The 141,475-nt window shown below is 44.3% G+C and overlaps 4 protein-coding genes across 7 annotated transcripts; 2 read left to right on the top strand and 2 right to left on the bottom strand.

Annotated features, from left to right (window-relative positions):
- Nucleotides 1-2,447: 2,447 nt before the first annotated feature.
- Nucleotides 2,448-9,059, bottom strand: LOC142063505 (2-hydroxyacylsphingosine 1-beta-galactosyltransferase-like). Its single transcript, XM_075107312.1, has 5 exons — nucleotides 8,141-9,059; nucleotides 5,186-5,325; nucleotides 4,941-5,017; nucleotides 4,339-4,558; nucleotides 2,448-3,390 (listed from the first exon to the last, which is right to left on the bottom strand). Exons 1-5 carry the CDS (start codon nucleotides 8,984-8,986, stop codon nucleotides 3,075-3,077), a joined length of 1,599 nt encoding a protein of 532 aa, XP_074963413.1. The 5' UTR covers nucleotides 8,987-9,059; the 3' UTR covers nucleotides 2,448-3,074.
- Nucleotides 9,060-16,748: 7,689 nt separating this feature from the next.
- NOLC1 (nucleolar and coiled-body phosphoprotein 1) lies at nucleotides 16,749-29,664 on the bottom strand. Of its 2 annotated transcripts, XM_075107302.1 has the most exons (14): nucleotides 29,497-29,664; nucleotides 29,350-29,405; nucleotides 28,887-29,008; nucleotides 27,200-27,312; nucleotides 26,285-26,426; nucleotides 25,665-25,765; nucleotides 24,175-24,325; nucleotides 23,183-23,323; nucleotides 22,684-22,773; nucleotides 21,193-21,339; nucleotides 20,430-20,987; nucleotides 19,628-19,740; nucleotides 19,157-19,237; nucleotides 16,749-18,873 (listed from the first exon to the last, which is right to left on the bottom strand). In XM_075107302.1, the coding sequence occupies exons 1-14, from the start codon at nucleotides 29,605-29,607 to the stop codon at nucleotides 18,715-18,717; spliced, it is 2,085 nt and encodes a 694-aa protein (XP_074963403.1). In that variant the 5' UTR covers nucleotides 29,608-29,664; the 3' UTR covers nucleotides 16,749-18,714. The 2 variants fall into 2 exon arrangements, with proteins under 2 accessions (XP_074963403.1, XP_074963405.1); XM_075107304.1 differs by lacking the exon at nucleotides 19,628-19,740.
- A 4,771-nt stretch (nucleotides 29,665-34,435) lies between these two features.
- Nucleotides 34,436-86,110, top strand: PIK3AP1 (phosphoinositide-3-kinase adaptor protein 1). 3 transcript variants are annotated; one of them, XM_075108097.1, is made up of 17 exons: nucleotides 34,436-34,571; nucleotides 40,758-41,174; nucleotides 58,556-58,704; nucleotides 59,569-59,713; nucleotides 63,561-63,703; nucleotides 64,869-65,001; nucleotides 65,732-65,928; nucleotides 68,164-68,353; nucleotides 74,619-74,714; nucleotides 76,171-76,350; nucleotides 77,156-77,218; nucleotides 78,199-78,404; nucleotides 80,688-80,760; nucleotides 81,095-81,250; nucleotides 82,959-83,029; nucleotides 83,218-83,327; nucleotides 85,491-86,110. In XM_075108097.1, the coding sequence occupies exons 1-17, from the start codon at nucleotides 34,559-34,561 to the stop codon at nucleotides 85,543-85,545; spliced, it is 2,397 nt and encodes a 798-aa protein (XP_074964198.1). In that variant the 5' UTR covers nucleotides 34,436-34,558; the 3' UTR covers nucleotides 85,546-86,110. The 3 variants fall into 3 exon arrangements, with proteins under 3 accessions (XP_074964198.1, XP_074964200.1, XP_074964199.1); XM_075108099.1 differs by lacking the exon at nucleotides 40,758-41,174 and having other exon boundaries at nucleotides 34,457-34,571; XM_075108098.1 differs by lacking the exons at nucleotides 34,436-34,571; nucleotides 40,758-41,174 and adding an exon at nucleotides 54,893-55,336.
- Nucleotides 86,111-90,066: 3,956 nt separating this feature from the next.
- On the top strand, nucleotides 90,067-140,241 carry TM9SF3 (transmembrane 9 superfamily member 3). The gene is made up of 15 exons (XM_075108100.1): nucleotides 90,067-90,294; nucleotides 99,371-99,566; nucleotides 107,939-108,061; nucleotides 112,519-112,679; nucleotides 115,089-115,166; nucleotides 116,125-116,256; nucleotides 116,741-116,907; nucleotides 119,594-119,688; nucleotides 121,550-121,680; nucleotides 132,931-133,070; nucleotides 134,634-134,702; nucleotides 134,797-134,943; nucleotides 135,376-135,459; nucleotides 135,570-135,646; nucleotides 139,922-140,241. Exons 1-15 carry the CDS (start codon nucleotides 90,082-90,084, stop codon nucleotides 139,987-139,989), a joined length of 1,881 nt encoding a protein of 626 aa, XP_074964201.1. The 5' UTR covers nucleotides 90,067-90,081; the 3' UTR covers nucleotides 139,990-140,241.
- Nucleotides 140,242-141,475: the final 1,234 nt, after the last annotated feature.

Here is a 141,475-nt window from a genome sequence, read left to right as displayed (position 1 = left end):
AGGCTACTCATTATTCATAATTGAACTTAATAACTAGCTTAAGGCTTGGTTATACTTTCCTTCTGTATTCAATATTGAAAGAATAACAAAGAGAAAAGTAAAAAGAGAAAGCTATGAGTTTAATCAGAAGAGAGAAGATTTCCAGCTTTGTTCCCATCCCCTGTGAAAGCTAGAGGAGCCCTCATCTTTAATGAATATATCCAAATACTTCCAGAACCTACCTACCCGTAACTCAAAGAATGGTTCCTGATGGTTTCTAAGACTGTACACAGCTTTTCCTGGGGAAGACTCTGCATTTCAGGGATGCTTTTTGAATGTCCGCTTTTTACTCACAGGATCATTGGGCAGGTTTGTGCTTTATTCCATTAAAAGTAGTTCTCACCAAATCGTTGAATCATTTATTTAATACACTATATATATTTTGACTCCCTGGATAAATATGCCTCCTAACTGTGTTCCATCTGGAAATGAAAGTAGTCATGAAAAGCTCAAGGAGTTAAGGACATATCTGATAGGAGACACCACCATTGCTGCATGTGGTGCTGGCTTGAACTTCTTTCTGAAGCTGTGACCGGCAAGAAGGCAGCATCCTTGGGAAGCTGGAAGAGACTCATGTCTTTGTAAGCCCACACAGGCTCCTTGGGTCTCAAACATTTCTCTCTGCTCTTTTACTGGCAAGCACAACAACGTGCGGGTCTCTGGCCCCATCAGGCCGTAGTGCCCGTTTGCAATGCAGTGCCAGCACTGCTAACCCACGTCTGGCCTGGATGATTTTGCTGGGCAAGGCTGATGCTGGAACTCTCTCCTGCACCTCCGCTGAGGCCAGGGATGACTGCTGTGGGGCACAGACAAACCGAAGCATCCCTCACCTCCAGTGTGTTTTGCTGCATGGCCGGGCTGCGGGGGATGAAGACAAGCCACTCAGCTGAGGCATCAGTTTGCAAACATGGTGCATTTGTCCTCTCACTCTTTTCTTCTCTTTAAGTTCAAACCATTTCAACACTGTCACCAAGCCAGAAGCTTCCCAACTCACTAATCTAAATAGACAAACTCTCACATAGGCAGCAGCAATCTCCCTCTTTCACCCCAGAGATGACAAAGAACTGAGCAAAATGTCCCACCTCCACCCCCTTGTCCACACTTACCTGCTACGAGATGACAACAAAGCCACCACAGTACAATTGGCAACAGGAAGGCATGCTGCAAAACTTTTGCCAATATCTTTTCTTCCCCCAAAAACCCAGACCCTGTCAACCTTTATATTTCAACTCAGAGACAGAAAGGTGCCAGGTAGCCACTGTTTCTACCCCTTATCTACAACCCCTGATTGTCCCCTACTATCTGTTAACAGTTCACCTTGCCCTGATCTCCCCCCATCTCCCACTGGGGACAATTAGACTCCATATCCTCAGCTCAGGGGGCATGAAGCCACAGAGGGCTGCTACGGAGCAAGACCGATGGGTTGCCATGCCCACCACTAACCGTGGTCAGGCTTGGGCAGCCCAGGAGGCAGCAAGAAGCTCCAGAAGAGCAACTTCTGCCATGGGCCAGTTACTGCTCCCAGCCTAGGCCTACGGGCTCTTCTCATCTGTCCTCGATGGCAAATGAGATTCTGGTCCAGAGCCTTCTTCACTGCAGCCACTCTGCAAGCTGAAGGCTGGGGAGGGAAGGGAGCACTGCTGAGCCTCAGAGGAGCCACCGAGTCAGAGCTGGGCACTCTCCAAACTCACAGCGTCCCAGGAGCCCAGCCAAACTACTGTTTGCTAGGTTGCACACGGCAACGAGCCTTTCACCTGGAATGAGAAACACATGCCATAGCAAGAAAGAGCAGAGCCTGGGAACACCAGCAAGGGCAGCAGTGGCAATGAGGTTACTCTCCAGCTTGTGCCAGCATTGTGATGGTCCCAGCTGAGAGCACGGAGCAGAGCCCTCAACCTTTGGCATGGGGCATCACCAGTTGGATCATCAGTCAACGCTGTGGGTGGGTTGTGCAATCGCACCCAAGCATGGGTTTGCCTTAGAGCCCAGGGTGAGTAGAAACACGTGGATATCTCTCCATACCCTGTCCCCACGTGGGGCAACAGTATGCCTGCTCACGTTGAAATGAGTGGCTGTTTCTGTTTTCTTCAGAAAGAGCAGAGCTTGTGGCTTCTGTAAGTGAGCTGTATGGCCCATTGCCTACGGCCAGCTCTCTGAGCTACTGACTGCTCTTCCTGTGGTCTTGCACTTGCGTCTGTTCCGCATTCTTCTTTTATCGCAGGTTTGGAGACTCCATGGGCACGGGTGTGTGTCGCATGCTGGCACTGCCTGAAACCCTGGGGGAAGTCCAAAACAAGTTGCTGACAGAGATTTATAGGGATCCAGAGGTACGTGGAGACCGTAGTAGCAGTGACAAGAAGAAAAGCGATCTAATCTTGCCTGAACATCATCCTGAAAGAACTGCCACACAGGGGAAGGAATATAACTTTATTTAAAAAAAAAAATAATTTAGCTCAAACACAAACAGGATTGCAGAAGGTTGATGGAAGCAGGAAGAACAATATTTACCCACAGAACTTAAACCAGACCAATTTCATTCTCTTGTGGATGATACTGTCAGTGCCCTTCCCTGCCCACAGTTCTTCAAGGCCTCACCTGCACAGAAAGGAATCCTGACTCCTGGGGCTCTTAGTAACAAGGCAGAGGAGAAATGGTGTCTGCCACACATGAAATGCTATTCCTACCTCCAGAGCCTCCATGGAGATCCAAAAAGCCAGAAGAGCAACACCAGCATCTAAACCAACGTGCAATAAAAAGGGAACAACTTGCACGCCTCCCTGGAAGTCTACCTACCCATGCCCCACTCCCAGCGTCCTGGCCAAGTACTTCCACCCATGCCTGAATTCGCGCCCCCGCCCACAGGTGCTGTACACAGAGGTGTGCACGCAGGACTTTGCAATACTCCTCCCTCCCCGTTCCCTCCTCACCCGGACCTGCTGATCTTTCACACCTCTCTCTGTGCCTGCCTGCGTACATTTCTTGGCACAGCAGCAGTTTGTTTCACAGTGATGTGTGCCCCGGAACGCGCTCAGCCGCTACTGCAATTTCTTCTCTTCTGTGAAGTGGCCTTTCATGCAATTGCCATTCTGGTACACAGGGCTGGCCCCCTTCTTTCTGCACCACACCACAGATTTGTAGAAGACAAATCCAATACCAGCCAGACACAGCAAGAGAAGAGCCAAGATGTCCAGGCAGAAGTACTCATATAAGGAGAGGTCGTAGACAGCAGGGCGAAGATACGGTGCCCCGTCGTGACGAAGGATGTACTCCAGCCAGTACACTGTCCTGTTGAGAGCATGCATCGGTCTGTCCAGGTGCAGAGCTGAGATGAGCTTGGCTGCTTTTCTGTAGCTGCAAGGGAAGAAGACAAGAAGTTATCCTCCTGACAGGAGCTTCAGAGCTGGGAATTGGTCTGAGGTGTCAAGTCCCAGATGATACCTTTGGAGAGTGGCAAATTCCTTCCAGAATTCTCTTCCTATCTGCCTCTCAAAGCCACTCTGATGGCAACCGTTAGCCACGGCAGCACAAACCGGAGGACATTTGCTTCGTGTTTTATTAACAAGACTGGCAGTCCAGCTCCGAAGTCCCTGCTCAGTGGGTTCACATGGATTGTTGCTTTCTGAGGCGAGTTTGCACCCAGCATTGAGCAACAGTTGCACGCTTGAAGATCGGCCAAATCCTTCAAGGTACCGAGTGGCAACACCTTAACAGTTGATGCTGCAGTCAGTATTTGAGACCTCCTAACAGCTAACAAAACCAACCAAACAAGAATGAAGCTCTCGGACAGCATTTCAAACACTAGCAGTTGCATGTGTCCTGTTAGAAAGTGAGAGCCTTTCCTGTACTGCAGCAGATCTAGGAAAGGGCACAGTGTCTGGTTCTCAGAAGGAACAGACGGAGCAATACCTGCAGTCCACCCTCTGTGCTAACTCTTTCCACAGAAAGCTGTTTGGACAGGGAAATCCCAAGGTGAGGTTGCGATCTCACTTTCCCTGATGACAGGGCGGCATTAAAAGGAGAAGAGGTTTGTGCCTCAGCATCTCAGAAGGCTTTCTAAGAAAATTACAGTCAGAGCCAAACAGGACTAGATCGCACCCTCTAACAGCAGACGGTGGAGTACCTCCTCCTGGAGGCATCTCAGGATTTCAAGGCACTAACACGTCTCGCCAGTTGAGCAATGCTTGCACCTCTGCTCGGTCCAGAAGCCACCACAGGCTGTGTAGGGGACAACACAGGGACATGCTGGTCCCTACGTACAGCCTGCCCCAAGGAAGAGCTTGATGCTTTTGGATACCTCACCTGGGATCAGAGATAACTGTGACAACAGCCTGGTAAAGATCCTCTTCTTTGACTCTGCTCCAGTCCATTAGGATACCCATGCCCTTTGCCTCCACTCTGGTCATGATGTCAAACTGGTCCCCATAGAAAGGAAATCCCACCACTGGCACACCATGATAAATTGCCTCAAATACACCGTTCATCCCGCAGTGGCTGACAAAGGCTTTCACATTGGGATGGCCTGTGGGCAAAGAAACGGCAGCAGGTCAGTGCCTTCTACGCTGAAACAGGCTACTGGTGGCTTCCTCAGCAGACAGCGTCGATGCATGTTTAGGGAAAACCAGGCATGCTGAGCAGAGAGGATGTTACCCTTTGGGAACACACCTGGATTTTGGCAGCCCAAAACTTAGGACTAGTGCCTGGAGGAGGAGGGAGATAGGGGCTGAGATGCAGCATCAAGCAGGTGCTAGGTGAGGACCGTGTTTTATACAGATCAGACTCACAAGCAACTGACTTAGACCCACACAGGTGCTGTTGTCCTTGTATGCCTTTGCTGTGGTTTGGGCTAAACTCCAGGGATGTTGCTAGTGGCGCACACACACGCACCCCGAGCCCAGCCTTACCTAGCAGGTCATTCTGGGGCAGCCACCCCATCATCAGTGTATTCTCACCCAGGTTTCTTGGCTTCTGCCCAAAGTATCTGTGGGAGGAGATAAAGGAGGGGGAAAAAAGGGGAAAGGAAACACACAGAGAACAATTAAAAATTCTATCAGATCAAGAGATGGAAAGCAAATTCTGTGTTTTGAGATTAATCGCCCCTCAACATCGATTTTCATCTAACTTAAGAGGAATCCCATTCCCTCCTCACCTCCACACCACCCGCTGCGGGAGGCGAGCGAACGCGCCAGCCATCTTCTCCACCAAATCGCTTGGAAGAGCTCGGATCCCAATGCCAAAGGAGACAACGACGACACCTGCATCTGCTGCTTCCACCCAGAGACGCAGACCCTGCAGGCAAAACACGTAAAGCTACCTTGAAGTCTTGTTGGAGGAAGGCTCTTCCCACTGTTGCCTCTGCCAGTAGAAAGTTGTCTTTGGAGAGGATGAAGCCAAATCCACCTGGAGCACAAATCTACATGGTTTTCACCAGGCAACAAACTCTAAAAGCGCTGTGATTGCTGCGCCCAGCCAGGCAGATATTACTTGAGCACCTGATGGGCTTGGAAGCTCTGCAGGGAGGTGTCCAAAACTTGCATTTCACAGCATTACCTCCTGCTTTGGAGGCAACGCAATTACTTTTTGGCAAGGAGGGCTCTGAAAACATAGGGCCCACAAAGGAGCAGCCAAAGCAGAGAAAGAAATTGGAGTAAAAAGAGGAAGGCTATTTTCCATCACCTCTACAGCAGGAGGCCTGTCAGGGTCGCTAGCCGTAGGCTGATACAACAGATGAAATATCACGCAGGCAGAGTCGGGAATAACGTCTTGCTGGAGGTCCCCCACAAACTCTCCAATGCTGAAGGCTCCTGGTGGCGGCAGAAGGTTTTGCCATCTTGCCAGGAGACTCCTACCCATCCTTAATAGCTACTCGCAGGTAGCAGGTTTAGGTTTTGGTCACTAGGCAGGGACGTAGGTACAGCTTCATCAAAAAACAGTTTTTTGTTCTTCATTCGGAGGCTACCTGTAATGCTACACAAACAGCTGCGTGTCTAGAAGAGAGTCCACACTTTTTTCAACCAGGGCCAGAAGGCTGCAGGGAGAAGAAATCAGCCACCACAGCTGCTGTGGAGCAAACACCAACTATTCCCTTTTATGCCAGGCTGGGCTGAGCCTATCTCTCATTATGGATTCCGTCCTGCTTCAAGTTTCCCATCTATCACAGTCAGGAGCATTTTAGGGAAGTTTTGTAAAATCTGTCTTTGAGTATGAATACTTCCTTGAAATGAACATCGTAGAAGAACATGAAGGGGGAAAAAAAGCTTTTCCTGTTATTAAAGGAGAAAAATAGGATGATTAATTCAGAATATCTTAGTAGTAGTAGTTTACAGGAACAGAAGAGTTACAGAGCACATTTTAGTGTTACTCTCTGGGGATATTTGTCCTTTGTCATATGCTTCAGGGACTCAAACCTATCTTTGCAGAAATGCTTAAAAAGCCGGGAAACAACCCAACAACAAAGAATCAAAAAGTTTTCAACTAAGGGGTTTTGGTTTCTCCATTCTCTTGAGTTTCACATCCTTTGAGCAATACAATCACTAAAACTGCTAAAGAGGAGAAAGTGCTAGTTTTACTTTTCTAAATAAAAGTACAATGACTCATAAACCAGATGATTACATTATCCATTATAACTGGGCCTTAACATTTGACTTTCAGAAACAGCATTGAAGTTGCTAGGAAAGCACGGTTGACCACCAGAAGTTCTCACCACCTCTCAAATACGTATCTATATTTCACCGAGTCCTAATCAGAAGAACTGGCAATCATATTGTTCCAAATACTAGGAAATAAACACCTTAGTTACATAGCTCTGCTCCAGTTCAGATGGGAGATTCCTTAAGCTACATCTAGACCTACAGGAGCCCTCTTTTCTGCTGGCACCCTGTAACCTGGACGCAGACATGCCTACCTGCTAGCACAACAGCCACCACCTACTGCAGGGCTCTGAACTTATCTCCATCATTCTTCCCTTCGGCGCCCTGGGATCTGTTCTGGAAGCTGGGAAACACATGAGTAATGCCCCAGCAAACAACTCCCTTCTTTACAAGGCAGGCGTGTACACAGCCAGATTGGACCAAGCCACTGTTTTGCAAGACCTGTGAGGTAGCCACTCTCTGACACAGCTTTCCGAGCACCCTACGTGCGTTGCATTACCTGCATGCTGTGCCACATGGGAAAGGGTGACGTGCAGCCATACACATCTGGAGGACTTCTGTTCTGAAGCACCTGACCTCACTTCTTCCTTTTAGCTGGAAAAAAACTGGCACGCACGGTCTCAATTAAAGCTGCCACCAGAGATCCTGACAGGCCTCTAATAATTTGAAACTTGAATCTTACCTCCATTTCAGTCCCTTAGTCAGGACATCAGGACAATCTGACTGCCGGAGTGTCATTATCTGGGTCTATTCCCCGCGGTGTTTGTAGAAGCGGTAAGGCAATGGAAGGAATGGCAGGCAGTTGCCTTCAGCTGGAGGCTATAAGAGCTTGTCGCTCTGAATTAATTACTGGGGATAGTGAGGTACAGGCCAGAGAAAGCCACTGGGATCCCTGGGGAGTTTTCCCTCAGGGCAAGACCTTGAGAAAAAGGGGATGATACACTTCAGTTTTGTACACTTTGGGATTCCACACTGAATCTGATGAGGGAAGAAGCACCGCTCTCTCCTGTGGGTTCTTAAGACTACAAGCTTGAGGGCAGAAACACCCTACAAGAAATAGGATTAAGGAATAAATTCTGGATTGACATAAATCAGTGATGAAGCAATGAAGACTAATTGTTCTTCCCATTTCCACTTCAAGTATAGGAACAAACAAACTACTCGTGATCAAGTGCCAGTGACAACACCATCAATTTAAGACTTCCACACACCATTTTACATAGACAGTGAAGCCAAATCTTCCTTTAGGGCAGATAGCTTAATTCTACATCCTTCCTGTACCCCCCCAGTCCTCAGAGCTCCCTATCTCCCTGCTGCACCCAAGCACGAAAACACAGCAGGCTTCCAGACTCCGGGGGCTTCAGAACGTTTACAAAGTTCTTTAAAAGAATATTTGCACTGAATAACTCCCCAGGTTAATGTGCAATCACAGCTCCAAGCTTTCCTGCACTTACCACTGGAAGGGGCTTTGCAGGCTCCGCGAGGATCCCGCCTGTGAAAATGACATGAGGGAGCGTCGGACGGGGAAAGTCCAGCACCACATCGTTACAGAGGAAGAAGAGACTAGTTCCATGGACAAGGTCCAACATGGATGTCTTGGGCTCCACCCTATGCTTCTCCATGAGACGTTCAAACTTGGGCAGGATGACCAGCTTCGTAGCCACACGAGTGATCATGTAGACTAGGAGATTCCAAGTCCTACCAAAGAAGCCCATCCTGTCTGTCATCAGGGAGTTGAACTCGGGGACATAGGCAATGGGGGAAGTGGCACCAATCTCTGCTGGGAACCAGAAACCTGTGGAGATCACAGCATATTTGACACGGAGGATGTGGGCCAGGATAAAGCCACACATCTCATTGGGGTCCACCAACAGTAGGTCAAAGTGCTCACGCTGGAGTTTCTGCAAAAGGGTAGAGTTTCCCAGCACAAGGTCACAGTTTTCCAGGTACTTCTCCAAAAAGGAAAACATCTCCAGAGAGGTCATCTTCCCTTGGAAGACACGCTTTATCTTCTCCTGCACCCAGGCATCCGAGCTCTCTGTGCTGAAGATACCCCAGTACCTCTGCACACGGAAGCCAGGCAGGTAGGTTTCCACATCCCGACCCTCATGAAGAAGTAGGACGGGGTCATGGCCCCGGTCAGTCAGTGCCTCTGCCACTCGCATGAAGACTCGCAAGTGGCTGTCAAAGACTATGGTGGGCATGATCAGCACCTTGGCGCAGCGAGATGGCTCCAGAGTGAATGCAGCCATTAGGAAGGGAAGAGCAGCAGGGCACAGCAGCACCTTCATTACCTTCATAGCTGCAAGGAGAGAAACTTGCCATTAATATTGTATGAAATGCTTTGTCATGTACTTGGCCAACTAACAGCTGGGATTTTAGCTGCAAGCCAGAAGCTCATGAGCTGGGAGGGAAGAGTAGTCTAGAGTTCATCACTGGGGAAAAAAAAACCCAAATAAAAAACAAAACCAGCCACAAAAATTAAAATAACCCCCCAACAGTCAGATATCAGGGTACATCAGGGGAGTTTTCCAGAATTTTAGAATCTGTTCTCTGTGCTCCTAAGGCTCAAAAACTAGCAGACTGACTTGCAGAGAGTCAGGGAGGGAGAGCAGCCGGAGGAGCTCTGCTGGGTCGCAGCACCAGCAGAGACACTCGCTGGTCAACCCCCAGTTACCGCTACAGAACCAGCACAGCTGGATTTCATTTCTATTTCTGCTCAGCCAGAATGGCTGGTTCCCTCTGAGCCCTTGATGTCTGTGCAAGCTCACTGGGAGGCCTGCAGAGCCCAGTGGGAATGCCGAGAGGCATGCTCTGGCTTTGGCCCTCGCAAGGCTGGCAAGCCGCCTTGCTCAGTGCAGACAGGGCGGGAGCAAGCCCAGGTCACCGCAGGACCCTCGGAGAGGAACCACAATCCCAGAGAGCACAGCAGGGGTCTGGATGGAGAGCTGTTCTGCTACAGACCAGCTGTGGGAGGATGGGCAGGCTCCGGGGAAAGGGCTGGGAAGGGAAAGCAGGCACTGGGTACTGATGCACTGGAAGAAGGCAAACTCAGAAAGCAGCCCCAGAGACAGCGTACAACACCCGTGGCACACCGATGCCCCTTAGTCACACTCCTACGGCCGCCCTCCTGTTCCCCGTTTGGTGAAACACCCAGCATTTCTGTTGTGTAAGGGGTGTTGCTACATCCCTGGAAGCGAACGCGCCTCACCCACACCTTACATTATTTTGGGAAAAGAATTACGTGATAATTACTTGGGAACAGTCAGAAGCAGAGCCGTGTCCTGAAGACCCAGTTCAGACCTGCTAGGAAGGGGGTGGCGGGGAGAAGTTACAATGAGGACAATTATAAGTGGATATTGGATGGCCCCACATGCCAAGCCACAGAGGGGCTGCAGGGACGTGGTAGTGCAGAATTCGGTCGAAGATTTTCCTGCCAGCCTCTCCACTATTGCTTCAAAGCAATAGTTTCAAAGGCAATTCCTAGCAGGGCTTGGACCGCCACCCTTCCCACCCAGGGCCAGCTGGGTGGCTGTGCCTGCAGGAGGGATGAGAAACACGAGCAATGCTAGCAGCTGATAAGGGGGTGGTTGGACCCACAGAGCAAGAGCTCCAGGTGGATGGAGACAAAGGTGGTGGGCTTGAGAGAAGAGAGCAGAAGCCCTGCAAGGAAATAAGGATCTGCCCAGGATCTTGCCTCCCTGCCAGCGGGAACAGGCTGGCTTATGCCGGCAGAGCTGGCCACTGTGGAGCTACAGCCCATGAAGCTGGTCTGGTTCTCAGCTTACTTGAGAGGCCCAGAAGGGATTTACCCTGCTTAACACTAGAGGAGGCAAAGCATTTGGCTATGTCATTGCATAGGAGATCCAGAGCACATGCAGCTTCCAGGGAGAGGGGGAGGAATGGCAGCCCCGTACTGCTGGCCTTCGTCAGGACAGCGGGGAGCTCAGGACAGGCTCCACGACAGGAACGGGTATAGGCTTGTCCTGGGGCACCTGGTGGGTCACACACACGCATAAGCGTGCTCAGAAGAGCAGAAGAGGCAGTTTTATATGTGGGGTGTTTTCTCATTGGGCAACAAATGAAAGGTGAAGAAACAGTGCAGGTGAAAGAAATAGTTATTTAAAGAAAAAAATTGTCACTCATCTTCATCAAGGACTGTGTCCTGCCATTGACCTATATGCCAGGCATTGCTGAGACATTCAGCTCTGCTTGGGACCCTCTGGGGGCTACCAAAACCCAAATGACAAGCAAGGTGTCAGTCTCATCCCGCAGGCCAGGGGCAGATGCTGACACAGGAGACTTGCAGCCTGCTCTGGGCTGTTCCATCCCCTCCAACACCAGGAGCAATCCCTAAAGGCGCTGGCTCAGTAATCCCTTGTCCCTGCCCAGGCAACAAGGGAGGCTGTAAATCTTCCTAAGTGGTGGGAAGATGCCAGGCTGCAGGAAGAGACCTTTTTTCCTACCCCATCTCTTGCCACCAGAGCAAATCTCTGCTGTCTCCATGCCTGGAGAAATACCCTGGCCAAGGAAACCAGCTCCAGCCCTAGATCTGTGCTGGATACATCAGGCAAGATTTCAACCAGGCATACCCCTGCTTTTTAGTGCTCCTGGGATATAACAAAGGCATAACTATCAGCTCAAAGTGCAGCACTCTGCTGGCTCCATCCCTTGTTCAGCAACCAGTCACTGTTAGGATCTCAGGCTGACAGCAAAGGGGAGAGAAGGCCTACATCTTATGCACACAAAGGCTAGATGAGAAAAGGCTCAATACCCACCTGCTCCCCTCCCCACTTTACCTCCTGCCGAGGCTGGACGCAGCTACGGCCACCCCACGAGGTTTGCAGCGGGACCCTCCAGCAACGGCGGGTCCTGAGGCCAGTGCAGCTCTGCCCAAGGCACGGGGCGCTGCCTGCAGCCCAGCCCTCTGGCTACGGGTGCTCCGCTGCTGGCACCCACTGCTGGGCTGCAGACAGGTGGTCTTCAACAGAGAACCCCAAACTGCTGGGCATAGGAACACGGTTCTGTTGGGAGGTGAATTCACAGTCTGCGCCTCAGCAGAGATGTGAAATCCAAACGACAGATACCCATGCTAGATCCAAGAGCAGAGCAGACAGAACCACCTCCTCATTTGTGCCGTGAAGTCCTGGGCTAGGGGCTAAATCTGATAAATATTGCAAGAAATAGCACTGCCATTTGAAAGGAGAAGGCTTGTAAAGAGTGAATATACCCTTCCCTGTTTTCATGACAAGAGCTCAGTAAAGCCTTGCTGACCAATTGATTTACACAGAGGAATCCCCCTAACACCACAATTAATGCTCACAGCTAGAAGTCAGGGTTCAAGAAAACTATTAAAAAAGCCTGTGCCACAGAGGCTTTAAGTTTCAGCGCTGCAGCACACAGGGCAGGGCAGGCATCTCGGTAAGAGCCAGGACCAGAGCCTGCAGCCGGAGGGGTGAGCAGGGGGAAACCCTGGCATGACTGTCCCTGCCGGCAGCAGCATCCCCACCTGCCCCGCACACCTGGCCACCCTTTGGTCCTGGGACTTTGCTTTCAAAGCCACAGCAAAGCACTGAAGTTGAAATGGGAGGCAGCAGAAAGGGAGCAGGGAAAATGCGTCCCTCTGAAATCCCCCTGAGAATTTGCCCCTTGATTTTGCCCTATTTAATGCATTTGACAGGGTATGATTTTGATACCAATGGAAAATTACATCAATTTGACTTAAGTGAAGTAACTGAACAGCTACAACTCTAAAGATAGATGTTTCTTTAATTCAGGTGCCTTTTATTAGGTTGAAGTACTAAAACCTCCGACAGCAAGCGGTTTAGGCAGAGAAGCCCACAAAGAAACGGCAGTAAACACACTCCAGTGCAAGGACCCTGCCCTTTACACCTCTCCCTCTCTGCCAGGATTTTGCATGACCTAACTCCTGCCTAGGACTTGGAAGCCCATATCCAGTTATTTCCCCTCCTGCATCCTAGTCTCTATCCAGCTGTTGCCCGCAGTAAGGAGAAATGTTTTCACTGTAAACTTCTCAAGGATTAACGAAGCAGCACAACTCATTTGAAGGCAAAAGCATCTTCACTTGGATGCTCAGAACTCTTCCTGGAATACAAAACCAAAGTTTGCCTCATCTGTTGGGTATGATCCAGAAAAAACAGGACCATCTGCTACCATCAAGTTGATGACAGCCATCTCAGTCGTGGCTAATTTATGGAAGCCAAAACTCCGTGCAAGCAGGCAGGTATGCAGCTCAGAGAGCAACTCTGCCACTGCAGGAAGGTGTCACAGTACAAGCAGGAGCTGCCCTGGGGAATCTCTAGTAAAAACCTGGAAGATACAATACTGTATAAAGCAAACTTAATAAAGCATATGTTGAAGCAGGGAAGTGTAACCATCAGTCACATCCAACCCAGTGCTCAGTGGGCTTCTGTGCTCTGGGTTTGGATTATCACAGACTCCTGCTTCACCAGAGTCGCTTGGGTAAATAACACTAACACAAAAATACTAATAGTATTATGGTATACTAGTATTAGTATTACAGTATACTAGTATTGGTATTTTAGCATAGAAAACAATTAGCAAGGAAAAAAAATCTTCCCTTCAAACATAAGCCTCCCCAGGCAGCCTACAGCCCTGACTTTTTTTAAAATACTGTTCGCACACAGAGTGAATAGCGCACAGATGCTCTGCTCAAACCAGCGCGCCTTTCTAGCATTTTTCTTTCAACCTCTTCATGGCAGCCCACAAGAAACACAGAGAACGAAGACAGCCCAGATCCCCAGAAGACCAAAGGGAACAACCACGGCAGTGATCAGCTCAGCGTCAGAATAACTCCTATGTTGCACCTCACTCGGTGCTACTGCTTCCACACAGCGGCATCGGGAGTGCTCTGCTCATCCTCATTCGTTTTGGCCAAAGATTGACACGGACCCCAGTCAGTTCCAAACTTTTAGGACCTTGGGCCACCTTCAACACCCTTCCTGGATCATCGGAGTTTTATGAAGGAAGCTCTACAGGCAAGGTGGGAATCTGAGGGCCAGCAGGAGGTTGGCAGTCCGTAGGTCACAGCCAGGCAACCATGGTACCAGAGAAAATACTGGTTCATAACGACTGAGAAAAGAAATAAAGCTCTGTATCTCAGCTTGTCAAGGCATTTGAAACTACACACATCTTCAAGAACTTGAGCTGGGGGGTGGTGTCAAACACCACACATCTGCTTCCCCACCTGGCACACACCCGCTGCCCCATCACACATTAAATCTGTCTGGGTGGTAAGCAAGACTCCCCCACTCCATATCCACCGGCTTCCTGCTTGTCTTCTAGAAGGGACAGAGATGGTTTGTGACACCATGGTGCTCTGCGACAGCAAGTTCTTCCGGACAGCCTCTTCCCCTCGCTTGCAACATAGAGAAGCAGCTGATGTGAGTCTGTGCTCCTTGCAAGCGGTCTCGGGTCTGCAGTGTGGAAGCACTTAAAAACATTATTTGTAATCCCTGGATGCAAGAGACAGAAACGCTTGGGGCCATTTCCAAATATTCATGTGAGCAATAGACCTCGAGGTGAGAGCACACAACAGTTCAGTGCACATTTTGGTCTTAAGAAGGGATTATACCTGTACAACAGTCAAGTTAAACAAGTTTTTGAGACTGCAGAGAAAACTGGAGAGATACAAGTGCACCAAACTTTAGAGAAGCCATCAAGAAAGGTGAGGAAAAGTCTTCCATTTACCGCCCTGTCATTTCAGCTCCTTTCTGCAGAGAAGCGCCACGTTAAAAGAAGTCATTAAACACCCCAGAAGGTTGTGAAACCTTGTGTAGGAAGCGCTGGGGATTGATAAAGTCCTGACAGACAAGTCTGATCACATTTGACAGAATTACAGAAGCAGAGAAGCTAGAGATAGGTCTTATCTTATCTTCAATAAAACACAAAATGAAAAGAAAAGAAAACTCTGAGGCTCTGAGCACGCTGGAGGAATGAGACCTGGCTGAGCTGCCGTAAACAAGGGTTGAGGAGGGATGCATAGGATGAGGAGGCAGAACAGGAGAGGGAAGACACTCCTGAGATCTAATCTCCTAGAGGAGGACGAAGCGAGTTACACATAAGCGCTCTGAACATTTGTCCCGGCGCCAAGGCTCTGATCCTGCACGGTTAAGCAGATGCTTAACTGGCGCCCGTCAAGCCCTGCCGCAGCTCCCCGGGCTGTCGGCACACGCGTCCTGCGGCGCCGGGCCAAGCTGGCAGCTCGGACCCTTCCCCTCTCTCCTCTCCTGCAGCAGAGGGGCAGCCAGGCGCCTCCGCCGCCCGCTCTCAAAGTTCCGTCCAGCCCGGCCGTGCTCACCGGGCAGCCGTGCCTCACCGGGGGCTGCTGCCCTCGCCCGCACCCCCCGTCCAGCCCACCGACCCCGCTGCGGCCCGGGCACCCAGCGGCAGCAGGACCCCCGCCCCGGCCGGCACCCGGGCCGGCGCCGCAGCCCCCGGCCGTGCTCCCACCGGCGGGGCGGCCCGCAGGGCTCGCCGCGGGGCCGAGAGCCTCCCCGGCGGGACGGGGAGGGGGGAAGCAGCAGCCCCGGCCGCCCCGCACCCAGACCTGCACCCGGCACCCACCTGCAGCGAGTCCCGCCGGGAGCGCAGCCCGAGCCGCGGCGCTGGGGCGAGGCGAGGCGCGGCGCTGGGCGGGAACCCGCCGCCGCTTGCCCGCCTCCCCCGTTCCGGCGGCGGGCGCGGGCGGGGCCGGGCGGCCCAGCCCCAGCCCCGGGGGGTCGGGAGTCCCCCAGCCCCGCGCCCGGGCGAGAGCGTCCTCCGGCAGCCCCAGCAGGCGGGGAGGCAGCCACCGCTCGTGTCCCCTGCCAGGCCAGCCTGGCCGAAGAGCGTCAGAGCGTCTCTCCGGCGACGGGCGGACGCTCAGAGGGCCAGGACCCCCCTCTGCGGGCTCCACGAGTGGAGGGGAACAAGGGGCTGCACATGCCTTAGTCAGGACAGCAAAATGGAAAGGATGGCACGCAGGGGAATTAGGAGGCTGGGGGCAGCGTCCCAGCGTGCCCATCCAGGTCCAGCACCTGCCAGAGGGGGACGTCCTGTCCGGCCAGTTCCAGCATTAACCACAGCTGAAACTGCACCACTGGCGACGCACGGGGAAACTCGGCCTAAGTGTTTCCTAACAAGGTGTTTCCTTTACACCAGGACAGCAGCAGGCAGCAGAGATGTAGGTTAAGCCTGCCTCGCAGCTGCAAAAGCTTGTGAAAGGGGCCATTTTTCCCCAAGTGTCAAGCACATAGCTTCGAGTTTCACAAAGCATTTCCCTCCCACAGCACTCGTTGCGCTTGCTCAGTCAGGTGCTGATCTCCAGCGAGACTAATGACATTGTTTGCACCTGCTGCTGAAGCATCAGTGTTGTACCTTCTCCTACAACATCACGTCAGAGGCGGAGGGCTGTGGCAGACAGTGTTGGTTACAGAGCAACTGACAGCCCAGTCCCCCTGGCAATTCTGTTCACCCCAATGGTTCCACAGTGGCATAGCACAAGGGGTAAAAAATAAGCATTACAGCACACAAGACCTTCACCAGGCCCTAGCTATTAGTTTCTCTTCCCTGCACATACAGTAACATAGCAGGGAGAGATCGCAGGGATACAGAAACACTTATTTTAACCAGGTATATGCAGATTTTTTCAGTTATTGCCATAGGCTGCTGCTGCTGAATTTACCTTGCCAGCTGCCATACAGCTAATGCGGTAGCAATACTGGAAAAGACCCAATGAGAAATTCTGGTGTGAAGGGACTCGGGCAGCCTCAGTCTGTCTTGGTGAAAGTAAATACTCTTCCACTCGTTTTCTCCAAATCTCTTGCAGAGTCACTCGACAACCAGCTGCAGAGGCCACCTTCCACTTCTGAAGACATTTTATATACATGCGACCACATAACTAAGGAGACAAGAATTGGCTGCGGATAGGTGCAGGCTGACTTAGCCATTCCACTTCAAGAGACAGCGTGACGTTACCCTCAGCACTGACACCCTCCCTTTTCCCATCTGCTATTCCACACCATTAACTACCAGATCCACTCAGATTACAAAGGCAGCGATCTTTATTTTCTGAGACATTTGTGTGATCACACTTAAAATACCCCCAAAACATTAAGGTTTTTAAAAAGTTTAAGAATTCCAATTTTAAGTTCCTGACAAACAGAAAAAAAAGAGGTCAAATAGCAAGTCACAAGCAAGATGTAAGAAAGTACTCTGCTCCCACCTTCCTTCGGCCTCTAACCTTTAATTCCTTGTAATAACCGTGGTCTCCTGGGCCCCTCAGCACTGTAGGCTGGATCCAGGCAAGCCAGAGGGAAGTCCTGAAAAATGCTCTTTGGAACAAGTTGCAGCTCATGTATATGGGGGTGGCTCATCCAGTCTCATCCAACCCTCAATTAGGTGACACTGCTTTGCACACAAATGCAGCTTCCTGTAACAGGGCTCTTCTCATTGTCACCCTTCGGGGAGGGGATGGGAACACAGAAATCAAGCCCTGCACAACCTACCTCAGTGACTGGCAGCTTCATGAGACAGGCTGAGCAGTTGTCACAGCCCACTACCCTGGATCCCGAACACGCACTACCGCTGCTCAATTCACACCAGCTATGGGCTCAGCAGACTGCTCCACAAACTGAAATTAACTTAACCCACCTAACAAGGGAAAAAAGTAGTTGGGGGAACCATTTTCGACCACATGTGAGCTGCACCAGAAATAAAGAGGCAGCCACACAACCGGAGGGAAAGCAAGCCCTCCTCTCAACAGCAGTAAGCCATTACATTATCTCAGTCACTCATGGAAACTCAGTTTAGGCTGCAAGTTACTGCACTTGCTTGAGGCTCCCCATACCCAACGTGTACTTGGAGCTAACACTTCAAACCTGACAGCACTGGGCTTTATTTGCCTTGGTGCTATGGGGAAACTGGCGTTTTACTTCTTGAGACGGATTTAACAGATGGAAAACAGCTCCAAGAGCAAGTGATACAACCCAGAACGGAAATTTAAGGTATCATCTCAACACCTAACAAGCTGCATGGCACATTGCTGGGAGTAAGCACACACTGGTACATTTTATGTTCAGAGAGAACAAGGAGTAACGTGCAGTCAGAGCCTCTGAAACAAAAACACAGCAAAAAGCAGAGCTGGGTAGAAAAGGCGGCTTTATCACCTCTGCCTCCTTGTCCACTCCCACCGAGCCTAATGTCACAATCTCCACGCAGGCAAGAGCTTCTGCACATCTCCACTCCCCAGCTACATTCCCAATGAGAGTGTTATCAAGAGTTCCAAATAGCACTACAGACCTTGCCTTTCCGACAACAGGCCCCGACCTGCAACTCCAAACAATGCAGCTACTCAGCTACTAAGGCGTATTGAAATTCTGCTTCTCCAAGTACTCTGGTTAGTGGCCTCAACAGGAGTGGACGGAAGAGGAAGGTAGGAATTTATTGCAAGGTGAAACCATAAAAGAAGGAAACAGAAAATAGGAACCCTGTCACACTGCAGCTGTGAACTTGAAATGTCAGGTGGGGGTGGGGATTACAGCCAGAGGGTTCACATCAGTTGTTTCTTAGAGTAACTAGCCAAAGGCAAGTCACAATACTTGCCATTTCACAGGTATCCAAGTTAAACTGGCTGAAAAAGGAAGTGGGACGTTAAGATACAGGAGAAAGAGAAATCATTCTTCTACTAGGTGGGCAGGAACTCAAAGTGAAAAATCACTGCCAGCCTTTTAAAATAAGACTGTAGAAAATGTCAATCTTGAAGGTCACCCTAGTGGTGCCAGTTACACCAGCTCAAGGATGGTTCCAAATGAGGGGCCTAAACCAGAATTAGAAATAAAAGGGGGAGACATCCAACCATTCTCCCACTTCCCCACACTGGAGCTGCCTGCCCCACAATGGGCTAGGGGAGGTAGCATTCCAGGCAGGCTTGGCATCCATAATGCCTACATGCCCACCCAAGGCATTCGGGTGAGCAGATGGTTTATGAATTCCCAAGGAAACATTCTCAGTCACTTTCAAACTTGACGGAGTTGACTTGGGTCGATATAGTGCCTCCACGGTAACTGCCTCGTTTTTTCTTTGTCTTCTCATGGCGGAAAGATTTGCCTTTAGTGAATTTCAGGATATTGTTAGCCTTCTCACCCCAGTCACCAGCTGCTCCTTTCTGTGAGGGATCAAGGGGGAGAGGAAAAAAATTCAGGGCAGTATCCAGGAGAGTAAAGGCAATGCTTTGCACTTCATTCTACCCAGCGAACACCAGTATATTACAGCCGAGCTGATACCACTCTCCCACCCACCTCCTGCCAGTCCTCACACACTTCCTAACAGCACCTCCTGGTGGAGGAAGTTCCCACCAAAAAGACTGCCCACAAGCACACCAAGGCTGCTCTGCCGACGCGTATTTGCGGAGGCCTCCTGTTACCACTCCGGGCACTACCTAGCCCTACCTTTGCTTCAAATGAGTTATCAGCAACACGAGCATCCAGCTCAATCTCTTCTTCCCTTACACGGCGGAACGGAGAGCCTGGCTGTTAAAGAAAATGAGATACAGTAAGCATGTACACGTGCATGATATTCCATTAGTGACAGCCTCCTTCCCTCCTTGCCCTGCAAATATGGAGCCCTGTTCAGGTCACCTCAAGCTTTAAGTGTTTCTCAGACTCGTAATTCTTTCCCTCCTGATCAGGCAGCTCAGGGATGCTCCTGTGCAAACATATCCAATCAACTTTTGTAAGAATAGTAGTACGCACATACGTGCACTCCCAATGGTTCTTCAGACAAAGTACAAATGCTTGAGGAGGGAGCAAATATACAAATAATCCTCTGGGCCCAACCTCCCCAAAACCCACAAAGCAGCCTACTCGTTCAGGAGGCAGAGACGCCTCTCCCACCAGTCACCGCAGTCTGCCCTCACTCACCTGTTTCACCTTGGGAACTGTGTGTGGTGTTTTGGCTTTGATTTTTGCCTTTTTACTGTGTGGTGTCTCTGGCTCCTGAACATCGTCCCTCTTCTGCTTCTTCCTGAACGTGCCTGTTAGATGTACAGCAGTAAAACTTCAAAGGGAATAACTGCAGTGTTGGGAGAGGTAATGGCATCTCTCCCCCAGAACACAAACACAGGTGTGAGAATCAGTTACCTCACCCACAAAACAGACTGCTCTAACAGACACCCACAGACATTCTGGGTCAGCAAGGATTTTGCCATCCTACCCTAACGGATAAAGACAATTTTGTGGAATAGGGTACCTCTACATTAATGATTTAGTGCATTTGAGAAAGTTCTGTTGGTTAAAACTTGCCAGTTCTTGGAAGTCACGCAGTATGCACTTGTACACATCACTAGTGCATTCAAAGTTATTTTTCTCCTGGAGAGATAAAGATTGAGATTGTGCATTGGGGCATCATCTATGGCATCCCACTCAACACAGAAAAGGTCCTCCAGCAGTCTGCCTTGCTGTCACTGACAATCTTATGCATGCAGATTGCAACCGGCAACAAATGTACTGTGTTACCACAGATTCCATTGCCAACAGATATGCAATACAGACAAAAAGGATCGCACCAAATTAAAAACTAGCCCTTCCCTCTCAGTACTGCACCAGATGGCATAATCTAATAGCACATAGAAATTAGACTGGATATTGTTTAGGAAAGGCTCCCGTCCATGGCTAGCTCAGTAGCACTGCCTGACAGACCCACTTCCCAGACTGTAGGTAATACCTCCATTGACTTTTCCAGTCTCTTCTTCAGAGCTGCTTTCACTGCTGCTACTGCTGCCACCAGCTGGCTTAGACTTCAGGTTGTTTGCTGCTGGTCTGGATGCTTTTGCTTTCTCTGTGGAGGCAGCGGCCTTCAAATTGTTCTGTGCCCCTTTCCCTGCCTTTTTGGGCTTCTCATTCTCTTCGCTGGAACTATCAGATGAGCTGCTACTACTACTAGAAGCAGCTGCCTTCTTCCCCACAGTTGCTTTTGCTGCCCCTGTAGATTTGGTGGCTGGTTTTGCTGCTGGCTTCTTTTCTTCTTCTTCACTGCTTGAGCTATCAGAGTCAGAAGTGTCTGCTTTGGGAGCTGGGGCAGAAGGTTTGGACACTGGCTTACCTGCTTTGCTAACTAATTTAGCTGGAGTGCCCTTCTTCTCATCCTTAGAGCTACTGGAGCTGCTATCTGAATCAGAGCTACTTTGTGTTTTCTTTGTGGCAGCTTGAGACTTCTTTGTTGCAGGGGTTGCTGCTTTAGTTGCAGGCTTCACAGGGGCCTTCTTGTCAGAGCTATCAGAATCTAGAATGGGAAGAATAATCAAGGCTAAGCCTTATTCCTTCAACATGAAGCTAACATGCAGATTCAGTGCAACAGTGCACTTCATTAGCTGCTTGAAACAACACTACAATGGGTATTCCTGTCCAAATGCACCCTCATACCTTCCTAGAAACACAGAGGTCTGAGCAAGCAGAATGTGCATGTGGAAATTCTCCTTTTTTCCTACCTGAGCTGTCTGAGGAGGAACTGGAGTCTTTCTTTGCTTGTCCAGGCTTGGCAGGTACTTTTGCTGGTTTGGATGTATTCTTTATCACAGGTTGTTTAGCTGGGAGCTTACTCCCTACCTTCTTCTTGTCATCTTCAGAGCTAGAATCTAAACAAAACAAAAACAAAAAAGGATATTCTTTAGATTAATAAGCTTCTGGTGCAAGTTACTTTAGTAATAACATATATATAAAAAACTTGTGGGGAAGTAAAAAGCAAAATGGGTTGTGGCCCAAGGCTGAGCCACTAGGTAACTGGCAATAAGCAGCATTTGATGAAAACTTAAATGGTCAGGGGACAGCAGTCATCTTTCCATGTATCTTCTTTGTTGGAAGTGGAAACAAGCTGTTTAAGTTCTTCACTAATGCACGCACAAAGAAGCAGGTATTTGAAGAATAATGTAGGAGAAGAGGTACGGAATAAGGGACTGAAGAAAGTACAGGTATCACCAAGAACAAATTCGGGGAGAAGAAACATCGAGAAAAGAAGCTAACTGTTAAAGATCAAAGAACAGCCAAGAAATTAGGAGATAAAATTGACAAAACAGGGAAAGCGAGGCAACAACAGCACTGGGTCTCATTTTAGCTGTTTATTTCCTGTATCAGATACACTTAGCCAGAGTCTGAGGATGGACTGGAGACTCCTGCATACAAATATGCCTTTGTATTGTGTGTCTCAGCAATCTGGAATGCTAAGCCTGATCTATTCCAACTCTTTTGAACATTTTAATAACAGTCATCAAAACCTTGCCCGTTTGCGAGAAACTAGGCAAAAAAAACCAGAAAAAAAACAGAACTCCTGCCCCTTGTTGAAGGGTCATACAGTCTAGTGCTACCTGTCTGCAGATAGACAGACAGGCAGCTGTCACCCGTGGTCCCTGCTGTGGCTCCAGAGATGTTGAGATACACAACAGGAGCACCTTGAACTAGGATGGGAAACATAGCACATAAGGAACTTACCCGGAAATACAGCATTGCAAACCTTAAACCTGACCAGCAGAAGATGCAAAGCACACGGCCCGTTTCTAGGGTCACATTAGGAGAAGGCATCTTTGAGTCTGTTTTGAACTTGGTATGGTGATTACATTCATTTCAGAAACTCCTCCCAAACACAATGGGGTAACAGAAACCAAAAACCTGAAGACAGAGCCTCAGAAAGTGTAACCATTAACCTTCCTGGAGAAATCTGATACATGTGATGTCCTACCCTTTCCATCCAGGAACATGCAGACCTTTCTGCACTTGCCAATGGTCTCACTGGTGTCTGTCAGACTCCACTCTGCATAGCAAGCTGCTGTTTTTCAATTTCACATCTTGTTAGCTATGGAGACTGTGAAGCTTTCCAGCTCATACGCTAAGGATCTTAGCAGATACACCATTATACAGCAACCTGGCTGATAAAAACATTAACACACACACAAAAAAAAATATCTAAATTTTATTTCTTAAATTACCTGAGTCACTGTCAGAACTGGATTCAGCCTTCTTGGTAGTCACAGCTTTGTTTTGGGAACCAGGAGTTGTTTTAGCTACTACTGCTTTGCCTGCAAAAGCAAGTTTTAACATTAACAGGCCACATCCACACCAAACTTTTGTGCCAAGGTCCAAACCTTTCCAGATGTGAAAAAGCTCCCTTCTCAGTGCACCAGCCATTCAGCCAGCACATCAGAAGTCAAGCAAGAACCTGGCCAGCTGCAGTAATGGGCCTGGCTTATTCCTGCTAAACTAGATCCCAATGACTTCAAACCAACACATGCAAAGTAATCCAACCTGCACACAGTTTGGATCCGCAGGTTGTACACAGCGCTGTTTGTGATACCTTCAAATTATTCAGAAGCTTCCAGAGAAGTAAATAGCAACATAGATCAAAGTCAAATCAATTTTTCAAGGAAACCAAGACATTGCCAAAACATTGTAGTACTTCCTCTGCAGCCTCCTCTCATCACAACATACCTGCTGCTCCCTTTGGGGGCACCTGCTCTGTCTCATCACTACTGTCTGAGGAGTCACTGCTCTCAGCCTTTTTTGCAGGGGCCTTGGCAAGGCCCTTCTTTGTCTGCGTAGCCTGAGGAGGTGGTACAGCACTGTACTGACCTATGAAGAGAGACACAGCATTCAGATGCCTGCATGACAATGCAAGCAGCACACAAGATGTTTGTTGTAGTTAGAAGAAAGCACTTCTGCTATTTGTTTCCATTTATTCCCTTTCTGTAGCTACAATCAAAGATACTAGCTTATCATTTGAAAGGTTACACTCACCCACTGCTATCTCTTGTTTCTCCTGTGAGTTTAAGTCTCCTCTTGGAGTTTAGCTGACCCAACCACCTCTGCACTTCTAGAAGAATGGGAGCTTGTGCTGCCAAACTTCTCAGAAAAAACCCAGAGATGTCAACTGTTGATTGTTTTAATTTACTGCCTTCTCAAATCTTCTGGTTATAAAATCAGACTGAGTTTCAGTGCTCGATCCTCCACTCAGATCAGTTCTCTACTGGAATCCTAAAAGCACTATACTATATTGAACTGAGGCCCATCGGCTGGGTTGCAACTGAGCAGCCCTGGATACTTCACAAAAAACCTAAAAAAGCTTAAATTGCTGCAGTTACAGAATAACCAAACCACTGACAAATTACTTCCCAAATCCTGGCAGACAGGAAACCTGAAAGAATGTACTTAAAGGCTACCTGAATCTAAGACATGCAGCAAACCAAGCAGAGTCCATCACAACCTCTCTCACTCCCTATACCTTGCTAAGGAAGAAGCTGAATTGTAAGCTTAACCCCAAGCGCACAAATGAAAGGAGCTGCTTATTTCTAGTTTGCAATACCACCACCAGCACTACCTGGAACCTTGTGTGCAGCAAGACTTGTCTTGCACATGCTTCTCTGGGACAGCGGGACTGGCAGAAAGAACCCTCCCACGTAACAGCAATGGTATTTAGTACTTACCAGACTTGGCCTTTTGTTTTGCAGGTAGCTTTTCATCATCTGAGCTGTCAGATGAGTCCTCACTACTGGAACTTTCCTTGGCACGTTTGTTTTTCCCTGGACATGCTTGCATGGCTGCAGGTTTTGGCAGAGGTGACTTCTTGGGAACAGCCTTATCACAAAAAGGAAAGATACACATTAAAAAAAGAAGTTATAGAAATCATGTGGGGACAGCTGGATGTGGATATTGTTTAACTCTATGCCTCACTTAAGAATGCAAAAAAAAAAAAAAAGACAAAGGGAGAAAGATTAACGAAGATTCTCTAACGCAGATTTTAGGAGACACATGAGCATCGTGACCTTTCTGGCCACGCTGCTATTGTTTTCTACTGCATGAATCCCTAATGAGGAGCAACTCTGCCTAAGTGGCACACAACTGACAGAAACGGTAGCAACTGCCACTTGATTAAACACAACTATGATTATACTGAATATGAGTGAGCAGTATGCCCAGATGGCCAAGGTCAACAGTATCCTGGCTTGTATCAGCAATAGTGTGGCCAGCAGGGGTAGGGAAGTCACCATGCCCCTGTACTCGGCACTGGTGAGGCCACACCTCGAATGCTGGGCTCAGGTTTGGGGAACCACAGTACAAGAAGGACCTTGAGGGGCTGGAGCGTGTCCAGAGAAGGGCAGCGGAGCTGGGGCAGGGTCTGGAGCACAAGTGTGCTGGGGGGCGGCTGAGGGAGCTGGGGGGGTTTAGCCTGGAGAAGAGGAGGCTGAGGGGGGACATTATTGCTCTCTCCAACTACCTGAAAGGAGGTTGTAGTGAGGTGGGTGTTGGTCTCTTCTCCCAAGTCACTAGCAATAGGATGAGAAGAAATGACCACAAGGTGCATCAGGGGAGGCTTAGATTGGATATTAGGAAAAATGTCTTTAGTGAAAGAGTGGTCAGGCACTGGCACAGACTGTCCAGAGAGGTGGGGGAGTCACCATCCCTGTGGGTGTTCAAAAATGCATAGATGTGGCACTTTGGGACATGTTTTAGGAGGCCTGGTGGTGTTGGGTTGACAGTTGGACTTGGTGATCCTAGAGGTCTTTTCCAACCTTAATGATTCCATGATTTTTCTGTTGCGGAAAGCATTTTTAAACATTTTTTCCTGGTGGAAAACTCAGTTACAGATAGCTAAGCACAAGAGAGTAATGCAAAAATGAACACATAATGAAGACTACAATACAGGTATGACACAATGAGATTTTTCCTACAAAAGGAAGGAGCAGAGGAAGTGGTAAGCAGGTAACAGGGAAGAAAGCCAGTGCATGGAGAGGGGCTAGAACACATAATCCCGCTGTTTAGAGGAGAAGGAAGTACAAGAGCCACAAATTCTGTGCCCAGCATCTGTGTAGTCTGTGCCTTTGCCTACACATTTCACAGTCCCTGTGAGACAGAGATACACCCAGTCTTACCAGACTTCTACAGTGTTCATGAAGTTTTTCATGCCCTAATTTACCTTCTTTGGTGCACCCTCTTCCTCAGAATCTTCACTACTGCTGCTACTGCTTGCTGCTTTTCCATTGACCACCTTGGTGGCTACCTGGGCAGCTTTACTTCCTTTTGAGACAAGTAAAAAGGGACATTAGAAAACATGCTATGGTAGATGAGGGGTAATTACATTCAGCATGAAGTATCACAGAGAGAAAAGAACCACAGGAAGCCAACAGGGCAGATTAAGGCAGTACTGCAAAACTGTTTATCCTACTGCAAGCTTAGAGAAGATTTTCAGCAAACTGTCCATTCTAGGTCATTGGAAGTTCCAGAAGTAAAGGCTAAGTAAAGATCTTCCTTGCTCTTTGAGGGGAAGACACTGGCAAAAGCACAACTTAAGCAGTTAAGGTTGCTGATTACAGCTACTTATGCAACCAATGCAGCACTTGGGACCAGATGTTTTATTTGCAGTCAGTTCTACACCTCTCCCATGTCAGAAGCAGATCAGACTGCAAATGGCAAACAACAGATTTTCAGATGCCTAAGTTAATACATAGGCCTTTGCTTGTAGGTAAAATCCCCATCGCTCCTCCCCTTGCTTTTTTTGGTTTTGCACTTTGACTCATGATACACAATAAGAGGTACCCGATTTAAGTGTTGCTGGTTTTGGTGTCTGTTTCTTTGGTGCTTCTTCATCTGAGCTGCTTGAGTCAGAGCTGGAACCGTCTGCTTTCTTCTGAGGCTGGATTTTGGTTCCAGCTGGCTTCACCACAAGTTTTGCACCTTTCTAAACATCAGGAGGGAAAACTGATTAGCCCTTGTAGCCATGAAAAGAAAGAGAGGCTAATAAGCAGGACACATGTTCAGAGAGTATAAACAGCTGTCTTTCACAGAAGTCACTGTTTTGACTTGGAAACACCACCCTGCCTGATGGTTAGGGCCTGAAAATCCCTGGATAACAATTTTGCTCTGGAAAACCTCCCAGCAGCCCTCGGGAGACTTCTTTTGCACCTCAGTCTCCAGTTCCGCCTCCTCAAAATGGGGCAGCTCTGGGGCTGGCACTGTTCCTTTCCTTCTCCAGATCACACTAGTTTGAAGACTGAAAATACTGACTGGGCAACTCTGGTTGGTCTCCTCTAGCGTACACTGACATCATTCTTCCTCCCCCCACTTCTCAAGACTATGACTGTGGCAAGAAAAAGGAAAGAGAAGATTCTCTTTTTATATATACACATATATGTAGAAAAAGATAAAATTTACTTTAATGATTGTAAATAAATTCTTCTCTGCAAAAGTAAGCCCCAACAGCCTTACAATAAAAGTAAAGAGCAGACTTTTATATGAAACAAAGTGGATGCTGGACATGGAATTAACTTTTCACAGAAGCAGTCCAAACGACACGCTGTCCACTACAGAAACGTCTTCCTACACTGCACCCACAGCAGTTGAGGCACTGCCCAGTTCAAGAGAAGTGAGCCCATGCATAGAATTCTGCTGGTCAAACTTGCTGTTGTGCATCATGTCAAACATGCATTAAAGAGGCTGGAAAGAAAAGCTGACCTTTGCTGGCTTCTCCTCCTCTGAGTCTGAATCATCACTGGAGTCCTCGCTACTGCTCTCTGTCTTCTTGGCTAGAGGAACTGCTTTTGCCTTGGGCACAGCTGCTGCTTTAGCTGCAAACAAGGGACAGCACACACTGATAAGAAGTTCATTCACAACTTTCATGTACCTATATCTTGCACTACTGCGCATCAGGGCAAAAGGATATACTAAGGTCATTAAACCACGACTGAGGTTCACAACACTGGCTTTGTCTCTTGAGCAGGGTGCAGCAGAAGACTCCAAAATCGGTAGGCAAGAAGATAAAACCAATTCTAGAGTTTACCTTTGTCATGTACACATTTAAGTGCAGACTTCTATCACCAAGAAGGACGCCCCACAAGGAAAGTGTCCCCACAAACTGAGATAACATTAACTGGGTCGTCCAGCTTACAAAAACCTGCTGAACAAGTGCAGACTTCCAAACAGAGCCACTGCAATGCTGGCTGAAGGGTCCAGACACTTTTGCTTAACGTGTTTTAACCAAACCTACTCCTTCCTAGTTACTGACTGCTTTTTAATAACGCGGAGCAAAAGAAATAATTTTGCTTCAAATTATATTTGCAAACTGTCCTTAAAATCAGATCTAAATTCAAATTCAGCTTTAGGACGGCTCAAGTTGAAGGTCAGTTTTCTTTCTGTATATCTCTCTCTGTCTGCTCGTCTCCCGCAGATCTAGTGCTACATACACACAAACTTGCATACACCGTGATTAAGGCAAGGTGTAAGAACAATTCCCAATAAAGAGAAAATACAGCTCACCACATATCAAAGTGCGGTGGAGGGATGTGTTTTTTGATAGTGCTAAGACACAGGCTTGAGAGAAAGTAGGGTAGTAATCTCATGCAGGCAGCATGTGAGCAAGGATGCTTGCCATTTCTCTGGCACTCAAGGATATCACATACAACTCCTCTGCATCAAACAGGTCACGGTGCCCACCAATACAGAGGAACCTGAGAAATCCTCGCCATGCAGAAGCTTTGTCAAATGATGCATATTTCAACAAATGTGAAAGCACTTATAAAACCTGATCAGTTCTCCTACAATAGCAAGATGAGAAGTCATTCTTTAAAGCTCTCAGTGAAACTGAGAGTGCCTGGAAAACAGCACAGAAAAAAAGTCATTAGGTAGCTACCTCCCATGAAGAGAGTACCAGCCCAATCCACATGCACTGAAAAAAACAATTACACTTACTATTTAAATCAACACGTGGTTTGAATGTGCTGAAGAAAGGGGGAATAACCTTGCTGAGATATCCTACCAGTGGGCATTTGGAAAGCAGAATCTCAATATAGACAAGATAATAAAGGTGCTAATTCAATAGCACCTTCAAGACACAATACAGCCCAATGCTTTTACCACTCTCAGCCAGAAGAGACAAACCAAATGGCTAAAGCCTTCTAACAGACACAAACCCTGAGGTGTTTGAATTATAACTGGATAAAGAGATCACCTTTAGCTAGGATGAATGTACTTTTCATGCCACCAGCAAAAGACCTGCCAGAAACAAGATCAGTCAATAAAAACCCAGTCCTTGATAGCTGCTGAGGGACCTCAAAGGGGCCGCTAAACCTCAGCTCTATATCCCAGTGAGGAGCCAGTGTCAGACACAACCCCGGCCTGCTCTAGGGCAGCTCACCAACCCCACCTGGCTTCTTGGCCGGGGGCGTCTCGTCCTCCTCGCTGGAGCTGTCATCGCTGCTGGAAGACGGCTTCCTCTTTGCCTGGGGGCCGTTGGGAAGCAGCTTTCTCTTCTTGGCCGCTGGAGACCTACAGGGGGAAAGGCTGAGCAGGGGACTGCGAGGTGAGGGCCAGAGGGCGGCTGGTGCCAGAGGGAGCCCGGCAGAGCCCCCGCCACCTGCCCCGGGCCCGGCGAGCGCGGCCCCCCCCAGCCCCAGCAAGCGCGGCCCCTCCCCCCCGCCCCGGTAAGCGCGCCCCCCTCCCCCCCGCCCCGGTAAGCGCGCCCCCCTCCCCCCCGCCCCGGTAAGCGCGCCCCCCTCCCCCCCCAACCTTCCCCCCCCTCCCCCCCCAACCTTCCCCCCCCAACCCCAGTAAGTGCGGCCCCCCCACAGCCCCGGTGAGCGCGGCCCCCCCGCCAGAGGAGCACTTACTTCAGCCAGTAGCTGAAGATGTCGAGGAGGGAGGCTGCGTTGGGGTCCTGCTCCTTCTGAACCAAGAGAGAGGCCGCGTCAGTCAGTCCGCCAGTCAGTCAGTCAGTCAGTCAGTCAGTCAGTCCGCCCGCCCGCCCCCCCACTCACCGCCGCCGCCTCCCCGGCGAAAGCGCGCGCGGCGCGCTCGAAGCGGTTCTCGCGCAGGAAGGCGAGGACGAAGGGGAAGAGGTCGCTGGGCACCGCGCGCCGCTCCGCCATGCTGCCCCGCCGCCACGTGCCGCCTGCGCGCACGCGCCCGCCACGCACCGACGTGCGCACGCGCGCGCGCACGGGCTCCGCCCACCCTGGCTCCGCCATTTTGGGCGGGCCGTGAGGGGAAGGGAAGGGCGGGCAGAGCCCAGCTGCCCTCTCGGCCTGAGGGAACCGGGAGAGGTCCCGCCCGTGTCCGGCGGAGGGCCCCTTGCGGGGCCCGCAGCCGAGAGGAGGGGGCGGGAGGGAAACCTGGGAGTGTGCCTGTGGTATTGGGAGAGGGAAGACCAGTCCGCTTAAGCCCCTTCCTCCCCATCAGCCTACTCCTAGTTGTGATCCATGTTAAATACGATCAGTGAAAGGAGAATGGTAGGGAGCGGAAGGAGCAGGGCTGCTCCGTGGAGGGGAACAGCCGCAGCGGTGGATGGCCTTGGCGCTGGCAGCACTCTTACCAACAGGGTGCAGTCACACATAGCTTGAACGTGGCAGGGAGAGCCAGGCACTGACAGGATCCATCGGTAGTCCCAGGAAAGGTGAGCTGTGAACCAGGTCTAGGAGCCACACGAGGAATCTGTTCAGGAGCAGATGGAGATGGTTAAAGGTCTTTTCCAACCTAAATGATGCTAAAATGCATATATTAAGAACTAGTAAAATAGATGGATAACCATGCATATGACTTAATAATTGTTCCACCTTATTTCCCATGTAAAGCTGTTTATCTTCTAAGTGCTGGGATCTGTGGGTCTAAAGGGACAGTCAGTAATGTGGACCCAGAGAGGGAATTGAGGATAAGGTTACTTACAATGCATGTTTGAAAGGCATTAAGGAGGTAAGGTTGGAGATAGGACTTGAAACAGGTGTACCTACAATATAGGATGGGCAAGTACTGAAGACCTAGGTCTGAGCTTAAATGGATCTCCTGGGCCTATGGGCAAAGGGTGGGTGTGGAAGCCCCAGGTAAGGCTGATCACTGTTGTGATAGTGTACTCAGACCCTGATAAGGAAATGTCGTTCAGCTGTTGTATATTGCCATGGCTTTAAATTAGTCATTTCTCCACTGCAGTGTTTTCTTCTGTGAAACTGAAGGTTTGCTGTGTTGAATGTAGTGTTCTGTTCTCCTTGCCTTTGTGGTGGGGCTTTTTTTTGGTATCAGTAGGGTGTGCCATAAAGTGTGCTGAGGGCAAAAGAAGAAGGAAGTCCTATGCTTAAAGTCCTCAGCTAGGGCTGCCAGGGTCAAACAAGCAGCTGTAGGTAGGTAGTAGTATGCTCTTTGCGTTTCTCCTACCTAGCGCTCTGCTCTGACCCATCTCCACTAACTGCTGTGCCCTGCTGTGCCAGGGTTCTGTCCCTCTTGTGTGCAGTTAGGTGGTGCCTGCTGAACACAAGCTGGGGCACGCTCTGTGCCCAGCAGAGCATGCCTGGTGCTGGTGTCTCTGGAGGGTGCCATACTTGCAGTGCTGGGGCAATAAAAGCAGCTCATGTAGTGGTAGATTGTACATAAGATTCTGTCATTTGGTACAGGTGCTGTTGTCTGTAGTGTAGAAAAGGGACATCCAGCTGAGGGCTTGTTAAATATGTGTACTTTGTTTTCAGATGCCCTGATCTGACCTGGTCTGCCCTTTCTATGTATGGAATAACTCAGATTTGTGTTGCAGAAGGGAAACTGTTTCCAGGAACCAACATTTCTCTCAGTTCTTGCAGCTTCCATCCACAGTAAACTACAGCTGCAAGCTTCATCTGCAAAGCTCAGCGTGAGTTCTGTGCTTTTGTCTGCATCAGAAATGAAGAAATGTAGCCGTTCCTGGTAAACTGTCTTTATTTTAGGTCCTGCTGCCTGAAGTAACTGCTGTGAGGAACCAGGGAAATTACTGGCTGTGTTTGCTTCACTGGCTCACTTTGCTTCTCGCCTGGTTAGCAAGCATCTCCCTCTCTTGCCAGGCCTTTGCCAGCTAAGTCTGTTCCCAGATGCTGTGACTGCTCTTCAGAGGTGTGTGTGGCTGCCTAGGTGTGTTCCTGTGTTGTGCCTGCAGCTCTCCAGGTGACCTGGGAGGGCAGTAACCACACAGGGAAAGCTATTTTGTTCTTGTATTCCCCAAGGCAGTAGTGGGAGATCCTGGGATCTAAAGAGCAAGCAGATTCAACTGATTTATGCTACTGCTTGTCAGTTCCTTTGCTCCCCTTGCCTACTCCTCAAAAGTTTTTTCAGTCCTTCCCCTTGTCTGGCATATCTCTTTGTAAAGGCTGCAGGGAGAGCTACTCACCTTGGAAAAGAGCATTCCTGTGAGAGGTCTCTGCTCTTCCTGTTCTTTTCATGGCCAAGAAAAAGTAGAGATGGCATGGGTATTCAAACACTTGCTGAATCCTTTCCTTGTTACCCCTCAAAAGTACCTAGCAAAAAAGCAATGGCTCTGGAAAGTGCAATCTAGTCTTTTTTTTTTTTTTTTTTTGGACAGGGATAAGACAGACCCTTGAAAATAATGCTGCAAATGTAACTGCTCACATGCTGCAGTGAATTGAAGTGAGGAAGGTTAAGACTTGTACAGTCAATTTTGGGTAAGGGAGGAGGAAAAGTTCCCTCTATTTCCTCATTTTGTTCTTAATTCACTACAAGCTGTGTAACTCCTGTAGACCAGCCTAATGTTCTAGGGTGTCAAGGGGCTTTCGCCTCAATTTGTCATCAACGTTTTCAGATGGAGGTTGCTGTAAAGGTTGCTGAAACAATGCGCTAGAAGTTATTTTACTTAAGCTCCTTTGGGGAGGCATATTAATTTCACTTTAGCAGCTTAGGAAGTTTAAAGAGGTTTCCTGTGGGCTTTGCATTGATTAAATAAAATACATAGCATCCTACCTAAGTGACACTGATATGTGTGCAGAAGCCCCGGGCGTTCTCACTAGGCAGGAAGCTGACTCTGCTAGTCCTTTGTATGATACTGCAAGGCTTTAAAGAGAAAAAGAATGTAAAAGCTTGTACCAAGGAGCATGTTGAAATCCTCATCTAACATCAAAGATGGTATTTTGGTTTCAACTTTTTGTTCTGGAAGTTAGAAGATAAACAGCTTTACAAGGGAAGTAAGGTAGAACAATTATTAAGTCATACACATGGTTATCCATCTGTTTTGCTACTTCATAATATGTATGTATTCATAGAATCATAGAATTGGTTAGGTTGGAAAAGACCTTTGAGATCATCAAGTCCAACCTGATCCTCCTTCAGGTTGCCCAGTAAAGTCCTCACTTGGGGTCCCTTGGCTCAAGCCTACCCTGTGGCAGCGCCTGGCTGTCTGCCAGCGAGGGAGGGAGCTGAGGGCTGACAGAGGAGGCTGAAGGGCTCATGCTGATTTTTATCTCGTGTTTACTGACATATTCTTAGTCAGTTTTCTTATTTTACCTCCTGGAAGAAAGTACTTTGCTGGTGCTGTCAGGCAGCCTTGATGCACTTTGAGAGGCAAGGAGGAACACCCCAGCAGTCTCCCTCCATCCCACCATTCGCAGGCACCGTGAACATGTGATGCATTATCACCTCCAGCAGCCCAGCAACCTCACCTCCTCCCCTTGATCATGGGCAGAGTCCCCCTGTGTCCCCACCATGTGGGGCTGGCTCCATTGTACCTCTGACACCAAAAATAGGCAAAGAATTTGGCTAGAGCCTCTAGTTTCCAACTAGTACATCCTTGTCCCTCACATACAGTCTACCTGGGATTTATTTGTGCACTTCTCCCATGCCCAGACGTTCTTTACTGTGCGTTCTCAGGAGGATTCAGATGGGAAAGTGCTGGTTTCTTCTCTGTGTACCTGTGGTTTCCCATCAGGCTGTGTCATCAGGAAGTGTTTTTTATCCCAGTACTTTCTTATTGTGGGAGCAAACACTGTTTTTTGGAAGATGGGCTTTGACACATGGTTTGTAAGTTTAAAGTAGATTTAGGGTGAAGAAGGATTTGGAGGTAACAGGACAGTTTGACCAGCTTCTGAGATGGAGTTGATTAGTAGGGAACAGTTGGTTCCGTACTGCTGGTAACCAGCTCTGCTCTAACATCAGTGTTTGTGACACTCAGTAAGCTGCGCACAGGATGTCCTCTGACTGCTTGGGAGCGACGGCCTCGGCTGGGAAACCAGGTCGCAGGGAATCTAATTTTGCTTTACTAAAGCACAACTGGTGAAAGACTCGCTGGTTCTCAGCAAAGAAGCATTTCTGAATGCAAATCAGTGCAAGGGGGTTTTCTGAGTTTGCAAGGTAATAGCCTGAAATAATTATTTTGGCAGAATCTGTTGGTTTGTCTTCAGCAACAAAATTGAGTCCTCTCTGAACCCAGCGGTATCCTTCCACTGTTCATTTTCTCTGTACTCAAACGTGGGCGTAGTCATACGAAATCTGGTGAATCTGAGTTAAAAGATGGCATCTCCTAGAGAAAAACACTGAATATCAAGTTGCTTCGTTTTTTGTATGAACAAGTTCTTTTTCCCCTAGCAACAAAGATCCTTTCTCATAGGAGCCAGAAGTCAAAACCCGAGTTAAGGGCGTGCACAAAGCAGGTCTCGCCTGTTCTTTTCCACAGCCACTGCTCTAAGTTTCTCGCGACTAAGGAGGGGGAGTTTCTGGACCAGCGTAACGCAAACTTCTCCTCGTTGTAGCGCGCTTTCCGTGGCCGCCTGCGGAATAGGACTGGAGCCGCTCGGGAGAGGGAGTTTCCTGCCCACGGCGGGAGGAAGGGTCCCGCCGTGTGCCCGGACGGCGACGCGCGGCCGGGGCGGGCAGGAGCCGCCTGTGCCCGGCTCTGTAGGGGGCGTCGCGGGCCGCCGCCCTCCCGCCCCGGCCAGGGGCGGCGGCGGGCGGGGCCGAGCGGGGCGGCGGGACCCAGCGCCCGGCCGGGGCCGAGGAGGTGTCCGCGGGAGGGACGCGCCGAGCCGCGCCGCCGGCGATGTGAGGGAAGGGAGCGGCCCCTTCCCCCGCCAGTCCCGCACCATGGCGGGCCCCGGTAGGTGCTGCGGCCGCTCGCCCCCGGAGCCGGGGGGAGCGGCGGGGTCTCCCCGCCCGGTGCCGCGGGGCCAGGCGGGCGCTGCGCCCCGGCCAGCCGAGGCTCTCGGCGGCAGCGCGGCCCCGCCGGCGAAGGGGCAGCTAACCGAGCTCCCGCCGGCTGCCGGGGCGGTGCTGCTGTGCGGCTCTGCGCGCCCCCGCGCTCCTCCGCTGCCGGGGAAGAGGAGGAGGGCCCCCTCCCCGGGTTTAGGGGAGCCCCGGGGCTCTTCAGAGTAGCTGGGTTGCTGCGCTTTCTACCTTATCTTGCTTCACTTGGCTTGTGCTCTGGGCAGGTGCTGGCGGAGCTCTCTGTGTCATGAGTGCGCTCCGGGGTGGCAGCTCAGCTGGCTCTGAGGGAGGGTGTACTGTAGAGGTATCTGTGCCTGCTCAGCCTTAACCACCTATGTGGTTTTCTGTGATGTTTTGTAGATAAGTCAGTTCTTCCTAAATACTGTTTTATCCCCCTACATTTGCATACTTCCTTTCTGGGGTATGACTTGATGCACCTTGCCACAGTGGCACAGAATCGCAAATGAACTGAAAGGTTGCCATCAAAGAAAATGTTTTAGCTAACGTACATGCACGTAGAACTGGTTAGAATAGAGCTGTGAACTCCAGGGGGAGAGGAGGCTACCCTGTATTGTGTAAGTCTCTCTGGTGCCAGTTCCCCTCGCTGCAGGGAAGTGTACGTGTTTTATCTAAAAAAGGAAAAACGTGCCATTCTCAGGGTGTGAAGTAACGTTAGTGTTTCACTGACGCGTATCTCCCTATGATGTAAAAATAAGCTAAACGGGGGCCTCAGGAGACTTGTGGGCAAAACTACTTTTCTCCTTATAAACAGAAGGTGATTTCACAGAGACTCTTAAAAGTAGAACAACCTTAGGTTCGCATATCGTAATGCAAATCTCATGTTCCTATCACTGAAGTTTGGTTGGCAAAACTTTTATCTACTTTGATTCTGCTATTTCCTCTTGCTTGTTTGCAGCACTTTAAAGTGAAGGTTTTCTGCTCCAGTCAAAGATGTGAGAGCTTTTGTTAGGATGTTAATAATTATTGGATGTGATCACTATTACTTCACTATGCATTCCAGCTAGGCAAAGAATGCATTAGTTTCCTCATACATCACTTGCATACACACACTTCAGACACTGAAATATGAAAGGTGCTGAGGACTTCTGTTAATGGCCCACCAGCAGCCTCAAACATCTCTTGGAAGCACTCTTTTAAGAATTTGATTATTAAGATGCTTTGGGTTAGGTTTCATTTATATCATGGGCAATTGTCTTTCCTAGGAAGTGGATCCCCCTCTATCAGGGACTGGTATTTTGGGGTGCCATATTCGTGTATCCTCCATACACATGAATCCCAAAGCAAACTGATAACAGGCTAGGGAGTGCTTTTTCATTCAGTCTGAATTTGAGGTGGAAAATAGATTTGCTTGCCAATCCATATGATCATCTGAGTTGGAGTAAAGGATGTGTCTTGTCAGCTTTTTACCTGGTCTGTGGACAACAAGAAGTCGTGGTCTACTTAGGAGAGGGATGTGAAAGGTGACAGAGAAAAGCTGTGTACTATTACAGGACCTGAATCTGCTTTTTGGGGAACCACAGGTACAACGGAAAACTATTTATGATCTGTAAATTGAAAAAGGTCGAACCTTTCCCCCTGTACTCAGCACTGGTGAGGCCGTACGTTGAGTACTGTGTTCAGTTTTGGGCCCCTCAGTACAAGAAAGAACTTGAGGTGCTGGAGTGTGTCCAGAGAAGGGCAACGGAGCTGGGGCAGGGTCTGGAGCACAAGTGTGCTGGGGAGCGGCTGAGGGAGCTGGGGGGGTTTAGCCTGGAGAAGAGGAGGCTGAGGGGGGACATTATTGCTCTCTCCAACTACCTGAAAGGAGGTTGTAGTGAGGTGGGTGTTGGTCTCTTCTCCCAAGTCACTAGCAATAGGATGAGAAGAAATGACCACAAGGTGCATCAGGGGAGGCTTAGATTGGATATTAGGAAAAATGTCTTTAGTGAAAGAGTGGTCAGGCACTGGCACAGGCTGCTCAGAGAGGTGGGGGAGTCACCATCCCTGTGGGTGTTCAAAAATGCATAGATGTGGCACTTTGGGACATGTTTTAGGAGGCCTGGTGGTGTTGGGTTGACAGTTGGACTTGATGATCCTAGAGGTCTTTTCCAACCTTAATTATTCCTGATTCTATGATTTTGGCTTGTAGAATGAAATAATAGGTGATAGCAGTTGATGACATCTGATTCAAGTTTGGGAAGTGTTAAGTGGGCAAGATGTCTTACCCACTTAAGTCTTACCCAGAGCTGATATGCCAGCTTTCCGCAGTATTCTTTAGCTATTTCAGTGGTAATTAGAACCTTACGACAGAGCCTTAAACTCAAAGATTTTCACCTCACTACTCCCAAGCATGGTCCAAAGAGAAGCCTGATTTGTTTGCTTCTCAGAGAGGGACTATGAAGGCATGATGTAGTCTGTAGGATACATTTATTCTCTTGCCATGGGCCTCTGTGATTTTTTGACTGAATTGCTTCATGCCCTCCCATTCTGTGTGCAGTTTATATAAAACTGGGGAAAGCTTTGTATGATGTTATGTCTCTGCTATTTAGTCTGTGGGCCTTCTACCTCAGTTAGAGGCCTTAGGCATTTCTACAGTACTGTTTTGTAATCTCACCGATCTTTTACCATTGCTGTGTCATGGAGTGTGCAGCTAACCACTGAAGAGGCAGTTGCAGCTGGAGAGGAGTCCAAAGGCTATGTTTTATCATTGCAAACTGGAACAGAATCACACCTGGATGTTTTTCTATAAAATAAATAGTTAAACGTGCCCTGCAATGTCATTAATAGTGCTGACATTTTATTAACAGAAGCAAAAGTCACTTTTATACCCTAACTTTAGGAATGCAGAAAATAGGTGGTGTTAAAATTTAACTAGATTACATTTCACAGCATGAAAGATATTTGAAACGGTTGGGTGGCACAAATCTTTCTTCATCTTGCTATTGCATCTACTCTTCACATCTTTCTTACTTTAATTGAAGGCTTCCTTATGTTTGTTTTTCCAAAACCAGCCTGTTGAACACATTGTCAAAGTATCCATCTAAGGTCAGGGTCTAAAGAAATAAAATGCTTGGTGTTCACCTAGGGATTTCTTTACATATGTACAATAGGCAGGGCATACGTTGTGCTTTGAAGCGTGCTCTGTGAGCTTTTCTTTAACCTCTGCGTAGAGTTGTGGGAAAAACTCCCCAAAACATTCTGTATTCTCCATTCATTACACTTTTCCCTGAGGACTGGACAGTAATTGGTGCTCCAGAGGGAGGTGTTTGGTTAGACAAAGAACAGCATGATCTAGGAAAGCAAGTTCTGTGTCATGCTTCTTTTAAAAGAGGATGTTGCAATTGAAACTATTTCTAGATTTTTGTTTTCTTAGTCCTGTTGCTGACTTAGGCTTATTCAGCTCTTCAGGACCCACTTCCAGTATTTTTGCTTATGAACATAGAGATTTTCCTTGACTCTAAAAGTGGAGTCAGTAATTTTATTTCTCAGTTCTCCTTTTAAAAGCATTGTTCCTCGGTTCAACCTAGAAATGTAAGAGGCTATAGGAGTTGAGGGAAGAGGGCCTAAGGAGAGCTCTGTGAAGGGGAATGGCGTGCCGATAGAGCAGTGCTATCTGGAGAATAGATAAATTTCCTAAATTAGGAAATTTCCTTTAGGAAAGGGATACCTTTCCCAAACACTAGGTGAAGTTCTTCCTTTTGGGTGCAGAGGCTACGCTGCTCTGGGCGATGTCGCTGGGGATACAAATGCTGGCAGGGGCTTGCAGAGAGACTGTCAAGTTTGCATTGTTTGCCTGCTTACCAGAGAAGGGAGGCTTCTTGGATATTTAGTGCCCCTACAGTGCAATGCGTATTTAAAATCAATGACTCCTCAACCCTGTGTCCTTTCCAAGCACAGCTGCTTCCTTTCAGTGAAAGGCTGGAGAAGGGCCTGTTGGAAAACAGGTTTAGTTGCAGAAACTGTGTTCTTTTTTAAAAAATGCATGGTAGGATTAGGTGTGCCATTTTACAGAATGTTAAAATGTCCTGGAGGCTACTGCCGCTTTCCCCAGTGTCCAGAGGTGGGACCTCTCCCAGAGCGCGCCAGAGTAGGACTTTAGGAGCCCGGGGCGCACCTCAGAGAGTCGCTCTCTTGTCTCCCCATCTGGCAAGGTCGGGCTCAGCTGGCAGTGCAGCAGCACGTGGGCTCCGTTCTGGGCAGGTAGCTGTGCTGCCCTTTCCCGCTGTACTGCATGTAAATCAACAGATGGCACTGGAAGAAGTCGTCTCTGGTACTCCTCCCTTTCCAGAATAAAACAACTGATCTCCTGAATTCTGCTCTGTTTTCCTGTTTCTGCTGATGTGATTCTGTCATCTTGGTCAGGTCATGTTCAGCCAGAAGTGGTGTTTTGGTGATAATGGTGTTCTCACCGGTGTGAAAGCTGTTTTTTTTTTTTCACAGCAGTTCTACACTCTTGGCTTAAAGGTCCCAAAGCTTAGGGTCCATTAGTCTGCTTTATGAGTTTGCTGGATCCCCTTCATTGAGAATGCTGTCTCCTACAAGCCTCCATCTGCGCTTCAGGAGCTGTATTCGCACAGAAACATGCAGCTGTCTTAGTGCATACTGCTGAACCGCAGTGTCCGTGTTCTCTAGAGCTGTGGCGTCATCTTTTCACTGCTAGAGGCTTTCCATTTATGCATGTAACCATATCTCCTAATGAAGATTCTGGGGGAAGTGGCAGAATGGAGTCTTTGGAGGCTGTTCAGTTTTGGCTGAATTTTAATAAGGTGACAGCAAAACTGTCATCTTCAATTCTGGTAAATCCGCTCTCTGCAGATGCTCTTTTTGGCATGCCACATTTTAGGCATTGCCTTCCACTTTAATTAGAAAAATCTGCCTTTGCTTGCTTCTTGATGGAGTTGGGTTGGTAATGTTGATACTTTTAAAGAGTCAAACTGGAATTAGAAGACAACAGTTTGGTAATAAGATTTGAAAAGCTCATCACTGAAAATTAGCGCGGGACCAGAGCTGTGATCCTAAAAATTGGGTAAATTTCTTCCCAGGTGAATGGGAAAACTAAATTTAGACTTAAAAGTTTTCTTGAGATTGATGGGAGAGCACTTACATCATGTCATATTGGTTCAATCTGCATGCGATCATCTTAAAGCTCTTTCCAACTTGCTAAAAGTGCTTTCATTCCAGAGCACAGAAATGCAGGAGTGAGAGTAGGTAGGAGTGGCTCTAGAGAATTATGGCATAAGTCAACTTTGGCAAGTGTATTTTGGGCTGTGTTACGGCCACCACTATTGTATTAGTTCTTTTCCTCTGAAGTGAGGGTCTGTGATGGCAAAATGGTTGGGAAATCTTTGTATGACAGTTCTGAGGAAAGGACTCTCACACAGCCTTGCAAAGTGTCCGAAGCCTGAATGATAGGATTGCTGTGCTGCGAGCACTGGGGCTGAGTACCCTTCAGTTGTACGCATACTTTGCAGGCAGTTTGCTCTCTGCTGCAATGAGAGCAAATGTCTTAACACCATGGAAGCCATAGTGACTTCCTGTAAGCGTTGTGGGACCTCATTTAAATAAAGGCCTTTCTTATTTTAGGTGTGCTATGCTCAGTGTATACTCTGCTTGAGCATGTAATGGTCCGCAGTTGTGTTGCAGAGACCCTATAGTTGCCTAAAATGATTTCACTTCACATACAATGGCAAACTCCCGACCTCCAAAACAAACTAGCTTGAGAAGGGGTTTTTGTGGTTTTTTTTTTTATCAACATGCTTTAAATCTGTAAATCTCCACATGTGGTTTGTTTCACTTGAAAGTACATAGGAAATCCCCTTCTTCATAGGAAGGTTTTTGAGAATGAAAAAACTACTTAAATTTTAGTGGGGTAAATGCAAGTAGGAGTTCAGCCACCCCTAGAATTGCACTGCAGCTGTGAACACCTTGCTTTGGATATATCTACTGTTCTTCTGAAGTTCTTTCAAGCTTCTGACGTTAATTACAGGAACAGCCTGGTGGGCTTTTTGCTGCAAAGCTGTGGGTCAGTTTGTGCTCTGAATTTAATCCTCCTCCCTATGATCATCTTGCACCTGTACAGGAACCCCTGGAGGATATGATGTACTGATTGTGTATGCAAGTGACGCCACTGAATGGTGTCAATACCTCCAGAACCTCTTCCTCTTTACTCGGCACGTTCGAAAACATCGGATTCTGAGCTACCATCTGGAAGGCAAGTCTGCCATCTCCCACCAGGAGCTGGACCTGTTCAACAAAAGTCGGAGCATCATCCTTTTGCTGTCTGCTGAGCTGGTGGAGAATTTTTATCTCCCTCCCGTCCTGCAGAGCCTCCAGGAAGCTTTATGGCCCCCGTACAAAGTAGTCAAGCTGTTCTGCGGTGTTACGGACTGTGATGACTACTTGATGTTTTTCAAGGACTGGTCTCAGTGGCAAGAACTCACAAATGATGATGATCCTGATGCTTACCTTGCGGCTGTCAAGAAGGCTATTTCTGAAGGTAAGGTAGCAGCTGTGGAGTTGGGCTTCCTGGTCAGAGGCTGGAGGAGGGAGATATGTGACATTGTTTTTCCTTTTTTTAACACTGGAAATGTGTTTTACTGAAATAGAAGCTAAAGCAAATTGCACAATCCTTGTAAACGAGGAGGTTTTGCAAGCCAATTTTTCTATGCCTGGTCAATTGGTCCCTAATTCAGGAGAGATTACGAGTGACTCACAGAGATCTTCTGAATTTGGAGGTTATCTTAGGTGCCTGGTTTTAAATGCGAATCGAAAACAAAAACTGAGTATCTTTAAAGTTCTACCTGTAAATATTGTGCCCTGCAGTTTATTGATCCCAATTGATAGAAAATTATCTTTTCCTTCAGACTTTAATTTCTGTCATACCAGAACCAAAATGAGGTTGGCTAATACGTATTCTGTAGCACTGGGCAAAAAGTCAGAGATATAATCATACAGGTGACAGATTAGCTTGTTCCCTGTGATGGAATGGCAGAGATTCATTGGAGAATTGGACTGATGGCTCTAAAAATAACCAAACCTGAGAGTGATAGAGGACTAACTAGCGCAGAAGTATTAACAGCTGGAGACTACGGAAGCCCAATTTACTGAGTTTTAATTGAGCCTAAACTTTCCTAAACTCAGAGGAGTGTGTGGTACTCCTTTCTCGTAGTTTCTGTTGAAATAAAGGTGGAGAGTGCTGGGGAGTCGTGCTGGTCAGGATGTTTCTATGACACCGCCATACTTAGGGTTATAGTGTTCTTTGTCAGCCTTAGCAGGATTGGAGTCCTGTGGCTGCATCTTGGATAAAGATTTATCTGTATTGAGTGGCATAAATGAGGCAGTGCAGTCTTCTGATGTGTCTGGTGTTGTGCACATAAAGGTGCTTTAGGCCATGATAACAACAGCAGTAATCATGATGACAAATTTATGACAGTAAAAATAAATTTTGAAAGTCATGAGCTTGGCTGGAAGAGTCCCCTGAAAAAAGATGACTTGGGGATTGTGCGGAAGATGGCATTCTCAGGTAACCCGCTCACGACAGATGTTTCATAGTACTGTTCAAGCACCTACATAAACGAAAGTCTGCATCTCCCTTTCAAACACACCTAAAACATTTTGCTTTCCCAGTGGATAACCTAGGGCTAAGTAGTCTAGCTCCTTTGCTTTCAGCCTGGAAGAAGACAGAAAACAGGGGCTGGGCTTTTGTACTCTGAAAAATAAAACTGACCAGGGATTAAATTAGCTTTTCTGACACTTTCTGGCAAAAGTAAAAGTTTAGTTACTGTTTTCCTCCAAACTTGGGTCTAGAGCACGGCACCAATGTTCTACTGATTTTTTTTTTTTTTTTGTTAATACGCTATTCAAAGTTAGGGAGGTTTAAACAACATCTCCCGGCATTGCTAGCGTTAATGTTTTTATTTAATGTGTCTGAGGACTGTCAGAGTTATTTTAGGCCAGAGTAGGAGTAACTTCTAGTGTAGCTGAGGAGTGTGTGAGAGTACAAAGGGATGTTGATCCTGAAATCTCTTCCCAGAGCCTGCTCTTGCCAGTGACTCTGGCCTGCTGCATTCTGAGGGCACAAAGCACGATGCAGGCCGAAGAAAGCCTCCTGCTTCTGTGCTGCGGGGGAGTGGGAAGCATGTGTCTCTGTCCTTCATTAGATGGACTGGCTCTGGTGGGAGGTTTTAGGTAGCCAAGTGGATCCTTACTAGTGAGAGGCTTTCATCCATCTGGCTTGTTTTGGGTGTGTTAAAAATCAAAGAGAATTTGAGGTGAAGGGAAGGGGGCAGGCATGGGAATAGATCGGCTAGAAACCACTCTGGATCAACTGCTTCTCTATAGAGATATAAGCTGTGTTTGTCAAAGGGAAGCACACAAAATCTGATTTTTATACTGAGAAAGCTCATCTGTTGGCAGTGGTACGCTGAATGCATAGCCTGTCAACCTAATTAAACTATAGAACAGCCTCTCTCTTTGTCTTATGCAGTCAATTAATTGTATTAAGCTGACCTGGCTTTCTTCCTCCACTTCAAGTGGCTTCCCACAGGTGAGCTGGGGCTCTCTGTGCAGCTGGCTGCCCCATTGCATGCGAGGGCTGTGCCCGGGGGACATGGGTGCTGGATCTTCCCAGCACTTCTCAAAGCCCACCCGGGGAGGGGGCAGAGGTGGGTCTTACTAGCGGCGCTATGATGTCTGTCCGAGCAACAGTGCTGTGCTGGCTGTCTGAGCAGGCGGGAAAGTGTGTCTTGTGCGCCTGGCTGTTTAGTGGGTTGCTGCCATGTATCTATGGCAAAACTTCTTTGGGGTACAGCACTACAGTCTGACTCTTCGTGGTTGGACGTAGAGTCCACCTCCAGCGGTGTCATCTCTGCTGAAGGTTAGCATGTGCTGAAAGCACTTGTGCTTTAGCTTTATGTAAATGGTGTTTTGAAAGGAATATTGCACTTTGGATTTTTGTTGTCTCTACATAAAAAAACCACCCAGCTTATTTTCTGTTTTCTCACTTGAATGTCGTACATTATTCTGAAACTGACTTAAGTATATCTAGAAAATACTTGGCTCAGAGAAAAAGTGAGGTAAAACCAAACTCATTTGCTGTGGGGCCTGCTGTAGCATTTTCCGGATTCAGAATTTCTGTACTTCTCTTACTGTTATGGGAGCCCTACCTGGTGTGAGCTGTGAGCTGCACGCAAGAGTTGGGTAATGTCAGGCTGTTTCTTCATGCAGATCAGAGCAGTTGCCAAGGCAAGCCATCTGGTGTTACCCTGACTCTTAGGAAGGAAGAACCTACTTAAGATAGGCTGGTTTCATGGCAAAAGTATTTGGATGAATGTATCAGCTCCTACCTCTGTGTGAGGAAAAAAATAACTAGGTGACCTCTTCCAATCATGTGATTCTACAGACCAGGTTTTGTGAATGGCCTCAAATGCAAATGTTCTGATGCTTCCTCTGAAGAGAAGACAATCCCAGGTGTACATAGTTCCCTTTTTGGGTGAAACTGAAAACTTTCTTCTTGGTTGGTAATAAAAAATTTAGCATCTGCCTTACAGTTTAGTTGCAGCCAACTCCAGTGTGAGTGACTTGAAGTAGGAGTGTTTGTGACAGCAGACCTCTCCCATAGAGCAACATAGCCTGTGCTCTGCTCCCAGGACTTCATTGTTAGGATTTTAGATGAAGGCTTTGAAGTCAGGAGCTCTTAGAGGGTCTCAGTTAAGTCCATTCTCTACAGCAGACTGTGGACTTTTCCCGAGTAAGGCATCCCTCGGTTCCTACACCACTTAGCAGAGAAAGTTTATGACCATATTTTAAATTATTTGTCTGGGTGTCTTCTTCTGGGAAGTACTTCTCTCCACGTGTGTTCACCAGTACTTCTAACAGCAGTGTCAGCGCACACTGAAAAACTAAGCCTGATGTAAAAATAACTGAGCTTCGGCTTCCTAATAGTTGAATCCTGAGCTAGTAGAGCTCAGGATACGACACAGGACATGGTGAAGGCAAATACCTCTCCAGAGCCTGCACACTGGTCCTGCTCAGGCTGTGCTCTTGCCTCTAGTGCAGCTGTTCGGCTGTGGTTTTTTAGTGCATCATGGGAACATGACACCCCCAGACATCACATGCTGAAAGCTATTTTATTAGTTTGGTATGAATTCAGAAATGAGGAAGCACTCATCTAGCCTTGTTGAGAACTAACTGTATGTGAACGCTGACGCTTGCCCACTTGTAGATAGGCCATTTTTACTTCTGCAGTTTCTTGGTCCTGGCAAACTACAGAGGGCATGAAGGTTTCCATTTGCAGGCACTCCTGTTATCTGTGGGGAAGTGTTTCAGCCTATGCTATAACTGTGATAAGGACGTGGAAATGCTCAGGATGGCACTGTACAAGCCAGCTCAGGTCGGGCAGGGTGTAGCGATCAGCCAGGGTGTAGTGACCAGCCTGCTGCTTAAGCCCTCTTGTCTGGCTTGTGATACCACACCATGCTGTGCTGTGTGCGTTGGGCAGCTGGGAGTCTGTGCTGCACAGTTGGAGTCAGTGACCTTTCTCTTCCTCCTGTGTTCTCAAAGCTCAGTTGACATCTGTTTTGTTACGCACATTACAGTTTCTTCAGTATTTTTCAGCCCCTACCTATGTTGTCTTGAAAAGTTTCAGATTTCCTGCTTTAAAAGTTGATGTTGCCAAAACATTTACCAATTAATCTGTGGCTTTGAACTTTCTGTGCTCAAGCAAACTCTTGCAGGGAAAAACCCAGGGAAGTCGACATCTGCCTGAGATTGCTAAGGTGATAACTGAATGTAACAGCAGCTGTTGAAGGATGCGTGCAGCCTTGGCTCAGCTGAGCTCTTCTGCAATGAAATGGACAAGAAAGAAAGATCAGTATCAGCAAACTTCTTGCAAAATAGGAGGGCCAGGAGTGGGGTAAGGAAGCATGCGGTGAATATGGAGGGCAGTGGGCAGTTAGAAGGAAGATCAGAGTTTTGCTGGAGCCCTGTAGATGAGGAAGAGCTGGAATGTTACTCCACCTAGTGAGGGGCTCATCAAGAGATGTCAGAGACCAAGGCAGTGAGCTTTTGTTGGGAGGAAAACGGCATAACAGAAATGGCATAAGCTGTTATCATTCTCACTCCTGTATGTGTCAAGGAATTGAATTAACTTCCTGGCTTTCTTCTGTTGCACTGGTGAAACCACAAATGAAACATGAGAGCATATCACAGAAGCGTTCAGGTTGTAAGGGACCTCTTGAGATCACCTAGTCCAACCTCCCTGCTCAGGCATGGTCAGACAAAGTAGGTTGCCCAAGACCAGGTCCAGTCAGGTTTTGAATGTCTCTGTGGGTGGAGACTTTACAACCTCTCTGAACAAGGTGTTCCACTGTTTGACCACCCTCAGAGTAACAAAGTGTGTTCTTGTGTTCAGGTAGAATTCCATGTGTTTCTGTTTTTGCCCCTTGCCTCTTCTCCTGTCTGTGGGCACTATGGAGAAGAGCCTGGCTTCCTCTTTCTCATTTCCTCCCATCAGATAAACACTGATAAGATCCCCCCCAAGTCATCTTTTCTCCAGGCTGAAGAGTTCCTGCTCTTACAGCCTCTCCTCATATGAAAGGTGCTGTGGTCCTTTAATTATCTTTGTGGTCCTGTGCTGGACTCAAGCTGTAAATGTAAAGTAACCTTGGAATAGGCTACTTGGGGTTTGGGGTCAGGTTGGGCAGATGCATAATATAATCATCAAGTGTATCTCAACGCAGGGGGATGAAGTGGTAGTACACGGGAGATTCCCTTCAGCCTGAAACTTCTGTAATTATTTGATTGCTAACTTTTACTCATTGCTGCCATTTAGGGCTAGAGATGTAAATTCACCGTGAATTTTTAAGTTTGGCAGAAGCTGCTCTTCTGTTACTTTGGGGGTTAATGACAAATGACCTGTTTAGTGATGATACATAACACACTCTATCTCAAGATTTCTGCCAAAAGGCAGGTTTCATAGAATCACAGACAGGTGGGGTTGGAAGGGACCTCTGGAGATCATCCCATCCCACCCCCTGCTTGAGCAGGCACACCCAGAGCAGGGGCCACAGGCGGGGTGTGATTGTCTCCAGGTAAGGGACTCCACAGCCTCTCTGGGAAGCCTGTGCCACTGCTCTGGCACCCACACAGGGAAGAAGTTTTTCCTCATATTCAGGTGGAACTTCCCATGTTCCAACTTGTGCCCGTTGCCCCTTGGCCTGTCATTGGGCACCACTGAAAAGAGTCTGGCCCCATCCTCTTGACACCCACCCTTCAGACATTTATAAGCATTGATGAAATCCCCCCTCAGCCTTCTCTTCTCCAGGCTGAACAGACCCAGGTCTCTCAGCCTTTCCTCATAAGGGATGTGCTCCAGTCCCCTGATCACCTTCATAGCTCTCTACTGGACTCTCTCCAGTCGTTCCCTGTCTTTCTTGAACTGGGGAGTCCAGAACTGGATGCAGCACTCCAGATGTGGCCTCACTAGGGCAGAGTAGAGGGGGAGGAGAACCTCCCTCGCCCTGCTGGCCACACTCCTTTTAATGCATCCCAGGATACTGTTGGCCGCCTTGGCTACAAGGGCATGTTGCTAGCTCATGGTCAGCTTGCTGTCAACCAGCACTCCCAGGTCCTTCTCAGCAGAGACGCTTTCCAGCAGGTCAACCCCCAACCTGTACCAATGCATGAGGTTGTTCCTTCCCAGGTGCAGGACCTTGCACCCACACTTGTTTAATTTCATGAGGTTCTCCTGGGCCCGGCTCTCCAGCCTGTCTGGGTCTCATTGGATGGCAGCACAGCCTTCTGGTGTATCAGCCACCTTTCCCAGGTGTTTTGTATCATCAGCAAACTTGCTGAGGGCACACTCTGTCCCTTTGCCCAGGTCATTGATGAATATGTTGAACCCAGTACAACACCCAGTACAGACCGCTGGGGAGCACCACTAGTTACAGGCCTCCAACCAGACTCTGCCCTGTTGATCATGACCCCCTGAGCTCTGCCATTCAACCAGTTCTCAATCCACCTCACCATCCACTCATCCAACCCACACTTCCTAAGCTTACCTACGAGGGTGTTATGGGAGACAGTGTCAAAAGCCTTGCTGAAGTCGAGGTAAACAACATCCACTGCTCTCCCTCCATTTGCCCAGCCAGTCGTGCCATCATAGAAGACTATCAGGGTGGTCAAGCGTGATCTCCCCTTGGTGAATCCGTGCTGACTGCTTCTGATAATCTTCTTTTCCTCTACATGCCTGGAGATGACCTCCAGAATGAACTGTTCCATCACCCTTCCAGGGATGGAGGTGAGGCTGACTGGCCTATAGTTTCCTGGGTCTTCCTTTTTGCCCTATTTGAAGATTGGAGTGACATTTGCTGTCCTCCAGTCCTCGGCCACCTCTCCTGTCCTCCATGACCTTTCAAAGATGATGGAGATTTTTTCTGGAGTAGCTCATTGACCAATGGTCTTTCTGTGGAAGGGTGTCAGAGTTTGTTCATTTTATTGCTTGGACAAACTCTGTGTTAGGCCTTGATGCAGTTATGACCTTCTGCTTTACCATGTAAGTGTTTCAGGACACAAGCACAGTGAAATCCAGTGTTACCTGGTATGTTGTCCTTTTACTTCTGATGTCCTGAGGAATGACAAAGCAAATACCATAACCTAGGAGAATAGCCTGTGGCTTTCACGGATAAATTTGAATGCTCTTTCCTTTCTTTCCCCTGCTTAAAATATGGTAACTCACACTGAATACTTTTAAGGGCAACTTTTCACTAGAAACCACAAAAACCACCAGACAGTAACAGAGCTGCACGCTTTAGCATAGGACAGTGGTGATTTAGTCTCAGGTGCCTACTACAACAACTCATTGAGGTGCGGGTGCTTAGTACTGTACAGTGGCATTGGTAACTATTCCTCTGGCAGCTGCTACTGTGTCTATTGTGCTGTGCCTGTTTCTGGCAGGTAGCACTTCAGCCAGGACTACTTTGTCAGCCTAACACTGAGACTTGCAGGTGAGGCAGTAGTGAAGGGGATGCTGTAAACTGGGAACCGCAACCTCCCTCGCCACAGGTCCATTCTGTCCTGTAGGGGAACATGTTCCTCCCAGAGAAGGAGTGCTGTAGTGTGATTTCCAGTGCCTATGGAGTTTCCTCTTGCAGATGGAGGCAGAACAAGACCTGAATGCTGTAGCAGCTTGTTAAAATTCATAAAGCATGGCCATTGAGTAACAATATATGCAAAAGGTAATGCTGCTAGGAAGAGGCATGACATGGCCAAGTACTTTATGGGAAAGTTGTGCCACCCCTTGAATGATACATCCTGGAAATGAAGCAGCCAAAAAGAGTTCTGTGAGTTAATTTGACATCCCTGGTCATCATCTTAGAGAAGGATCATGAAGCTATGCCAGATTAATGCCTCTATGAAACTACCTCCTTAATCTCTGGCCTTACAGAAAGTGGTGCTCTGGGACCTGTTACATTGCTAGAGAGCTAATACTGTATCTCTGAGGCTCCTTCTCATAAGCAGACTCCAGTTCAGGCAGCTCTAACTTACTGCGGTGTTCCTCTAGCCCTGTTGGAGTCTCTTTACTTGTCTGTATGAGATTCTAGATGAGCTCCTAGCATTGTAGTTTCCTCACCATCTGATCTCTTCGAGCCCTCATACTGTGGTCCCATGTCCTCACAATGTTCCTGAAGAGCCTCCCGTCCCATGGATGCAACTGCCGTTCTCTGCAGGATCTATTTTGGCCCTTGAGAGGTTTTAGAAACTGCAGATTGGATGTGGATGCCTATGCCAAGTTTGTTATCTCTGCTTGCATCTTTGGAGTCTGGATATCAGAAGTACAGTAAAGGAAGCAAGCTGGAGGTAGGAAGGGACAGGAATCGATGTACACACCTAAAGAGAGAGAGGAATATGAAGCTGGGGACCATTTGGTGTGTAGTCCTATTGTAGAGAATTATATCCAGCATTTATTTCTGCCAGCTTATTGGAGTGGCCTCGAAGATGTGAAGCAGCATGATTATCTGCTGTGCTGCAGGCTTCCCTCCTGGCCTTGCTCTTCCCCCCACCCCTCTTTGAAGGGGCAAAATTAAGTGAATTCTTAAAGCTGTGTTTTTTCTGTTATATTGTGTTGAAATAGAAGATATGCTTCTTTGACCCTGCTCTTTGAAGAGGAACGGGTGAGGTATTAGTCAGCCCTCTGGGTGCAACGAGAGTCTGCTTCATTATGTGGGAGCTCTGCAGCCTGGCTGGTTCTCACTGCCTGTCAAGGAGAGGAAACTGTGACGCTCTTGCACAGGAGTTAAGGTTGAGAGAACATACTGGTAGCATGCCCTTTCTTGCACATGGTTATAAATGACTGACACTGGAAAGGCAGAAACTTCAAAAAGCTGGTTAAGCAATCAGAGAAACCTCAACTAAGACCCCAAGTGATATAGAGAGAAATGCATGAATGTCCTTATCTGTCTGTAGCAAACGGGATTGAGGAGTTGAAATAGTCTTCCCAGCTGCAGGATGGATGCACTGATAGTCATCAAGGTGCTTCATAAAGTCCCAGTTTATGCACATTAAAAGCAATACTTCACGGCTTGTCTTTCATGACAGTGTGAATTTCAAGCAGTGCTAGCATAGGTGCATACTAGCTTTCTAGACAGAGACAATGAAATGATAGCCTGGAACTAGTAAATTACAGAAGCTGGTGTGCTTAGGAAGTGTCTGGCTATAATACACTTCATGCACATTGCAAATTCTAATCATATTTTGCTGTAGCTTATAGTATGATATAGCTTATGATGATGAGTTTAGAGTATGCTAATCTCCCTACAGGTTGCTTTAAGGTAGTAACTAAGCCTAATTCTAAGTATGTGTCAATGTGAACTGCAAGGATTTAAAACACCTGCTTAAAATAAGAGCCTGGTGACCATCACTGGTGGCTTCTTCCAAGTTTGGAACAGCTGAAGTAATTTCTGCAAAATCTTTGCAGAAGTGTGTGCTCAAAGCAAAGATGCTTTACAGAGCAGGTCTGAAGAGGTGTGTGAGGCAGGTTTCAGGTTGTTTCAAAGACCTTTATTGTGTGCTTGGACAGTTGTTTTGCTTCTAGGGTTGCATTCTGTAGGTTTTTCTTGGCTGTTCATTATTACCACAGAAAACTTTTGATACATTTTTCAAAAGTGACTTGAGAAGAACAGTGGATCTTGAGTTTCCCAGGGGGAGGTTTTGTCTGTGGCACAGGCTGGCCTTAGCATGGACTGCCACAGAAGTGAGCAGTCTGCGCCATTTTCCACCTTTCCCCTGGCTGGATGATCTGGTGTGGCACTGGACCGCAAGGGTGGTATTCCAAGAGGGACCATTTGAAGGAGAGGGAGGGCAGGACTGCCCTTTCAGTAGTGATGTGGCCTTAGGTCTACTGAAGCCACTTGTGGAACCGCACCTTTGGTCAAGCAGTGATCTCCTGGTGCAACGTTTCTACCCAGCTCTCTTAGGTGGAGTTCCAGCTTTGTGGGCTTTTATGTGGACAGTCTTTTCTGTCATGTGAGTGTTATGCATTGTGTTTAAACTGAAGCAAGGAGATAGTGCAAGAGGAGAGATAACATCAACATCCATGGTGATTAGTTGGACGTTCATGTTTCTTTCCTGTGGTTGCTCAGGAAGACTTGCATCAGTGATGATGTAGTGTGATTCTTGGCACCCTCAAAAATCATCAGCCATGCATACGCTTTTTCAGTATGTGTTGTCTCCAACTGGCACAGGTGGTTGAAGTGAACAATTCCAGGCTTTCCTTCTTGAAATTTTGGTCACGTACACAGTGTCTGTTTTCTGGGTGCCCAGGACCCTGCATCTTCATCAGAAGCTCTTTTCCATCTCTGTCCTGTTCCTGTGCACCCCAGCTAGTTCTTCAGCTTTATACACTTAACTCTGTTGCAGATTAGAGTGAGTTGGCTTGCAGTTTCTGAACCATAATAGCCAGGCATGCTTTTAGCTTGGGGCAGACGTAGTGAGGTACGTGTTTGCTTGAACCTTAGCGAAAGAAGTAGAAGCTAAATGCACTTTGCATTTGTAGCGTGCTCTACATATGGTCAGCTAAACTATGTTATCCCTGTGTTATGGGGGGGACCCCGCATTTCACCGCTGAGCTGGCAGCTACTGTCTTTGCAGTAGGTATGACTGAAATGTACAGATGTTCCTCCTCACCCTGAAGTTCAGGGCCTGGCAGCTTAGCTTACACCCCCGTTGTCAGCTGCTGAAGCAGAGATCCTGGTCCCGCGTCTCGCTGATGTGGCCAAACACGTACTCCTTTCCATTGGTTCTGCTGTGTGGGCCGTAGCCTCCAATGAAGTAAAGACAAGAAGGGGAAACAGGAAGGGGAAAGAGGGCTGTGATGGGTGCAGTTGTATTTTAAACTGCTATAGCTCTTGTGAACATCTGCCCCCAGATGAATGCAGAGTCTTGGGGTTTGGGGGGTTTTTTTTTTTTGCAGCTCAGCAGACCCACTAAGCCAGGATGACTCTCTGGAGTGAGAGGTGTGCGTTTGAGCTGAAACAGAGTCTTTTCTGGACAAGTAACAGGGCTGTAGGGTTACTCATGTGCTTTATTAGGTTATAGTGGAAGAAGACATTTCTTCCTGTGCAAGGTTGTCTGATGAGGTTTCTAAGAGCAGGATTTGGCACAATATTTTGAGGGGTCTGTATTTGGGGAATGTCTGCCTGTTACTGAGGTTGGAGGAAAACCCGTGCTGGATTCAGACCATGTGCTTTCCCTGAGGTCTTGCATGTTGCAGCTGTAAGAGTCACTGTTACCTCGGGTGTATCCAGTTCTTGACATTAAAGGTCCTGCTCTCAGCGCAGGGCTGCTAGTGAATGAACAAGAGCTTTAAGTTTGAAAGAGTTTTGTGGGAGATCACAAATTGAAATTGCCTCTTTAATCTGTGATAGGATTACTGAGTATTTTCTTGTCATCCTGGGGAAATTACTGAGCTTCTGTGAAACTTCCCTGTGCTTAAGATCTTTGTGGATGGTGCCTTCATGCAACCTACAGCATTACAGACCAAGAGCGTACCTTCCTGAGCTCCTGAGGAAAAGGAAGCTGCAGACCAGAGATCCCAAACTGAACTATAAGAGCACATCCAGTAGTCATCTGGAGTCAGGGCAGAGGAGGCTGAGGAGCGTTGCTGGGGCAGATGATGTGTGGTGGGGTGTTACCGGGCTGTTACCTGTGTGGCACTGTATCCATGACAAGAATTCCAGTAGAGTGTTAATCCAGTTTGAATTTCCATTCATTGCTAATGCAGGAAGGACTACCCGTCTGGGATTCCCACCCCTGCTTCTGCACATCAGGAGATGTCAGGTGAGGTGCGATGGTTATAGGCAATGGTCTGATCACAGTTGCTTCGCAGCTGACTTTGCCTCCTCAGTCCCATTTTTCATCTGACAATAATGAGTGCCAGGAATACTTAAAAACTGAGCCCAGCCCAATCAGCCGACTGGAAGTTACTGGTGACATTTGTCCCTAAAGCGGAATATTCCCACAGAAGGTACCTTTGATCCTGCAGGTTACCTTCCTGTTCTCTGCCAATTCCCCATCTGCTTGAGGTTTTTGTTTTACCGCTCTCTTCTAGTGTCTGGCATTTTTTCCATATTTTTTTTTTGTTCTTGCTTTCTCTTCTGGTTCACTTCCACTCCTGTGGCTTTTCAGACTTTCCTTTCTTAACCTCACTGTTCTCAGAATTGTGTGCTGTTTCCTGTTCCTGCAACCCAGCTATGGTATTTATTAGTGGCTTTCTCATCCCTACCCTCCAGTATTTACAGGAGTGACACGGAGTTACCTTTGGCATTGTAAACACCTTTTGGTGACTCAGTTTTCTCCAAATCCTTTTTGTTTCAAAGATGAAATTAAAAAATAACTTGGAAGCAGCATTTGGGAATACTGAACCAAGAAAAATGAACAGGTTCATTCACTTGGGTTTAGTTTTCATTTAGATCACGAAAGCCTCTTGCACTCCACTGCAAAGACATTTTTCCCCTTTCAGTTACATGTTTGTAATTCTAAAATATAATGAAGGAAACCTGTTCCTTGATGGAATTATGTCAATCATGAGACCTGGATGAGATGTACTTTATAGAGGAACTGTGGAGTAATATATGTTTTTGAGTATTAAGGATATATGTTGTCTTAGCAGGTTAGAAAGGTAAAAACTGTACCTTCTGGCTTCTACAATTTGCTGAAACGCTAGGCTTTTAATAACTCAGTTGTATTCTTCGTAAGGATACAGCTTCCCTAAGAGATGCATGAGTGTGTGTGCACACGCTGGCTCGAGCAAAACTTGGTGTAGTAAAATACAGCTTGTTTCCTTGACAGAGAATGAGAACTAGTTTATTGTAACTTCAAACTTCACAGGACAAATGAAATGTGACCACTTTCTTTGTAGAACTGAAAAATCTGTTTTTAGGTGCCATGCTTGTAGATGTGCTGCTTGGGGTGAGGGGTTTGGAGAGAAGGGGGAGATGTCCCATACGTCCATACCTTACTTGTTCTGTATAGACAATTTTATGCAGCTTTAAATTTCCCTGTGTTTTTTTCCTTCTCACTTGCTGCTTTTCTGCATGCTTCACTCTGTTGAAAGGGGAAATGTCACTAGAGTGTAACCTAGTTTTGAGGGGTTATCACAAGATGTTTCACTGCTGAGTGTGTATCTCCTTGATAAAGCAGGGGCTGTGAGGCTAGTATGATGAAAGATAGCCTTCCCTGCTTTCCCTGACTCCTTCGTCGGAACTCTGCCTGCTTCTTGGAAATGCAGCTGGAGTTCCTCTGGGAGACTTAATGTCCTTGTTTGCACTTGGAAAAGGAGGCTGGCCAGGTGCAATCTTCAGATGATAGCAGAAGCAATCTTTGAGGGCCTCCCCTCTTGCTCTGGGTGTAGTGAGGTGAAAACCTGAGGCCTCATGAAGGCTAGTTTCCGTGGCTGGTGAGTTAGCTGGTCGATGGACGAGTGGAAAGTGTTCATGGGTGCCAGCGACGGGGTAGTCCGCACGTGCAGAACCTATAGGGACGAGCTGTTGCCCACTTGTGCCATTTGCATTGATATCTGGATGACAGAGCGGTCTGGAGAGCCTGCTGACTCCTTCCGAGCATTCACGTGTCCTGTGGTGAAGGACTGACTTCTGAGAAACCACAGCTGTCGGCTCCATGCCGATAGCCTGCCAGCTTAGCCAGGAGGAAATGGATGACAGAGCGAATTGTGTGTGCTCTACAGCAACAGGTCAAAAAACTGGCTTCTTCATATTAGTTTCTAAAGTGGCTGAGTGGCTTGTGAAGTACGTGGCCATGCCTTTGTTTCCTCTGGGCTTTTCCTGGGGGTGAGTTTCTGCAGGGTAGCTGTTTGGGGAGCCCAGCAGGGCAGGTAAGCAGGTTGGCACGGGGCTGCTCTTCCCAGCTCATCTACTGATGCTTCCTGGAGCAGGGGCATGTTCTTTGGGGGAAATGTGGTTGGGTTTCTTGGACCACATCTCCTCCCCTTGCTGCTGTTTTCACAAGTACTTCACAGACTGTCAAGTGGGGCCTGAGGTAGCCTTTGTTTAAAGGTGAACAGAAAGGCCCTCCAGTCAAGGCAGAGCTGTTTATAACGACGAGCTGTTGACCTACAGGAGCTGCTCATGGAGAAGATCAATTCAGGTATTCACATAACTTTCTAATGAGTCTGATCTTCTCAGTTAAGGCCTCTCTAGCCTGGGTATCATTACAACGATGTAATTGCTGAATCTATATATTGTCATTACTCAAGTATCTTAGTGAGTGGGAAGCCTGATCTAATGACACGTCCCTTTAGAGCATGGATATTATAAAATGTAACGGGATGGTTTCCTCTTCCAGTGCTTGCATGTACACAAGTCAGTAGCCATGACTGGAACTTGCAAGATGACCATAACATCACTTTGTTACTTATGTGGGAAGTTGGTAATTTGCAATTTCAGAATTTTCTGAACAAAAAAACAGATGAATAATTCATACCCTAAACTCCGAGTGCCTGTTCTGTCAGCTCAGCTGTTAATCCAGTTACTGATTAACATTGCTTGTTTCTTCCCATATTACCTAATAGCTCTGTTCTTACATATGACATCCGGGCAGTCAACCCTGTTGCAAGAATGCAGAAGTGCACGACAGGATCAGGCAATGCCAGAATTTCTTAAAAGCTCAAGTTATTCTTTATCTGTTAATTTGTTTCTAGTATCAAATAACATCAGTGAAGCAGAGAGACCAGGGGGGCTTGTTTTCTCCTTACTCCCCTCTTACCCTTGTGTACTGTAGATGTTGTAGCTGAGACCCACAGCTTTAGGTTTTGTTTTCCTCTGAAGTGGAACATATGTTGGGTAAATGAGGTACAAATTACCACACTAATGGTTCCATATTGGGGTGGGGATGATGCGCTTAGCGTCAGGACGCTGGCAAGTGTCAGCTTGCATATATTTTCCAGGAATGTTAGTGCTTTGCTGTAATTTGGTCATCATTGGCTATCTTTTATCTGGGGTGAGTTTAGTCTTTCTGATTTAGTCATATTGGAAGTAACCAACAGAGATTACAGAGACCGTAACAGTCTAATTACTAGTAACTAGTACTAGTAACAGTTCTAGTAACAGTGGCCTCTTCTCCTCCTCCCCAAAAGACATGGTGTCTTGCTCTTCGTATGCTGAATGCCTGACATGATAGCTATCATGTAAGGGAAGGACGTGGTACCAGTGCTTATTTTTCCTCCTGTGCAGCTGGGCAGCCTGGCACTCCCAGGTGGGAGTAGTCCACCTTTCTCTAAGAGAAGGGTTTCCAAAACTGGGGTCTGGCTCTTGCAGCTGATGACTTTGGACAGTAATGATTAAAATACTGAGTTAAGGAATTTAAAATCTCAGTTCATTTTCTGTAATACTTAGCACCACTGTCTGAAAATCCAGAAGATCACCTTCAGTACATAGCCTTGTGTCAAAGTAGTTTCGTAGTCAAATCTGCAAATTTGTGTTGGTGCAATATTAAAATATATTTGCTAAATTACATGTACTGTTTTAGGTTTGTTTAAGAAATACTGATGTTGGTGGTGATGCCTTACTTGAACTTTACAGAGCTGCAGATTTTTGTCTCTACTCTTTCTACAGCAAACATTAAATCAGCAATCTACTTGTACTCACATGAGTAGGCTTACTTGCCATGTGGAGTGATTCACAAAGTTAAGCATATGTGCACCACTATTTTTGACAAAAATTTCAGCTGAATGACTTGCTAAAATTTTGTGGCTTTAAACCCATCTCCTGAAAGCAAAGTTGCGTTTTATATAATTCATAAAATCCCACTTAAATGTATAGAAAATGTATTTTAAAAATGCATGAGAAAGAATTTAAAATATCCTCAGTTTAAGACTTTGGAATAAATAATGATAATGAAGTAGTCTGGTTTTAAATTCCTGGCTGACTGCTAGCTTCACTGTTTGAAACTAGCAGGACATGAACTCCTAATAGAAGCCTGCTGTAATAACTTTGGCTCACCTGATTTGTGGAAACCTGATGTACTCAGAGATCGGGGGATTCTGAGCAAAACCTGGATTGTTGGCGGCTTCACTGTATGGATCCCACAGGTTAGACAGTGCAGTTGGTCACTTAGGTCTTTGTCATCGGGACTGAGCATTTTGAATATAATGTTTCTTGCTAATATAAGAACTCTGCCACTCCACATCTGAGATCTAATCTAGTAAATAGTACTGCTCTTTATAGGTGTGTTTTACAGTAAGTAGTAAATAACAAATAACTTCCAAAATGTCCTAAATCCTTGACTGCTCCGCAGTTTTCCAAGGTTTGGAAAATTTTGGCCTTGGGAATAGAGTTTTAAGAGTTCATGCCAGTCTTCTGAGAAGGGGAAGTCAGTGACTTTCACCCCATGTTTTGGGAGACGGGGGGGGAAAAAAGGTGTGAATCAAAAGGTAGAAACTAGATAAGAAAGCGCTCTCTCCTAAGCAGATACAAAATAATCTGTTGTTTCCTTTCTCTAGTTGGGAAAAGTAGTTCCTGGCAGGGGTATGAGACCTGTGATCTATTTTAATGCTTGCTAGGTTTTTTTGCAGCCAGTGGTATCCATTCAGTTTCTTTGCTCTTCCATCAATATCTGTGCTGTTACTGGGAAACAGGAATGAGAACATAGTTTTGTATACACAGATTTTAGGGTTACATGTGTTTACTTCTACTCTTGGATCTGTTTAGGTAGAGTACTGTTACTCTTCAATGCAAGAGCTCTGACACATTTCCATTTCACTCTTGTATAGATAGAGGAGCTTATAGCTCTTGCTCGAGGAACAGGATCCCTTTAGACTACTGCCTCATGTCGTATTTTGTTGACACAATAATGAATGTGGGAGTTGGGGTGAAAAACTTAAGCAGGATCCAGAAAACTAAAGATACTACTGAAATGAAAGAAAAGTTGTTTTTCATTTACTTTAGGAGAGGAAGACTGAAGGCTGCTGCCCACCCTCTAGTGTACTCAGAGCACAGCTGAGTCAGATGAATCCAGTTGCCGATCATTCTTATATTAGACATTGACACACTAATTTTCCTGTCTAACATGAGAGGGGACTATCTTAGCAAAGAGTGGCATTGTTGTTTGTTTTGTAAGCATGTTCTGTGCTATTCCAGCACTTTTGTGTCTTTGTGAATGTTCCCCAGCAATCCCCTTCAGCGAAAAGAAGAGGAAGTTCTGTAGTTTCCCTTTCTTCAATTAGATCCCCTTTTCTGAGCATTACTTTGAGAAGAATAGTAAGTTCCACCCCACCACCTCCCTGGCTGTTTCTCAGGATAGATGTGTATGATATGCATTTTCAGCAAAGGGGAGTGACGTGACAGGACTCTCTATGCTTTATTTTAGACTCGGGCTGTGACTCTGTGACTGATACAGAAACAGAAGACGAGAAGAACCCAGTTTACTCACACAGAGTTGCCATGAGTGAAGAACATGGATCATCCAAGAGCAGTGGGGACCATCCGGTGGTGCAGCCTGACCGCATACGGTGTGGGGTACTGTATGTCCACTCCTTGGGCCACAGTCTTACTGTCGGCTGGTGCAACCCATGATGCTGCTCTGTAATGGACAGCCTTACAGGCCTGGGGATTAGTCCCTAATTCCTTTTCTGACACCTTCCCTCTCAGCCCTCTGTCATCAATGTCTCTGTTTCATGAGCTTGATTCCCTGGGCCCAAAAATAGCTTGGTAACATACAGTGCCCGGTGTTGTCTAGGCTGCAATGTCACTTATTGACAGATGGTGTCATTTATGTAGCTGCTTGTCTTGTGCACTGTGAGACAGGTTCATGCTCTTGAATTCCCATCTCCCGTTCTGGTGAGATTTAGGGGTGGCAAGTGGAGTAAGGTGACTGTAATGAACCAATTAACTCCACAGCCTGGATGCAGTCTAATACAGTAATTCTGGTGCGTGTCCTGCAGGTGACTCTGAAGAGCTTGGATCATGGCTTCCTGTCTGAAAAACAGCATTTCTTAGTATAGCATCCCCTCTGATGGAAAAGGTCTAAGTTTATTCTTTTGTTTCTGTTTAGAACGAGGCTGTGCTGCTTGAGGGAAGAGACTGATTGAGTTGAAACTAAAACATTATACAAATCTAGCTTTAATCAGTTTATAAGTCTAGCTGACAAAATCTGGAGTTTTATCACCTTAATGCATGTATCTATGCTGCTGCAAGCTGTAACGGCAGTCACCTGCCCAGTTACTCCATGACTGGAAGATGCTCCTGAAAACCATTCAGGGCTGAAAATGACAGATGATAATTTGTGTTAGTTGCAATGACACCGAATCCCTAGAAAAGGAACTTAACAAAGTAAATGTTCTTCTGTTGTCAACCTGCATGTTGTAATACCTTTTCTCTTAGGTGCAGACAACGGTTTATATTATCATGAAATGTAAACTAGATGGCGAAGTGAGAACTGAAGTTGAATTCTCTCCAGAGAATGCATCATCTGTTCGTGTGCCAGCTGAGATGGAGAATGAGTACACAATCTCTGTGGAGGCTCCAAGTAAGCTGGACCGAGATTTTCCTGCCCTCCTCCTCCCATTGCTTCCTTTCTGTCTCAACCTGCCTGTCCTGAAAAGTGTCAGAGGAACAAGGGTTAAAGCTGTAATGCAGAAAAGCTTGAAGCCAGGAAATCTTGAACTTGCATTCTCATCTGTGATACTTTTGTGATGAGGAACTGAGATAGGCTGCTGCTTGGGGGCTCTGTTTTCCCCTCAGCAATGGCAGGGTTGCAGTGTGGAAACACCTTACTGGGAGTTCTGAGGGCAGACTGCAGTTTCTAAACCCCTTGTAACTTAACTGTGTGTTATAACCACCAGCACATTAGCATTGGCAGGGGCACTAAGTGAAAGTAAGTGCCAGTAAATAATTGCATGACTATAACAGCACGTGCTTAATGCGTGATGATCTCTGCGATCAGAGCTGAAACTATTTATCCTGGCTTGCCTTTCAATTTAGATACCTTCTGTCACTCCAGATATTTACATTTACAAAACTGTAGGTTGTCTAAACATTAGGTTCACTAAATTTAGGGGCAAGATTTCAGAGCTTTGCAGATTGATAGTAGTTTCCCAGCATGATTTTATTTAATCTCCTTTGGTCTGTCCTCTTGAAGAGTCATTGTGCCGTCTCTGAGAATAGAGGCTAATAGTCATTATAGCAACTCCAGTAAAGCCAGCGAGGTGAATTGATTTAAAGGGGGTGACCTCACCCACATAAAAATGGTCAACTTAATATGTCTTAAATCAAGAGTTATACTTTAAACATGGACCTGGAAACTAACTTGCACTTTGAATTATAAATGTGTCCTTCACATTGATGGAGTATACAACTGTGTAAGCTCTGTTAGAAACTGCAGTAAGAGAAATATATTTTTAATTCATTCCACACGTGACTGTAACTATTTCATAATTTCCTGAGTTGTTAACAGCCAAGCGTATATACAGGGAAAGATTAATTTCAGTGGGATTCAAAACATTTGTGTTTGAAAGAGAAAGTTCAGACCTATGAACCCACACAAGACAGAACACCAAGAAGCTCCCAAGGTGCAGGTAGGAGATAAATCCTGTGTGTGAGTACAGTTGCAAAGCTGGAGTTCTTTAAGTTGATTTCATTCAGAGACTAGTGAGGCTGACAGGGGTTGCAAAATCCCTAGTGACTTTTCTGGTTTCGCTCCCCTTCTTCCCTGCTCTCATATTTTATGACATGGTTTAGAGACTGCTCCAGAGAAAGCCAGGGGTGGAGAGATGTGAGGCTTTCTAGTTTGAGGTGGTGTACTGTTACCGTTAGTGGTCCAGACTACTGTTAGCAGAGGACCTAGCAGGTCACAGGGGATGTGCATTGACACAGCTATGAAGAAGGTAGTCCAAAGTCCTTTTCTACCTAGTGTACAGACCAACTTTCCTACCTAGTGTTCAGACCTCATACAAATGTTAGATGTGCCAACCAGGAAGGAGGCGCTGCTGGACTTGCTATTCACAAACCGAGAAAGCCTGTTTTGTAATATCTCAGTTAGTGATAGCCTTGGCTGCAGTGACCACAATATTGTGGAGCTGGGGATCCTGCTGAGCGTGCTGAAGGTCAGCTCTAAGACAAGGGTTCTGGATTTTAGAAGAACTAACTTCAGCTCATTCAGGGCTCAGCTGGGAGGGATTCCATGGGATGCTTCCATGGAAGACAAAGGCGCTAGTGAGTGCTGGGAGTTCTTCAAAAACTCTCTCTTAGAAGCACAGAACCAGTTTATCCCCTACAAAGGAGAGGGAAGTAAGAGGAGCAAGAAGCCCCCTTGGCTCAACCATGACCTCCTGGGTCTACTCAAATCCAAAAGCGAAGCATACCAGAGATGGAGATGTGGAGGATTATCCGCTGAGAGTTCCAAGGGCATTGCCAGAGCGTGCAGAGATGCAGTTAGAAAAGCAAAAGCCCAGCTCGAATTGAAACTGGCTGTAGATGTCAAAAATAACAAGAAAGGTTTCTTCAGGTATGTCAACCACAAGCAGAAACAGAAAGAAAACACAGGCCCACTGTTAAACAGAATAGGAGAGTCAGTCACCAACGATGCTGAAAAGGCAGAGGTCCCCAACACTTTCCTCACCTCTGTCTTTCCCAGCACTGTCGGGTCCCAGGCTTTGGGAATGAAATTCCTGGTTGATCCAAACACCGACCCACCATCAGTGAAGGAAGAGTTAGTACGTGAATTACTACGGGAGCTTGACCCCCACAAATCAACGGGCCCTGACGCCATCCTCCCGAGGGTGTTGAGAGCTGGCTGACGTCATTGCGAGGCCACTCTCCATAATCTTTAAGAAGTCATGGAGAACGGGGGATGTCCCAGAGGACTGGAGGAAGGCAAATGTTACCCCTGTCTGCAAGAAGGGCTCGAGGGAGGATCTGGGTAACTATAGGCCCATCAGCCTTACTTCAACCCTTGGGAAAGCTATGGAACGAATCCTCCTGAGGGCCATCACAAGTCAATTGAAGCACGTGATTGGGAAAAGCCAACATGGCTTCGCTAAAGGCAGATCGTGCTTGATAAACCTGGTGGCCTTCTATGACAAAGTGACTTGCCTGGTTGACATGGGGCGGGCGGTGGACATTGTGTACCTAAACTTCTCCAAGGCCTTTGATACGGTTCCCCACGGCCACCTCCTGGAGAAATTAATGTGTTATGGCCCAGACAAGTGGCCTGTGCAGTGGGTGGGGAACTGGCTGACAGGCCGCACCCAAAGGATGGTGGTAAATAGCTCTTTCTCAAACTGGCAACCTGTCACGAGTGGGGTCCCCCAGGGATCGATATTGGGCCCAATGTCATTCAATATCTTCATAAGTGATCTGGAGAACGGGATCAAGTGTAGCCTGATGAAGTTTGCAGATGACACCAAACTGAGTGGGGAAGTAGACACTCCAGAAGGGAGAGCTGCTCTGCAGGAGGATCTGGATAGGCTGGAAGAGTGGGCCAACCAGAACCTTATGAAGTTCAACAAGGAGAAGTGTAAGGTCATGCACCTGGGAAAACATAATCCGGGAGTGCAGCACAGACTGGGATCCACCTGGCTGGAGAGCAGCTCTGTGGAAAGGGACGTGGGGGGAAGCTCAACATGAGCGAACAGTGTGCTGCTGTGGCCAAGAAGGCCAACAGGATGCTGGGTTGCATCAAAAAGGGCATCACCAGCAGAGATAAAGTCGTCATCATTGCGCTCTACTCAGCGCTTGTCAGGCCACACCTGGAGTACTGTGTACAGTTCTGGTCCCCGCTGTACAAAAAGGATGTGGCCAGGCTGGAAGGGGTCCAGAGAAGGGCCACCAAGATGATCAGAGGACTGGGAAGCTGCCATACAAGGATAGGCTGGGAGAGCTGGGTTTGTTCAGCCTTGAGAAAAGGAGGCTCAGAGGGGATCTCACTCCCATGTACCAGTACTTAAGGGGGAGCTACAAAGAAGATGGAGACTCCCTTTTTACATGGAATCACATGGAGAGGACAAGGGGGATGGGCACAAGTTGCTCTTGGGGAGATTCCGATTGGACACCAGAGGGAAATTTTTCACAGTGAGGACAGTCACCACTGGAATAATCTCCCCAGGGAAGGGGTTGCCTTGGCCACGTTGGGCACCTTCAAGAGCTGTCTGGACAGGGTGCTGGGCCATCTTGTCTAGACTGTGCCCTTTCTAGAAAGGTTGGACTAGATGATCCCTGAGGTCCCTTCCATCCTGGGATTCTGAGATAATCTCCTTTTTTTCATGACTTTTCATGGCTGGCAGTATGTCTGAGCTCCACCTGTCCTCAAGGTATTTGATGCAGACTTATCCCCATTGTTTGTTCTTAATGGCTTTTTCTTCTCTTTCTTTTCAAAGATTTAACCTCTGGGACAGTGGCTCTGCAGATATATTCGGGCGACTTGATGGTGGGAGAAACAAGTATCACCTATCACACTGACATGGAGGAAATCAGCAGTCTGTTGGCTAATGCAGCCAACCCGGTACAGTTCATGTGCCAGGTAATGCCTCTAGCGAACAGCTGCTTTGGAAACCAGTTCTTTCAGAGGCTAGACAAGTGGGCATAAGCAAAAGTGCTTGCCATGAAGTAGCTCTTCTGAAATGGAGAGAGGCAAGGTTATTTAGGGGTTTTCACATAACCTTAACATCCCCTTTTAGTGAAAGCATGAGTTCTTTTTCTGTCTCTGGAGCAAATAGCTGGCTAAGGTGACTCAGGCTATCCAACTAACAAAAAAAAAAAGGGCAATCAATCAACACTCACATTTAGACCTTGATGACTTGAAAAGATTGGGATGATGGAACTTGATATAACAGAAAGTACAGTAAAGAAATAAATTGTTTGGAAATTTGTACCTAAGGGTTCTTGGAAAATATGTGAAAAGGTAGCAAAGATTCATACTAGCTGAATGAAGTAGAGTAACATAAAATTATTTATTATTAACACTTCTTTAAAGCCACTGCTCAGTTCTCCTCTCATATTTTGCAGAGTTGGAGTACCTGAGGAGTAAAGCTTGCATAAGCAAGTTCTCCAGATGTGTTGTCTTTGCTGCCTGCCTGCATGTCCCTGTTTAGCCGGGTAGTGGAAGCCTACAGAGCAGTGTTCTTAGTCACCACCATACCCGGGCAGGGGAGAGTGTCTTTCCCTTTTCTTTTAGTTCAAGCTGTGGAGCAGTTGGTACTGGACTGTGCCTCTCCTCATGGAATAGGCATGCTTCCCAGTCCTTGGCTAAGAACCAGTCCACAAGCCAAACCAGTGTACACCACAGCAATTCAAAATGATCTAGGTCATACTTGGAGCAGGAGTGACACTTCAGAAGTTTCAGGCAACACTTCAGACTCAGTCAACAGTTTCGGGTATCACTTCAGGCAACAGTTTCAGAAGTAAGATGATACCTGCAAAAGAAGTAGGAAGTAACAGTTTTCCGTGCTTCCAGGTGCATGAGTGACTTTCTTATTGTACTCTGTCTTGTTGTACATTAATCTGCTCAGTTTAATGATACTCTGTTTCTGGACCAGGAAGCTATTAATGTTCTTTGCTGGACCTGAACGTTGCTATCTTCAGTGTTTACTATTTTCTGATATGTGCTAAATAAACACATTATAAATCTCACCTTAACTGAATCTCCAGACTTTCCCAAACAAAAATCACTTTCCATTTATCTCTAGGCCTTTAAAATTGTGCCGTACAGCATAGAAGCACTGGACAAACTGTTGACTGAGTCACTCAAGAAGAACATTCCTGCCAGTGGCTTACACCTGTTTGGAATCAACCAGCTGGAAGAAGAAGATATGACAACAAGTTAGTTGAAATATTTTTATTTTAATTTTGAACTTCATCTGTATCAGTTGTTTTATCTTGGAGCGCTGTAACACTGGAGTGTGTGGTACCTGCACAGGCTGTCTCAAAAATCTTGGACCCCAGCCAGGAAGCTGAATTTCTGATGATGCCTGTAGAAGGGGAACTGCCATTTGGGTTGGGTGACCCTTTTTTATTACATGCATCAGTCTCACTTCCTTTCACTGAGACAAATGCAGCTATGTAGACAGCTTCAAACAAAGTGAAAAGATGATGGTCCCCAAAATGTCTCCCATATTTTCTCCCTTGTTCTTCTCCCAGTCCCATGTGACATTTCTCTCCAGCCTTTTCCCCCAGCCCCATGACTCTGCACTAAGTTGCAGAGTGGGCACTCAGCAGCTGGATTGGTGTAGCACCATGATACGTTGCCTTACAGCAGCTGGATCCTACTGGAATGATGATCTAAGAGGTCCTTGCAAACCTGTGATCTTACCTACATTAAACTATTGCAGTGCCAGATTCCCCACTAAAAGTCATAGGACTTAAGCTTGGAGATGCACTAGATGCATCAGTTAATTTGTGCACAGTTTAGCTCCATTTTGAAACTAATATATATACTTTTCAGGGCTTTCACACCTGCTTTGGTCTATGTGTTTGCTAGGAATTTCGTTTCTCACCTACTGGCTCTGTTGCTGCTAGATAGAAACATTCTAACAGGCTCCTGTTCTCACAGATCAGAGGGATGAGGAGTTGCCAACACTGCTTCACTTTTCTGCAAGATACGGGCTGAAGAACCTCACTGCCTTGCTGCTTACATGCCCTGGAGCGCTGCAGGCCTACAGTGTAGCCAACAAATATGGCCACTATCCAAATACCATAGCAGAAAAGCATGGTTTCAAGGACCTCCGCCAATTTATTGATGAATATGTGGTAAGAGGAAGCAGCAGTCCTTCTGCATTGTTCCACAGCAGGTGTGGGCAGTGGCACCAAGCTTAGCACTTGGTGTTGCGGGAGCCAGAGTGATGGGGTAATAAAGGGTGTGGTGTGGTGTAGAAGACAGACATCCAGCCATGCTGAAAGCTTCCAGGCTGGAAGATTGGGTGCATCTCTGGAGCAGGTACATTCTTGGGGCTTTTGCACAGAGGAAATTATACAGAAGCAGAGGCTGCCATGCTGGGTTTCTTTATCATCAATCCATCCAGTGAAGTTTCTGTAGGGGTGTGGTTCGTGCCTGGTGTACTCTTCTAACATCTCATCTTGGGAAAACTACAGTCCTTTCATCCCACTTAAGGGACTAATATGGGAGCAGAATATGTTTGGAAAGGTACAGTCTGAGGTGCGCTCTGATTAGTCATAGTACAGTCTGGATTGTTTATTAGCTCATTCACAGCTGATCTGTGTAGTCTGCCTGTCTCACTTGAAATCCATTTCTTCCTGCGTTAGGACAGCTGTCTGTTCCCTACTTTTTCTCCCTGAGACCCCAACTCACAATTCAGTTCTCTCTGAGCTAACCCCATCCCCAGAAAACAGCACTCTGACTTTTCTAGACTATGACACTGACTCCTACTGCACCAGGCAGTTATTTCTGTGGGATCCTTCAGTGTGCATGGGGTTTATCCTTTCTTTTCCATTTGAGTTGCTTCCAGCCTGTATGCTTCAAAATAACAAGCAGCTCCTTGACTCAGGTCATGTGAATTCTTGAGCAGATTTTATTTGCCTTTGCTTTCAGTTGAAAAGTTGTGTGTAATTGTCTCTAACAGCTGCCTGAATGGTGGGTGATAGATCTGCCAGCCATAGTGTGTTTTTTTTGTCAGTTAATTACAGTAGTGTTTAAGCCCTGTTTAGGAGGCATGGGTGGTTCTTAGACTTGGGACTTGCTTCCTGACATAAGCATGAATTCAGGGTTATACTTTAGAGCTAAATAAAGGTCATTCACTGTTCTGAGATCAGGAGGGCTGCAGAAACTGTAAATTGTGTGATTAAAATCTTTGTGTTGGGGTAAGTGAGAGATGCTTAGAAAGTCCTCTGAACCTCTTATTGCGATTTTGTGCTCCTCCCATGTCCTCTTCTCCATCAGCACAGTGACAGAGCTAAGAGTAGATCCTGCTGACTGACCATCAAGCTATCTGTGCAGCTTAGTACCGGAGCACGCAAATGATCTGCACCAGTGTGTCCACTGCAAAGTAGTCACTAGATGCACCACTAATATGGATATCTGAAAATCCCAGTAAACCCCGTTACTCACTTAATTTTCTCTCTGGCAAAAGTTCCTCTGCACCTCCCTAAAGCATCACATGAGCTACCTTCCTGACCCATTTTGACTGTGGAGGGAAGCACGTGTAGACAGTTTTGACACACGCGCCCTGTGGATTGAAGGCCTGTGTGGTGGCGGTTGTGGATGGAAGGGTATCTTGTACTACTGCATCAGGTTTAGATGGCTGTGCTTGTGACATAGCTGGAGCTTGATGAGGAGGCTGGGATGAAGATTTAGATTTTGTTCCCTTGTGCAGTTTGGTGAAGATCTGCACTGCCCTCCCCCCCACCTCATGTTGCAAATATGTGAGAAAGGGTTCTACTGTCCTGTGAATCGAAAGTCGCCTGTATTACATGAACAGCTACCTGCTGCGAGGTTTCCTGTTAATCTCATAGAAAAGGGTCTGTGTGCTCCCACTCTGGGTGTTACATGCCAGGAAACTGAAACTGAATCTACACCAAAGCTAAAATTTTGCTTTCTTGTAAGCGCTCTGTGTGTGGCAAGCTCTTCCCCTTGTGGTAAGTTCTGCTTACCCCAAAATAGCCTTTGACAAGCATTTGTATTTTTAGAATGAGCTTTGCTTATATTCTAGTAGTTTGTAGACATCAGGTAGGACAAGAAATTGAGGGGGTGAGAGGCTGTAATGGCTATTCAGAATGTGTCAGCACCAACTTGTTTCACCTTCATTACCTATTATTACAAAATAGAATTGAAGGCTGGGCCCAGACAGCTGTAGTGGGGATTTAATTCCTTTAAGAAGCCTTAGTCTTTGGGAATGGGCTGCTTTTAGATGGTTTTTCCCATCAGTGATGGGAGAGTGAGATATCTTTTGCTTGCTTTGATTCTCCAGATTCTTTATTTAAATGCAACATCAACAGTTTTTTTTTTTTCTTGCCCTCCTTCCTCTCCAGGAAACTGCAGATATGCTGAAGAGTCACATTAAGGAAGAGCTGATGCAAGGCGAGGAGGATGAATCTGTTTATGAGTCCATGGCTCATCTGTCCACTGATCTGCTAATGAAGTGTTCCTTGAATCCTGGCTCCGATGAAGAGCTTTATGAATCCATGGCTGGATTTGTCCCTGCTGCCCCAGAAGATCTTTGTATGTATATTCACAGAATCACAGAAGCGTAGGATGGTTTGGGTTGGGAAGGATCTCTAGAGGTCATCTAGTCTAACCCCCCTGCAATGAGCAGAGACATCTTCAACTAGACCAGGTTGCTTAGAGCCCCTGTCCAAGACACCTAAGCTGGTCTGTCTGTCTTATACATAGTAGTGACTCAGCTGAGTTTCACAGTAAGGGCTGGTTATAGTTTTTCTGCTCTCACCACAAGGAAACCATGCTCCAGTTCTGATGTTGGCTGGCTGATAAAATTGCGCTAAATGTTTATTTGATTGCCAGTGTACAAGATCAAGAGCTGTTTCCTCAGTGCTTTGAGGACTTCCTGAAGCCTGAGCAAGTAAATGAGCATTTGGAAGAGACTAAATTTTCTGCCATGTCCTGCTTCTCCCTCCTGAGATCCAGGGAGGTAGGGACTCTCTGACTTACAGACAATGGTGAAAAGAACACTGTGTAAGATGTGATTTTACTGACAACTGGGAAACTGAAAAACAAGAGCTCAGTTTCCACCTCAACAGCTTGAGAACAAAAGCAAGCGAAAAAATATGTACTGAAAAGATTATAATTGAAAAATCATTATTCTAATCCACTTGGTTTATTGCTAAAAATATAGAGCTAATTCTGATAAATATGCAGATGTTTAATTTTTTCGCCATTCTGTTAATATTCAGTGAGGCCAATTGCCAATATTAAGTACCTACGTTAAGCAGTTGTAGATTTGCTGTTCTTACGTACCTGCCTGTTTGGTCTGGCTTCACCTCACTGATGTATTTTATGATGCCCATGATGAGTAGAGAATCTAGCTTATTATAGTTTAAGTACCTGCATAACGACTTCTAGCATTTCTGCAGTTTTAAGTGTGCTGCCTCAGGGGAAAAGCTTTCTTACTGTAACACTTTTGCTTACAGACCCTACCTGTCCTGGGCTGGTTTTCTCCTCTTATAAAACACATTTTTTTATAAAACACATTTTTGTTGATTATGGGGTCCAGAAGACTTTGTCAGTTCTCTCCCTGAAATTATAAACTCTTCTCTGTGAAGCTTTGTTTGGCCACTGCAGGCATAGTTTTGCTAGCAAACCCAGGATTATTCTGCCTTCAGATGGAGATAAGCAGTAAGGCCGGTTGGACTCCTAAGGAACAAAGCTGCTCCTGCCTGCAGTAATGGGGGTGAGAGTTTCTAGATGTTTGGAAACTCTGGCTGCACTTAGTGCACCTCCGAATGGGGTTGATTGACTGTGGAGGAGGAAAAAAACATGCTTAAAACCAGTAAGCCCAACTTGTCTTCTTCCACCCCTGAAATGTCCAGATCTCCCAGAAACTATGCAGGGGATATTCCTTTCTCCTGTGGATGCAAATCAAGCTTTATCACTTTTGAACTGGACTCGTGAAAAGCCTCTCTGAAAATATTCTCATATTGGTTCAGATTTAGACTGGAATTGCTTCCTGTTGAGAGAACCATTTGCCAGCCCTGCAGACTGTTGGTAGAAAGTTCTGAACTGATTGTTTTAAGGTGCTTGTTTCTTCTTCTCTGCTGAAGATTACCACCTGCTCCAGTCTGCTGTCTCAGTTGCTTGTGTGCGTGTCCACTTGCCTATTTCTGTCAAACAATCCACATTAAGTTAAACAATTCAAGTGCACAGGGTTTCCTGCCCTCACTTACTCTGATTGACAGATCTCAGGAGGGAGTTTGGCTGATGTTTTGGATGGATACATGAAATGGAGCCTGCTTTGCTGACAGGCATGGAGACGGAGAGCAGGAAAGGTTGCCATGGGATGGGAAAGGTTGTGCATTTGAAGCCTACGTCACGCTGCTTTTCTCAAGCCTCTTTACTAGCAAATGCCCAGCAGGCATGTGTCCTTTAGAGGAAGCAGCCACATCAGCAGGGTGGCAGAGGTCTCTGGGATCAGCACCAGAAAGTTCTCCTGGTGTGCAAATGTGCTGCAGGCTCTGCAGGGCTAGTAGGATGAGAAAGGTAAAAAGCCAAGCTGTCCCTAAAGTAGGTACTGACGATCCCTTCACTGAAAAGCAGAGCTGAATGAGTCTGCATTTTAAAATGTTTTCCTCATTGGTGAGATGCTGTATATGGCTTATCTGTAATACCTCATCAAGGAATGTGAGCGTGTGTCCTGCTTCTTCTGGAGTTCTCCTCGGGTATTGCTCCTGCACACAAATCTCTGTTACCTTCCACTCAGGATTCTTTTACTAAAAATATGTTTTTCTTATGTAGTCCCTTAGTCTTTGCCCAAAGAATATTTACAGCTTGTCTGAACAGTGCTTAAAATCTACCTGTATTATAACAGGTAAGGTTAAATTGGCACAATGGTCAACACTTAGATTGGTTCTCTCAAAGTGAAGGTGTTTCAATATTAGTTAGAATAGCAGCACGCAGGCAAACCCTCAGTGAAATTAGGGGGAGTGCTGGCTGGTTTAGAACTGCTGTCACAAATAAAGGCTTCAAGCTTTTATACTGACTTAAAGGTTTGTGAGGATGAAAAACTTCCTAGGAAATCATAATCAACTTCTGCTGCGGTACTTTCTCCAGGTCAGAGTAGCCCTTACATGAGTAGCTACGGCTGTGGTGTAGAGGACAATACCAGGGCTATTTTAAATGTAGCCATGCTATGGCAGCAGGCCCGATCATTGTGATCAAGGTGTGCTTCCACCACAGTTTTTCAGAGACTGATCAAAGGAAGGTTGGATACCACAGGGTCAATTTTGTCTAGCAGGAACTGGTTTGAGAATAAGGTAATATAGGACTGGAGCCATTGTAATGAGTTAAAAGTAGTAGCAAATAATTGAATACCAGAGTGTTCTGTTGGTTCTTGTATTCTTCATCGCACTTCTGGTTTTTCAATGCATTTTTATGTGTTGTTTTTTTCTCTCTGTGCATTTGTTCCTGGGGAAACATTTACAGAGAAAGTGCAGAAGCTGTGCAAGGACCCAGTTTTGCTTAAACTGATGCTGCATGAGAGTTGCGCACACCTGTACTGGGTTGCTAGTTGTCTCTTTAAGTTTTGAGATAAATGATGGAATAAAAAAAAACAAAACAGAAAAAGTTTTGTTCATCTGCAGAACACCCTCCCTTTCTGTTGGAGGGGAGCGTTCTTTCCCAGGTAGGCCTTAATGCTCTGAGCAGTGTAGATCCTAAAGTATGCCTAGCCAAATGAGTGGGAACTTACTGGCTCCTGCTGTTACCTTGCTTGCTGTTCTTCAATAATGAGATCGAATTGCCTTATTTAATTTCTTATCGTTGACCTAATTGTTCCCACTTCAGAGAGCACTTCCCTCTTATTACACTTTTCAAATACCTTTGAAGTCAAACATAATTTTCCAGCACGTGCTCCAGGTTAGCGCAGGTTGCAGGTAAATGTCCATTAGCTGAGACTCACACACTGTAGCAAACAACAGCTGAATAGCAAAAAGGGAGGGTTATCTCGGTCATATCAGTCTGGTAGTATGAGCTACAGCATCAGATAAAGTGCTTTGCTTTTCTTGCTTTCCTTTTACCAGCACCTCCTGCTGATTTTTGCAAAACAGTATTCTGAGTCGGCTGGAGTTGCGTGCAGGAGGGGATCTGAGAGCAAGGACTCTTGGAAGTGCTGAAAACCTGTTTGGTTTGTGTGAAGATTAAACTGCCTGGTTTGTGTGTGTGGTGTTATGCTGTTTTACCTGGGGAAAGAGTTAGGCTGTATTTCCTCTGTCTGAGGTCAGACAGTGGCAGCAGTAAAGGGCTGGTGGAAACAAGTCTGGACTCTCAGCAGTGTTTCTCTGCCTATGAACTGTGTGGACGCTCAGACCCTAGACAGTGAGTTTCATGCAGAGATTTAATCCTTTATCCTAGAGAGGTTCAGCTGACTAAAGTCTATTAACCTGTAATTTGCAGATCTCCCAACACCTAAAGAGTAGATGTTAGTTGACATATAAATAAGTTGTAATGCACTTATTCCACTCTCTTGTGTGTCCTCTCCCTCCTCCACCATTTTTATTCTCTTGAGACCAAGCTTTCAACACTGTCCTCATTGATTTTTTTTCATAGTTAATGTAAGAAATACCAGCCTCCTTGTCATCCTTGAGCAAACTGAGATAATTGTGCACAAAAATATAACTGCTTATAAAGTTCGGAGTTGTGATTTATGCCAACATGTTGAAGCCTTTGCCTTGAATAATAAAGGACTGGTCTCTGTAAAGAGGTAGCTTGCTTCATGTGCAGGGATACCTGGCACCTAGTGTTTGCAGATGTTTAAAGGGAGGAGGGTGTTATTACTTTTTGACAGGTGCCCACACATGGATATTTTAGCTGCTGTGTAGGGTCTGTAAGTCCTAATTCATCCTCTATATGTCTGTCTGTCTGCAGCTTGGTTGAGTTCCCTTCTGAGGCCTTAAACCCTGCAAAGGGAAACTGAAACTCTGAATAAATATCTTTTAGCTACTAATTTCTGACATCTAGGAACTACTTAACCCTCTTCCCGCTAACCCTTCCGACCAGCTTTCACCAACAGCCTCAGGAAAATCTGGGGACCTTTCCTGTGGTACCCAACATTTGTGTGCACCCCCTTCTTGTCACTTCTGTCTCACTAGCCTGGTTTTGCAGCAAGTGAAACAGAAGGTGTCACTGATGAAGCCAAGAACAAGGTCTCAATTTTTGTACATGGGTGAGATGTTAGGTCTCCTCTGTGTGCAAGAAGAGGGTAGTGAGGTGGCAATCATGTCTTCTAAGGAGTACTAATTGGTTGATGAATTTAACTACATTGACTGTGTGAGAAAAAACAAACCCTGCAGTATCCTGTGGCACTACTGGTTTAGTAGTCCTGAAGAGCACAGCCAAAACTGGGAAGACAGTGTTCCCTCCACAGAGAATGAAAGGAACTTTGCACCCCCTTCACATTCTCTTTGCCCCCAAATCCATGGAGTAGTGGCTTCTCTCTGGGCCCGTATTTTTCAGCAGTTCATTTCTGAAAGCTATGTTAAAAATAATCAAGGTGGCTGCAAGGTGGAAAAATCACTCTACAGAAAAATACAGGTCTGTAGTGCTGATTCTTTAGGATGCTCAGATGTCAAATCTGTGCCTCCATGTAATGCAGCGGTACTTAAGTGAACTTTAATCTGCTCACCATCAACCTAATATAGCTCCAGCAGCACGCAACCTGGCATGAACTGCAGAGCTCTTGAGAAGCTGTTGGTATGGTTAGTCCACTCGGCATGCACTATTGCTGGGGCTATGCTGGAGGTGTTCTTCTGAGATTAAAGCTTGGTTGGGTGCATCACATGACTGTCAGTGGGTCCTTTGTCAAGTATTGTTTAAAAAACCCTGCAACATTCTAACAAAGCATAATCTTGCTAGCATTTTCTTCTCCCTTTCTCATAATCTTCTCAGCTTTGCAGGAAAAAGATAAGAAAGGTCAGCAAATATAAAAAAAATATTTATAGAGAAATATTTTGTATTACATGTAACACAAATTTTCTAGTTTACATAGTAATAGACATTTCATGATATGCCTCAAAAATTCACTTATATCAATAAGCCTCAACAATTTATTTCTATCACTCTTGGTTTTAATATCATTATGAGCATGGTTACCTAAGATTTTATTTTAATTTTAGGATCAGTTTTAGGGTTACAATGAGGTTGACCCTTTGGTTTTTTTTTTTAATCAGAATTCTTCATGTCAAACACTGACTTAACAAAATATCCTTCTCTATGTTTGCTGTCTCTGCTTTCTCAATACTAAGTTATCATCTGACCCTCTAAACACCTTCCAGTCCAACTAATTAACTCAGCCAGCTGTTTTGACTTTTATCCAATAAGCAAAACAAATATTATCTTCTGTGTCATGGGCAAACTGCCCTTAATGTCTTGTTTTGCCAAGTCACAGTTTCCACTTCGTCTGGCATCTCAGGAGCCCTGTGCAGAGGCCAAAAGCTTCACCTGGCCAACACACTCTCAATAACAGCTAATCTTCAGTGCTTGCTTGGAGCCTTGTCAGAACTCCCTAATTAGCAACGTTAGTCACCCTCAAGTGTAAGCGACAGGCAGCCGGCAAAGATTTGTGCAGAGTGGGCTGAACGTAGCAACTTAGGAGCCTTTTTTGAGGCAAATGTCTGGTCAGTTGCCTAGCTTCCTCTTTGATTTTCACCATAAACCAAAGGTCCAGTCAGAAATACCGTATCATTTTATTATATTATATTACATTGTTCCACATATTTAAGGGCATAATGAACAGGTTCATCTTTCTGATTTTTTTCAGATGTAGAGATGCTTCAGTCCAAACCAGACAGTCCAGTTGCTAGAGATGAAGTTTCTCTAACTACAAAAGACTCAATGCTCCGCAAGTTTTTAGAAGGTGAGACCTATTTGGGGAGAGGGATGGCAGTAGCACAGCTAAAGCAATTAAATGGAACTTGTGGTTTCTCCATGATCTGCTAAGGACAGGAGCTAGTCCGTGCTGTTTGGCATGGACAGCTTTGCTTTAGTGGGTACAAACAAGGCACAATAGGGAAAAGTAGCTTGTGAGTTGATTTCACAAATGTGGTTAGTTTCTCACCAAAGAGGAGGAGAGATTTCTAGTTCCAGTCCCTGCCTACCACTGAATGCAAGCACACAGCTGGTATCTATTAAGGAATGGCTGTCTTGTGTCCTTATCTGGTGGGAATCAATTCTGGTGTCCTCATGTGGATGGATGCAGGCTCCCCTCATGGGCAGAGGCTGAGTATAAAGTAGAGCAGCACAAGCTAGTGATGAATTTTAATGTAAATACTTTATTTGAAAGCCCATCCATTGAAAACAGCAGCCTGAAAGAGGAAAAGAACTGCTGGATCGCAAACCTGATCTGCGCTCTGCCTCTTCAGTGCTCCCTCTGCCTTCTCTGACCAAAGCCAGACCTTAACTCCATGCTATCCCCACTGAGCATGACTGAGTTCTCCAAGCCTTTTCCCGACTCACCATGTACCATTGGACACAGGCTCACTTTTTGTGGGTGACCCAGCTGGAATCAGAGCAAGATTAAGTCTGGGGCTCTTAATATCTTGTTCTGTTTTCCCTGCCAACACCCATGCTCTGGCAGACCCATTGCAGACTCAGCTAGGTGTTACAACATCACTAAAGGAAAGTCAGTCCAGGGTATTCACTTGTGACTTGGTAACAGAGTAGGGAGTTAGTCTAGGGGCTCTTAATTCTTTTTGCTAGCATGCAAACAGAGGGAAAATAGCTTTTAAATCAAGTGTGACAGCATTTGATGATTTTGCAGTCATGTTAGGAGTAAGACTAGAATAGAGATTATGAGGTGGTATAATGGTAGCTGGGCTTGTTACGTACCGACGTACGTACCCAGCTCCTTCTGAGACACATTGTTCTGAGATGAAATATGTTGTCAGCTGATGGTGATTGCTCATTTCAGACAAAGGAATAATTCTCGGTAGTACTTTGCTGACCATCACAAGTAGCTTTTGGAAACCAGTGCTCTGTTTGATTTGTTAACTCTTATATGTTAATTAACTGGCATTAATTGAACTAACTCTTCCTTGAGTTCTTAAAAACAGTTATGAGATTTTCCACTATGGTTTCTTCACCAAAACAGGTGGTACAGGCTTAGTGGCAAACGCTTACATGCTAATAGATGTTAATGACTTTATCAAGTCCTATTTTGAAGGGCTTTGGCACTTCAGATCGCTGCAAAACTGAAAGTTTTTGCCTGTGAAATGGCCAGCTTGGTAAGAATGTGGTGCATAGCGCATCTGGAGGGATCCAGTGTTCAGTAAAGTGGCCAGGTTGTTTTTCTTACAAACTCTACTCTGCTGTAGGCAGTAGCATGGATGGGCCAGATGCAGAGGAAGGAGTTTACCAGCGGTATGGTGAAGATGTATACTACTCAGTGGAACAAGATACTTTTCCACAGGAAATGGCTAGCAGACCTCCAGTTCCTGTTCCAAGACCAGAATCCAGCTCTCCACAGACGGACAATGAGCTGTACATCTCCAAAAGTGAGTTGGGTACCAGAAGCAAAACTGTAGATTAGTTAACTGTAGAATGGCCTTGACATGGGCTCCAGGTGCCAGATAACCACTGAAAAAATCTACGCATTTTTGAGACCCCTGGATTATTTGGCTCTGGAGCTAGATGACTTTGAGGTCCAATTTCAGATCTGATTTTCATCTTCTGCCTACTCTGGGAATGTTGAGGATGTTGTATACTGAGGTCTTGGCCTGAGCTTGCTCTTAATGAAAACAGTAGGACGACAGATTGCCCCCAAACAGTAAAAACAAATTAAACTAAAGAGGAAAGATCCTGATGTTATAAGGATGCAGTCAAGCTAATAGATTGAGACATTGTTCCTCTATAATGGTATCATCAATTCAATAGCATTTGCATAGGACATGATTCTATACCTCCATACCTTCCTCTGAGGTGAGGTTTAATTGAAATGGAAGAAAATTGTGCCTCCTAGTTTGCTAGGCAGTTTTGGAAATCTTGGTCGAATTTTACAAACATTCTAACAAAAACTACAGTAACATGTGGGAGAGTAATTTCAGTGACTCCTCTTTCCCCCATGACAGGCCTGTGGGGAAAGCATGTCGATTTCTTTTAGAGGTCGCTGATCTAAATTCTTTGAGGTCAATAGGAGGGGAGTTCTACTATATAACTCCTTATCTTGTTTTCTTCAATGGACTTTGTAGGGTAACAGAGGCTGTAACGCAGTGCAGAATTGTGTATGCTTCCCATATTCATCCTTGCTATTTCTGTCTTCATGAGATTCGTTTCAGTATCTAAAGAGTGTTTGTTTTACAGTTTTTGCACAGAAAGCTCAAAGACCTGAGAACCTCTATGTCCCTAGAGGAAGGGTTAAGAAAGGTAAGTCAGAAGTTCACCCTGAAAATCTTTCCAGTAATCCAAAAGCAAATCGGCTGAGGATAGCTTCATTTGTGTGAAATGCTGTCAGAATAGTCCATTTTACAAGGCTCTGGGTCCTATGTGAATGACCCAACCTTTCTGACCTTCTATGACATTGGAAACTTCTTATAACTGCTGGGTGTGAGGTGGGTACCCTTTTATCACATACTGTACATATCTTCTGCCTTGGAGATTATCCTCAGTCGTGTTCATAATGATCACTGAAGTCTTTTTTTATGTTGTGGCCCATATTACTTCATGGAGTCAACGTTCCACTTTTGATCATCTGGATGTAGCCAATCCCTGTTGATGATTATTTCCTGGAATTTAACCTTTAGTGAACTTCTTGCCATTGATCTCTGCGCTTCCAAAACTGTACTCCTTATTCTTTCATCTCTTTTCCCTGTGCGCTATCAGTGTGCCAGGAACCACACCTGAGCTTTTATCTCATGCGTTTGGGGACTCCTCTTTATGTTGCAAATGAGTTACAAAGAGCCAGCATCAGTAGGATGAGTTCTCACGTTTCCCTTTCTGGAGGTATACTCACAGATTACCTAAGAAGAGCCTAGCTTTGTGACTGCCAAGGTGAAAGCTCTGTTTTATGGATTGCTGAGAAGAGAGGGATTTTTGCAGTGAGGAAGCAGAGCACTTTAAGGAATACGTTTTGTGCTATTCACTTAAATTATGTTTTTAAGAACCGAGATTATCCCTGGGACATATTTGCATACGAGGCTACCCTTCAGCTGGGCTTTTAGCCCTGACAAATGGCAGGATGGCATAAGGACAAAACACTATTCTGGTTAGGGAAACATTCAGCCTGTAATATTGATTTCTTTTTTTTTCATCTCTGCTATCTCAAGAGTACTTGAGTTTCTTTGTATTTGGTGAGGAGAGTAGATGCTACAAGTTCAGTAACATTTTTGGTGTTCTTCTCTCTTCAGAGACAATAGTCAGGCCTGTAAGGGAACTGTCTCAATCAAGCATATATGATCCATTTGCTGGAATGAAAACTCCAGGTCAACGGCAGCTGATTACATTACAGGAGCAAGTGAAAATGGGCATACTCACCGTTGATGAAGCTGTACTTCATTTTAAGGAGTGGCAACTGAACCAGAAAAAGAGATCAGAATCATTCCGGTTCCAGCAGGTACAGGCTTATTCCACTGTTTAAGAAATACAGCTGTCCCTCTAGGTATATATCACAAGCTGTTCAGTGGGGGTACATTTCTTTCCTGGTTGGAGCAGGAAGACTGCTAACAGTGCCCCAGCTAGCAGAGTCCTCCCATGACACGGAGGGGCTGTTCATGTAGCTGCAAGCAGGTAGCTGTTTTAAAGATCTGTTTGTCTTGCCGTAGTATTGTTAGGTTTTGGAGACTTGTACACTAGGAACTGGGTGAAATCCAGTTGGCTAAATTACCTTTCTTGAGGTCACCTAGCACCTACCTACTGGCAGGGACTTCCGTGCTGAACATTTAGCTTGTCAGTTCTTATCCATTTCAGGTCAGAGAAGGCTTGGTGTCTTGGGTGGTGTATTGGCTTTACAGTCCTATCTTGTAGATTGTCTGATCCCTCTGTGGATGTTTGATGGCTCTGGGACTACCTGTTCTTTGCAGCTGGGCAGGGTCTAGCAATAATCATTAGTGAAAGCACAGTGTTTGCGTGGCGTAGCTGAATGAGGGAGTCACTATGTTGGCAGCAGCAGCATAATGACTGGTGGAACCAGCAGTCATAGTTTAACATTTCCATTCTCAAGTTAGAGCGGGGCTTCCTTTTTAAAACCACTGCCTACTTCTTTTGGAGCCTTTTGTTCATGCTGTGGCAGTCTGCTCTCACGCTTGAGGTGCTGGTCTCCGCTGTGTGATGCTGTTTTGGAAGCTGTCAAAACAAAGGCAAGACTTTTCTCCTCCTGATTCTCACTTGGAAAGGTCCTCTCTACCCAGAAACAGTCAGAAGAATCCCTTCTTCTGTCAATAAAGAACGCAGTGCTACTTTAGTAGATGGTTGTAGCAGAGATGAGGTGGCATACCCAATCCCACTAGCAGCTTTCGAAACCTCTGCTCCAGATCTTGCCATGTGGTACAGCAGTTGTTCCATCTGCTTTTCGCCTGTTTAGGGGTTTCCTCCTCTTACATGGATGCTGCAACACAATGGTGAAGAGTCTTTGCTCCCATTACATTTCCAGGTGTCCCCTCTTGCTTCAGTGGGGACATCCTGAATTCTTTCTGAACTGTCCCTCCCACTCTGGGATGCGTGGCAGCCTCCTCTGTCCCTGCAGTCAGAATTACCTGTTCATTAGTACAGAAAGGACTGTGCAGTTATATGATTGTGGGTCTTGTTTCTTTGCTGGTGCCTGTCACGATCCACTGTTGGGTTGAACAGTTTGGCAGAGGTTAAACCCCCTTGCTTTCCAACCGACCTCAGATAATTCTGGGAGGTTGGGGGCGGCTGGGCTTAGCTTCTGATTAACTCCAAAGTTTTACCGTGACTAGGTTCCTGTTACATTCTCGGGAACAGAATTAAGTCTCAAAACGGAGTCAAGTGCCAAGTCGCTTTATTTGGCCAGAAATAGATACAGGAGAGAAAAGCAAAGAAAGAGGAAAAAAGAAAGGTGAAAAAGGGAACGAGAGAGAGGGAGGGAGGGAGGGAGTGGGACTGTTGTGATAGCTATCACCACAGGTCTGTGGCAGTCTGTCTGGTCCAGGCGGGGAGTCCGGGTGTCCGATGTATCTTTGAGGCCGGTGGAGGGGGAGATGTTCCAGAACACGCCCCCGTCGTCTTTGCTGGTTTCTCCTTTTATAAGGCTGCTCTCTTGCATAGTCAGTAACTGTTCTGCGTAGCCCTGCCTCCCACTTGGCGGTGGGGCGCATGCCCAGTACTGTCGCTAGAAGGTGCTTGAAAGTTCTAGAGGGTCCGACCCCCCCCGTATGTTGCCAGTCGGCCTTGGGCCCAGGCATACGCGTGGAGGACGAGTACTCTGAGATAACGGGGCACCCATTCCTGTCGGGTCGACCCTGGTGATTAAACTGTTCCATTCAGCTGCCGTAGTGATCAGGCTTTAGTAGTGAAACTTGCCTGCCAACAATGTTGAGACAAGTTTCTAGTCCCTGACAGTCCCAGTGGAAACAGAAAATAGAGGGAGTTCTAAACCAGATGTGCTGCTTATCCGCAACTGCCAGTGAGGCTGTGAACTTGACCTTAACATACACAATGAACATCTGAAAAAACTTGGCTTCTGAAAGGCACACGTGGATTTATGAAGGGAATAGATTAAAACCTGTTGACACGGTTTGGACTTCAGCCAGGTCTAGCAGGCTTTGTTACAGCTTGGTTGCAAAGTTAGCTGAAATATAACATTTGTATACGTATATGAGAAAGCTGGTCATCCTCCTTTATCCAAAGCCCTGAAAAGAATATCTTGTGATATTTTTAGGAAAATCTGAAACGGCTACGAGACAGCATAACCAGGAGGCAAATGGAGAAGCAAAAAAAAGACAAAAGTGCAGGTAACAATCTCTGGTTCTGTCATTCTCTGGTAATGAAGCAGCTAATAATATTAATAGCTTCTTCAGGCAGAAATGTCTCCATGTGTATTAGTTTTGTGCTATTTTAATATTCCCATTTATGTACCTGTTGGCTAAAACAGAGAAGTTGCTTTACTCCTCAGTTTCCCAGACCGAGGAAAGGATGCCCACATCTGTGGAGTTGAGTCTTGATTCATTTGTGTACAGTTACGACCACTGTTATGTGACTGAGTTTAACTTTGTTCTTGGGTGCAAAGCTCGCTCTCAGAGGCTACACTTGCATAGACCCTTCTGAGCTGTTCATTTTTCCTTCTAGATTTGGAAATTACAGAACCCATTCGACATTCTCATAATACTTTGGGGAAACCAGAATGTGGAATATATGAATATGCCCCCAGGAAAAATGTTTTCCCACCAAGAAAGGAGTTAAAGCGAGGAGACTGGAAAACAGAAAGCACATCCAGCACAACGAGTAAGCAAACCCCGAGTGTCACCCTCTCTACAGGAAAGCTGGATGGAAAATACTTCCCCAGTCTGACTCTGGAGTCAGCTCGGGGGGCAGGACTTCTGTTCCTGAATCCCAGTACTGACAGCACCACCCCAAACCCTGCATGCCTCAGGCTGGCTATTCTCAAAACTGTAAAAGCAACTCCAGGTACATCAAGTGGTTTGGGCATTTGTGCCTGCATCTTTGCAGGAGGATAACCTGAAAGCTGGGCGAAAGATTCCTTTGAGCCTTCTCAGGGAAGGCGTGGCATCTGTCTTTGGTTCTTAAAAGTAGATGGCAGCTGTTGTTTTAGAAAAAAGGATGCTCCCTTGCTGTAACTCTCAGCAAGCAGCGTGCTCTGGGTCTGACGGGTGTAGTTATATTGCAGGCTGGGAACCAGTCTCTACAGGTGATTTCTTCAGTTGTTGTAGATAAAGGACAGCATTTTTCATTGGTAACTGTGGGACCTCTTGAGTGGCTTGGACAGTCTGCATGGTTTTATTATCTTTGGTTTATATTAGCTTTAATTTATGCAAATTAAACCCTGCATTCTCACTGGAACTGCAGACTGAACAATTCTTGCAGGAGCCATTAAGGTAATTTTGGTCCTCTGAAAGCAAAACTTGAGTCCCGGTGAGGTTACTACCTTTGTGGCTCTTGGCAAGATACAGCCGGCACACATCCAGAGGAGGTGGCAGAGGCAGCTGACTGAGCCAGGAACTTCCCTATAAGCAGCTGTGAGAGAAATGTTAACGAGCCTGCAGAGTTCCCATGGCATGATTGTGAGAATGGACCCTAACACAATATTTACCACGCTTAAGTGCTGCTGTTTGTACCAGCTGATAAAGAGACTAACCCCACCAAGGCTAGGGAGGGATTGCATCATACGAGAAAACCTCTCTAGCCTCCGTTTCAATGTGTAGGTTTCTGAATATTAGTGTTCCAGTATTGCACAGCCTTATAGAACACTGTATTTATGACTAAAACCAGCTGTAGCAGTGTAGGATACGTTTGTGAGTTGCTGTCCCCTTTAGAGATGGCATGAATTATTGCAAAAACGTTCCCTACTCTGAGTCCGTGCAAGTTAAACGGGTTGCATAAATGGTTGCAGAAGGTTGTTTGAATGAACTTGTCATTTTTAGCTCTGAAATATAAGAAATGTTCCTGTGATGAGTAAGGATTGTTGTGAGAGGAGGAGGGGGACAGCTATTGGGAACAATAACCTCTGCAGCAGTCACTTATTCCAGGAATGAATATGTGATAGTGCTTAGAGCGATCTGCCTCCACGCAGTTGCTAAGGATGTGGGGACTCATAATTTAAACACACATAAATGTTGGGTGTGTAGCACTTGTGAAAATACTTACCTGACTTGCCAGCTGATATTGGCACTGGATCCTTTCAGTTAGATTATGGCTGTATTTAACCAAAAGCTTTGACTTGGATAGGGCAGAAATTTGCTAGAAAGAAAGCAAAACTGAACAGTTTGGCCCCGTGATCTGTGTTGTATGAAATGCCATTGTTTGGATCCTGAACATGTGAAAAATAACATTGGAAAGAAATTAATCTAAACAAGCATTAAATGATGTGTGCAAGAGGTAAGCCTGAGGTTAGAAGGAGTCCTGAGTTACTGATTTGCAATTAAATCACCAGGATTTAATAATCAGTTTGTTTTCTCTTGCTCACTTGCTCTAGGTAGTGCCAGTAACCGTTCCAGCACTCGGAGCATATTGAGTGTCAGCAGTGGGATGGAAGGGGACAGTGAGGTAAGCTCTCACCTCTGCTATATACTGGTCCACGGTGCTTAAGGTACATGGCTTTGTTTTCACGTGAAAGAAAAGGAACTCAGGGATGGCATTGCATTTGCAGAGATGGCAAAATCTATCCGCTTCTGTTGCGAAGCTAACAAGAGCCAAATTCTGCTGGTCTGTAACCTCTTTTCTTCATTTTGTAGGACAACGAAGTCCCAGAAACAATGAGAAGCCGTAGCCCAGTTACCCACCAAGCAGAGAGGCTGCCATTCCCAGAAAGGCCTCCCAGAGTGCCTCCTCGAGGTGCAAGCAGGTAAAGCTAAAATGCAGCTCAAAGATGAGCTTTCGAAAGCGAAATATGTCTTTCAACAAAATCTACCAGACTATTATCTATAAACAGACGCTGTTAGGAACTGTAAGTTCCTTGTTGCTCATCTGTAGTACTGGGTGGAATTGGCTTCCTAGTTGGTAACACGCCTGTTGCAATGCTGTTACTACAGTTCACATGCTGCAAGGGGCAGCACTGTTGAAGCACATGACACTTGCATAGTAAGACTGACCCAGGTGGAGCAAAACCCTGCCCCTGGCAGAGATTTAGTACCTGATCCTCCTGAGAAGATCCTCTTGGAATATACAAAGCGTAGTGCAGGGGGAATTCCCTTTTGGCATTCCCTAGGATGTTTTTTTCTTTTTACAAGTTTCAGATCTCTTCAGAGCACACTCTGTTTACATGTATGTTTGGCCTCAAAGTAAGAACTGCACTAGTTTTGTAAAAGATGTTGAGGGGTTTTGTCTTGATTTGATCAGACTGCCACAAGCTTATGTAACTTGTAAACATTCCTTTAATCCACCCAGTGCGAGTCTATGAAGTCCAGGCCCCAGAGGCTTATCTAAGTACAGACGCCAATAAAATTCTCTAACTGTTAAAACAATAAATCTTAATGTGTAGGTTCAGTAAGTTGTAGAATCGTACAATCATTAAAGTTGGAAAAGGCCTCTAGGATCATCAAGTCCAACCGTCAACCCAACACCACCAGGCCTCCTAAAAGAAGCCCTGAAGTGCCATGTCTACACATTTTTTGAACACCTCCAGGGATGGTGACTCCCCCACCTCTCTGGGCAGTCTGTGCCAGTGCCTGACCACTCTTTCACTAAAGACATTTTTCCTAATATCCAATCTAAACTTCCCTGATGCAGCTTGAGGCCATTTCTTCTCATCCTATTGCTAGTGACTTGGGAGACCAACCCCCGCCTCACTCCAGCCCCTCTCAGGCAGCTGCAGAGAGCGAGAAGGGCTCCCCGCAGCCTCCTCTGCTCCAGGCTAAAACCCCCCAGCTCCCTCAGCCGCCCCCCAGCACACTTGTGCTCCAGACCCTGCCCCAGCCCCGCTGCCCTTCTCTGGACACGCTCCAGCACCTCAAGGGCCTTCTTGTCCCGAGGGGCCCAAACCTGAGCCCAGCATTCGAGGTGGGGCCTCACCAGGGCCGAGCACAGGGGCCCCATCCCTGCCCGGCTCCTGCTGGCCACACCAGTGCTGACACAAGCCCGGGGGCTGGTGGCCTCCTTGGCCACCCGGGCACTGCTGGCTCATGCCCAGCCGGCTGTCAGCCAGCACCCCCAGGGCCTTCTCCACCGGGCACTTCCCAGCCCCTCTGCCCCAGGCCTGGGGCGTTGCCTGGGGTTGGTGTGACCCAAGGGCAGGACCCGGCACTGGCCCTTGTTAAACCTCACACAACTGGCCTCAGCCCATCGATGCAGCCTGTCCAGGCCCCTCTGCAGAGCCTTCCTATGCTTGAGCAGATCAACATTCCTGCACAACTTGCTGTTGTCTGCAAACTCACTGAGGGCGCACTTGATCCCCTCCATCCAGTTCATTGATAAAGATATTAAACAAGGCTGGCCCTAAGACTGAGCACTGGGGAACCCCCCTTGTGACCGGCTGCCAACTGGGTTTAGCTCCATTCACCAGCACTCTCTGGGCTCAGCCAGCCAGTGTTTTATCAAGCAAAGAGTACACTTGTCTAAGCCTTGAGCTGCCAGCTTCTCTAGGAGGATGCTGTAAGAAAGTTCTGTGTGTTGGCTTGGCTCTGGCAAAAATATTGCTGGAATTTATCGGTAGTTAGTTTGAACAAAAGATTTTGAGTTTTTTGATCTCTTCCTACTGCTCTTCATCTAGTTTTCAGGACAAAGCTACTATACTACCAAACTTTTACTCCAGCCGAGTATTATAGCATCTCTTTCAGTAACAGTAGACTTACTGCAGCCGAATAGCAGAAGAAAGAACTTGGGCAGGAACAGGACTCTGGCACCTTGGCACCTGCTCTTTTGAGGAAACACTGAGAGCCTGTTTTTCTTCTTGTATGACTATTGCCTTTACAGTATTCTTAGATACGATGTTATTGCATGCAATGCGTTAATCCAGAACCCTATTCTCTACCATTTTTAATGCATTTGTATTCTCTGCCTTTTTTTATAGGCCTGTAAGCTGTGAAGGCTTTTATCCTCCACCTGTGCCCCCAAGAGGTCGCTGAACCTCTCAACATCTGCGGAATATGAGATTCTTCTGTTTCTGTGTGTGTTTGTACAGATATTTTTGAGTTGTCTTAAATTATTTATAAGTGGGAGCCAAATGTTTTCTTCCCCTTCCTCATCCCTAAAGCTCTGGTGACTTTTCCCATGATTTTCACTGAGACTTTTTGGCCTTCTATAACGTTTTTGCTTGGAAGAATTTTGGTGCTTTGGGACTTCAAGAAAAAGCATCGTGGTTAGGAAGGAGAACGCTGATATGTGTCTTGGCAGCCCTGCACCAACACAAAGTTTCCCTTTGACCAAGAAGGAACACAGATTTGTTTAGAAACTAAATCCTGATAAGTATTGTTACCAAAACCCTTGACACAATCTACAAGGACTTGGCTGTAAAACAGGCTTGAAAAAGTAAAGAAAATAATTTGTTCGAAGACTTTGTTTGAAGAACATTCGTTACAGCAGGAGCAGGTGCATGTACTGCTGTTTGGTGTGACATTTTGGGTACACACATACTGACCTTCCAGAAGGTGTAGAATCTCCCTCCAGCAATCATTAAACCATGGGAAGACGCGAAGTTGACTTTATTCAAGAACATATTGTGCGTACACCCTTGAAAATGCCTTTCCTGTTCCCCGTCCCTCCCTGAAGAGGACAGATGTTAACAAGGTGGTGTGCGTGCTGCATTTAACATGAAAATTCCCAAGGCTGCTGGTAAGGGACCTGCAGTATCACAAACCAACTGTACTTAAACCTTTTTTGGGGATGTTGTTACTTGAAATAACATGACTGATTTTGAGACTGATTCTGAGATGATTGAGACTGATGACTCTCAAATTCGAGGAGGGAATTGACAGCAATGCTGTGTTCTCTGTCTCTTACATGTGTTCATTGTAGAAGCAATATGAAGGCGTTTCACTTCGTGCTCTGGAATAGTCTAGTGAGTCTCCAATTATCAACGCACACACCTCACAAACAGCAGCTGTGTAGTTAGTGGGCTGCAGTGGAAACAGGCAGCCGGGGGGCTGGGCTCTGCTTGCTCTAGTCTTCCTTTCTAGCAATGTGAATCTGCAACAGCTGTGTCCAGCCTTTTTTCTGCCTGAGGGCTTACAAACTTAGGGAGAGCTTCCTGGTTTGGCTCTCTGTGTTCCAAATGCATGGAAAGCAGAAATTAATTTTGATTCCTCATCTCATGGACTCAAATGATGGCAGTGAGATGTTTTGGGGTGGGGGTTCTGTTGTTGTTCCGTTTTGTTTTTTTCTTCCAGGCCTTGCAATCTTCTGTGCGTGTCTTGTCCCTTGGGGGACAAGTATAAGGCTTGGGTTGTCCATGAGTGATGCAGATGGGAATTCTGTAAGGTAACATTCAGGGTGGAGAATTAAGCATCATTACCTAATTGATTTTCAAGCCATTCTCCTTCTTCCAGCCCTGAGAGGGACATAGATATATCTGTATTAGGTGATCTTTCAGGTACAGGTAGGGCATGGAAAGCTTCTGTCCAGTTGTGTAAGCTCCCTTTAATCTGTAAGGGAGCAGGTGATAGAGTTGTAGCTCCTTCCTCTTGCAGGGTGGCGAAGCCAATGCACAGAGCTGCAGGAGTGACAGACAGCAACTGGCACTCAGCCAGCACTGAGGGAAGGTGGAGAAGCCCCTGCCGCTCTCAGGGGTATAGGCATAAGCTAAATATCATCTACACGTTAAACTCATAGGGTATGACTCCAAATGCAGTTCATAAAGCCTCTCCTTTTGATGACAGAGGGATGCAGGTGTTGTGCTGCAGGCCTGCAGCTACAGAGCTGACTCTTTTTTTATATTTTTTCCCTTTTCTCCCTTTTTTTCTTTTTTTTTTTTTATAGGACCTCAGTGCCTTCTCCAGTAACTCTGCCACTTCAGGCCCTCACTGACAGTTTGCACTTTGTTCACAGTAGCCAGGGGAATGGTGAGGTGGGAGCTGCCTTCCTGTGCTCTTGGAACAGAACAGAGTTCCCAACACTCCTTGGTCAAACTGGAAGCAGGGAAGGAGGTTTTGGTGCTGAAATGAGGAAAATTTCAGTTGTTATTTCTAGTTATTAACATGGATAAGTGAAGGAAATGGGGTTAGAAGAAATAAACTAAAGAGGAAATTCAACAGCTTGGTTATCTTCAGCTGTCACACATGCTTTGGTTTGCACACAGCTCCCTGGTTTTGCTCAGACGTTCCCCATCTGCAGCATTAGTGCTGGATGCAGCCTGCGCTCCAGAGCTTGGAGCTGCGATGTGATAAAAGGAATTCGTCTGCTTCCACATCTGCCAGGCACAACATAAAGTAAAAATGTGGGATGTGGGGAAAACTGTAACGAGGCAGGAAGGGAAGAGCAAAATATGAAAAGGTGTCATGCAGAAGATTTCCTTTCAAAGCTTTTCGACTGAAGCAGCCCAGGGATCTATCTTCCTTAGCTCATTTTTAATTCTACACCCCCTGCATGCAATAGCCAAATGTATTCTGTGGGAGGGGGCCATCTGAACTGTATCTGAGCCTTTGCACAATCCTAATAACATGGCTGTGAACTAGATTGTTATTGCTAGTGCTGCAGTGAGATGGTTTATATCTGAGTTGCTGAGAAGTAGCTCGTAGGTGGCTTTTCAGTCCCTCTGCCATTTGCAGCTTCGATACTTCCTTAGTCTGACCTGACCTGTTATACAAAACCAAATGCTAGTGGGGCTCTGGTTTGGAGGAAGGGTGAGGCAGAGCTGAGTAATATTTTAACTGCACTCTGTTCAGCCCCTTCTGTGCTGCATAAGGGGGGGAAATTGAAGATGCCGCCGTAGCCTCAGGCATTCCCTTCTCACTTCCTCCTTGTAACGTCCCCTGGGTTAGTTAGGGATCTCACTGATCAGCGATCACAGCAAAACTGTCACCCTATCAAGGAGAAAGGGAACAGCTAAAATGGCTTCACTGTTAAATGCAGGTAAATAACTGAGACGCAGGCGTGACTTTCATCTCTCTTGCAGGCCATCAGAGATGCACCCTCTTTTCTGCCAAAACACGTGTTCGGCCTTGGTTTGTTTTCATTGAGTTGCTTTAATCCTCTTATAGCTCTGTGTTGGGAGTCCTTGTATGTGCAGACTCCAGTTGTGCTGGTGAACGTGCGGTGTGTGTTGCTTCTACCCAAGATGGGAAGTGCATGGAAACCGAAACTCAGAATCTGAGACTGGAGAGGACAACTGCATGCAGCCAGGTCGCTGGACACTCGAGAATATGCTTAGAGGGAGAGTGGGAATGAAGTGTGTTTTTGTTGAACATTACAGCTCAAGGACCAAACAGATAATAAAATTGCTGGTAAAAGGTAAACGGCCTGGCCACCTGTAGGGACATCAACAAAGCTCAGCTGGCAGCTGGCTGGCCCGGGGAGCGTGTTTGCTCTTTGTACAGCATGCCTCGCAAAACCTGCCACAGCAGATGGCTCTGGCTGGCCCTTTTGTTGACTGAGAGACTTGAGTACTGAATAAACTGAAGATGCTGATTCCTCCTCTCTCTGCCTCCCAAGGGTAAGCTACTCTGGTTTGGACTAAGATGCAATGACTAGAAAGAAACATATGGTGTTATCGAAGCTGTCTAGGTTTTTATTTTATTTTTAAATACAAACGGGTTTTGGATGGGTTTTGACAAGTACTTCTCTCTGCAGGGACCTTGCTTCTACTAAAATAAGCAGGAGATCGCGAACATAGTATCTGGAAAAGGCTTCATGTAAATGTAGCTCACTAAAATAGGCTCAGGGAAGGTAGATTATGTAAGACCACAAGCAGAAAAGCCTTTTAGTATAGGTACGATGGTCAGTGGCAAACAGGGAAATCTGTTCTCACATCATTCCTACAAAGCATAGGTGGAGCAGCTCCTGTGCTCAGCTTGTGGCCTCCACTGCCTGTCTATTTGTTGGCGTGTGCAATATTTGTGAAGATGATGTAGTCCTCCCCACCTTTTTTTCTTTATAAACATTATGCCTGAGATGCTCTGAAAATTGTTTCTGTATTTGTTCGGTTTAAAAATCAACGAAGGCTGAATACCGTGAGCTTTTTGGCTTGGTCGTTTTCTTTGGTTTGGGGTTTTTCTTTACTTAGGACTTGGAGCTTGAGGGAGTCGCAAGCTCACGCACAGGCCTGCAGGCTTTCTCTCGGCGGGGACCGACAGGAACCCGCCCGGCTGGGCGCGGCGGTGCCGCCCCGGGGTCCCCCCGCCGCCGGGCGCGGCGTTCGCACCTCTCGGGGCTCCTTCCGCTTCCACGAGCGCTGCGGAGAACAGGACCACTCGTTTTTGCGGCCGCTGGCCGCGCTGTTCGCCAGTAATTTTAGATTATTTCGCTGACCAATACGATATCATTTTAGCAGTTACAATAATGCAATCTATTTAACACTAGCGGATTCCCCACCACCCTGATGCCGCAGTCCCGCAAAGGCCCGCGGTGCCCAGGTGGGCCGCGCCCCCGCCGCCCCGATCGTCCCGCCCCGGCCTGGCCTTCGGCTCCCGCCGGCCGCCGTAGGCGCCGCGCTTCCGGCGTGCGGCCGGATGACGTGGCCGGGCGGAGCGGAAGTGGCGTCGCAGGTCGGCGTTGGCGGCGGGGCGCGGGCCGGCTCCGCGGCGGGGAGGCCCAGGCCCGAGATGGCGGTGCCCGGGCTGCAGCTCCGCGCGGCCGCCGCGCTCCCGCTCCCCCTCCTCCTCCTCCTCCTCCTCCTCCTGGGCCTGCCGCTGTGCGCCCGCGCCGACGAGCACGAGCACACGGTGAGGCGGGGCCCGGCCTCCCCCGGGGGCGCGGCAGCGATCGGGCCGAAGTCCCGACCTCCCCCTGCGGGCAGCGCGGTGCGGGGGGCCGGGGCGGCGGCGCTTGGCAGCAGGTGGGCGGCTCCCGCCCCGCGGGGCTCCCTCGCCGTCCGGGCTGTTGTGGTCGCAGCGGCCGAGTTTGAGCGGGATCGGCTTCCGTTTGGGGGGAGCGGGACGCCGGGGCGCGCGGGGAAGGCCCGCCGCAGCTGTCGGGTCCGGTCGGACTCCCTGTGCCTGCTGCTGGCGTGGCGGCCGCGGGGCCGGCGGCGGCGGCTGCAGCCCCGGGCTGGGCCCTGCCGTTCCCGGAGCAGATAAAGGCCTGGTAGGTGTGTGGCTGTGTTTGAGGAGCGCTGTCTGACGTGCGCGCTGCGGGAACGGGCGTTTCTTCCGGGAGGGTGTTTGAATTTCTTCAGAACAAAAGCACGCGCCGGAGCGCGGTCCCGCCGTGCCAGCCCGCCTCCGGGGCGGGAGAGGTGTCCTGGGCCGAGGCTGAGGAGCAGGAGCGGCGTGGGGGCTCTCGGGCTTGGAGCGCCCCAAGTAAAACGGGTGCATGAAGTACCGCTGACCGGGGCGCTCGCCTGTTGGCGTGAGGGCAGCTCTCTAAAGTGTTTGCAATCTCACCCAAAAAGAACACCGGGCAGTAAGTGCCCGTGCTTCATCAGCCTCCGATTTTGTATCGGAGCGTTGTTTCTCGTGGCTTTTGGGGTGGGCGGGAGGGTGGAAGTCTAAGCTGAGATGTGATTTCGGAGTGAGGCTTTCCTGAAAACCGTCGTTGTTTCCTCACAAGTGGAGTGGGTCAGTGTGGATGCGAGTAAACGCCCTGCCTGCCTGCCTGCCTGCCTGTCAGAACTTTTGTGCTCTTGAGCAGCAGGGCTGGTGAACACTCGCTCAGTTTCTTAACGCAGCTTTCTCTGGGTGCGGTATCATAAGCTTCATAAGTGTTTTTAATGAAACAGTTACATAGTGTGGATAGCTTTTGTATAAGCAGTAGTTAATTAGTTGCCTAATGCCATGCATTTACGAGACTTAAACTGTTTAGGATTGTTTTTATTTTTAAAAAGCTAACGGGATTTATCAGTGCTGCAGTTAGTGACAGAAAAGTTAATGTTGAGTACTTTGAAGGAGTAGATATGCTTTCAACTAGCTTAGGTCTGAGTTTCGTTGCTGATCCTGTATTTCAGGGTGAGGTCTCTGCTGGGGTGGGATGGTTTTCAGCATAGCACTTTGTTTTAAAGCCTGTTTGACTTGAGGGGTTTCTAATTATTCATTTAATATTGGTAGTCTTCTGTGGAAAAAAGTATTTCATAAAGCTGTCATTGAATTTATTGATTTTTGAGTTGTCCTTTCAAAAGTGAATTATTCTGATGGTTTTTAGGTCTTCTGAATGATTACCTAAACAATTACGAATGGAAATCACAAAATCTTTATGAAGGCTTGTCACTTTTTAATCTAAACTACTCAACTCTTCAAAATTATAACTCTGTCTCTGGGTTTAGTATTCTAGTTCATGTGATGTCCAGTTTAGTAACATCACGTGGTAGGTTAGGAATAGTTGCTGTAGGAAGACAGTTACCTTTTTCTGGAAGGCTGTTGCTTTGCTTAGGTATTTTGATACTTTAATATTGTACAGGAGATGGGAGCGGAAGCATTATTAGTATGAATGAGCCACAAACAGGGTTTTGTAGTAACACACTGTTTTTGAGATTAAGAACCTGAAGGAAATGCTTCCTAAATATTGTATTTCAATGAATTTCAGTTTTGAATATGGTTGCAGTTGGAGGATTAACCTTTCTATAACCAAAGTGCTTTATTACACTTTGGAGGCTCTGCTTGCTTTTGGGAAAGTGGAGGGGAAATAGTGGTACACTGATTCAGGACCTGGTAACTTCAAAATGTAAATTTTCACTAACTTTGAGACTTGAGCCCTGTTGGTAGGAATGCATACCATTATGCACTGCTGTTTCCTTATTAACACTTCACTGTGCAACTTCTTGTGCCCAAGCGCTTGTATGCCCAAGGTCGTATCTGGGTGAGGGTGTGTCTTTACCTCTTGTCGCAGTTTGCTTTTAAATACTGAAGCACAGGGCCTTATCTCTATTGAGTGCCGAATGTTTACAAGTGCTGACTTGGGTGTCTAATGCCCTGTGGTAGCAGGTTAATTTTTTGATACCTTTACTGCTGCTATAATACGTAGTAATATACAATATCCATAAAATAATACATGTGTGCTATAATATGTGGGTCTGTGTTAATTTAAATTGAGTCTTAATGTTTTATGTGTGTCCTTTTATTTTATAACTCTAGGACTACGTAAGCAAATATAAAAGGTAATTGTGAGACGACTCTGCAGGAAGCTCTAGGACTATAAGTATCAGTGTTTCTGGAGATGCTGGGTGTGGATTACTTCATTTGATCAACAGTTAAATCCTTACATTTTTATTAATCTTTGAAAATGGTGTCCGCATTTCTTTAGCAGAAGAGTAGTATAAATACAATTACAAGATAAAGACTTGCATATTTAAAATCAATAGTAAGTGAAGAGAAACTGGGAGTTGATGTAGCATTTAGAATCTTCATTATCAAAAGGCAGTGCAGCAGCGTAACTTCAGACCACAAGAGAACAATTTATCAGAAACTAACTGAAAACTTATCTGCTGATTCTTTGACTTATTTGCATGCTTCTGAGTGTGTCACATACCTGCCTTTCACCTGTGTTCTGATAATTGCACCATTTTTTGACAGTTGGCCTCTTACTTGAGGAAGCAATAGTATAGATGAGATACTGTTGGCCTCATCGCAATACGTGCTGATCCTGCAGAAGCAGGGTTGGTGGATTCCTGCCTGGCCTTTGCTTTCACAACTTCTGTTGCTAGACTTGTTGGAGTTGATGGTAAAATAGATGAACCATAAAACTGTTCTGAAATACCCTGGGGTTTTCATTGTGGGGGAATGGTTTAGGGAGTATGTAGCGTTTTAATTTTACTGTTGCTTCAATTTAATTATCAGTGCTCTGTAAGCATGGAAGTAACATGACAAACATTGAAAAAATAAACAAAACCCAGCCTATAGTGCATAGCAAAATTCCTAGTTTATAATGATTGAGAGAAGCGTTTTTGTTCCACTTCTAACCCGATGAAGTATGTTAAAGCCCTGAGACTGTAAAGCTTGCTTAAAATTCATACATAAAATTATGGAATTTGTACAGTATCTTTAAATTATCTTTTGCAGAAACACTCTAGAAAACATTTCAGTGCATGTAAAGCACCTCTTTGCGCACAAAGTTGTGTGCAGACAAGTAGCCTGATTCCTTTTTTACGTTCTCGTGGTTCCATTTTGAAGAGGTGAAATAAATGTCACGGAAGCAGGACATGGTGTACCCGAGCAACCTCGTGCATTGAGGAAGTGTAACAGTGAAAAGACTGCTTGTACAGTGCTTCAGACTGTGCTGCCAGTACAGTTGCAGCCATGTTTTGGTGAGGCCTAAAATTCAGAGAAAAATGACGAACTGTTCTATCAGAAGGAGAGCATGAGGCTGAAATCCACAATTTAATAGACTGTGGATGTGAGCCACAAAAACTGTACATTATCACAGTGCTTGATAGAACATCTTTAAGATACTGGGGACTAGAAGCCTGGGATATTACTCGCCTTACTTGCTGTCTTTCTTATTTCTTGTCCTGCTTCTGCAGCTTTGCTCTGCCAGTAACAGATAATGTTGATCCCCTTTTCCCCTGAAATATGTGCTGGTGTTTAAGGAGCTGCGCTCTGGAAAGCCTCACTCCAAACTTTAACTTGAGAAGAGCAGTAAAATTGCATACTTACTGAAAGAAACTATTTTGGTTTGAATTTATTTAGTGGAATCATCACATAAGAGCTAGTAGTTGGAATCCTCTCTGAGCCTCCATCATTCTTTTTGTAAAGTATTTTTCATGGTTTACAAAGAATAACAACCTGCCAGTCTCATATCCTTTTCTGCAGCCTTTCGTATACTGGCTTAATCTAACCTTAATTTTTTAATGGAATAAATAGTTTATTTTTAGGGCTACCATGCTAATTTCTAGGGTTGTGCAAAGAGAACGTTAAGCTGTGTTCCACATCACGAGTGCCCTATTGGAAAGAAAGATGCATGTACTGTGCTGAAGATAGTCTCAGTATTGCCATGCTTGGATAGGTTTTAAACCATACAGATGTATGGAAGTTTCATTTGTGTTAAGCCTCAAAGGGGCGCACAGACCTGAGTTTTCAGAGCCGTATTGCCATGAAAGAAGTTCACGCTTGGCCAGGTGAAACCGCGCAAGCTTCACGCCAGTTTAATATTCTGCAGGGGACTAGAATGGTAGTGTTGCCTTGTTGCCAGCATGGACGGGTTTAACGTGATTTTAAGCTGGCATGTGCACAGCATCTCTGTAGCCCAGTGCTCTGAACAGGCAGCGTGACCATGTTGTGCTGCTTTGGAACAGACATCCCCAGCCATGATGAGGGATGTAGCTGTTACGTGGTTGCACATGATGTGCAGACCGGTCCTCCACCACCTGGGTGGCAACTACAGGAAAGAGTTTCTGAAGGTTTGCCTCCCGTTAGTCAGATTGTACCAGCATATGTCAGGCGGCTTGGGCTGATGCGGAGACTTGTTCAGGCTGCCACTGGCTTTTTGCACAGTTGAAACACGTCATTATATACTCCATAGAGTTACTGAAATTACTGAGCCGATGTTAAGCTTAGTGCACAAAAGGATGCAAAGCGAAGCTTGCTACGCTTACAGAATGAGTACTATGGTTAAATAACTAAAAGGTATTTAAAATTGTGTTTTGCAGTCTTCTCTCATATTTGGAAGTAGTGAACTCTGAATTCTGGCACCATTACTAAGTTGTCAAATGGTTGTGCCTGTGAATTCCATTAGGATCTCTGAGGTATAGGCAGTATATTGTCCCTTCGTATGGTATCCATTGCTGAGGTATATAGAGATGGCAGCACCTTATTTGCTGACCTTTTATGCCTTGGCAGTAGCTGGTTTTTTTTATAATAGGACACTGGTGTCCGTCTTCTGACATGTGAAAAGCTGCCCTTCCACCACCTAATTGAGTGCAAATGAGTCAGGAAAGAGAATGAAGAACCAAAAACAAGTTCTGAAAGAGCAGTGCTTCAGTACAGCAAAATAAGTCCTTCATGTTAGGAAGGTGTTTGGCACTTGTTTTCGTAAGGGATAAAGATAAAATTGCATTGATGTGTAAGTGTAACTCTAGATGTTAGATTTATGTCACTCAAATTATCTGTAGTCTGCTCTGCAAGTCATTAATTTTAATTCAAATTATTTTACAATTTCGCATGTTACTTCATTACTGCTTGCCCCTGTTGCAAGCCTCGGTAGTTTAGATACAGCTGTAATTTTGTTTCTTTTCTAGAAGCCCTATAGCAGTGACAGGTCAAAGAGTAATTCAGGACCCTTATATGTGGAATGAGAGCAAGAAATTTTGATTTAGGTCTCTTACGATGACAGCCATTCTTGGTGAATTTAACTCGTTGGACGTGTGACATGGATATTCTTGCACGTTGCAGCCGACTTCCTCTTTTCTTTGTTCCGTACCTGTATCGATAGGGGAGTTCTTCATACATTTTTCATTGTTTTCTGGGATCTGTCAGAATCTCAGTGAGTCAAAATATTTTGCTTGCTGGTAAAGTAACAGAAGATAAGGAAACTATCAAACTTACAGACTCACAGTTGGTTATACAAGTTTTATGTTCCTGTATAACAATTTTTGAAAGAGACCACTGGACTGTTCATATCCTGTCTCATTCCCTGTGGGTTTTGACTGAGTTACTGCTGACTTGCCTGCTAAGGTTAACAGAAGGCAATAGAGTTTTGATTTGCTCTGTTGCATTCAAAGCTCGAAGGGTACAGTTGAACAGTTGCTCATCAGCCAATACCAGAACAGTAAAACCAAGAATTCAGGGTTCCTCTGTTTTGTCGTTTTGTCCGGCAGGTCTAAGGCTGACAGTTCCTGATGAAATGAGAATAGTTTCTTCAGTATGTTCTTTCTGCAGAGAAGGAAACTGGTGCTATAGAGCTTTGATATTGTGAAGGCAATGATGAAAACAAAACAAAACAAAACCAAACCCAAACCACCACAGACTTTAACTCTGAGTTCTTGCCACCAAAGCACCCTACCACTAGGGTAAGATCATAAGGATGAGATATGTCATGACAGCGAAACGTATTTAAATGTGAAAGCTCATCTTTGTAACTGTGAATGAGCAAAACCCAGCAAATGTAGGGAGAAGAAAATCTGTTTGAGTTGCTACTAGACACCACCATCATCCCCAAATTCAGGCCGAAGTTGCTTAGGCTGGGTTTCTTACTACAGTCCCCCTAATTTGGAGGGCACTGGTGGACTACAGATAGCTGCAACTAGGGGCTTGCTACTTGTGAGCGAGGTGTAGCCTGGGATGTCTGAGATACTGTGCTCATTTATGTAGCAGCCGTGAACAGCTTTCTCTTGTGCTCTTCTGGGATGGCTCTGAGAAAGGAGGAAGTAACAAACGTAGACTGACTTCTTTGCTTATGTTTGGTTTGGACCTTTTTCTCTCCAGAGCAGACTGATGGCTTCTTGGGGTCAGTGTGGGTAAACCTTCTAGGCCCTGAAGGAAGGGTAAGCATCGTGTGGATAAGAGAAAAGCAAAGACCAAATTAGTTATTGTAGTTGTTGTAATTACAATGTAGTTATATTATTAGATCAGAAAATGTAACAAGATTTTAAATAATATGTTCTTAAGAGGTTGGTTTCTGTCACTTGAAGGTTTTGTGGTATAGTTCCAAAAATGCAGAGGTCTCAGCTCCATATGAAGCGGGTCAGAAACAAGAAGCTAAGTAAAGCAGTGGTCAATGCTTGCTTTATTCGGGTACTGTCAAAGAGGAATTCACAGACCTAAGGATGTTGTCATATTCTATTACTGAAGGTTGTAGAGAGGCACAGCTCGGTTCATGTGTAAGCTGTTGCATTGCCAGGAATCATGCTAAACAGGGCATTTGACAAGTTAAGCCCATTTTGAGAAAGGGCTGGAAATATGTTCTGCAGCTGTTGGAGGAAGAAACAGATGATGTGCCAGGCACAACAGACTAGAAAGAGATATGGAGCAACTTGTCCCTTGCTACATTGGCAAGAGCTAGAGGCAGTATCATAGTGCAGATCCTCCACTGTGTGCTTCTGCTGCTGAGGGGGCTGGAACTGTAATCTATCTTTCTTTCTTTCTTTCTTTCTTCCTTCCTTTCTTCTTTCTCAACTTTCTTTGAAGTTGGTCAACACCTGCTGCACTGGTATAACCTTTCTTGTTGGTGGCAGAGAGGAGGAGCATATACTTTCTCTTGCTGTGTTGTTTACTCTTTCTTTCCCGTCATGGACATTCTTTACCTGTTAGAACTATTCTGAAGTACGTGCTCTGCAAACAGGTGGATTTGTGAAATTGGTAGGTGTTTGGTCTCTGCTGCAGCTCAGAATGAAATTAGTAAGATATTTTAAGTTTCTTGTTGGAGGCGGCTCATAAAAGAAGCTGGAATGACCCTTGTGTGTCTCTGTAAACAAAAAATATGAGGCTTGTAATTGTGATGACATGTTAGTATAAAGGGATTAAATTATTTTCCAAACCATGTTTGTTTAAGTCCTTGAGTTTAACTTTTAACCACCTCAGCTGAAGAATTTATCGCATTCCACACGTAGCTAATTATTTTTGAGTTAACCTGTCAGTTATTCAGAATGAATGGAGTTGAAGAACCTTTGTTTGATTGTTAAAAAGGGAGATGCAGAGCTGTATTCAGTGTTTCATCTGTGCTTTGTGAAAGAGTTCAGCTAATTAACATTTAACTTTCTTTTCCTTTCCAGTGTTTTCTGTGCTTGTGTATTGGTCTTAAAATGGTACTTTATTCTTCTATACTTAAAAAATCAGGATCTATATGGTGGTTGTGGTTGTGACTGCAGGTGTGTACAGTTACAAACAAGTAGGGTTTTCTCCTGCCGTAGAAGTTAAATAGCTCCTAATCTGTTGGAATTGTAGTAGGTGAGGGAGTTGTGTTGGGTGAGAGGCTTTGTGTTGTAACCAGCAAACCCGATACCTCATCCAGATGCGTTCAGATATAGCACAAATAAAGATTCCAAATAACTCTAATTCTCCTGAATTCTTGCAGTATTTGAATATTGATAGATGAATGGCTTTAAGGACTTTTTTGTTACTGAAAAGTTATAAGGGGTTGAAAAAATTTCTGGCTCCTGGCCAAGGAACAAGTTTTACTGGCTAAGAGTCACTGTGGAACGTGAAGGGTGGATGTTCCTGCAAAGAGTTTCATGGCAGCCACCAGGCTCCTTGCTGTTCTGGTTTTTTTCACTGTGAGAATGTTGGAAACGCATCAAAATGCAGTCCTCCTGTCTTTTTTGTCTCTTGGCTAATGTTAGTATGCCACAGTTTTAGTGCTTCCTGTGAGGCACTGTGCTCTTCCGGCATCTTCAAATGTGATTTATACCATTATAGAAATGAAAAGGAGTTGTGTTTTAGGGAAATACAGCATATCTGTCACCTTGGGTAGATTGCCTGATTTATATGCTAAGGTCTTGTGTATCAAGATACACAAGTCTGATACTTCCTTTCTCAGTGGAGGTAAGCAGAATTTTGCTTTTAACTGATGGGTGTTTCTACAAAATTTGTAAAAGCTTATTTATTTTTGAGACTTTTGCTTTTCTCCATTTCTGCTCTCTGCATCTTCTGCTTCTCTATTAAATTAGTATGAATCCCCATCTTCTCAAACTTCAGTGATAGGCTCTAAGAAACTGTATGATCAAGTAAGCCTTTTTTTTTTTTTTTAGGAAAGCAGGCTGAAAATCTTGTCCTAGAATCCCTGCCACCCAAAAGACAAAAATACCTGACTGTCTTTAAATGTAACTGTTGCCTGTGATTGAATATTCCTGCCTTGCTAGTTAATATGAATGAGACAGTTTCTTGAATATTTTTATTCTGCTGGGCTTCTCATCTAACTCATAACTTTATCTTTCAGTACCAAGATAAAGAGGAAGTTGTTTTATGGATGAATACAGTAGGACCCTATCACAATCGCCAAGAAACATACAAATACTTCTCTCTTCCTTTCTGTGTGGGATCAAAAAAAAGCATCAGCCACTACCACGAAACCCTAGGAGAAGCACTTCAAGGAGTTGAATTGGAATTTAGTGGTCTTGACATCAAATTTAAAGGTAAGCAATTAAAAGTGCATTTAATTACTTACCCCCCCCCCCACAAATCCTTAAAAGTTGATTTTTTTTTTTAGATTAGAAGAACTGAAAGTTTGCTGCTGCTAGCAGCTGAGTGTATTTCGTATTATTACTTGAAATGCCCTGCAAGGTTGCCTACTACCATTGGCTTTTCAGTTTACAGTAAAGTTTTCACCTGTGTGCCCTGTAAGGAAGATGCTTGCAGCAGATACATGCTTCTGAAGTAACTCATTACATTTTATAAAGTAAAACTAAGCTTTCTGCCTATGAATGATTAAAAGTGTATTTACTGAAATTAATACTCTGGAATTATCAGTTCTGAAGATGTAATCTTTTCCTATGATGTTGAATACTTGCAGACTCTCTGCAGCTGGAAAGGAGTAGCAAGGGCGCAGCGTCTCCAAGTTCTACCTTAACCCAAAGTTAATTATTGTATCCTTTGGGTTACTGCCTAGTTTAAAATACCTTTGACAAATATGTCTAGATTATTGGCTCTAACTCGTCATGTGGCAGTTGGGATAGAGCTGGTCTTGGGTTTTTTATGTTGTTTCCTGCTCTCTCCCTCTTTCTGTACTGTTCCAGATGTGACAATAAACTTCTTTTGCAAATACATTTCTTGGTGTTAGGGGCTGAGTCTTCTATTGCATAATTTCTCTGTGTATGTTCTTTGGTACCTAGAGTCCTTTCAGATACCTGTAACTGATAGTTGCAGAGCTTCAAATAATAACAGATTCTTTTTGTCGGTATTGAATTTTAACATTTATATATTTAATCCAGTTTCTGTGTGTTGTTTTTTTTTTTTTCCCCTTTGAGGGCTACACTTCATTGCATCACCAGTGCTTAACTGGATGGGGAACTTAAGCATGGTATCTCTTGTCTGAGCATTTGCAATCAGATGGAACTTAGTTTCTGTAAGTTACAAAAGTTTTATCCAAAACTGGACACCTGCAAGATAAGAGACTTGATTGTGTTTTTGTTGTAAGTAGGGTAAGTGGAGTAAACGATTAAAAGTTTGTTAAAACCAGAAATTACTCTTAAATTTTTAAGTTGCGTAAGGGGTAGTGTCCCTGCATTGAAGGAATTCGGAGTTGAATCTTTCTTTTAAGAAGGGAACCTTACCTGCACAGACACTGGAAAACAGTCCCATTACTGGTTTGCAAGACTTGTAGCCTGCTAAAAATTTTGTTCAATATGGGGGAAATAGTTTTCCTCTCGAACTGCATAGCGTGTGATCAGAAACAGAATGGAAAGAACAGAGAAGGCAAATAGCAGCAATTCAGCATGGCTGTGGAGATTAAGTAAAACTTCTCTTGTTAGAATATGATCAATATTTATTTTTATAGCCAGTTACATCTGTAATTTTTCCTTCCTTTAATTGCCCCACCTTTACAAAGAGAATGTGTTATTCCAGTGGCAAGCGTGCTCTCTAGATGCAGCATCAAATTGAAAAGATGGGAAGGTTTGTGAGTTAATGTTTACTGTTGTGAAGTGTCCTATTCCCAGATTTATTTCCTGAAGATTATCCATAGTTAATTTATTCCTCTATCATATCAATTTTTTGCGAGATCAAGTATTTGATTTTGTGACTGGGAGTACTGGGCGGCTTGTGCTGTTCTATAGCTCACTTTTCAGCACTTCTGTGCTGGACCTGCCCTTTTCTTTATTGACCCAGATGTAGTAATTTAGTAATCTGTTTTTATAGTGGCAGTGTTGGGATGATATCAAGGGAAGGAAATGCACTGGTTCAGCATCAGGAACTGGCTGAAATGCTTGAAAAAGTTTCTTCTTTAGGGGTCCGAAGAAGCCAGAGCCTCTGTTTTAGCAGAAGTACATACCATAGTCAGACTGGTTTAGATTTGTAAAGCATGTTCATCTAATTTTTCCTGAAATAACGTGAGAGATATGAAATTTTTACTTTCTCTTTTGTCTCCTCTTGTGACCACTTTATAGTCTGTAGTCAGATGGAGTTTAGCTTTCCAGGGTATTTTGTGCCATTTCTGAGGGAAACATGCAGAAAAGCAGCATTGGAGAAATCCGTTCTTCTGTGAATACACTCTGAAATACTTCTGTAGAATACTTTAATAATGGAGAAATAAATAATTTTTCGGTAATTCTTTAATCTAACACTTAGAAGAAAGATACTTAACATACGTTTCTTAAACAAAAATAAGTACAACTTAGGTAACATTGAACCTCCAGCTCCTCAGTACAGAGAAATTGATACCATTTCTGTTTGGTTAAGAGGAGTCTCTTGGAATTCAGAACTACAGGGAGCCAAAGTCATCCCGGACTAACACATATTCAGAATAATGGAAAAGCACTTTGGTTTTTGTACCTTGTGATTTGGTTCTGATTATGTCCCTGCCTGATGAGTTTCTGCTGTTTTACATAGTTTTTCACAACAAGTAAACCTGTTCTCCTTAAGCCTTATTTTGTGTTCAGGTTAGGAGCTTCAGATTCTGATTCACAGCTGCTTCTGCTGATGTTTTAACACAGAAAGCTTTAGATTTTCTCTATTAGACGTACTATTTATTCCAATTTCGTCAGGATTTAAGGTCTGATCTTACACTCATACTAGTTTTTTTTCAGGTGCCCTTTTTGCACCTCTGATTGCTTTACCAGTGCCCACCAGGTATGTACCTGCTGTATTGGTGCATATTCTTCCAGACAGGCTGGGCATGATGGATATGGAAGAGATTTCAGAAAGAATCAGGTGTTTATGGCTTGTAAGTACAAGAGATTGATGTAATGGCACATTTCCCAGCCAGTGGGGAATTCCTCTTCATCCATGCCCTTTGTTGCTTTTAAAAAAATTATTATTATTAACACATTGCTGATCTGTATTGGACCTACAGTGGATTTAACCCTGCGCCAAAGTGGCTGCAGGTCAGATGTTTCCTGTAAAGCAGATGGTACAGGGTAGCTGGTTGACGACTGAGTACATGTGCGTGACCGCAGAAGCTGTCTATGCGCACTTTTAGTTTTTTCTCTTACAGTCTGTGTCCTCTGAATAAAAGGAGAAGACAATAATCTCTTTGCATCCAGCAGCTTCTGTAGCAGGAGGTGCTTTTGTATTTCTAGCATGGGATCCATGAAATGAAAACTGAATGGGAGTCAATTCTATTTTACTATATTTAATCTGCTATTAAAAGTATTAAAATATCCTTTTTTCCAAATTTCAGACTAAGAAGTATAAATAAATTGTAGCGCTAGTTATTAGTACTTACTTAAAATAAAATTATGTGAAATTTGTTGAAATCCAAATCCCCTTGATATACAGGTTTTTAAAATAAAAACTAGAACAAAAGATTGCTATCTGAGATTCATTTTTTACAGGTCCCTTGAATCAGTGGACCTTGTCTGTATTTGTGAAATAGAATGAGAAAGGTATAGCTCTGCAGAAATGTGTCTGCTGAGAACAGAGGTTTGCACTTGAATAGTTGTAGTGGTGACTGGTGGGGGCGGATCTAGGTGTATTCCAGAATCCATGAGGTGGCATTTCTTCTTGTATTTAAAAATGTGTCACGTGAAAGGATACCTGCGACCATACAGGATAGCTGGATTTCCCTTTTGTTACAAATATGGACAATGTTGTTGTTATATCACGGGTCTCCAATCTGTATAAATATCTGTGTGAAGAAAGTCGTGAATGATTAGCATATGCTTGTATTACGACCTAACCTAACCTAAGGTTTTCAGTTGGGTTAATTCTCTTGTCAAGCTAAATCTAGAGTAATAATGCTTTTTATGTAATATGTCGAGTTCTTTATTCAAGCATTTAAAATGACATCCTCTACGTTACATCTGAGACCTAGTGAATTATTAAATGTGTTGAACATTGGGATCATAGTGACTTCAGTTAGCATATTAATTTTTGATATGCCATCCAATGCCAGTTAGAGAAGATTAATTTAAAGGGGGAAAGGATTTTAACATACTTGAATTTAGAAATGTTATTAAATGACCATACTTCTAAGTGAGAACTCCTTGTCCAAGACTTCCTTCTGCAACACCTCTAGAAAATACAACAGCAGTTCAGGGTGATGTTCAGTGTTGTATTAGGAGATTGTCAGATATAAAACATCATTGTATGGTTTGTATGTTTGAATAAAACCCAATTGATCTGACTGTTCATAGGAAATTTGACAACTGGCAGAAGCGCACTAACTTTTGTCATGAGTCTTGCTTTCATGCTCTTTTAAAAATTTGCATAATGTGCTATTGATGTTACTGAAGCTGTATTTATAGCAGGTGTTACCTCTCTGACATCCCTGATGTAGACACAATACAAAACATCCCTCTAACTTCACAGTTCCTCTCGGGGACACACACACACAGACACACACACACACACACACAGACACACACACACACACAACCATAACTTAGATAAAAACGTTAGATCTGGTAAAGCTGTAATGAAGCTTCATTCAGCTTCCCCAGGCACTGAATGGTCTAAGCTACTTTCATTTAATGATTTCACACACTGGGCTTAAGCTTAACCATCTAATCCTGTCCTGTAACTAAACCACAGCTTCACCATTCTCAGTGGCTGGAAAAAGGACCACTTGTCTTCATTCCTCTTGCCTTCATTCAGTTGTTTTAGTGGGAGGTGAGAGGAACTGCACTGTGTGGTATGGCTGAGGGTGCGATCATATACCGTGTGTAAAGTCATGCCTAGGTTTTCCAAGAATTTAATGTTGCTTCCAATGATTCTGCTGGGTTTTTGTGTATGTGCACTGGAGTAACTGGTAACATAGCTGATCTGCAGATGACTGTAATAATCACTGTGGTGTCTTTTGGTGTTCTGAATGCCAGAGTAAAATCCATAAAACTGGATGAAGACCAGTTTTTAGGTGGCATGCTGCTATATGCAGCCTGGTTGGATGTTAGTGCAGTCATTTCACTTCAAATGATATTTCAAAGTCTCTTTTTTTTCTCCCCAGCAGCAAAAACCATGGTTTAAATCACTTAGTTTAGGCAACAACAATAACAAAAAAGTGGCAGCTTCCAGGGGTCTGAAAGCCCATGGAGTAACTTGGTTTTAGATTACAGTCTAATACCAAATTTGTCTTGATTAATAATGGTAAACAGAGGCGGCTGTATTCAGGCTTTAAAATGGGAAAGGTCTCAAAAAAGTGCGCTTGTGGTTCATGTGATTTTTATTTCAGTAGTAGCACTTGCTTCCATCCCCATGTTGTCCTTCACTTGTGCTGGTACCACTGTGTGCAGGGGCGAACCCGCCAGGAGCGAGCCACCTAAAACCAGCCTGGCCCCCATAGCGCTGCCACAGCTCAGGCTTCTGTGCTCCGGTGCTAGGTAATGCTTCATTTAACAGCCTCTACCTGTTTCTCTTTTACCCGTACTTTAAATGAGAGTATATTTTGTTTTGACCTCTGTGTTGAACAGTCCTTTGTGTGTTAAAAAATTTAACACTAGAAAGGTGTTATCCTTTATTTGAATATAGTGTGAAACTGCTAGAGGTTGAAAATAAAGTGCTAAGGGTTTTGGAAAGAATTAATCCCTACTTACCAACAAATCCAGATCGAGATTCTGATTTCCCCCCCCCCACCCCCCCCCCCCCGCTTTTAATTAACATCAAGATGACTTAAAAAAAATCTGTCAAAGTCAAAAGGTGCCAAGCAGAGGCCTTTTTATGGGGTGGGGGGGAACATAGTCCGAAAAGTGTAGGATCCAGCTCAGTAGAGACACAAATGCAAAATGCCTGGATTTGTAAGTCTGCGTTTCAACTGTGGTGCCAAATTTAATGGCTTCCCTCACCTGAATGTACTGGTACAGGTCCTGAAGATGGATTCCATGGTCTGAAAGACTTCTTGGGACAGTTGTAGACTTGAATCACACAATCACAGAATCCCAGGATGGAAGGGACCTCAGGGATCATCTAGTCCAACCTTTCTAGAAAGGGCACAGTCTAGACAAGACGGCCCAGCACCCTGTCCAGCTGAGTCCTGAAGGTGTCCAATGCGGCCAAGTCAACCCCTTCCCTAGGGAGATTATTCCAATGGTGACTGTCCTCAATGTGAATTTATTCCATAACTTTCCCAGGGGTTGAAGTAAGGCTGATGGGCCTATAGTTACCCAGATCCTCCCTCGAGCCCTTCTTGCAGACAGGGGTAACATTTGCCTTCCTCCAGTCCTCTGGGACATCCCCCGTTCTCCATGACTTCTCAAAGATTATGGAGAGTGGCCTCGCAATGACGTCAGCCAGCTCTCAACACCCTCGGGAGGATGGCGTCAGGGCCCATTGATTTGTGGGGGTCAAGCTCCCGTAGTAATTCACGTACTAACTCTTCCTTCACTGATGGTGGGTCGGTGTTTGGATCAACCAGGAATTTCATTCCCAAAGCCTGGGACCCGACAGTGCTGGGAAAGACAGAGGTGAGGAAAGTGTTGGGGACCTCTGCCTTTTCAGCATCGTTGGTGACTGACTCTCCTATTCTGTTTAACAGTGGGCCTGTGTTTTCTTTCTGTTTCTGCTTGTGGTTGACATACCTGAAGAAACCTTTCTTGTTATTTTTGACATCTACGGCCAGTTTCAATTCGAGCTGGGCTTTTGCTTTTCTAACTGCATCTCTGCACGCTCTGGCAATGCCCTTGGAACTCTCAGCGGATAATCCTCCACATCTCCATCTCTGGTATGCTTCGCTTTTGGATTTGAGTAGACCCAGGAGGTCATGGTTGAGCCAAGGGGGCCTCTTGCTCCTCTTACTTCCCTTTCCTTTGTAGGGGATAAACTGGTTCTGTGCTTCCAAGAGAGAGTTCTTGAAGAACTCCCAGCACTCACTAGCGCCTTTGTCTTCCATGGAAGCATCCCATGGAATCCCTCCCAGCTGAGCCCTGAATGAGCTGTAGTTAGTTCTTCTAAAATCCAGAACCCTTGTCTTAGAGCTGACCTTCAGCACGCTCAGCAGGATCCCGAAATATACAATATTGTGATCACTGCAACCAGCGAATGGTTTTGTTTTCTCAGCAAAAGGTTTATTGCCTAATAAGTCAGTCTGAAAAATGATAATTTAGTGAGAAAAATGAAGTTTTGAGTGCATTTGTTAGGTCTTGGAAGAAACAAAAATAGAAAATACTGAAGTTTTCATAAGAAATAGGAGAAAGATGCATCCATTCCTGAATAGCCAGGGTGACTCTTTTCTCTGGGGCTACAGCAGATCGCTGTAAATCTGCAGGACTGCTGCTGGCTGGGTTCTTGCTGTCTTGCTTCACGAGGCTTTGCTTCAGTTTTGCTTGACTAGACATACTGTGTGTATTTTCATGTTGACAAATTGACATTATCAGAGAAATAACGTTTTGTGTTGGAAATACTCTGCTTGCTGTGCTTTTTCTGTGCAGGTGATTAGATTTTCTTTTTAAGCTTTATATTGCAGTTAGTCTGTAGGAGAAAGTAAGCTGAATTTTGATACAGATTAGAGCTGTACTTGGGGCATAGATTAATTTCATCTGCTAGAAATGGGTCTTCGGTTCCAGTGATGACAAAAAGGGGAGGGGGAGGGAGCTGGAATTACTTATATTCACTTTGCGTAACTATTTGCAGACTGAAAACATTTACTAAGATGTGAATGGTTTGGGTTTTTTTTTTTTCTCTAAGTTGGTTGCTGCCTGAATTACTGTAAATATGAGCCCTTTTGTCTTGTTTCACTTAAAAAGGAAATATTAGGGAAGGAAATTGGGATGTGAAAGAATGGCTGCTAACTGATGAATCGTATGAGGGGAAAAATAGCTTTCTGGCTTAAGAGGTGGATTAATTTTGTTTCCAAGTGCAGCCTCTTGTGCATTATTTGCGTTATTCCTATTTTTGTGTTCTGTCCTTTTTTCTACATTTACCATGATTGCTTTGTTTATTTCTTTATGGCAGTTTTTTGGTAATTGCTGAGAACTTTAAAAAGTTTTATTTTTTACGAATGGTATTCCTAGTCAGTGAGCTTGATTGTACTAAAATGGAGAGATAATATTGTACAGAGTTTTAGGTATTTATTAATAATTTCATACCTCTTGTTAAAGTAAGAGAGATCTCATGATCTGTCCAGGTAAAGCTGCCATCAGCAAATAGATCTTAATGTAGTGAGGTAGCAAAAGAATGCTTTGAAACCTTTCCTTATCCAGTGTGTGGGAAGCTTCTGCTTGTGGAAGGGTAGAATTACAAAAACAATCATATAATTGCTTTAATGGTTCCTTTTTAGATGTCCTTTTTTGTTACCTGCTGGCGGGTAGCCAGGAGGGGTTAAAGACTCCAGCAATGTCCATCCTGCCATTTGCTTGGTTTGCCTTTGCATTGGGCCATCTCATGAACAGTGAATAATTAACTGTGCTTCAATTTCTTGCAGAGGATGTAATGCAGACTACTTACTGTGAAATCGACCTGGACAAAGGCAGAAGGGATGCATTTGTGTACGCTATCAAAAATCACTACTGGTACCAGATGTATATTGATGACTTGCCGATATGGGGTAAGTGATATTATGCGTAAACAACTTGATTACAACTACAGGAGTCCTGTGCTAGTGGGTTTCATGGAGTAATTTAATGACTAAGCTTCACTAGGAGAATCTCACAAGTATGTAGAACTTGCGTAACCAAATAATACAAATAAGTTGAAGGATTACTGCATTGAAAGAACAGTTGCGTGTCTTCTACTGAACTACAAAACCGATGAAAAGCTCTCTTGTTTCTCAAGCTGTAATAATACTGAGTTCTTAGGGTTAAATTCTTTTAAGCGTTCAAGTAAGTGGTAATTAGATAGGTCATGTACAAGATCCATGTTGATGTGTTCGTGAATGACAATTTTTTTTAAATCTCTTCCAATGTTTTAGCGTTATTTTGCTAGTTCTTGGGCTTATTAATAATGCACGAATTGTTTGATTTACTTCTATGGTAATTTAGTGGCTTTTAAACAGCTTTGCATATGCAGTCTGTGGTTATATGAAGTAGTTTTATTTGTTCTTACACAGTTCTTAAAGTTGTTCTTGTTGGGCTCAGAAGTACTTGTGCCTTGAATCAAAATTTATATGCCCTTATTGCCGCCGTCTCCTAAGCGCTCTGGTTTGTTGTCACTCCCTTGTAATCTGTTATCACATACCTAGTACAGAGTGCTCTGCAGATTGCATTTGAACTGATAGCAATCGGCCAGACTCCCCAAGCCCTAATCTCCCTGTTGTAGATGTAAACTGAAGGGAAATGAAAAGCACTACAAAAGACTTTGTTGAGGTAAGGTCTTTGTTGCCTGTGTTCTGAAAAGAGGTTAAAAACCCCCAAAATAAACAAAACCCCACAACACCTACAAAAATATACTTCAGGCCATGTGGCCAAAGTTCTTTGATAGGTAGTATGCTGAATAATGTTACTCATCATTCATTCATTCTGGTGGAGGCTGTTTTTTTAGCTCTTATAATTTTAATTGTTTTCAGATAGTAGCTAGCTGTTGAAACCTGAGTCCCAGCCAGAAATGTTAGTGTTTTTATTTATTTTTCATCTGTTAGTCAGGAAGGCTCTTGCTATTTTTTTTTAATGTATCTGGTTTCAGGAGATAACATTATAATGCCTGACAGGAGAAATACTCATGTATTGCATTTGTTCTTTTCAGCTGATTTGCTTAGTGTGTGTAACAGCTCTGTGGCAGGGCTTGGAGCAGACCCTGATTAATCTGTGTGGCTGTTACTATTCTTGCACAATTGCTGGTAGGCTTTTTAAAACCATCCATGAGTGACAGTTGTTGCTACAATATTTTTTAAGCTTTTGGCCATTCAGTAAAAGATCAATGAATGATTTGCCTAGACTACTGGTGGCTATGTAGGCTTTAGACTGCCCAAGGATGATGGATGCTGAGCTGGCTTCTTTGGAATCCTGTGTGGCTAGCAAGTCTTGGAGACTTTCTTTAAGACTGATTTTTCTGATCTTATTTGGGAATATTTTTTCTCACCTCAAATACTGAAGAACAAGTATGCCTACTAAATCTTCTACACACTGACTAAATTTTATGCTCTCAACTGAAAAATCTGTTTTACTGCGAATCCTGTGTTTTTAATGTTCTTCAGTAGTACGCTTTGTATGCACAAGAAGTAATTCTTAATGCTTCAGCTAACAAATGTGCAGAATCTAGGTGACATCTTCGTATGACATTAAGAAGCTGGTTTTGATAGTTGTTTGGAACCAGAACCTTAAGTTGTGATTCTTAATAGATCACTGCAGCATCGAAAGTACTGGTAATATGAGAGGACATAACCTGACATCAGATGTGAAAGCAAGCGGTGCTGAAGATTTTGGTCTCTGTCTCCTGAGGGCTAGGTAAAACTAGCAGGGCTGCAGATTGGGCCGTCAATATTAGCCTGTCTTTTCTTAAAAAAAAAAATAAAATTAGTTGGTTCTTGATGGGAGGCTGAGAAAAGAGTGGATGCACCTGATCAGAAGTGTTTATCTGCAGGTCTGAACAAGGCTTTCTGACCTTCAGGTTCCAAGCACAGTTTGGGAAACTGAATATAGCTTATCTGCATTAATTCTAGTTTTTATGGGTCTCTGTTCAACAATAAGAATATTTCATTTCATAGGAATATGCTGCCTAAAACTTAAAACTCGGAGACTTGCTGCTCACTGAACAATTTTTATTATAAATTTTTCTGTTCTAAATATTGCATGAGTGATACTTTACACATGGCTCCTCCAGCTTGTTGGTGTCTTGGTCTGTGTTGGACAGACTTGCCTAGTACCATGGAATGTGGTGGCGGAGATGCTAAGAAAAACTAGTATCTTTTGCTTGACTGAGTATTATCACATAGCTGTTAATTTCAGTAACCGTAATGAAAAACATTAGGACTATTTAAAATACACAGGAGTAAGACCTTTAGTAAATATGATGGCATCTTTGAAATATTTTGAATACTGAGAAGGGTTTTTTGTTTGTTTTGTTAAGATAGTGTCCAGAACTGGTTACCCTCAGCTGGTGTTAAAAATATCTTGCACTGAAATGGCTTTTTTGTTACTTTCTGAAGGCTATTACATTGATCCACTAACTTTGGATTACCTTCCCTGAGAACCCCCCTAGCCAGCATGTGTTGTATGTACTGTATCACCCAATCCGCTATTTTTTTCATTGTTGATGTGTGTCTTGTAGCCAGATTAAACTGAAATTTTCTTCCCTAAATGTAAATGGCTAGAGGTCTTTTTTTTCTGCTACAAAGAGAAAGTAAGTATTCTCTGAAGAGTTTAGAAGAAAAGGATTCAGATGGTGTTAATGTTTGCTGAGAATGCTAGGCAACTTCTGTTTAATTATGTTCTTAAAGCAGACTGCTCACTTCTCTGGGCTCATCCAGATGGATTTGTGGCACTCTTCCTGGCAAACTTTAAGTTCGTGTTTTATGTTCTTCATGGCTTGCCACCTTGGCATGGCTTACTTACGTCAAAGTCATACGCACAACTATTAATATTTGATATTCTCCTTAGGAAGTCCTCAAAATATCCAGAAAGGAGTACGCTATTTTCAGTAAAGACCAGGTATAAAATAACTTCTCTTAACTGCTGATAACCAAATGTAATGACTTCAGACTGCTGTTTGAGGGCTTTGGAAGGTTTACCTGTTATTTTCTGGCCTGAAAAAGGCAAACAGATCTCTTAAAGTGCATTCAAATAAAATTATTCCAGGTTTTATTCTTTGCTGAATTGCCTGCCCTGCAGTGGAGCGGCTAGGCTTGACTGTCTTTGTTTCAGGACATCTCCCTAGGTATATGGAGCACTGTGTTAGTTCACTTCTTCAGGCAGTGATTGATCAGAATGTCCTTTAAGTAGTTTAGAGGTCTGTGTTGTCGTGGTTTTGGATACTACCATGGGAACAGCTGGTATGGCAGGTGCTAGGCTGTATGGCATAGGCACTTGTTCTGTATGGATGGCATATACAAGGCAATCCTGATGGATGAGCATGAGTAAAAACATGACAGAAAAACACCACCTTGAAAATTAGAAAGCACAGGTGCCATTCCTTCATATACCTGCTGCTTCGTGATTATGTTCCATACCCTTCACCTACCTGTTCTCCCACCCGCCCACCTTTGTACATCTTGAGTGCTGCTTTTATTGGGACTTCCCATCTCATGTGCCATCTTTGATATGATCGTCTTGGCGTTAAAGATGACACTTGTATCCTGTGAACTTGGTGACTGCAAGGCTTGACTTTGTTTTTTTACCGGCGTAGTACAGGCTCTGGAATTTTTCTGTAGTCGATTAGGCATTTTGCAGTAATTTTTTGAAAAGTGAGAAATTAACCATGGCTATTATTGAGTTCAGTCAAGTTCTGATGCTCCAGGGGCATGTCAGCAGCTTCCCATGTTGGAGGTAATAAAAATCTTCAAGTAAATGGTAACTTTCCGAATTTTTCAGTGAAAGGAACAGGGAGAGTAGTCAAAAACTGTTTCTTGGCAAGCATTTGAAGCTTGTGTGCAAATGAGAGCAAAAAGGATGGGTTGGGGAGTCAACTAATGGGGAATACAGAATGAAAGTAAAATTTTTAAGAGGAAGAAAAATTAGTGAAGGGATAGACGGGAGATGGGAAAATGCAGAGGTCTTGGGTAATTTCTGTTCATGGAAATAAATCTGTATTCAGCTAGTCATTTATCTGGTTAGAATTCCAAATAAAACTAGAGGAACTGTTGTGTCTTCTGTTTATTCTGCAGTGTTTGTAGCTGCATGCTTTTTTTTCTTTTAATGCCATTACAGAACGCTTCTTGCAGATACCTGTGGATTGAAGGTGTAATCCAGGTATTAGAGTTGAAAAGAAGAGCGTAATGTCTCCTGTGTTCTCTTTACTCAAGTTATGTCGCATTTTTAGCTGGTAAAGCTTTTGTAATGCATAATATATTAAAAAAATTACAAAATATTTGAAAAGCATACATGTAATAGATGCTTACGCTTCTTTATGCAGGTATTGTTGGAGAAGCAGATGAAAATGGAGAAGATTATTACCTTTGGACTTACAAAAAACTTGAAATCGGTTACAATGGAAATAGAATTGTAGATGTCAATCTCACCAGTGAAGGGAAGGTGAAATTGGTACCAAACACAAAAATCCAGATGTCATATTCAGTAAGTAATTTGGTGATGCATCTGTAATAATAAACTCTACATGGTGAAATAGCTCAAAAATAGGTACTTGTACACTTAGCCTGATGTATCAATACATATTTGTATCTTAGAGGAAGATGCATCTTCACTCCTTCAAATTTTTTTTTTCATTACTGAAAAACCTTGATAGGTGTATTAAGAATAAACGTAAAATGATGATTTTTGAAACAATTCAAACAAACTGAAGCTTCTGTAATCTGCAGAAAAGTGTTTTGGTGGGAAATGAAGATGTCCCAAAAGGTATGGAGAGCACAAGTATAGATGACCCCCCAGTAGGTACACGTTTTCTTAAAGTTTGGAGCTCTGACATTTGCATCGTAGATTTGAACCGTATTCTGAGCTAGGACAGAACCCACTGTAAGCCTTCATACTTTGCAAGCAGTTAGTATCAAAGCTTATTTTGTTTTTGCAGTTCCAGTAGAAATATTTATATAACCATATTAGTAATATTTTCTCTGAAGCCCTCTGCTATTACATTGAATTGCTGTGGTAAAAGGTAATGAATTTTATATTCTGTAAATAGTTGTTTACAATGTTCGCTGATCTGAGACAATTAAATTTTTCAGTTTTCCTCCTTATTTATTTGACATTACTTAAATTTGTAATGATTCACTTCTCATGTTCACCACATTTGTATACTGAAACTAGTTCTTGATGCAAGGCTTTTCTACAATGTGTTAGTAGGTATCAGCAAAAGATTTTATTTCAGAGGATATTTGTAGCACTGTTACATTTTTGCTGTGCTGAATAAGTTGTATAGTTCAAAGTGCAGATAAGTGGTTTTTATGTGCTTTCTAGAGTTATGTTTTCACTATTCTTCCTATTTTTACTGCAGAACGGATTTTTAAAATTGTCTATTTCAAATTCCACCTGCATTAGGAAGTCCATTTGCTCTGTGAATTTTGAGATGGACAGCACTGAGTAGCTGCCAGTAATGAAAATAACATTAGATGTTCCCTTAAAACACTTCTAGTGTACAGAGCTCAAGAATTACCTATCCAATTCTGTTGGCACCTCTGGGCAATTGCTGGTGCATGTGTGGTGTTTAATTCACAGATTGTCTCTGGTGGATTTGTTCTAAGCACTTCTTAGTGGCAGATGCTCTAATGAGAAACATATTTGCTTCAAACAATGTTGAAAGCTGTTAATGTTTTGAGCTAGTAATCCTGAACAAGGTTGTAATTTGAACTGAAGAATGTGAATATCATACCTCAAAGTGGGTAACGCTTGAGTCTTGGGGTTTTTAATCTGTCTCAGGACTGTGGTGAGTGATAGGGGTATTCAATCTACATTTATATTCAGTGTTCTATATTGAATAAGAGAACATCTGTTGGAAAGGATGGTTCATGTCACGTGTTTTAGAGATATGCACAAGGGGGCTGCATTTGTTTCAAGATCACTAAAAATCCTGATATTTCCCAGTCTTGGCATGCCTTTGAAAAACGTTAGCGTAGATCTATGTTTAATTTCTGAAATTGCATTTAAAAATTCAAACAATCTTGCAAAAATCCTGCAAAATACTTTCTGCTACCGTATTAGCACTGCATAGTTCATTAGTACAATTAGATCTTCCAAAGCCAAAGCAGTCCTGTGCAGCTAGTGGAAAAACTGAGAGCAGTAGTATGCTCCTACCCTGCGGTAGTATGGCCATAAACGCGTACTTTTCCAGCTGGTTTCAGAGTTATTTATTGGCAATTGAAGTGTCTGGATTGCAGAACCCTGTGGTCTTAGAGAATTTAGGCTGCAGCATTTAGCTTGTAGCTTTTAACATTTTAATGTCTGTCTTTCAGGGTCCGGCTTCTGATCCCTTTTATCCAATTCCCTTCCAGCCAGCTTGTACCTCAGTTTATGGCCCTTTTCTTTCCTATTGGCATCTGTTTTAAATCTGCCCTTGCATCTTCTCATTTCCCTTGCTTCTGCTAGACTGCGTCTTTTTTCTTGGGCATGGTACTCGGAGAACTCAGGTACAGATGATTTCAGTGAATACCACTCTCAGTGCATGGCAGCAAAACAGATCTCAGCTGCCGTTGTGGGAGCAGAAGTAGGGGGTGTTGTCATCGCTCAGTGAACATGTAATGTTCTTGCAGAGACAGTGAGAGCTGAGGCAGTGCAAGACTGACTCTTCCTTCCTCTTAAACATAAGCATAGGCAAGATTAGATCCATGAGGCAAGGTGACTGATGTTCCTTCTATCTCTGACCTGTTGGTATCAGTCTTTAAGACATCAGTCTGTTGTTTTTCCTAAAACTTAGATTCATACTGAAGAAAACATCTGAAGTGGATGACTTAAAATGTGTTTTGGGTTTCTGCCTGTGAGTATAGCTGAACATATTTACGCTTGAAAAGCTCATTGTAACTTTTCTCTCTTTAGGTGAAATGGAAGAAATCAGATGTGAAGTTTGAAGACCGATTTGACAAGTACCTTGACCCATCTTTCTTTCAGCACAGAGTATGTATTGTTATAAGACAACCTTACCAAACATCCATCCAAAATGGTTGCTTTAGTTCAGAAGATGTCATGGAATTTTTGGATGGCATCTTTGAATTTTTGGATGTCCCAGGTGTTCTGGACAATGAAGCAGGCAGGTCTAGGGCTGTAAGTTTTAAGTGATAGTTCTGTTGCTCAAATAGGATGGCTGCAGTTTTTCAGAATGCTCCAGTAAAAGTGCAGGCAGGCAAGCTTCCAGCCCGCAGCAAATACAAGGCAGCCTAAGAAAGTACATTCACGTGATCAGAAGCGAGGAAGTTTCAGAGACACAGCTGTACGACTTCTAAGCTGACTAACTGCAAATGCTAACACGTACACTTCTCACTGAAGTAAATTTAGGCATTAGCCTAAACCAGTGGCAGTATCAGTTGGGATGGTTTAAACCTGTGGTTATTTCTCCTTTAGCTGCTATAGCTCCTCATACTGAGCTATACTACTTTCTGAAATTAGAGGGTTTGACTTCTGCTTGGAGCTTGGTGAAAACCAGGAGATGTGTTTGTCAGAGGCAAAATAATGCTGCAGCACATCTTGTTCCTGTGCAAAGCAATGGTTCCGTTGGCTTTTGGACTGTGAGCATCTCTTTTACTACTTGAACCTCTTCTCTAGGGAGACAGCAGCACGTGTTCCCTTGCCCTTAGCGAGGGAGCACGTGCAGCCACTTGTTCAAGCTTCGCTGGTGCTTAACTGAGCTGGGATAACTTCGCCGTGAGCAAGCTTGGCTGTTGAAAAACTATGGTTTTACACAGACCACTTTTAACAGGACATTCTACAGGCGTAGTGTTGTTACTTAGAATATGGGTTTGTTGTTACTTAGCTAGTGCTGACAAGCTGTCCTGCTAGGCAACGATTTACCCTTATTGGAACAAATCTGTAACACATTTACAGTTCTAAACCTGAGGGATGTGTTTCCTTTTTGTAGATTCACTGGTTTTCAATTTTCAATTCTTTTATGATGGTGATCTTTCTGGTTGGCCTTGTGTCTATGATATTAATGAGAACTTTGCGAAAAGATTATGCAAGATACAGCAAGGAGGAAGAAATGGATGATATGGTAAGATCGGCATTTTAAAATCTTTTTTTAAGGCTCATTGTTTTTATTTCGTACATTCATTGTGTTAGTAGCTCCAAATGTCTGTCTTGAAATGGACAGAAAACTGCCGTATGTGTGTCTTGAAAGTGTTACTGGTTTTCTTTATAGCATGCTTCTAGGCTGCAACCCAGAATTCTGTCTGTGGTTATAATGTTTATAACCTCGCCTAGATTAAACGAGGTCCATTCTGAATGTGTATTAGAAGCCTGTGTATATACTTCTAAGCACTTCAGAGGATTTAGGGACAGGGAGGGAATCTGATAGATTTTACTGCATCATACATTCAGGTAGTAATTTTTGTCATCTTCATAAGCATCTGAAAAGTAAACTTTCCTCCTAGATTTGATGCATTGAGGAGAGAAGACATACTTGCACTTGCCCAGCTTGTGTATTTGTCATTAATTATCATGACTAGACTTAACATTTTTTTTGTTGTTGCTCCTAGGACAGAGATCTAGGTGATGAGTATGGGTGGAAGCAGGTCCATGGAGATGTTTTTAGACCATCCAGTCATCCTCTAATATTTTCATCGCTTATTGGTTCAGGTTGCCAAATTTTTGCTGTGTCTCTTATAGTCATTGTTGTTGCAATGATAGAAGATTTATACACAGAGTAAGTATAACTGTGCCGTGCCTTCCATGTATGAATGCTTAAATGAACAAAATTATTACAAAAAATGTATGTTCTAACTGGTCTGGAAAAAAGTGCTTGGGAGTCTTTAGCCTTTATCTTTAGATCAGGTGTAGTATTCAGAAAGGCTCTTTTAAGTTGTAATGAAACTTTGTCCCACTCCTATCATGTGAGTTGGTCTCCTTTAATTTTACTCTTTTGATGCTTGCTTTTTACATGATTTATTATGAATCTAGTCTGTTCTCCAACATCACGAGTAGATTCTATGGGAAATAAATGTTAAAAGGTGTGTATTTCACTCCTGGTTTCACCTGGAGTGACAAGATAATGCTATATTTCTTACCCTCTTTTCCCCGCCTTGTCCTGTAAAGACTGAAGTAGGAGTGTGCTGTGTTGTGAATAGTCCTGTTTACTGCTGACAATGCATTAGGCCAATCTTATCCACAAGTCTTCTCAGGAATGGAGATTTAATTTCTTAAGTTCTTTTGAACAGATGCTGCTCAGCCTGTGTTGCATGTAGAACCTCCAGCAATAGCTGGGCTGTGGTCTGGACTGGAGAGAATTCATTTAAAACAAACAAATACTCTTCCAGTTTAAATTCAACATGCAGCTTGCAGTTCACCTAGTTCTTTTCCTTTACCTTTTACCTGTCTGAGATTTTAGGTGTCCTGGATTGACTTCATCTGTTTCTGTAGTGATCGTATTTTGGATACGGGGTGTGCATGCGTTTTCTTTTTTTAACAAGTGCTTTGTTTTAAGCAATGTCTAAAATTTGAAATCTCCGTTCTATTTTCCCTTGAACATCACCTGTAACTATTGATTTTAACAAGTTGTAATACTTCTAATGTGCCACTAGAGAGAACTCTTGGTTCTGAATTTAGCTGCCTTTTAATGTGTGTTTAAAAAGCCACTCTGTAGTACCAGTATCTTGGCATATTTTCATTTTTCATATAGTGTTACTCCCCCCTTGTGCCCCATGGTTACATTTCTGGATAGACTTACATACACATTTTTAATTGTACAGCATGTCAGCCCTTTAAGGGAGGAAATGAAACCATTTAAAGAATGTTTGTGCACTGTAGGGATGCTGTAAGTTAGTAATGGCAATTGTAAGATGTGTCAGAAAGTAATTTTTAAAAAAATATACATGCACTTAATCTTTTATTGCAATAGGTCTTCATATCACTTTCAAAGTGAACTTAATTCTGGGTACGTAATGGAACAATTGACCAAATCTGGTGCAGACAATTCTTATATTTAGGAAAATAGTGATGTGAGTGAAAAAGGCTGTAAAGCAGAATTAGAAGAAAGATTGCCTGTCTGTTCTTCAGGTCTATTAAAACTCTTAGGGATCATGCAGCTGATGCCAACTGGAAGCCTCTCAGTGAAATTCGGTTGTGCCACCTTTTAATTTATTAATACTGGTTAGTGTTTTGAGAAGCTTTTCCATTAGATTATTTGAAACATAAGCTGAACAATAGGAAATTTTGAGATAACTTTAGATGAACGTTTGCTGATCGTTTTACAGGTAGCCTGGATTTACATGTGTCACTTCAGACTGTGCGTGGTATTCTGGGATTTTGGCTTAAGTTAGGAGAAGTGTTAAAACTGGTTTCTGTCTAACCAGCAGCTTTCTAAATTTTGTTTTTTTAAGAAGCAAATGTTAGCATAACCCTCATTTAGTGTGTGTGACCAGCAGGTATATTTGCTTAGTGCAGTCATGGAAGCTGGTTGTACTAAAGATGACCTCTTTGAGAAGGGCAGGCATCCAGTAGTGGTTCATCAAAAGCCAGAATGCCAATAGTCTGGAATGTCTCAGAACAACTAATCTGAAGAAAGTACAGGAAACTGGCTGAAAACTTCTACTGCTTTTTGCTGTTGAAGAGTAGCAGAGGGACATGGGGAAACAGCTCTATCCATGAATAACATTTATATCTTGCTGTTCATAGACATGATTTTTAAAAACGTATTTGGAGATGGCTTTTGTGATTTAAAATTATTAGCTTTGCCTGTCAAACTTCAGAAAAATTATGCCAGAATGAGTACTGCAACATTTAATGAGGTGATAATTTAAAAATTACTAGACTCTTCTGATTGGGCTACTCCATGCTGATTTGTGGCTTCATTGTAATATTTATAGTTTCTAAATCAGGTCTTCCAATTTTCTGTAAGATGATCACTTTTGATCGTAAAAGTTAATTTCTGGGGGATGGCAGAAACATTATTCATGATCTTAATAGATTTTTGTTAATACTGGCCTTTATATTAAGCAGAGAGTCCCTTTTATCTGCAGTAGGTGAATCCTACGCTTTTATGTCATGTAAGCAGCCCAGCTCTTTAGACACGAGGTGCACACATCCAAATATCAGAGTATTTTGATCAGAAGCGAGATTTGGTACTCCAGTGAAAATAAATGCATGTTAGAAAAGGATATAGTATGTCGGAACTCTTTTTCCCAGATTGAATTAGACTTGGCCAGAAGCTTTGGATATGAATACTTCTCATGCGGATTTTACAATTTAAGCACTTTTAAATTTTTACATTACATAAAAATATTAAATAACTGCTTCTGCTAAATGTACATATTTTACTGTAATCATTTGCTCTAATACTGTTTGTCTTTTTTTTATTTCATTTACCAAAAAAAAAAAAAAATCACCTCATATAGGAGAGGATCAATGCTTAGTACAGCTATATTTGTTTATGCTGCAACATCACCAGTGAATGGATATTTTGGAGGAAGCCTTTATGCTAGACAAGGAGGTAAATTGTTTTCACGTTTCAGCATTTTCATTACATTGTTAAATGGAGAAGTTGTTATCTTCTGATTTGCACAAATATGGAAGTGCCCTCACGGAGTTAGGCCATCCGGATGGAATCCGTTAAATTCTTAATAAACTGAAAATATTTTGAATACATTTAACTCTCATATTATTTCATATTCAGTGTTGGCTGCATGTTGTAACTAAAGATAGCTGAAGTCTTTGGTTAATTTAACAGTGCTTTAGCTCATATTACTTTTAACAGTTGTTTTTTATGAATTGCTTGTTATACTGTTGTATATAATTGTTTGGCTCCTGACATCCAGAGAGTATAATAATCTCTACCTCTTCTGTAACGTGCAGTTAAACAGCTCATGTCATCTCCAGATGAGTCCTACGTAGCCTCCTCTGTCGGTACCGGGAGGGCTATGTTTACTAACACGGAAAGCATGAGTGTACAGAACTTACTAGACCATTAATTGTGGATGGGGAAAACTGTTTATAGCACCTTTTAAAGAAGGTTATTCTGCTTTTCAGTAGGTGCTCTGCTTTATACTTGGCAAATTCAAAATAAGTATCAGTAGAGAGCAGAAGCCCAATAAAACTGACATAACAGATTTGGACGGGCTGTTTTCAAGTGCCTCCTCACTATTCCTCTGAGTTACGACCAATTACATCCTTGTGGTCCACTAGCTTCATCCATTCCCTATGCTGCAATAAAACAGTAATCAATATCTATTGCCTTCTGTAGTGCTTTAGGAAAAATAATTCTGGTAAGTTTGCAAAAGAAAATTTGTATCTTCATAGCATGACATTTGTTAGTGTTCAGTCTCAGCTGAATGTTGCTTTTCACGTGGCTTCTGTATAAACCTAGCGATTTGTAGAAAACCAGATCTAGGTAAATTAGGGTTGCTGTTCTAACATGTACCACGCTCTATAGTTGAGCCAGACTTACTTCTTTTTTTTCTACAAATTAAACTTGTTATCAAACTGTTTGCCTATGGTGAAAATATGTATGATGGTCCTGAAACCCATGTGCTAGTTTTCTGACTGTTTATTTAGTGCATATTACAGATGAGTCTATGGTCTATTAAATTTAAATATAGATGGTATTTAAGAGCATAGAAAGTAAAGGAAAGACAGTGAAAATTCTTAAGGTATGGCCCAAGAGGGTGTTTTTGAGCTCATCGGGGAGCTGTAAACTTAGTAACTGCTAACAAGTATTGCTCTTCCCTTCATGTCTGGTGTTTAGAAATCACTTTCCTTCTACCTTTTCTGCTGTTTAAGATGCCAGAGTTCAATTTTGCCGTGTATTAAATTGCTTTATACCAGGAGTAGCCAATTCCTTAATGCATCCTGAATGTACAGAGTCAGCTTAGCTGGGTCAAGACAGCCCGGAGCTGGTGCTGCCTGAAAGCAGCTGTAGTGCTGAGTTGTCCTGGGAGCGGTGCTGAGCTCTCAGGGCACGAGCAGGCTCCGCACAGGGCCAGCTCTGCTATCGATGCCTCTACTAATCTGCAGCTTACATATATGCTTATGTTTCATACCCCGGTGTCTTTGGCCAGCTTAGTCAGCATATGCTGTTCTTCAGCCAAAACGTTCTCACGCTGTATCCCTTTTCCTGTCTTTTCACCTGGCTTAATAAGTTGGTTAATGTGCTGCATCTTGTGAGTTGCAGGAGTCAAAGGAAACTGTTAGTTGACTCTTGGCTCTTGTATTGATGCAGTACGTTGTTACTTAATTCTTTCACCTTTTTTGGGGAGAAGTTGTCAAACACCTATAATTCTGGAGAGCTTGCTGATAACTTTTTAAACAAAATACACTGTATCTCACCAGTCCCATTGGAATGTCCCTTCTTACAGGAAGGCGATGGATAAAGCAGATGTTCATTGGAGCCTTCCTTATTCCAGCAATGGTGTGCGGAACTGCCTTCTTCATTAACTTCATTGCCATCTATTATCATGCTTCAAGGGCTATACCCTTTGGAACTATGGTGAGTCATTTTACTGGAGAATTTAAATGCCACTGTAGAGACAGGAGAACTACCTTTTAGTCCAAATACAATTGTGAGTGATAGCTTTAGCCTTCCTAGTTAAAACCTCCCAGAATAGATTTCTAAGGTGCTTCGAGTATGATTTGTTTTAACCACAATAGCAACAGCTGCTGGATGCCAACAAGAGTCTTCTCTGCTTACAATGGCACTTCTGATTTGTATTCAAGCTTAGTGTTATAGCAACCTGAATTTTCTTCTGTTGGTCCATGTAAACTGGTTATGAGCTAAAGTGCAATACAGAAGGATTCCAAGTGAAAGTTACTTCCAAATCATTGCAGTCAAGCAGAAGAAAACAAAAATAAAAGATTGGTCAACAACATGAGATGAGGAGATCTGGCTTTATGAAAATGAATCACTGTTTTCACTTTGTGAAGTGGTATTTAGTATCCAGTTATCGTCTTCTGTCTGTGTATTAACTATGTCTCTTGAAAAACAATGTTGGTTGGATTACTTTCTCATCTAATCATGATGACTTTTCTTGTTTCTCATGATTTTTGTCAGGATTTTGTTTGTTGTCATGGCCCTTTCAAGAAACCTCCAATAACCCTGTGAATACAATGTAGGAAATAATCACTTGGCACTTTGGTAGGATTTCTGTTTGAGCTTGCAAGGGCTGTTATTTGAAAGCAGATTTTTTTAAAAATATGCACCGTAGAAGTGCTTTTCCTAATTTTACATAGTAGCACTGTTAACTTAAATATCTTAGTTCAGGAAGGCTTGTTTTCTTTTTAGTGTCTGTAGCAAATCATCGGATTTAACTTTTTTTAATAGCTCTTGTGATGTCAGTTCTTGTGATAGGCTAAATTGTTCAGTCTATTCAGACATGTGTGAGTAGCCTTGGATGATTTCTTAGTTTAAATCTATCACGAAGTGAAGCTTAGTATCACAGGTTCTGTCCTATAAATTGCATTGTTTGGAATATAATCAAATTCAGTATGTGACTGAAAGTACTTCTTAAGAACACATTGTTAGTGAATGAATGACTCAGAGGGTGAGGAGCACAGCGGCGGTGAGGGCGAGTCCCGTGGCTCTACGCTGGATCGGGGCAGGCGAGGTGGTCCCTTGTACCCGAGAAGCCCAGGGGTGAGCGGAGGGACCCGTCAGGAGCCGGCAGCTCTTCCAAGTGAGGCTGACATGCAGCTGTCGCGGCATGGGGCCTTGCCAGAAGCAATGGTGGGAGATTTAAACGGCCCCTAGGGAGCGCGAGCGACCAGGATGGGCAAACAGGGCGTGGGGTGGCAGTTCGCGCAGGCAGGGCAAGCAGGTGGGACTCCACAGCCTGCTTGTAGGTCCACGACTCAGGCAAGTGTTTTGGTCTCTGGCGAAATGGTGAGCACTTGCCTCAGAGCTAAAACCACTGTTCCTACAGCAAAAGCCCCTGGGACATCTGATGCGTCCACCCAGATGGATCTGGTAAGGCAGGAAACATCAGTACAGGCAGTGGGTTGCGGCAAATGCCCAAACCCCTCTCCTGATGAAAATGTAAGTACCTGCATGAGGTGTGCATGGGTTGACAACCTGTTATGTCAGGTGACTGAACTGCAAGGAACAGTTAAGAGGCTGCGCAGTATTAGAGGAACTGAGGCAGAGATAGGCAGGTGGTTTCAGAAACATGTTCCTGTGGCTGTCACTGCCGAGAATGAGGCACCACGGACCCTGGTGACTCACAGAAGCAGGACTCCACATCAGCCTGCACCCTCCACCATCACAATCAGAAACAGATATGAAGCCTTAACGACTGAGGACACCCATGAGCAAGGTCTGCAAAGTCCCCTGCAAGGGAAAACTGTACCAGCAACACACAGTGGACATAGTAAAAAGAAACGACAAGTGCTCGTGGTGGGTGACTCTCAGTTGAAGGGTACTGAGGCACCTATCTGCAGACCTGACAGGGAGCCACGAGAGGTACGCTGCCTTCCAGGAGCCAGGGTTCAAGACGTGGCCGAGAGGGTGCCACAACTCATCAAAAGAACAGACTACTATCCACTGCTACTATTTCATGTAGGCATGAACGACACTGAGAGCCGTAACCTGGGTAAAATCAAGGAAGACTCTTGAGCCCTGGGGAGCAAGTGAAAAACATTGGCGCCCAAGTGATCTTCTCTGCATTTTGCCAGTTTGAGGGAAGGGAGCAGCCAGAAACAGGCACATAATGTATATCAACTCCTGGCTACGTGGCTGGTGCCACTGTGAAGGGTTTGGCTTTTATGACAATGGGGTGTTCTTCAATGACGACAACATGCTAGGGAGGGATGGAATCCACCTGTCCAAAATGGGTAAGGGCATCTTCAGCAGGACGCTGGCTAATTTGGTGAGGTGGGCTTTAAACTGAAGGACTTGGGGGTGGGAACCATTGCGGAAACGCTCACACCAGCACATCCAACGGGGCAGTAAGTCAGGCCAAGCAGTGCGGTGACAAATGTTCTGTAGCTGTCTCCCAAGAGGGGAAACAGAGGAGTAATCACCTCAAGTGAATGTATAGAAACGCACACAGTCTAGGAAACCAACAGGAGGAACTGGAGCTCCGTGCCCACTCAGAAGGGTATGACATCATAGGAGTAATGGAAACATGGTGGGACAACTCAACTGGCTGGGGGATCGCAATGGACGGTTACAGGCTCTTTCGTAAGGACAGGCAGGGTAGAAGAGGTGGAGGAGTTGCACTCTACATCAAGGAACACATTGAATGTATCAAAGTCAACTATGGTGACTGCGGCTGCTCTATCGAATGCCTCTCGGTTGAAGTCAGAGGTGTCATCTCCAAGCAGGACCTCACAGTGGGCATCTGCTGCTGACCTAACCACGATGCCGATGCCGACGAAGAGATACTTGGGGCACTAAAGCAAGCTTCTGGACAACAGAACCTGGTCCTTATGGGTGACTTCAAGTACCCAGACATCGGCTGGAAGAACAGTACAGCAGCTCGCATGTCATCCACCAAGTTCCTGGAATGCGTAGAAGACTGTTTCCTCATCCAAATGTTGGATGTGCCAACCAGGAAGGAGGCGCTGCTGGACTTGCTATTCACAAACCGAGAAAGCCTGCTTTGTAATATCTCAGTTAGTGATAGCCTTGGCTGCAGTGACCACAATATTGTGGAGTTGGGGATCCTGCTGAAGGTCAGCTCTAAGACAAGGGTTCTGGATTTTAGAAGAACTAACTTCAGCTCATTCAGGGCTCAGCTGGGAGGGATTCCATGGGAAGCTTCCATGGAAGACAAAGGCGCTAGTGAGTGCTGGGAGTTCTTCAAGAACTCTCTCTTGGAAGCACAGAACCAGTTTATCCCCTACAAAGGAAAGAGAAGTAAGAGGAGCAAGAGGACCCCTTGGCTCAACCATGACCTCCTGGGTCTACTCAAATCCAAAAGCGAAGCATACCAGAGATGGAGATGTGGAGGATTATCCGCTGAGAGTTCCAAGGGCATTGCTGGAAGGTGCAGAGATGCAGTTAGAAAAGCAAAAGCCCAGCTCGAATTGAAACTGGCCGTAGATGTCAAAAATAACAAGAAAGGTTTCTTCAGGTATGTCAACCACAAGCAGAAACAGAAAGAAAACACAGGCCCACTGTTAAACAGAATAGGAGAGTCAGTCACCAACGATGCTGAAAAGGCAGAGGTCCCCAACACTTTCCTCACCTCTGTCTTTCCCAGCACTGTCGGGTCCCAGGCTTTGGGAATGAAATTCCCGGTTGATTCCTGGTCATTACTTTACATGTACATTGCTGGTTCTATTCACCTCCTTATTAGTATTTTCAATGCATGCCTAAATACCAGCTTTTTACAGTGAATTTGTTGTTATAAAACCACTAAATATAATATCAAGCTGAACGTGTTTGTAAACTGTTCACTTTATTTTTCTGGATTGGGTGTTGGGGTTTTTTTGTGTGTGTGTGTTTTTGTTTCAGTTTGGTTTTGTGGTTGTTGGTTTTGGTTTTTTCTCTCCCTCAAAAACTAGACTAAAAGTTCTGTCTTTGGATATGTTTGTATTAGTCAGTCAGTGCCCCAAAGGAATATGGAAAATTGTACTGTTTGTTCTTTCCTAAAAGCTAGCAGCCATATACTGTGCTGTCAGAAAAGTTTACAACATTGGTCTTTGATATGTGGAAAGAGACTCTGTTTTACTGCTGAGCAAGCATTTATGATACCACATGTCTCACTTGTATTCCCATTTGGAGTCCAGGAATGCTGAGGGAAGGGAATTCCACCTGTGCTGAAGTTTGTCTTGTAAATCGGTTCAACTGATTTGTATTTTAAGATCATGGAAACATGTACATGCAAAAGCAAATGGGAATATAAATCTTCAGGGGTCACTTAATAAGGATGTTAGGACTCTTTATACACAGTGATTTTAATGATCTTAAGGTTTTATGAATGTGTTTGAATCATTATGACTGGCAATAAAACTTCAGTGGAGTTAGCAGGCTTTTTTTAGTAGGAGCAGGTTATGAATTGGAAACTTCATCAGAAAAAGCAACGCTCTAATGACTTCAAATCGACTAATGAAGCTGGTTTGTAGAAGGAAATGAAAATTATTTGAAATTACCATGTTATGCTTCAGGTTGAAGTCCCCGGGAAGCCCTCTGGCTTTATGGATAAGATACTTTTGTGTCTTTTCACCTTTATTTTCAGTGTAGAGAAGCTTCCAGAATTCTGTAGTGCAAACTTGCTGCTGCTGCTTTCTTGGGGACATAAAAACTCTGTCATCTAAAGGTACTAGAATACAGAAATTACCTCCTTTTCCCTGGTGTGTCTTGAAACCATCCTCCTTGATTTAAATTGCTGGGAAGAATTACCACCTCTTTTTGACTACTGTAAATCCAGAAAAAGCAGGAATCAAGTGGCTGAAAAGAGCCTCTGAGCTAAAAGGTTGCGAAGAGACTATGCTTAAATATGGTATCCTGTGCTTTGCCCCTTTTGCATTGCCACCTCCCAGTGAACCGCTAGGTCGTCTCCTCTCTGAGACATAATTCCTCCCTCCAAACAGATTTTCTATGGAATGTAGCAAGGGCAGAGGATAGTGTCAAAGCCAAGACATCCAAGCGAACGCTTAGTTGCTGCGTCTTTGATCTACCTGGTGTCTGCTTTTCCACATTTTGTCCTGAAATGTTCAAACTGGTTGGGCCGTTCAGGACCTTCATACACCTCGCTGTCATTGCAGCCTGTTTTGAACTTCAAAGATTCGTTCACTTTCTACATCTCGTTCCCCATGTCTGGGATCTCCTCGAAGATGCAGCGGGGACTGGGAGGATCCAGAGCTTGTTTCTGAAGTCGTTCTTCAGTCTTGGGGCTCTGCCTCTAGCCCTTTTGGATATACATGCAAGCCATCTACCTGTACTGTGACAAGCCTTCCATAGTGACGTACAGCATAAGCCTGAACAGCGGCTTCATCTCTTCCCTGGGCTATCTTTCAGCTGCCCTTCCCTTCAAACTGCCGTAAAGAATGTGACAGATTTTATTAAAATATGAGTGCTTTTTAAAACTTAATGGTTTGAAGCTTTCAACTCCCTAAGCAAATGAAGGAAATATAAAAGCCTGGGATTTTTCCCTTATCTCTTCACCTTTATAGAAACACAGTTGGATGCTGTTCAATTCTGTGTTCTTTTGGGGCCCAAATTTGATTTTTTTTTGGGGGGGGGGGGGGGGGGCGGTATTTTGTTTATTATATCCTGTTACTGGTGAACACAGAGTTCTTCTGAAGGTGTTCTACACCTTGATTTACCTTCTCTTGATTTTTTTTGTCAGTCTTTTCAGTGTATTTATCGATCCTCTTGTTGTGTTTGAATTATATGCAAAAAATGGAGCATGGAACAATTAAAAAGAATTTTAAATAATGACAAGTGAAGTGACCTTTCCATATACATTTATGAGAATTGTGGTGGTCGTTCTATGCAGAAATACTTACTCAGTAATGCAGAATTTCAACAGAGAACAGCATGATTGAATTTAAAGGGACCAGCTTAATTCTGGCATTTCATAACTTGTGAGTGCTTACATTGTTCTGTGTGTGATCCATAATTTAAAGATTTCCATTAAGGCTACTATGACTAATGTAATATTCTGACTGCAGAATCCATGCAGCTTCTATTAAACTGTTTAAGATGTACCATTTTTGTTTTGTTTGAGCAATAGGTTCCTGTGTGGCTAATGTTTCCAGTATGCATTTTTAATGATTTAATTAAATAATGTTACACACACTGAATTTCTCTTGGGATCGAGATCCTAGTGTTAGCATCTTTTATATCTTGTTTAAAGTAGAAAAAAGTGTTTCGTCCAACAGATAGCTTAATCCAAGCTGCAGAGCCATCCCTGACGGCTTTAAGTAGATACAGGTATTGGCTGCCACTGAAAAAGGAGGACCTGGTAGCACCAAAGATTTTCATGTCTTGAGCCAGATAAGGAAATACATCTAGCTAAAAATAGAAAAAAAATCTAGTTATATACATTCAGCAGGGTGCTTCCTCAGATTGCTTAAAAGTGGCTGTGAAACCCTGGGTCAAAAACCTTATTTTTGCTGAAAATAGGCACAGCTTAATGCTTCGGCCTAAATTTTCAACAGTTCCATTTACTACCCAAAGCAGCACCCTACATTAACAACTTGTAAGAAGATTGATAACATTGTCTATTCTGTTCTTGTTTTGTGTAATATTTGGGCAGATGATGTGCAGAAAACGGTTTCACTGTACAGATTCAGTAACCTCAGTGTGGGGGGAGAGTCTCATGACTGAGAGTGCAGTTTTGGTAGCTGACAGGAAAGATCAAGCTGCTGCTTTGACAGTTAAATTTTATTGCTTTTTCTCCCTTGTGCATTAAGCAGTCAAGGCACCACAGCCTGCCAGTAGCTGTTTAATATTAGATATGCTCATAAAAATTTTAATTATCACCTTTGAATGAAGTTTAATCTACAGTTGTCAGAAAATATGAAACACATGGCACTAGGACATAAATTAGATCCCTCATGACAATGTTTCCTTTCAAATAAGGAAAACTGAATCCTTGCACGTTCAGTCAAGGGCAGTAGAATATTATTCCCCATCAAAACAAAACACAAAGGCGTTAGAAAGAATGTGAGCTTGGTGAGGTTGGTGATCTCTTCTATGGCAACTAAAACCTGCAAACTAAATCAGATGCTCTTGTACACATAAGATGTTTTGTACAACAAAAGCGCAACAGTCATAATTAAATAGGTATGCTTTAACGTAGTGGCTTAGTAGAAAAATTCACGTAATTTGTCTTAGTAATGTGGATTATGGAGAGCTTGTGCTTGTTTGCTTGATGGAAAACTGGGTTTGTAGATGCAGTAGATTTGCCTGTTTGCATGATTTGTGCTTTCTGAAGTAGTAGTTAAAACTGTTCTCTGAAAATTTCTCTTGGCTGATGTTGCTTCTCCTAAAAGGCTCACTAAGACCTAAATTATCTCTGCCTCTCATACAACAGCTGTTACTGGGGTTTGGGGTTGTTGTTTTAGTACATTACCAGTGATCTCTGTAGGGAGGTGCTTCTGCAGGAGGGAAGAGCAGAGTGTTGATCCTTCCTTTGTTTCCTCTTACCATTTGTGATGGTGAAATGGAGTCCAGTAAGTGCCTGAGCTGCTTTCGCCATTGTAATCTCATTCTCTGAAACGTTTGAGTCAGAAATCTCATAACCTCATCTCTTTTTCAGTTCAAGACACTTGTGTACCCTAGTGCCTTGTGTTTGCTTCAGTTTGGATCTAAACTCTCTAGGTTTAGACGTTGTCTGGTCTGCATCATCACTGCCCTCGCCATCTGTGGTATCAGGCACTACCTGTTTGGTTTGGGAGGGAGGCCATGTCTTCACCTTGGATCTGAAATTAAGAGGAACATGCCTGAAAAGTCAGTTATCTCCAGTCATCTCTCACATCCAGAGAAGGCTATTACTGCCAAGAATGAAGAAAGTAATCTTCAGCAAGCATCAGTCTGAGCAGATAGACTACCATGGAGTCAGACAGTGAGTTGAAGGCAAGAAGGAAGATGCTGCTGAGGTCAGGACAATGTGTGCTGATTAACCAGCACAGGTTGTGTTGGTCAGCCTAATGAGAGGAGCAGGTTGCTGTCACTAGGGGGGGGTATCTCAGAAGACAGAACATTCATGTGTCTATCAGCTTGGATAGCTTATCAGAGGCAGGTGGAAGTGGGAGGCATTCCTGAGCCTGTACTATGGTCCATCCTTGCTTAGCTGGGCCTCAGTTGCACTGAAAAATCATTGCAGATAATTTTTAGGCTCCTGAAAGGCTCCGGGAAAAAAGGAAAAAATGCATTTCCATTCTAGCTGTCCTCAGGAGATAATGTAGCATTAGGACAGGTAGTTTATTGTTTTACAAAATGTTGACTTTGCCTAATGCTGCTTACTAGATTTCACTGAAGATGCTGGCTGCTCTGTCTGAAGTCAGTTCAATTTTCAGCCAGATGGTTAATAGAAAGGAAGATGTTACAACATTATCAATCATGACTTGACTGATCTGATAATGAAACCACAAGCACTCAGATGTTCTGATGGGATGGTAGTTACAAGCATACTGGAGGCAGGTTGGCAGTACTTACTGAAGCCATTATTCAATCAACCTTAGTCTGTCTCAGCTTGTTTTGTGCACATAAACATTTTAGATTCCAAAGCTGCTGCTGAGTCAGTCTCCCAGACAACACAAGAGCCAAGCCCTGTGGGAGCAAGTTGGGGCTTCTCCTTGACCGCCTGATTTGAAGCCATTCAGCTCTGCAGCTGATGTCACTAGAATGAGATGCTACTGACCGCCTTTTTCATCTAGGAGTTTGCCAGCTAGTCAGTAATTAGGCCTGGTTCCTTTTTGAGGTTATATTCTTTCTGTGTGCGTTCCCTATGGTAAATGTGTTTTGCTAGATGGACAATTACAAGCTAAGTTTTGTTCCAGGTGAGCTTGGAACCTGAGGCTGTTCCCAGACAGTTTCTTTCTGCAGTAAAGCAGTGGATTCATTTTGTACCACTGTCTCCAGTCAGGGGTAATTTCCAAGATCAAGAAACGAAGCTACAGACACCTTGATAACTGCACTGTAAAAGACAGTTGTGGCTGGACCAGCAATACAGATACCCTTTCACACTGCCTGTGTCTGAGCTTACTGCCTAAGCCAGGTTTGAAACCCACCTGCCGGAGTGCCACGGAGCAGCATGGACAGGGGCCACCCAACCCACCTGCAGGTCCTTGTGCAGGCAGGAGGCAGAGCAAGCTCTTCTTGGAAATGGAAATGGTTTCAATATGGTCAGCTCGGAAATTCTTCAGATCCTGTCCAGGCCTTAATTCTTGTACGTCTCTTCTGCCCACTGCACTTCAAACAAACTGGGACTTTCTGGGCAGGGTTTTAGTAAATGTAGGACTCAAGATGTTCTTCTTTGATGCTTCTGATGCTTTTTGACATTTTTCTCTGAAAATTATCATCTGCTCATTCTTTTAGACTGAGCAGTTTTCAAGTGCAGAACCTGCATCCACTGAGTTAGTTGTATACTTCTGTAATTTATTCTTAGGCAACCTCAGTGGCCTGCCTAAGACACTATGCTTTATTACCTGTGTTTCTTCCAGTAATGGAAGATAGATGGGAGATACTAAATATTTATTATTTGCATAAAATCTGCTTTATTATTGGTAAGTATAAATACTACCTAGCTTTCCTTATTTACCATTTTTTCATATTTTAGTGGCCCATTATGTAATTTTTTAGTAATATCTACAGAGTAGTCTGGACAGCGCTTCTGCTTGTTGCCACCTGTTTGGCTCATCCCTTCTGTGAAGCATGAAGGGCTGCTCCATCGAACCCCAGGCAACGTTTTCCATTCACATCTGGCCCAGGCTAGTAATGGTGTGCAAGTCAGTAACAGAGGGAGAATCCGCTGACTTTTGTCAGATGTTGTCTTAAACTTGTATGATTGACTTAACGCTAAGCTTGTCTTGAGCTAATGTAGTGCAGCTCCTCATCTCATGAGGCCTCTAGTGGTTCTTGCTTGTCGGCTGCTTGCAGTAGATTTCCATAGATGCAACCTGGGGGAACAGCCTTCATATATCCTGGCGTAACCACATCTTAAACAAGTCAGTGTGTGGCTCTGAGACCTGGTCCTCTGCCCATTGTTTTGGATTAATCTGCTGCTGCGGACTTTGCATCCTGATAGGGTGAAAGAGGAATGTAGCTTCTTTGCTTAGGAGGCACCAGGGTGTACGCAGAGCCTCAGGCAACAGTGCTTTTAAAAGGCAGTATTTTCACATGTTTGCAGAGAGAAGGTCACAGGGATGGTATTCAGAACTATGGTTATTGCCTTAGAGGCAACTGTTCTGCACTTAATTATCAATATCAAGAAGTTAATGAGTTGTCTAACGTTAATTCATTTTGTGCTAAAAAGGTATGAGTAGGCAACATCTTGCTAAACACTTAAAATGTTCCCATTTTGAAGGCAACATATTTTTATCTTCCAAGGAGTGACAAAAGTGGAGATATATACATATACTGGGAAAAGATGATTTGTGGTAAAATTTTAGGGAGGCCGTTTCATTGGGCGGAGCTGGAACGTTGGCTTGACTTTGCTGCATTGTGCCTAATAGGGCCGTTGTGATTCTAAACTGTGTATCTGTGCATACCAGTGGTCACTTGTGTCTTTGGCAGTCCGTGCTCTTAATTACCTGGTTGGTGGATAGTGGAGAAAATTTAACTAAAAATTTGATTGGTAGCACTCTGACGTGGCGTTGCAATTCTTGTTCAGACTTCTTTTTTGTATTGGATTAAACATTGTGCACCCAGCAGTTGTAGTTTTGTATGCAGCTGCCTAACTGTTAGGTGTTACCTCCCAGGGATAGAACACTCTGCAAAAGTTTAAGAGAAGCTGACAAAATTTTCTGTGATAAAGTACCATGAAGATTTCCATTTCATTTTTTTGCCATGTGTTGAGAATAATGATTAGATGAAAACAGTAAAAAAATCTGTAATGGTTCTGTTCTCTCAAGTGATGCAAGAAAATATACTTAAGAATGTTTATTAGGAAGTTTCTCAGGAAATAAATACTTCCATTTGATAAAATAGATGTATATTGACTACTGCTTCTGTAACTAGGAGTGTGATTCTACAGCAGTAACTACTAAGGACTAATACAAATGGAGTGGGTTTGTTATTTTATCATCTTATACCTGTTTTCTTTAATTACCATTTTATTTTTGCTTACAGGTGGCAGTGTGCTGTATTTGTTTCTTTGTCATTCTTCCACTGAACCTCGTTGGTACAATTCTTGGCCGAAATCTGTCAGGACAGCCCAATTTTCCATGTCGTGTCAATGCAGTGCCTCGTCCCATACCAGAGAAAAAATGGTAAAGACAAGCATGCACGTTACCTAGATGTATTCACTTCAGTACATGTAAAATGACTTTTCAGATGTGATCATTAAAAGTTTTTCTATATCTTTTTTATTTAAATTGTGTCTAGAAGAGCACCTCTATTGACATTTCCTTAATATGATTTTTCTGTTGAATAAAAACACCAAGTGCAGTTAATGGTTAATAGTTGTAGCAGATTTTACAGTCCTGGATCACTGATTCACTTTTGGCCTGAAATGCTCTTCAGTCCCGTATGTAAAAGGGATGGTCCCAACCCAGTGCTTGTGTGGGTATCTTGAAGCTAAACCTTTCCTCATTAGTTCCTGCCTCTTACAGATTTAGGATTGAACATGCCTTGGAGACAGAACTTGGAGACTGTTTAATGGTCTTCATGTACAAGCTGAGACGTACTTGCAGGGTGATGGTGGGGAGAAGCTTGCAATGCTGTTCCCAATTCTGCGCTTTTGTTGATGGCGCAGAGCCTAAAATACTCCAGGTATACAGTCTGAGCTGCAAATAAACCCATATGATTTTTGAAGTGAATATAAAGGGGGCATGCCTAGTCTTAAAAAGTAGACGTAGGTTTTTGGAAAATCATGAATGCATTCAATTTTTCCTATTAATTTAATTTTGAGACAGAAGGGGCAAATTATGGAAATGAAAGTATCCTCAGATGGTTTTTTTAATAGGCTTTTCTTACTTTGCCAGTTCAGAGGAATGGACCAGAGCGAAGGGTGCACTAAAACATGTACGCTGCGATATCCAGGAAGTGCAGTTAGTCTGTTGTTAGTGGCAGGTTGTGCAGCTCAGACGCTAGGATTTGATTTATATTGTGACCTGTATCTTGGGAATCTGATGGATTTTTCTGGATCAGCATAACAGATGAAAAGAAATTAGATACTTCTCTTGAAGATGATGAAATCGCACACTGTCAGCTTAGACGAGTCTCCCTATAAATAATAAAAGAAGCTGCAAATTAAATCACTGGTTACTAGACAGATTCAGCATCAGTGCAAGTACTATGCAGAGGTCACCTTTAGTAAGTTACAGTACCATCTACAGGTAGCTGAGCGTTCATTTTTGATTATGGGCTCGTGACTCAGTATAGCATTAAACATAACCACTGGTTCTTAATTATATAATCATTACCCTGCAAAATTTTCTTTGCGCTTTTTGCTGCATTTGTAGCCGTCAACAGCATTGGGATTTCACTGCCTTCCTTCAAGGCTGGCGGATGTTACGGGGCTTGATTCCTTAGGCTGGTTTTGGCCAAGAGAGGTTCTTTCTGTAGCCTTTAAGGATGGTTACATGCCTAACCTTATGCCTGGAGATGATAGTAGGTCTCAACTTTCCCCAAGAATCCCTCTTTTTCTACCCATGCACATGACATCTTTGGGGGAATCTTCTTTCTAATATGCTGGTGTGAGACAGAAATGCTCTTGTTGCCACGTCTTTTAAGTAATTCTCTGTGCTATATTAATTATCTGGTTATATGTCTTAATATGTTTATAAATGAAAGATTAAAATTGGCCCTAAACTAATCTTAATATCTTTCAGGTTCATGGAACCAGCTGTTATAGTTTGCCTAGGTGGAATCCTCCCTTTTGGATCAATTTTTATTGAAATGTGAGTATGTCACGTATTTGCCAATTTGATCAAAAAGGATAATAATAGAAGTTCAATTACAATATCATCGGCATATTTTGTTTACTCTCTTCAGGTATTTCATTTTTACTTCATTCTGGGCTTACAAGATCTACTATGTTTATGGCTTTATGATGTTGGTTCTGGTTATCCTCTGCATTGTGACGGTTTGTGTCACTATCGTTTGTACGTATTTCCTGCTAAATGCAGAGGATTACAGGTGGTAAGTATTGCATTATTTACATAGTTAAGGAAATTGTGAGAGTTTTCTGAAGAACATTACTTCTCTAGTCTAGATGGGTCTTTTCAAAGTGTCCCATGCCCAGATCTTAGCTGTAGGGAATAAAAGTAGCTCTTGGATCCTTTGGGCTCTCAGGAGTTTTCTGTGTGGATGTGCACCTGTGTGTGCATGTATGTATGTATAGAAAAAGATAAGTCAAGGCACACAGGAATATGAAGAAGGATCATCACACGTATCAGTGGTGGCGGTTGCCGTAGAGGCCCCTGTCACTTGTAGCTGATAACACGTAGATTTTGTTAAATAAGTCTGTAGAACCAGTACACTTCATTTTCAGGGTAAGGTTTTAGTGCTTTGTGCATCTTCTTGGGAAGCCTTTTGCTTGGATATGTGATGGACACGCGTGTTTACTTTCAGGCAATGGACAAGTTTTCTTTCTGCGGCATCAACTGCGATTTATGTTTACATGTACTCCTTTTACTACTACTTTTTCAAGACAAAGTAAGTGGTAGTTTTCCTGCTTGAATATCAGCTTACCGTATTGCCAAATAAGTTTATTGAGGAAAAAATGGGGAGAACACCTAGCATAAATTCCTATCTTTCTTTTTCAGGATGTATGGCTTGTTTCAAACATCATTTTACTTTGGTTATATGGCAGTATTTAGCACAGCTTTGGGAATAATGTGTGGTAAGTTTCAAATATATTGACAATTTTCTGTCAGAATTTTTCAGACTGTTGTGTTTCTGATTTTAGCTCTGTGGTTTTGGCGGTGGAGTGTGTATGCCTGCAAGACCTGCTCAAAAACGCTTGCAGTCTTAAAGAATCTGAGTGGATTGTGTCTTCTGATAGGAAGATAACCTATGTGCTGTGCAGAGAATTTCATGCTTAGTGCAAGCTCGAAAGACTCAATATGTGGCAAGAAATTCTGCAAAATAAATTCCAAAGTAAATTAAGTCCACGCTGGCATTTCATTTCGGAGTTTTTACTGTTGCCCCGAGACAAGGAGCTAGGCACACCCATTGATGCATCAGTGGTATCGCAGTACCGATGACACCACCGTCTGTCTCTTGTGGCATGTGTATATGAGGGTGATGAGAACAGAGAGGACTGACAGTTCAGGATAGCATTTGAGAAGTAAGTATTGGAATATTCACAGGTGAGGAGAGTGCAGAGTGCTCCTGTGGGCAGCTGGATTTCACTGCTTTTTAAGATACTGTTTTGACAGACGTTTAGGAAAAAAACAGTTCTCAACACGGAGGTCATCTGATGAAGCCAAATATGTATGTTCACCTGTTAGCTTTATTTCTGTCCTTTGCTTTATGACTTCCAGAAAGTGCGACTTGGTTCTTTTGCACTTTGCTATGACGTTATTTGCTTTTTATGTGTGAGCCTTATTTAATACTTTACTACTTAGTAGTGAATGAATAGTCCTGTAGTGGAAGGATTTCTTTGAGTTAAATATTTGAGACACATGATATCTTACTTTCTGTGAAGTATACATTTCTTGGTATCCCAAGAGGGGTGGGTAATTTCATAATGCTTTATAAAAGGGGAGGGAAATGATCTCCCAACTGCTGAGTACCTGTTCCCCTTTTCTCTCATACAATCTAATCTTGCTTCATCAGGTTCTTGGCACATTACAAGACTTCCCTGCTGTTCTGGTAGTCTTGCAGCCATTTTTTTTCTTTAATAGGCTTATACTTTTCAGCTCTAATCTTTTCTTTTTAAAGTGCTCAGGTTGGTATTGATGAAAATATCTATGATGCAGAAGCCAAGCTTGCCCACCAGTTTCTGTAATTAAAATGTTTTCTAAAACATGTTAAAGGAAGATTGTCAAATGCTTTCTTATGCTAGGACACTACTTGACAGAATATTAGAGGAAAATACAAATTTATTCAAAATCAGGAAATACTTTAACACATTAAACCTCTTCCACAGATCTATTGAGATTTCTTTTTGTCGTCTTAACTGTGTTGGAAGAGAAGCTGTGAGATTCCTTTTTCTTGAGAACTCCCATTTTCAGCATGTGGAGGGAAGGAAAAAAAATCCCCTGTCAGAAAGCATTTGTCTAGGGAACTTGCTGCCATTGAGGTCTTACAAAGACATTTGTGTTAGAGAATTGCGCAGTGTGCATGCTACCGACCGTACGTCTCCTGTGAAAAGTGTGTAGAGCTGTGCTTTGGATGCTCATGTGAATGGGCATGTTTAGTATCACACAGTCGGATATGAGACAAGCTAGTTAGGGTCCAAAGCACCCACAGGGAAACCCTCTGTAGGCTTGTGTCATCCAGCTCGGTTTTTAGTGCCCCTGACAATGCCTAGTGAACTCAAATCCCACATGTAATGGGGTGCTTTGATCCACAAAGTCTGCTGCTCTCTGCAGAGCATCTAAGTTCTGGGACTGGACAGTAGGGAGCCCATGAGAACTTCCAAACCTTTTGAGCTCCTCATGCTCCCCTCTTAGTAACAGAAAAGACTAAAACTTATTCTCATTCACTCAGTGGATGGCTTAGGAGCTATATAGTATAGAAGGGCCTCTTGCAATACCACGCTTCGGCATCCAGGTAAATACTGTAAGTATGATTGAAGGACTTCTTGAAAAAATTCTGTGTTTATAAAGTCACAGCTGTAGTAAGAGTTAATTGGTTTGAAGTAATAGATGGGAATTAACCTTCTGTTTGTGGTGGTTCTTCCTCACTGTTTTGATTTTTCACTTTATTTAAAAGCTTCTGCTGAAATATGCTTGCAGTCTATTTCTGCTAAACCTATATAAGCCATAACCAAGTTAAACAGCTTATCAGATGATATGTACAATTTTAAAAAAATCTGTTTAATATGGGTGTTTTAATTCAAACAAGCCAGCTGCCGTGCATTTGTTTCAGGAGGACATTCTTTAGTCATCGTTAATGCACATGATGTATCATTAATGCTAGAGCCCAAATGGAATGCAGTTAGTGCTTTGTTCTCCCAAATCTCTGTGGTATCTGGCACCATATCACTAGAGAAACCCTCAAAAAACAAGTTCTGGAATGTATCTGATTTTAGCAGCTAAAATGGGCGTTGGATCTGTTGGCAGTGTCTGCTTTAACAGGCAAAACATAATGGGTCTTAGGAGTCCAGTGCCGTTATTTTTTCCATTTACTGCGTAAGACAGAAGATGAGTTTCTTGACAGGCTACAGAAAATCTGCCTGTGCTCCCACAATACTCCAGGCTCACGTCACCCCTCTGCACAGCCCGTGCCGGGGTCTGTCCGAATGCCGTACAGGTCTCCCCTTGAACTGCCAGGCCTCTTTCTGCCGCATTCTCAGCACACTTAACACTTGCAAGCAGCAACCTGATCTTCTGTGGCTGTATTTGTTTTAACTGAACTCTACTTTGCCCAAGTTTAGCAATACAAATCCCTGGTTTGCTGGCCAGTGGAGTGGCCGTCATGATATTCATACGGCTTGAAACGCTACGCAGCACAGAGGCTGACTCCGCAGGCTCTTCACTACTCTGATAGCATTGGAATGACGATGCATCAGGTTTTCCTTGTGCAGATTTCCTGATTATATGTGAATGCTGGGCTTTTGGGGTCTAAAAATGAAAATTCTTTGTGAGTTTAATGGCTGACCTCATGAATTATCTGAGCAGTCCCCAGGATTTAAAGAACTCTTATCGGTTCTGAATAAATCTGTGGTCAGCAATGCCAGCTGCAGGTCTTATTTCTAAAAGCAAAAACCCATTATGTTTTTATTGAACATGAAGTTTTGGCAGAAATTTTTTAGCATAGGGTAGGCTTTTTTTAACACATCTTATGCAAGCCTGGTACATCCCGGATCACTGAGAAATGGTGTTCCATGCTTTGTTCTGGGCTTTTCTTTTTTGCTTCAGGGAGGCAAAAATATCTGTTTAGAGTCCAGTCTTTACTGAGCGTTCAAGCATTTGATGTTAGGAATCCTCTTACGTTTACTGACTGAGTTCTAGACCCTCACTTCTCTATCCTTTTCTTCCCGTATTTTATGATGTGTCCTTCTGGCAGTCTGACAGCAGTTCTCTAATTCTTGCTTGATTTTTCAACTTCCCTTTGAACCTGAGAGTTAGCCAAACTGCCTTCCACAAGGCTGACTTACTCTCATTTCTCTTGGAAGAGGTGAAGCAGGGGCACTGGGGTATTCCCTGCGGATAATCTAAGTCAACAGTACTTACTGAGCCTGGCAAACCTGCGGTTCTGGGTTTGACCAGGTAGGTTGCTGAACCTCTTTCTCAGAAGAGGTCTTGGTCTAGTCCATTTCTTTAATTTTTCCAGGCGTTCTTAGTCCTGCAGTACTTTCAGTTCAGCATAAGCTGTTGCCCCTATCAAAAACTCAGTGACCTGTTCTTTTATTACTGCGGTGACAATGCATACTCTGCTCATGACTCTTACTAATTTGAAAACCACAGGTTGCAATTTCCTTTAACTACTAACTGCTACTAGTTTAATCTCTTTGTACAGACCTCCTTGGAGTTTAAGACTCCTGGGATGGGCATCTATTATTATTTGTGCCTTGTGGGAAGGAAAAAAGCCATCTGCCAATAAAGCACTCATCCAGAAGGCATGTAACTTATAATAAAAAACCGCCCTCCCATCCACCTTCCCTGCAGAGTGGGTGATTGTATGTTTTTTACCCTCTGTTCAGAAGAAGGGACCCGGTTATTGGCAGCAGTGGGGGGGCTGCTATATTTATCGAGGCCAAGTGAGCGTGGCTCTTGGTAAGATGGCTTAATGGATTTAGATTGCTAGACTAGGGGAGTTCTTGCCAGGCATTCACTGGGAGCGTGGATAATTAGGGCTTGAGAACAAGTATTGCAGGTAAATCATTTTCTGTGTGCAGAGTGCGTGCTTTATGTGACTTTCTGTTTAAGTGAGTGTGTTTTATATTGCTGGCTTATTTTGGTGATCAGCTCTCTAACGTATTCAACGTTTTTGGTTTATTTTGCAGGAGCTATTGGTTACATGGGAACAAGTGCCTTTGTTCGTAAAATCTACACTAATGTGAAAATTGACTAAGGAAATAAGAAAATTGAACTATGGATCAGCTCCTGTTTTCATGGGGATGAACTTGCACAACAAAAAGCGCGAGAAGAGATTTGGGTTTTAACACTGGGCACTATATGGGTCTCCATTTTGTGGATGGCTTAAAGTAACATCTATTTCATTGATCCTAGGTTCTTACTGACTGCTTTCTCCAACTGTTCACAGCAAATGCTTGGATTATATGCAGTAGGCATTACTACAGTACGTGGCTAATCTTCCCCCCCCCCCAAAATAACCAACAAAAAACAAAAAACCTAGCTCATTAAAGATGAATAGACTAGCTCTCTTCAGTGAAGAGGACAAACGGTTTATTTAAAGCATTTGTTCCATTCAGTAAAAAGAGGGAAACTTGGCTGCTAAAACTACTTGATTAGTAGTCTTCCTGGTACTTAACATTTCTAAATTATGTAAGAATACCGTTCCAGAAAGATTACTCTTCTGATTTTTACTGCCATTGCCAGGGTAGGAGGTATGTTTTATATTTTTGACTCCGGGTGCTTTTTGGTTTATTTGCGATATCAACTATACCCTGCACTCATTTGTTTAAAATATAATTTAAAAATATATTAAAAACCCATATGCATGTAATATATCAGCTATTGTTCTAGTTGGACCAACTTCCCTTTATTTATCTTTTAAAGTAATATCCAGCTACATCTTAAATCCATCCAAAGAAAATACAGTCTGCAGACAGGATGTGTTCTCTGCAATGCAATTTACTGTACAGTTAGAAAGCAAAATGTTAAATGAAGAGGATTGTTTGTTTTTAATGAACACTTTGAGGTCTAGATTAAAACAAAACCAACATTTTAACTGAATGTCTAAAGTGATTCTCCTTTTTTCCAAGTTAGTCTTGCCTTTTTTTTTTTTTCCATTTGGGTTTGAATGAAGATTTTCCTTTAGACATTATACAAGGGGTAATAAGTGTATATACATTAAATAATGTAACCTAGGTGTAGATCCCAAATGTATTTGGATGTACAGATTTACTACAGAGTACTTTTCTGATGATTCGGTGTAAAAATGTGTGAATTTTGGGTGGCTTTTTACATCTTGCCTGCCATTGCATGAAAAGTTGGGGTTTCTTCACAATGTGTGTATGTCATGCTTTTCTGTTCTATTTCCTTTCTCAAGCTCTTACAGGAATTAAATTTGTAATTTAGAACATTTTAATTTTTGTTAATCTGGTCTGGACACTTGTGTAACATCAAAAGCACAGTTGCTTTAGAGTGTTCAGAAAACTAAAATAAACTTTTCAGACAAAAATGTCCTGATTGTGAAAGTAGATGAGTTTGCAATCGAAAATGTTTGAAAAGCCAATACTGCTGAATGCCAGTTTCTGTCTACAATATTAGTGTGGTTTTCAAATATCAGAACCCCATGCTTTGAATTCAGAATTTGCTTACAACTGTATTGTACAGTACAGCTCCAGAGTGAATGACCAGCCCAAAAACATTCC

This window comes from Phalacrocorax aristotelis, chromosome 12 (genome assembly GCF_949628215.1).
Source record: "Phalacrocorax aristotelis chromosome 12, bGulAri2.1, whole genome shotgun sequence".
In the NCBI taxonomy this organism is placed as follows: Eukaryota; Metazoa; Chordata; class Aves; order Suliformes; family Phalacrocoracidae; genus Phalacrocorax; species Phalacrocorax aristotelis.
Note: the sequence above shows the minus strand (reverse complement) of the source record. Positions and strands in the feature narration are given on the sequence as shown.

What these genes read in the sequence shown, in the direction of transcription:
- NOLC1 (XM_075107302.1), bottom strand. Translation starts at nt 29,607, where the DNA reads ATGGCGGAGCGGCGCGCGGTGCCCAGCGACCTCTTCCCCTTCGTCCTC. An exon ending in TCGCCGGGGAGGCGGCGGCG is followed by an intron (nt 29,406 to 29,496) that starts GTGAGTGGGGGG and finishes CTCTTGGTTCAG; the next exon opens with AAGGAGCAGGACCCCAACGC. An exon ending in ATAACTCATTTGAAGCAAAG is followed by an intron (nt 18,874 to 19,156) that starts GTAGGGCTAGGT and finishes GATCCCTCACAG; the next exon opens with AAAGGAGCAGCTGGTGACTG.
- PIK3AP1 (XM_075108097.1), top strand. An exon ending in AATCATTCCGGTTCCAGCAG is followed by an intron (nt 78,405 to 80,687) that starts GTACAGGCTTAT and finishes TGATATTTTTAG; the next exon opens with GAAAATCTGAAACGGCTACG. An exon ending in AAAAAAAGACAAAAGTGCAG is followed by an intron (nt 80,761 to 81,094) that starts GTAACAATCTCT and finishes TTTTCCTTCTAG; the next exon opens with ATTTGGAAATTACAGAACCC.
- LOC142063505 (XM_075107312.1), bottom strand. Translation starts at nt 8,986, where the DNA reads ATGAAGGTAATGAAGGTGCTGCTGTGCCCTGCTGCTCTTCCCTTCCTA. An exon ending in CCGCAGCGGGTGGTGTGGAG is followed by an intron (nt 5,018 to 5,185) that starts GTGAGGAGGGAA and finishes CTCCTCCCACAG; the next exon opens with ATACTTTGGGCAGAAGCCAA. An exon ending in GCCCCAGAATGACCTGCTAG is followed by an intron (nt 4,559 to 4,940) that starts GTAAGGCTGGGC and finishes CTTTGCCCACAG; the next exon opens with GCCATCCCAATGTGAAAGCC.
- TM9SF3 (XM_075108100.1), top strand. Translation starts at nt 90,082, where the DNA reads ATGACGTGGCCGGGCGGAGCGGAAGTGGCGTCGCAGGTCGGCGTTGGC. An exon ending in CATCTTTCTTTCAGCACAGA is followed by an intron (nt 115,167 to 116,124) that starts GTATGTATTGTT and finishes TCCTTTTTGTAG; the next exon opens with ATTCACTGGTTTTCAATTTT. An exon ending in CCTTTATGCTAGACAAGGAG is followed by an intron (nt 119,689 to 121,549) that starts GTAAATTGTTTT and finishes CCCTTCTTACAG; the next exon opens with GAAGGCGATGGATAAAGCAG.